Below are 144,179 nucleotides of genomic sequence, written 5' to 3' on the forward strand. Positions count from 1 at the left end.
TGCTTGCAACATGCTCTGCAAGGTATACGGTACTTTCCGGGCCACCGTACTCTCCTGACCTGTCACCAATCGAACATGTGTGGGATGTGATTGGACGCCGTTTGCAGACTCTGCCTCTGCCTTGTTCAGAAGACGAACTGTGGCAAATGGTTGAAAGGGAATGGAGAGCCATCCCTCAGGTCACCATCCGCATTCTTATTGACTCTATGCCTAGACGTATTTCTTCATGCATCGCTGTTCGAGGTGGTCCTACATCCTACTGAGCCGACGCCGTTCTCGCTCTGTATTCTGACTATCATTTTGAAATAAAGATCACTTATTGCTGCTTGTTGTCTCTGTCTTTTTTTCCAAATTTCATCACTTTCTGACCACTCCTTCTTGGTGTTGCATTTTCAATGTCGAGCAGTGTATTATAACAATGGCTTGACTAGCTCAACGCACCATTACGAACCAACAAACTTACAATAATATTCCCGAGATAAAAAATACTAAAATTTTATTTCTACCTTTAGTATTTAATTAAAAATAATAACAGAAATAATTTGGTTTCATTTGGTATGATGAATCAACATTAATAATTGTAAAAATTATAGATTTGCACTTTTTAAACATACTAGTTGTTGAATATTTGAAATGCCACCTCTGATTTTACTTATAGTGTTGAAATACACTGGTTTCCAAAAATAAAGGAAAATCACAAAAATAGCAATAACTCATTCAAAAATAAGTCAATCAGTATAAAATTTGAATATGTTGTCAAACAAGAGTTGATGAGTAAAACTGCAGCATGCAAAGTATTGGCTCTTTAATCGGCATAAGTCATCTGCAAAGAGCATAAAAATTGCATGTTTGAGAGCAAGCTTAAATTTTCCTCTGTAATACTGAGATAAGAAGTTTGGATTATCCAATTCGTAACAATGACCTCTAGGCATCATTTGCACGAAGAACTGCGATGTAGAGCTATTGAGAGACTGGTGTCAAGGCTAGCTATTGGAAAACTGGTAGACTGACTATACCTATTAGGAGGTTTGTGTCAAGTTAACCATGCATACAAGGCTTCATGAAGAATGTCTGAATGCGCGGCGGCCAACCATTTGTGTTCACACGTCATATAGGAGAACGTTTGAACGTCCCGTCACGTCATAGAAGCAAACGTTTGAACGTCCCGTCACGTCATAGAAGAGAACGTTTGAACGTCCTGTCACGTCATAGAAGAGAACGTTTGAGGTGGGCACGTCAACATATCATTTGGATGGCTGATTAATAGAGAGCTGTTCTCTGTATGGATGACTCCATGTTTAGCCTCCAAAGCGACAGCAGGTTTTATTTGATTTGGAGATGAATCTGAAACCCGTTTACCATCCGTCAAACATCCTTAAGAGATGCATACGGAGGAGCCATCGTATGTGTCTGGGGTGGTATCTCTTTGGCTGGACGCATAGACCTCTATGTCTTTCCACGTGGAGCCATAAATATTCAGGCCTATAAAGATGATATTCTTGATGCTTATGTGCGCTGTTATACTGGGCAACAGGTGATGAGTTCCTGCTACATAACGATAATGGTAGACCGCATAGGACTCCATCGTAAGTGATTATCTTCAGCAGTAAATATTTCAGCACATGGAGTGGCCAGCTCGACCGACCAGACCAAAATCCTATTTTAGGAAGACATATAGTTGCTTTCACTGCTGCTCTTCAGACCCTCGCCACGCTTGCAAATGCATCACTTCCTACGGAACAGATAAGCTGCCTAATTGACAGTATTTCATATCGCTGTACGTGTTATATTGCTTCTAGGGGAGTTCATACTCGATACTGAAGTTAATTTCCTGTGCCAAACTAACACGTCCGATTTGTTCATTTTATTCATATGTTAATTTCTAACTCACTATAATTATATGGTACTTTCTTTTCAAGTTATTTTATACCTTACTATGTGTTGTATACTGTGGGTCCGATTTTGCATGTAACTTTTTGAGTAATCACCATTTCCATGATTTTTCCTTAGTTAATGATAACCAGTGTAGCACCACCAAATTTAAGACACGTGGTTCTCCACACGAATATTTGCACCTCGAGGACCGAATTTTGATTTTTTTTTTTTTTTTCATTTCATATTTTCCACAATCTGAAGAAATATTTGATTAAAAAAGTATGCGATTTAAAAGCACATAGTGGCAACCCTTTGCTAGAAATGAAACTTTTTATCTCCAGAGCTCTAGTCCGTAGCCATTTGGCAAAATATAAGATATTTATCTTTGAAATGTAATCAATAAATTACGTCATTTAAAGGCAAGATGTTGCTACTATCCGAATAAGTAGAATACTTTTATCTTCCATGCGCCTGCTTTTATCTTGCATGCGTTGCTGTTCAGCATATTTAACTTTCATATTTAATCTTTTTGCTACTGATTAACAAGCTAAGTGTTTTAGCAGATATAAGAAAATTTTCTGTACTTTTTAATCGGATTAAATTAAATAAAAATGTATTTAAATGAGATGTCTAATTAGAAATATTAAATACTTTTACGAAATGATACTAGCTGAACTTATTAAAATCATCATATATTTTTTTCTTTTTTATGATAAATATTTTATGCGGCTGGTCGCGCAAGTATTATATATAACATAATTAACAATTAACGTTACACCCTGTGTTGAGCTAAAGATAATGCATTTCTGGTATTTTCTACAAATGAACTTCATTCAATATTATTCTTTATTTTATGGAAAAAGAATATCTGAGCAAGGAGAAAGTTCTAATACTATTCTATAAAAGAATCGTCTCTACATGTATGTGCTGGGTGTGGTCAAAAATAAATTATGGCAGCTGAAGCCAGAATTAGGAAGAAAAACATTATATACCTTATATAAATAAAAGTGCGGGCTAAATACTTTGTCAAAGCTGTGTATAAAACGGGCGTGGAGTCTAAAAGAAATTTGCTGAATGAATTTACTTTCTTCCATTAAAGTTGATGAATGACATCAAAAGTTAATACTTTGTTAGGATTCAAATAATGTCAATCTATAAACATCATCTAAAACACCTACGAGGAGGAAGAGAGATAAAGGTGTTTAAATGGAGAACAGCGTAACTTTTTGTTAGGAACTATGGGATTTCCTTGTGCGATCTTTCTTCGTGTGAGTGGATATCTCGTTCAGCTAGCAATTAGAAGATTCATGGTTCGAATCTCTGTGAGGACCGTTGAATTTTCTCATTTCTGATCTCCAAAAAGCCTAAAAAATTGTACAATGGCACCCGAACTAAAAGTGTTGTGAATACGAATTCTGTCTGTCTGTTTTAAGAGGAGAAGTTAAGTATATATGGAAACGTATTTTCATTGTGTATATGGTTAGCAGTTCTAGATGTGCAATAGAAGATCCGTGGTTCGAATACAGCCGAGAACCCAATCGGTTTTCATGTTTCTTCCTTCTGAAATTCTAGTTATAGTTTCTATAATTAAACGTATGCTATTCAGTCACGAACATGTAATTCATAAAACCGATTCACTTTACTGAGCGATAACATGCCGATTTCTCAAAAAAAAAAAAAAAAAGACTTCACTTATTGAAAGCTCTTCTTAATATCAATAATATCGATAATAATAATAATATCGATAATAATTCTCTCAACCGTTTATCGTTTCATTACCATTTCTAATTAACAATTACTTTTAATAATTGCATTAATATAATAGTAAAAATATTCATTTTCGTTTTGGTCATTTCTTATATTTCAATCACAATTGTCAAACATCCTGTGTAAACATTAAGTTAGTATAATGCATTTAAACAGTTCTCCTTCTTCAGTTCTGAAAAACAAAAATGCGATTATTAAATCATCAAACACATAAGGATAAATTTCATACTTATTAATTTGTAAGTTAGCAAATACGTATAGATGCATTCAAAAAGAAACGCAAAAAATTGAAAACGTTTCTCAGATTGGCACATACTGCACTGACTGGTTTTTTTTCTGTTGATGTAAATTCAATGAGTTCATTCCAAACAGGCAAGAAATAGATTTTTTTTTTTTTTTTTTTTTTTTTTTTTTTTTAATATTTACTTCTTTTCTTTTTAAGTGATAATAGTTTTATCAGCGAGACACTCATTTGGCTATTGTTCTTTAACAAATGCATTATTTACGTTTACATTCTGTTGTCATAGCATTTCTTGAGAAGAGAATTATGAGATAGGAGGTTTTGTCTGTTTTATGTTGCCAAACAACGGATTGCTTTGCTTAATAAGTTGGAAGTGAATAATTTTGTTTTTCAAATCGGTGAATTTATGCTTGGTACCTTCTCAGTAACTGGTCATTTTTGTTGGTAGCAGTTTACGCGGCTAGCTGCCTAAAATAACAACTATAAAAAAGAAAATATGTAATGATTATCATGAGTCCAGCTAGTGTAATTTCATAAAAATATTTGCTATTTCTAATAAGACATCTCTTGATTTAAATTAATTTTTATTTAAATTAACTAGATTGAAAAGTAAAATAATAATGATAATAATCTTAAGAATTGCATTTATTGCTGTTAAGGAGCTTAGTTGGTTAATCAATCAGATAGTAGATTATTTTTGGAAAATATTACATTTGCCGATCACCAACAGACTCAGTCATAGGAGACAAAATTGTTTTATTTAGAACAGTATTCCCATTGCTCGCTTTTAAATCGCTGAGTTTGTTAATCAAAAGTTTAATAAATTGACTTAATTTTTTTTTTTTTTTTTGAAAAATTAAATCGTGTTTCGAAACGTGTAGAGATTTTAGTTTTTTTTTTTTTTTTTTTTAAGCAGGATGTTTGAAAAATGTGCAGTACAATCGCCGGGACTCGAACTTGGACCTCTCAAATATGCGCCGAGTGTGCTAACCGTTACACCACGAAGGCATGCAAAAAGAAGGGAGAAAATACACATGTCGCGGGAGTGGTTGCACGCCCTTGAAGTTGGGAAGGATTGGATTTCCGGAACCGACCATTTTATGGGAGGAGACACGGGTTCGATATGGACCTTCTGAGAGTGGGTATAGCTACGGGGGCAGAGACGCGCTCCACATAAGCCTTTCATGTTCCTATCAGAGATAGGCCTCCTCATGACTAGTAATTCGGTTCGCCTGGCACACTATGTTCGGATACCATCCCTGGGTGTCAACAAGGGCTGACCGTCCTAGCGTATTGGCTAGACCAATGCCCAGGCAGCCTCGACTTCTGGGGTAAGAGTCTTCACAGGACTAGAACCGTAGGTTATTCGGTGGTAGGTTCAGGCTTGGCAGGGACCGTACTGGTACTGTCTTGTCTGCCCCTTGGTTGTGGGGGCGTTACATTGTCAGATATCGCAGGTTGTCCGAGGGGGATGAGCTCCTTTTGATCAACACTTGGGGACGGACGGTGTCTGACTTCGTGCGTTGACTTGTGATTTTTAAGCGTCGTGATGTATATTTCCCAGACTTTGTGACATTTTAAGTCCCACTGGATTTGGCCGAGGAAAGTGGCACCTCCTCGGATGGCCTCTGGTTGTTGGGGCGTTTTTAACCATGTAAGGCGGCCTCGATTCAGCCAAGTCTGGGAGCCAATCCTCCGGTTAACTGTACATTATACATGTTCAGGTGGAACACTATGTGTGGTGAGTACTGAGTGGTTCTATAAGTTCTATAAACGTCTGCCGTTTTTCCACAATGCGATTAAATTCGAAAGACAAATATACCGTGTTGCCCACCAGCGGCCGAACGGTAAAAGCCGTTGAACACTGGTAGTTCGGTCGGGGTTCGAGTCCCGGCGAACGGGCTGGTTGCCTGGACGTTTTCCCCATGTGTAACGTGGATACTACCCAATTTCCCGTAAAAAGACTTCCACTGGGTATCTCTCCCTTTCCGTGTAGTGCCTAAAGGTGGTGTAATAAGTTAAAAAAATATATTGTGTTTTGCAGAGTAGAAACACACTTCCTTCATATTGCTGAACTTTTTCGAATTAAAATTGAAACATAAATTATCTTAACGCTTTGCAGAGTGACAATAGAAAGGGTTTAAATAACATAGTTTTTAATCAAAAATTCTTTAAATTTGCACAAATATGAAATAAATAAAAGAAAAGAATTTAGACTTCGAGGCTCACATGTTTGGGTGAAGGATTACGTGTGCTCAGAATTTAGTCATTCTAGGTACAGTACGTTTTCCTACAGTTTTTCCATACATGCACAGTATTTTTTGCCATCGTGTAAGTAACGGTTGCGAGAGACTTCCAAGTCGAGATAATCACTTTTAGACAGCCAGCAAGCAAACAGCAAAGCAACAGCCAGCAGAGGTAGTAAAATTCAAATAGCGCAGCGCGAATGTCAGAAATTCACTGAATCTAGATTCAGAAACTCTCAGCTTATATAATCTAAGGCTAATCTGTATTCTGGTGAGGAATAAGGAAGGGAAAAAAAAGTTTTATCAAGAGAAAACCCTCTGAAAGACTGCATTTGCCGATTAGAGGAAGTGAATTTGTAACAGTTTATGTATTTGATCAGGAGAAATTACAAACAGAAAGAAAACATAAAAACTTCAGAAATGGAAATACAGTCGAATAGAAATAGAAACACAGTCGAATAATGCTGCAACGAACCCAGCTTATAATGAGCGTCCGGATATAAAAATGAGCGTTTTTTGTCCCTTCCAAATTTCTATACACTTACTGCATTATGCATTTTATACTACTATAGCGAATCTTCATAGGCGTGAAAATCAGATTTAGCGAACTGTATTGGTATCTTTGAATGAAACTTTATGTGCCGGCGCTTTTCATATTTTTTGCAGAATTTCTGAAAGTTTAAATTTAAAAAAATTGCTAACCGTTAAAATCATCCATGTTTAGGGTGTTAGGATCCACATTTCATCCGCAAAGGAAAAAACCTTTACGTTATTTTTTGTTATCTTTATCTCCACCTTTCACTATGTTCTGAACAAAGGATCTGCAGGTGTGAACCCAATTCTTGAAAAAAGAGAGCTCAATGAGGATATTATCTTAGGACACTATATACCATTGAACCATATTAGTGATCATTGAATTAAAGAAAATAAATGAGTTTTCTGATTCCATCCAAATTCTTTGAGGAAGCTGTTAGACAGAACTCTGTCAACTCAGATGCTATAATAGAAATAACGTTTTGAAATGTTTGCCATTCAAGGAAAGAGGAAGTATCTTCTCTTACAGAATGAAGTTTAGGGAATTTGAGAATCAGTTTTTTATCATTATCGGTCCTTTTTATTTGAGTCCAAATGCTCTCGAAGTTATAAGCTTCGAATAAGAGTTTCGCATTCCTTAGGCTGTTTACAAGACATAGGATATTCTTTAAAAAGCATGTTAAAATCTTGGATTTGTTGCATGGATAAAAATTACATACAATCTGCATCATGCTAGCAGAAAATTACAGATTATTTTATACTCGGATGTTAAAGAACAATTAAAGCAAACTTGTCAATATTTTTTGTTATTCATTTTTAGCGTTTTTATATTATTATTAATAAAATAATTATTAGATATAAAAGGGTTATTCCAAGGAAAAGTGACATATATGCTAAGAAATTTATGGTGTAAAATTAGCAACGTATATTGAAACTGGGAAAAAACAACGATAAAATTTAATAACTATGCTTAATAATAATTGCAATTAAATCTTAGTATGATTTTCGTAAATTAAATTTAACATTTTGTCTATTAATGGGACATATATGTCGCCCTAAAAGTTAAAAAAATTATTGCTGGGTTAAAAATTATTTCGAATCTCCTGAATGTTGGAGATCATCTTTCAGTTGTTGGAAAATCAAGACGCGCTGCGCTCGTTGTACACAAGTGAACATGGATAAAAGATCAAACATGAGTTGCCCAGTGTGTAATGTTGAGTTATTCAAAGAATGCCTTTTACCTTGTACCCTACGATGTAAATCTATTTCATATAATAAAGTTTTCCAGAATAATAGGTGGGCTTATAGTACGTCTATCGCTACGTGTGGGGCATATGTATCCTACCATTAACTACTGCTGGGAGGTATGTTTATGAGTTATGATATTTTATTGATTTTTTAACCGTTTGTCAAAAAAATCCAAAATGTTAAATTTACCTTATTTATGACATATTTTGTTCACTTGGATAGAAAACGGGGTAATTTTTTTTTAAAATTTGTAGTCAAAGGTTTAATATTCCCATCTTGTGGTATAATCCTTTTCTTATTTTGTTTTGTGTGATTTATTATTCAATTTTTGCACTTTTTTGTCAGAGAATCCATTTTTTCTTATCGAATCGGATATAGCGAACCAAACATCTAGTCTCTTGGAGTTTGTTTTCGCAGTGCTAGACTGTAATAAGAGCCACTGCAGTACCAATAACTAAAACAAATTATTGCAACTCTATGTCGAAATATAGGGCTGGAGTTAATTTAATTTCATGGCCATCTTAAATACCCGAATAATTGTGTAAAATGTGTACAGATATGTTGTGTTAGGTTATTATCGTGTACTTTTCTGAATTATCTATATATTATACAACACCGTTTGATTTGCATTTACCTTATTGTTCAAGTAATTTGCAAGTTGATTTTTTTCTTTCAATGTACCTTTTTTTTCTTTTAACTAAATTAACTGAAGAAAAATTTAGAAATTTTTAATATCGTTTGATTTGGGGTAAAAGTCCAGGCAGCGTATTTCCAAACCCTAACCCACTTTGTGATCTTTGACGTCACGGAAAATTCGATTAGGTTTAGCCGCAGAATTCTTGCTCATGCGGCTAAGCAGTCTAAGGGCGAGATTTTTGCATTCAAAGAATAGGAACAGGAACTCCCAATTCAAATTCTTTGGTAGTGTAGTAACCAAAGAATTTAGTAAGTGGTGTATGACAATTTCTATTTGCCAGGTGAAACTAGTCAATATTTTCGTGACTTCAAAAAGTGGGGCAGGGTTTGGAAATGCACACCCAGACACCGTGTTTTCTAGCGCTGTTTCGATCATTGAGGTCATCAATGTCTATCATCTGGGATCTATCGATGGGTTATCACTAGCATGGCATAATTCAATATTTGTTACATTGTCAATCAATAGCAAAACAAGTGGATGATAATTAAATGGTAACGTAACATAAAATAACGTATAGAAATATTACAAAATGGATTTTCAAAAGACATCATAGTGCTAATAATCATATTATTATTGGTTTTAAGGGACTTGGTACTTTTTGAATGATTTTTTCCTTTAAGAATTTTCATCTATGATAATTCAGTATTAGAAAAATTTCAAGCATTTATAAGCAGATTTGTATAAACATCCACAAGAAAAATCATCAGCCTAAGAGTTTTCGAGGGAACAAAAATGCAATTTATACCGCAAAGTACATAATAAATGATAGAAGCAGAGTTTTCCAGAAAACTTACGTGATCGAAATTTCCAATATTTAAAACTGCAAATAACCAAATGCTTATTAATTGCAGGCATGCTTTCTTAACCATTCCCGATTTTCGTTGTTGAAGTTTAGTAACTTTCTCATATGTTTTTATGAGGAATATATATCCAATGAAATTTTTGTTTTCTTCGGTTGAAAACTGAATTTTTAGAGAACGAAGTTACAATAACAATAATTGTTTTTGTTATTACTGATCCTAACTGGTTAGCTAGACTAAACCAGATCCATGAGTCCCGGAACCGTCAATAAATCCAAAACTAAGGCCGGTCTGTTCAGTAGGTCATCTCTTACAAGTCCCAAACAGATGAGAAGATGTTCAAGAGTGAAACTGATCAGTACTACAATTTCCTACAGTTGAGGTAGATCTCATTCCGCTGTCAATTTAAGGCACTTCAGGTGTCCACTTATTAGCATTATCAAAGTAGTCTGCTGAGAACAATTACCCTCCAAAGTAATATAACAGTTCAAGGCTGCCTGCTGAAGTACCATCCATGAGCCAGAAGAGAATGCCAAGAAGAGACAAAAGCAGGTTTGACTCTCGAGCAGATCTCCAAAAAAGGTCAGTGTGCCAATGGTCAGAGTCATTGAAGTACCTGCCTTAGTTAGGGCAACAGACCTTTCTTTACCACTGAGGCCAATAAGTGTAGGGAGTCCATTGTATATGTATATCATGATAGAAAGACAGTTTTTGAGTAAAAGCCAAAATAGACAGTGAAATCTTTTTGCCAATACGAGGCCAATTTTGCGGATGCTGGATAGAACTGCGGCTGTCAATCAAAATCCAACTATTTTTGGAGGCAGTGCAAGTGTATGCAGCCTTACCCCTTAAGGACCAGAGCCGGGAGAACGAAGCGCAATCACGGTACCGGACCCGCTGAAATGGATCGTCGACACCTGCCCGCGCATTTTCAGCAGTTAAGCCTAATTTTACAAAAAAAAAAAAAAAAAAAAATGTTTAAAATCAGCATTTTGATATTATGACTTAAATTTTTGAAGTTGTGTATTTAATATACTTGTATTTAATGTGTATTAATATAAAGAATATCACATTAATAAAAATAAATTAAGCAGGCAAAATACTAAAATTATAACTATACACACAGAAATAACTACTATAAACATGAAAAAAATGTACATATGCGGAATAAAAAAAACTAAACAAGAATTACCTGTAGGTAATTAAATTCCAATTTTAAAACTCTGCTGTGTGTGAAATAATTCAAAAAAAGAATCGACACACAGTCCTACATTGCATAGTTTGCATTCAAAAAACGTTGTTTGCTTTCGCTTTTCCGTGGTTTTAGCGCACACAACGCATCTTCTCCTGCCTTTATTACTTTTTCCGTCAACGTAAATTTTCGAAAACTGTCTTCCAGTCAGACTGAAAGGTGGAGCGTCCGGTGATTTTGGATAATTTTTTAAGTTTTTAAGTAAGGTCTTTTAACCATGGCTAACGGAATGAAACTGAATATAACCCCAATGTATGTCCCAAAACTTCTTCAAAAGACACTCAGAAATATTTCATACTTAAATGTGTGACATCAGGTTTATATTAGAAAATTTCCCGTTTTTCTAAATCGAAAACAGTGCCTACGATAACCGGAAAGTGATCAAGGAATGACCCCCCCCCACTGGCGGGATATCCGTTACTGATCACGCATGCTGAGTAAGTACATTATATACCAACATATAATGCCTGTGTCATCATATATAATGACCATTCAAGGCATTATATATAATGACTTATTAAATCGAGTAAGAAAACCAAAAGCTGGCTCTTTCCTGAGATATGCGAGCAAGACGCATTACGCGTCAAGAAAGCTGATAGTCTTTCCCCCTCTGTAATAATGTTGTAATGCTACTTTTTAATTAACCAAGAAAGCTTATGTTAAGTTTCAAAATAAATAGAAAAACAAAGAAAAGAAAAAAAAATCCTAACGAAATAAACAAAAACGCCTGTGCCCCTTTAATTCACAGGCTCACTTATAAAGAGCCCTGATTCCCAACTTGTTTATTTCAATAAATCTATCAAAACCAGAAGCACAAAATAGAAACTAATGGCAGTACATAAAGGTCAAATGTCGTATGAATCGGCCCATGTGAAAACAGTTACCGCTTAGCTCCATTTACTGGCTTTTAAAAATTCAAATAAATCGTTTCGTTTTAATGTTACGTATACGCGACGCTGGGCTGCTAGGAGTAGTACGATCCTGAACGCACCAGCGTTAAGGTCCTCCCCAGTTAGGGTTAAGGTTCTCCCCAGTTGCTATAAATTCAGAATGAAGAACAGAACAATGATCAGGGTTTCTAGTCCTAATATTAAAGCTGTTAAGAGGTGTTACAATGAAGAATCTATTACGCAATTTCCATGTTATCATTTTCGTTGCCATCAGTGAAAATCTGAAAGGCATTAGAGAGAATGTCATTTGAAGTTTCCAGTGAATTCTGCCCAAAATAATCTGATAAATCCGTGTTTTTTTTTTTTTTTTTTTTTTTTTTTGGTATAAGAAGTTGAGTCTGTGTGAAAATAGACGCCAGGAAGTTCTTCCAATAGGTTGATAGCAAGTTTCAGTGAGTATTTTCAAACAGCTGCATCCAAAAAAAAAGGGCTGTTTCTTTTTAATCTTTGATTAGAAACCCAATCATGAAGAAGCATAGAGGCGCGGTCATAACTGTATAGTTTATAAAAGTATTTTGACAGTTTAGCTTTGCATCTCAAATTCAACTGCTTATACCACATTCCAAGAGGGCTATTTCAGTCGGGCAGCTGTTGCGTAGGCCAGCAATTAATTGAACACGCTCAAGTTTAGCTAAATTGGTAGGAAAAGCACAGAAGTAAATATACGAACCACATTCCAAAATAGATCCTATCAGCAACATATATGTAGATTCGAGAGTGGATGAATCTCCCCCCCACTCGGTATCAGAGGAACAATAATTTCATCTCTTTAATGAATGCAAATAATATCATCTGATTAAAACTAGGATTTGGAAAGAGTTATCATAATGAAATTCAAAAACGAAGAATTTTACTTTCAGAAAGTTAGAATTCCTTTCACATTATAAATCAAGTTCTTGGAACCGAGGACCTGCTAACAAAAAAGGAAAATGACACATTTAAACTCATTCAATCAAATAATTATAACATTCATGCTTCAGACGAGCCCACCCATTACGGGTACAATAGCGTCACCACAATTGACTTCTTCATCTCAAATAACATTACTAACAGTTGCAATATCTCTGTAATTTCAGCCCTGTCTTCTGACCTCAACCCCATTGTGTTTGAAATCCCCATTAATAAATACCTCCCCTCACTTAACAGAAGTATAGGAGTTACAAATTGAATCAAATACTCTGAAATTCTGAATAACTCCATACAAGGTAACCCATGCATTAACAACAAAGAAGATTTACAACACGAAGTCTCAAAATTTACCAACGGCATCAATTCTGCTTTAAAGGAAGCTACCAATACTTTTTATGTGAACAAGCCTTTCCTCCCCCTGCCTCCCGATATAAGAAATAGTATTAAAGAGAAAAACCGGATCCGTAAAAGATGGCAAACCACCAGGGATCCACAACTCAAACACGAACTAAACTGTATGCAAAAAGAAATCAATAGAAGAATTAAGAACTTCAAAAACCAAAAATGGACCCATATCCTAAGTAACATAGCTATAGAGGACAATTCCCTATTTGACATTTCCCGCAAATTCAAGAAACCTTATAAACCTATTCCACCTATCCATGGACCTAGTAGAATTTCGTATACAGAAGAAGATAAAGCTAAATCATTTGCGGACTATATGGAAGATACATTCACTCTTAATCCCACTCCGTACGACAATAACCATATTGAACGGGTCAACCGGGTGGTCAATAACTTCCTTAATACCCCTGCTCCGTACAACTTCACTTTCCTGACTACCCCAACAATCGTTGCCAACACCATTTTTTGTTATTATAGTATTTATATTACATTTGGTGAAAATCATCCAAAACACAGAATGCTGTACTTTCTTCTTCCATATATGTTGTGAAATATTTCACACATTTAAAAGAAAGTGTTTCTTCAGAGTCTTGCACAATTATTTCCATATACCTCAGACTAAAATGACAACATATTCTTAAGTTATTTTTTTAGTATTAATTTACAGTGTTTTTATGGAAATTTTTGTTAAAATGTCATTAAGATAAATTTATTTGCACACTCTACGCTTTAACTATTTCCCCATTTGACACTATTGAAAGTTTTTATTCATATCTTATTTATTTTAGTCTGCTAACAAAACTGAAACATCTAAAGAATAAGTTATTTTGAATATGTTTACAAAATATACGCGAAATTTTTATTTAAGTGAAAACGTCTATATACTATTCGAGAATTAATAAATTATCCGAAAAGTTTATGTGCGCTGAATGCCGCGCGTCTATAAAATAAATCTTTAAAAAAACAGCAGACATTCAGCCAGCGTGTGCGATAAACGCGCCAAAATTGGTAGCGCTTTCCCTCCCTCGCCAAGAGAGAAAAGTTGGTGATTCAGCCTGGTTTAGAGGACTAGCGTCTACATCCCAAAACGGCAGCCTATGAGAGAGGCGAATCTATTATTTTCATCGGGGAGTAGGGGAGTTAGAATGGTTTTCTGAGGAATGCAACAGCAGTGGACTATATGTTTGCTTACATTTGGAAGTTCAAAAAATTGCTAAGGTGGATTGCCTTAGTTTCTACGGTTAATTCCAGGGAAATATTAGGCAGTTTTTTCGGTTTGCTGATAGAGGGCAAATAGACAATTTACCTTTATAATCCGCGTTTATCTATTTAAACTTCAGAAGATTTAAGATGAAGCGAATATATTTAACACAACAGACCACAATCTTAAGACTTGTAAATCTTTTAAAAGACAACAGCAAATTTTTAAACATTACTGTAAAAAATATCTTCTCTTCTAATTAAAATAAATAATGAGGTAATGCATGAATGAATTGTTAATTATATGATAACTATGCATTTATAAAAAGTTTTTAATAATGAACTATAAATAATATTTTTAATTATCGATGTATTGTTTTTTAAAAGATTTACAAGTCTTAAACTTGCGTTCTGTTGTGTTAAATATATTCGCTTCATCTTAAATCTTCTGAAGTTTAAATATATAAACTCGGATTTATAAAGGTAAATTATCTATTTGCCCTCTATCAGCAAACCAAAAAAACTGCCTAATATTTCCCTGAAAGTAACCCCAGAAACTAAGGCAATCCACCTTTGCAATTTTCTGAACTTCCTAATGTAAGCAAACATCGTGCACTGTCGTTGGCGTTCCTCAGAAAACCATTCTAACTTCCCTACTCCCCGATGAAAATAATAGAATCGCCTTTCTCATAGGCTGCCGTTTTGGGATGTAGACGCTAGTGGTTTAGAGAAGCCTGAACCCTACTCTTTCTCCTCCTACCTAAGGCTCCTATATACCAGGCTGAATCATCAGGCATTCGCGATCCCAAGTGGGAGATTTAATGGCGGCTGTGTAGTTACGGTGCAACAATGCTTTGTGTTTTTTGTGTAAAATGGGCGGATGTACAGCTATTAATTGTTCAAATCATTCATGGAAAGGTCATACACTGGTAAAATTTCCTAAAAATGAAGAAAGAAGAAAAATATGGGTAAATAATTGAAGAGACAATTGGAAACCTGGTCCAGGCGCTGAACTTTGCTTAGTAAGTATAATGTTAATTACGCCTTCATTTAGAGTTTATATCTTCTCTGATGTTTATAATGTGCAAGTAAAGTGAAATTCTTGTGTACGATAACCTGAGTATCTGCTAATTTCTGTAATAATAGTTATAATTAAATTAGTCTAGGGTTAATGTACCCGTCGCCAAACATCGCCAATGTGGATGTTTTGAATGTGGAAAAGAAATTTCTCTTCTAATATAAAGCGTAGATTTTGTTTTCCTGTGCTAATTGTGGAATTTATACTAATGTAACATGAAAATCATTAGCATATTGAAATTTATTAAAAAATAAATAATAATTTGGAAAGTCAAGATAAAATCTGAACGTTTGCTAAAGATATACGTAACATTATACTATAGTTGCAATATCGTTGGAATGATATATAATTTTTTTCTTTATTTTATAATCACTATTGTTAAAAAGTTAGATGAGTTGTTTATGCACGGTGCCCACTACTGTTTCTTGGTTAAAATAACTTCCAGAATTTTGACATTGACATCTGAAGTCAATAGAATAAATTGAATAGTGTGAGACAAAATATATATAATCTGACTTCAATAATTGCAAGGATTGTGCAAGTTTATTTATAATCACAGTATTATACAATTTGGCAATGGAGTAAAGATTTAGAAATGAATGCAGAACATTCAAATTATTATTTTCTTGTTTCTAATATATAGAAATATAGTCTATTTTCCAGTATAAAATTTCAGTTAAGTTTTACTTAAAAGTATGGGAAAGCAGATTTGTTTCATGCATGATCTTTATAATACTGGTATGAAATGAATGAATTTTAATCTGTAAACAATTTTTTGTTAATATTGAAATGCGTTTCTATGGGTACATTTTTAGGCACTTGTGGATCATGTCAGACAACATGCAATAGAAAAAAAGATGTCTGTGTGCATAAATTTTCCCATTGTGTTACTTCATTTTATCTAAATTTCAAGGATAATTCTTTTCATTTTTATACGGCATGTTATCAGTATAAAGGCTAGTGAAAATAAATTGGTATGTGTATCTGTTTTTGAAGTGTAATGCTTAAATAAAAAGATGGTGTGTGTTTCTTCATTTAAACAAAATTTCAAGGATAGTATTTTTCAGTGTTGTACTGTTTGTTATTTCTCAATGTAAAGGGTAACAAGGGGAAAAAAACTGGTATGGTATATCTATTTTTTAAGCATGATAATTTTATTTATTTCTTTAGTGATGCATATATGTAGAGAAAAGGTGTTTGGTCCAACTGAAGTTATAATAAATCTAGTTTTACTAGATCTCTCCCTCCCCTCAGGTGTAGAAAATTATAAAGTGCAGAAAGTTTATTTGCAGAATTAATTCATTTCTGATAAACTTATTATCATTAATTTTCTATATAACATGTTATTACGTTACACATTTGAGTACTGTGTAATAAACTTGTATTTAGGGCAAAAAATTAACTATAATTTTGCATCTGGTGACTAATATCATATGCTTCTAAGAATATTACTTTTAACTTTTTCCATAATTTTTGTATTTCAGGAACATGAAACTGTTATTTTGATATACTTAAATAATAAAAGTGTGTATCTGAATCAATTAATGGATACAAATATTTTACAGTTATTTTTAGAAGATATTTGCCATATCGCTTCTAATAATTCATAAAGTATGTTAAAATAAAGGTAAATAATTTGGTGCAGAATTCAAATTTAGGGTTTAAAATATAGTGAATCATAAGACTAAATGATTTTTATTGTCATGATTTGCCTGGGCTTAAGAATGTACTTTTCGCCCGGTGGAAATTGTCATCAAACTGTCCTGAACAGGCTTTTTGTTGATAATAACTTCCAGGCTTATCAGTACCTCCATTTGAGTGGAGGGTACGCAAATATAGTACCCAATTTAAATTACATTGTGATTGTAATAATACTGTGGTATTAAATAAGTGATTACAATTAGAATTTAGGTAATTGCATTGCAATTATATTACATTGTATCTGTGAACTCTTAATTTCATTACTTTATGTAATTATGTTGTAAGTACATAATCTAATTGCAATAATATAATCTATTCGCAATTACAAAATATTTATAAATGCAGTTACATCTTAAATAGAGGCCATTTTAATACTTTTAAATTTTCGCAAGATAACTTCCCATTAAGGTTCATTTGGGGGAAACTATGCAAATACTAAAACAGAAGTTATGCTAAATTTACATATTTTGTACAGTACTTTCTTGTTATAATGCTGTTCAATATATCTTCAATACTTTTGTAAATTTAACGACATTCTTTGCAATCACTGTGGTGCTTTAAAAAGAAGTTTCTTAGTTATGCTTTCTAATAAGAATGGGTTTAAAATTAAGTATTATGTTTAATAACTAGCAGTTAAAAAAACTTGACTGCATGAAAATGCTGTTGCTGTGTAAAATAAAAAATAAACTTTCTTTTATGCTTTGAAATGAATTACATGTGGTTAAGTCGTCCTTTTACAATTTAAGAATGTGGTTAACACACATTTTTAAATTGGACAGGTTTTATCTAAATTATTAGTATAAAATATATAAACTATGAATCATTTTGTAACATAACTCAAATTACAAAATTCATTCTATATACGTTCAAAGTTATTATCTTTTATGGAATAACTGTTTTTTAATTTAGGTAAAAATTGGATTTTTAGAAGTATTACAAATACAATGCAACACAAAGGTGATCTGATTGGAGAGGAAGGACTTTTTATTACGGTTTCTAATTCGTATTTATATTACATTTGGTGAAAAGCATCCAAAACGCAGAATGCTGTACTTTCTTCTTCCATATATGTTATGAAATATTTCACACATTTAAAAGAAAGTGTTTCTTCAGAGTCTGGCACAATTATTTCCATATACCTCAGACTTAAATGACAACATATACTTAAGTTATTTTTTTAGTATTAATTTACAGTGTTTTTATGGAAATTTTTGTTAAAATGTCATTAAGATAAATTTATTTGCACACTCTACGCTTTAACTATTTCCCCATTTGACACTATTGAAAGTTTTTATTCATATCTTATTTATTTTAGTCTGCTAACGAAACTGAAACATCTAAAGAATAAGTTATTTTGAATATGTTTACAAAATATACGCGAAATTTTTATTTAAGTGAAGACGTCTATATACTATTTGAGAATTAATAAATTATCCGAAAAGTTTATATGCGCAGAATGCCGCGCGTATATAAAATAAATCTTTAAGAAAACAGCAGACATTCAGCCAGCGTGTGCGATAAACGCGCCAAAATTGGCAGCGCGTTCACTCCCTCGTCAAGAGAGAAAAGTTGGTGATTCAGCCTGGTTTAGAGGAGCCTTACTCCTACCCGATCCTTATCAGAAGTCAAGTAAAAAGATGTTTCTACATCTTGACACTCGAGAATAAAATGTGATCTGTTTGTGTGATAGAAATTTCTGCGTTCACAAGCTAGGAGTTGTCATGAAAGTTTTCAACGATGCTTTATTCCCAGAAGTAATGCTTTTACTTTTGAAGTTTGATAATAAATGTCCTGAATATTCCAAAGAAAATATTTGGCAAGGAAAAAGAGTTGGATAACCTTCATTGGAGCACGTTTGATTTACAGCAGAATTTCATCGTTATCGTTCCTGTCTATGACATCACGAGAGTAGGCGGAGCCTAAATTTTTCTGAGCAAATCAGTCTGATTCTCCAACTTGCGCTTTGATGCGAAGGTCATCTCTGAGGGCGACGTAATTTTGAACTTTGTTCTTTCTTGGTAACCGAAGATCAGCATGAGTTCGAACGGCCATTCTAATCCTAAAAGGCCTAGAAAAGATATGTCGCGTCCTTTGACCGTAGTTTTAGGTGCCCAATGGGGCGATGAAGGGAAAGGTAAAGTCGTCGACATGCTGGCTTGCAGTGCCGATATTGTGTGCAGGTGTCAGGTGTGTATGCTTAATTTTAGCTTTTAAATTTCACATAATATTTTTAACTATTGTTGAAAGTATGTTAGAACATATTTACTTTACTACGTTGAAATTTCTGCATTCAATATGTTTAAAGATCTCGAACATGTTTTAAATGAGTACTTTTTTTTTTCTAATTTTTTTTATTCTATGCCGGCTTTTTGTGTTAAGACTACAGTTGCATTATCAGAATGATATATAAATGTACCTATTTTATTTATGCATTATGTGCTATCTGAAATACATTTATATATCCATGTTTCATGTATCATTAGATTAATTTTATATCTATTAGATGTATTTTCTTTGTGTGAATTTGGCAGAATGGTTTAAATCGCTGGATATTGGTAGTTTATCTCAGATTAAGCAGCCGGCAACTGAACGAGATGGCTTTCCGGGGTGCTTTATGGCTTCTCTTCTCGATATGTCCTGTAAATATGAGGTAATTTCCTCCTAGAGAACCCGCTGCAAAAACTCAGCCGACTCAAAATGCTGTGAAGTGATTTAACTAATTAAGTAACCATATTTTGTGTAAATATTATGCATTCGATTATCACAACATTTTAATTTTCTCATATTGAAAATTTTCCGTAAGTACATGGTTATGTCAGTTATGCAATTGCCTTTTAACTGACGAAGAAGGGGACACTTTGTATTAAAAATTTCATTAATGTACGTAAATAATGACTAATGTGTGTTAGTCATAGCAGTATGTATTTTATTGTAATTTATTGGCAATATAAATAATTCATCTGGTTATCAATAAAACGATGGTTGATAGTAATTTATCAAATGTATGTGTTCAGTGAAAAAAAAAATACAAAATTTTATAAACTTCCTGTAGAAATTAATAAATATAAATAAATAAAAATTGAAGTGACAAAAAGAATTAAATAAATGAAGGGTTATTCCCTCAATATTCAAGGCATGAAACATGATTTCTTGAGGTAGTTTTAAAGTTTAGACAAAAATTTATTTTTCAGGTAGTATTAATTTTTCTGCTTTATCACAGATTCTTGTTTCCATAGAAGGGTTTTCATCCGCAGAGAACCCGTTGGCGCTTCGGGAAAGAACCCGTTGGCGCCGTTGCATTCTTACTCGCCAAGCTCGCTGTTCATCGACGATGAGCCGAGCCGTAAACGTTATTTTTAGTGCATGTAAATTCAAGTTAGCAGATAAAACAATATATTAAGCATATGGTAGTAAAAATTCACAGATAATATGCATGTAGATGTAAAACTAAACGGTTAAACGTGATATACGAAAATAAATTTGTATTAAATTCAAGTTAGCACAGAAAGGAATATATTATTAAGCGTAATTCCAGTTAATACAGAAAACAATATATTCCTTACACCAGCAGTGATTTGCTAATTTTGATGACCATGGTGATGCATCAAACTATTCTGTCATCTTAGATAATCAATAATATTTTTTTTATTTCAATTTAATCATCTATTTATGTCACACCTGCCATCCTCTGAAAGGTTATTGGGTTTAATCCTAGTATCCGGTGCACACGGGATTTGGCTGCTTTTGGCGACTTTATGATGAGCAGTAAAAACGGGACATAAACGATGAGTAGTAAACTGGTCATTCAAAAAATATATATAGTTATATATAGTATATATTATGTATTTGGCTCTAGTGTAGAATTGGGTGCCCCTTCGATTAGCGACAGTTTTTTGTAAAATTTTGGCGAGGAAATCGTATTTCTGGTTACCATGATAGTGTAACTTTGCTTTAGCATCCTGATTTTTTTTAAAATAAAAACAGATTGATGTGTACATGGACAGTGCGCAATGCCTAGTTTGTGCAATTCTGGGATGTTTTTTTAAGTGAAAACAGATCGATGTGTACATGGACACACAGTTTATGAAATTCTTTGACTTTTTATTTTGGTTTTGTGTAGCGGCCATCTTGAAATTGTGTCTTCCTGACGCCGATCTTGCCGTCAAAAAAGAATCTCCAAAAAACAAGGGGCACCCAATTGTAAACTTTTACCATGTATTTTCACACATAGTGTATAGTATATAGACGTTCTTTGGATCATTTTTGGTGTTGGCAATAATTTTCAAAATCGCGCCAAGGCTGCACCGTGTACTAGGATTTTACCGGTTATTGTTAGAAAAGCATTAACAATATATTATCTTGTTAAAATTTTACGCCATAAAAATTGATTTATTCTCATAATTTTAGGTGACAATAAGCAATAATAAAAATAAAAGCATTACTTAAGTATTTAAAATGCACATGCGCATTTTTGCGGTTGCACCGTATACTAGGATTTTACCGGGTTATTGTTAGAAAAGCATTAACAATATATTATCTTGTTAAAATTTTACGCCATAAAAATTGATTTATTCTCATAATTTTAGATGACAATAAGCAATAATAAAAATAAAAGCATTACTTAAGTATTTTAAATGCACATGCGCATTTTTGCGGTCTACGAAATCAAATTATTTTAGACTTTGGAAACCTCATGGTTCTTAGAGCTGTTAATAAGTAAGAACACAACGTAAACAGCCGTGTTACAAATTAGCATTCATCCCGAACCGAGAACCGGCATCTATCTACGAAAATATTTCTATTCTATCTATTCGTTGTTAAAAATTCAGAAAAAATAATAATAAATAAGAGGAGAATAATATAAATCTGCAAATGCGAACAACGACAGTGTTAATTCAACAAAATACACGCAAGAGGAATGGTTGCAAACTTCGAACAAGCGAATAGGATAAATCTGATGGGTTACCAAGTTTGAACTATTATCGCCAAAGTTGGCGATGTTTACATTTACCGGGTTCTCTGCGGAAGTGCTTCCCCTTAGAATTATACATATAGAATTGTTACTTTCTTACTTATATGAATTGTCTTGTTTCATTGAATTTTTGATTTTGCTTGTCTAAGAAAGCTTATAGGTAACGTTTATTGATTGTTATAAAGACTTTTTATATCTTATTACTAACCTTAATTTTTCTGCTTATATATCATTTTGTTTATTTTCCAAATGCACTGTTTTTAACTCCTCTGTTTTATCCTCAGTGTAATAATTCTGATGGGCTAATTGTTTTATATATATTAAATTAATTCAAAATCTTATTCTTGCAGCAACTTTATTTTGGGAATTTCAGGTTTTTTGATTTCAGTGGCCCAGAAAAGTCTTATTTATTATCATCTAACTTTCTATGTGTAATAAAGTTTAATTTTTGGAATAAAATCTCACCGATTAGTAATATAAAATTAGACAGAATTCAAGCTTATATTTATGTAGATTTACTAGAAAAACTTTTACAAAATAGTTAGCAATTTTATTATAACTAAACCAGTTAACATTGATTAAGGAAAAATCATAAAAATAATGATTTTTCAAAAAGTTACGTATGGAATGTAATGGAACTGACCCACAGTATACAACACATAGTAAGGTATAAAGTAACTTGAGAAGCAATTGCCAGGCAATTATGATGTTATGGAAATTAGCATATGTATGAAATGAACAAATCAGATGTGTGAGTATGGTACAGGAAAATTAACTTCAGTATGGAGTGTGGTAACTTGGTGATTTTTTGGCGAAAATTTGGCGACCAACCCTGCTACAGCAACCTGCTAGTATTTTTTTGGATACCATTTTGTTTTCACGAAGTAAAGGCTTTTTTTTTTTAACTAAACATTTTTTTTAACAATCTGCTAGCCGAATTATGATCTCTCCTAGAAGCAATACTACAACACATACAGAGGTGTGCAATGCTGTCAATTATGCAGTCTCTCAGTTCTTCTGTAGGAAGTAAGAGCCTTTGCACCTGTTAAACATTTACAAGCATGGCAAGTGTTTGAAGAGTTTTGAGAGCAGCTATATGTCTTCCTAAAGGCATTTCAAACATGCTTCATAGGATTCAAAATTTTCTTCAGCTGCCTAAGTGCAAATGAATGAGACGAAATATAGTAATAAGAATAATTGGAATGAAGTCAAGCAACTGCACTACCTATTGATGAAAAAAGAAAATTAAAGCATAATTTCCTTAAAGGCAAAGGGTAAAGATGAATTGGAATTAGGGTTGCTAACTAAGAAAGAAATATTTTTTTGATTGTGAACCACCTTTAGAATATCTAATTCACCAATGGAAGATGTTTTTCAAATGAATCTGGCTGCAGAAAAAGGGAAAGTGTGATTTCTCCGATCAACAGTGCTGGGCAACAAAATATTTTTGTGTTTCCTTTTTTCCTAACATATGTCTCATGTTCTTTAATATGAAATTTTAAAGCTTTTGTAGTTTGAACAGTGTAAATTAAACCACATTGGCAAGGAATCCTGTAAATATCTGAGGACTTCATATCTGCAATGGGGTTCTTAAGTATGGAACTTGGAATTTTATTGATAGAAGCTGATTGATGCAAAGAAAGGAATGACAACAGAATTCTTGGGTTAGGGTAGATTTAAGGGTGCCCCTTGTATTATTGTGAAGTTGTTGTTTCATTTATGGTAACCTGAGTAACTGGATGTCACAAAAATCCTATTATAATGTTATTGGTTGCGTGATTGTGATGAATTTGAATGATGGGTAAAGATTTTGTGATGCGTGTTGGTTAAGAAGTACAGGGTGTTCGGGATAAATTTGACAGTTTCGTAAGAAAAAAGAAAATCCGCTTGTATGAGTAGTAGCGAAGGTCTTCATTGAGTGCAAACTTTATAGTAGAGGCTGCAACATTCATTTCACGTGACAAAAAGCCTGAATTCCGATGCCAGGGTTCTTCAACACCTGTTCCTGCAGATTTGCGAGGAATTCTGCTGTACAAATGCAATCAGATGGTCTGCTAGGGATCTTTCTTCTTGCTACATCCTCGTAGTCACCATTGCAAGTCTCTAGTTCATGCCTGATTGTTTCTACTGTGTTCAGGGAGCATTGGGCAGCAGTCATATCCTTATTTTGATGGCTGGCACGAATCATCATGATGTAAGTTATTCTCTTCCATGATTCAGGTGGGTTCCAGTCATCCATCCTCCTGACATCTTGTATATGAATGAAGAAAGGTCCAAACTTTTAAATGGTGAGTAGTGTGTGTCAATACCTCCAACCTACGGAAAAGTATAATCAATTATAAATATGTCAAATTTATCCCAAACACCCTGTATGTTGCTGTTTTGTGGTTTAGATGGTAAAATGGCTGAACCGATCAGACCCATCTTTATGGTTTATTATGTGTGAAAGTACCTTTGCTCTTGCCACCCCCAAACCTATCACAGAATCCATTACTAAATATAATTATGTAGTTTCTCATCTTCCTCCAGATATCGCATCACTAGTACGGGATTTACTTATGAAACCAGACCTTATTGATCCATATGCAAAGCTTAAAACTGAGTTAATAAATCGTTCAGGAGAATCTTCTCAGCAAGAAATTCGCCAATTATTATCTGGAGAAGAATTAGGTTCTCGGAAACCTTCCGATTTGCTTAGAAATATGAAACGTCGAGCAGAATCTTTAAATGTTCCTGATAACTTAATGTTAGAATTATTCCTTCAACGTTTGCCTTCGACTGTTCAGTCTATTTTGGCAGCGGTTTCCAATTTAACTGTAGATAAAGCTGCAGAAATTGCCGACAGAATTTTAGAAGTAAATCCAACCCCAGGGACTTGTGCCATTTCTCGCACAGTCGATCAGTCTCTTGAGGATAAATTATTTAAACAAATAGAAAAATTAAACAAACGTATTGATCGCATTTCTCTTTCTCGTGGTCGCTCGCCAAATCGCGGAGATCGCAATAAGGAAAGAAGCAATTCCAAAAGGAGAGATTATTCTGTTTGCTGGTATCATAGACGTTTTGGGAAAAAGTGTAGAGATGACAAATGTACAAAACCTTGTTCATGGCAGGGAAACGAAACCAGCAAAGAATAGAGGCGACTTATTCTTTGCCTCAAGTTTCACGTCGCCTGTTCGTTCGTGACCGTAGAACAAACCTTTCATTCTTGGTCGATACCGGCTCTGACGTGTCCTTACTTCCAGCAAATAATTCTCAAAAACGGAATTCGTCCCAACAAACACTTTTCGCTGCTAATTCTTCTACTATTCATGTTTATAGTCAAAAAACACTTTCTTTGGATTTCAAATTAAGACGACAGTTTACATGGACTTTTCTTATAGCAAATGTTAGTACACCCATTCTTGGAGCAGATTTTCTCCATTTCTTTGAATTGATGCCTGATCTCAGAAACAAATGTCTCAAAGATTTAAAAACGCATTTTAAAACTGTCGGTTGCGTGAAAAATGCAAGCATTTATTCAGTAAAAACTGTATTTAGTGATACACCATATCACAAAATTTTAAAAGAATTTCCTTCAGTTACTAGATTACCAGATCCTAACCAACCTGTTAAACACAACACCGTTCATTATATCATAACTAAAGGTCCACCTGTGGTTGCAAAACCTCGTCGGTTAGCTCCAGATCGCTTAAAAATAGCAAAACAAGAATTTCAAACTATGATGCAATTGAGGCATTTGAGACCTTCGAGCAGCAATTATGCATCCCCACTTCACATGGTTCCAAAAAAGGGAAGTCTGGAATGGAGACCTGTAGGAGATTATCGAGCATTGAACGCTCAAACAATAAAAGACAAATACCCTATTCCATGCTTAGCCGATTTTACTGCTGCATTGCACGGTACTAAAATTTTTAGTCATGTCGACCTGATTAAGGCATACCATCAAATACCAATTAACCCAGCCGACATCCACAAAACCGCCATATGCACACCATTCGGTTTATTCGAAAGTATCCGTATGCAATTCGGCTTATGCAATGCATCTGCGACTTTTCAACGTTTTATAGATGAAGTCACGCGGGATTTAGAAGGCGTTTACGCTTTTGTCGATGACTTGCTCATAGCCTCTAAAGATTCTGAGGAACATTGCAGGCATTTGAAAGCTTTATTTTCCAAACTTCAGGAATATGGACTTTGCATAAATGTTTCAAAATGCACCTTTGGTCAAACATCTATTGATTTCTTAGGTTTTCACCTTAGTGAAAACGGAATTGAACCTCTTCCTGACAAAGTCAAATGTATTTTAGATTTTCCTCAACCTACCACTCTCACTCAGCTTCGCCGATTTTTAGGCATGTTTAACTTTTATAGATGTTTCATACCTAAAGCAGCACATATTCTTTCTCCTTTAATAAAATTGTTAGAAGGCTATATTAATAAAAAGAAATCTCGTTCTCTTGTTCAGGATTCATCCCCACAATTAAATTGGAACGAGAATGCTGAACAAGCCTTTATTGCTGCCAAAAATGCCATTGCTCAGGCTACCCTTTTGAGACACCCTATTCCCGGAGCCCAGCTAAGCATCTGGGTAGATGCCTCAGACGTCGCAATAGGCGGCACACTTATGCAGTTGTCTCAACAAACATGGGAACCTATAGCATTTTTCTCTATGAAACTCAATAAAAGTCAACAGAAATGGTCCGCGTACGATAGGGAATTATTTTCTATTTATTCTGCAATTAAGAAATTCCGACACATGTTAGAGGGCAGAAATTTTATAATTTATACGGATCAAAAACCGTTAATATACGCTTTTAAACAGAACCCTCATAAATGTTCACCTCGACAATTGAGCCATTTAGATTTTATTTCTCAGTACTCTACTGATATTAGGCATGTGCAAGGTTCAAAAAACGTCGTTGCTGACGCTCTTTCAAGAATCGAAATTGATTCCATAACAAAATCTCCATTTTTGGATTTTAAAAAATTTTCGGAAGCTCAACGGCATGATCCGGAGGTACAAGACCTTCTCAAAAACAACACATCATCTTTGAAACTGGAATTTAAACCGTGCCAATATTCTGATGGTAATATTCTGTGTGATATATCAACAGACATTCCTCGTCCATTTGTTCCGAATTCCTTTCGTAGACTCATCTTTAATCATCTGCATAATCTGTCACATCCAGGAATTGCAGCTACTACGAAGCTTATTTGTTCTCGTTATGTATGGCCCGATATGAAACTTCATATCAAAAATTGGGTGAAATCCTGTGAATCTTGCCAAAAATCGAAAATTACTAGGCATACTAAAGCATCACTGGGCACATTCTCTCTTCCTGATGCACGTTTTTCAGAAATCCATATGGATATCGTCGGACCGTTACCTCCATCAGAAGGCAATGTGTACCTTTTGACTCTAATAGATAGATTCTCCAGATGGCCTGAAGCCATTCCCATCCCGGATATGAAAACGGAAACCATTTGCAGAGCCATCTTCAACTGTTGGATATCTCGTTTTGGCTGCCCATCGATCATAACAACAGACCAAGGTTCTCAAATGAGATCCGCACTTTTTGCAGAATTCACGCGCATTTTGGGTACGAACAGAATCACAACAACAGCCTATCATCCAATGTCAAACGGCATTGTTGAACGATTTCATCGACATTTAAAATCTTCTCTCAAGGCTCACGAGACCAATAACTGGACTGAAACACTACCAGTTGTTATGCTTGGTATTCGGACAGCCGTAAAGGAAGATCTACAGTCATCTTGTGCTGAACTGGTGTACGGCACAACTCTCAAGCTGCCTAGTGATATGATAACGTCATCTAAGATATCTCCGTATGACACACAATTTATCACGAATCTTAGGCATAGAATGCAACAATTGAATCCAATAGCAACATCTGCACATTGCCAAGAAAAATGTTACGTAAATGCTACCTTAAAGTCGTGTACGCATGTATACTTACGTGTCGATCGAGTAAAGCCACCTCTGTGCCAACCATACACAGGTCCGCATAAAGTCCTTTCTAGAACGGACAAAACTTTCACAATTGATGTTAACGGTCTGAAATCTACTGTGTCTATAGACCGTGTGAAACCAGCCTATTTGCTTTCGGACTCTAATTTGCCTGAACTGAAAACAAATAAAGACTTAAAGACAGTTCAGCAGAATAAATCTGCAAACGAACTCTCTAAGACACAAACTGTCACCAGATCGGGAAGACATGTTCACTTCCCTAAGAAACTTGCTTCTTACATAACAATTTAAAAATTTTTTTTTAAATTCATATCTTAACATATTTTTTGTTATTTCATTTTTATTATATGTGTCAATACCTTGTTATATATTGAATTTCATTTTGATCTTTTCTAATTTTATATTCTAATTTTGTAATCATGTAAAAATACCCGACAGTACGGATACTCTGAGATAATTTCATAACCTATGTCGTTCCTTTGAATAGCCATTAAAGGAACTGGGGGGAAACTCTGTGGTGATGGCGATAAGGAGCGCGCCTTGCGCCCTCCGATAAGTGTGGCAACCCTAGAGGAGAAATTTCTTACGAGTAGCGAGCAGAGCGAAACAGGCGGGCTGTCGGGGAGTGTGCGCGAAGTTCCTAAATAAAGCTTAATTTTTATTGTGCACTATGTCTTGTTAATATTATATTAATGCAGTAAGAACATAATCTGTGATATGGAATTCGAGGATTGGTGGTAAAAACATAACCGGAAATCACAATATGCTAAGATTAATTTGAAGTTTCTGTATGATTTGGAACGAAAGTGAGAAAAAAAGTGTTGACTGATGTGTAAATGAAGTTTTACTTAGTAACCATTGTAAACTTCCTGTTTGTTGGCAGGAAATGCATACGGTCGAACGTCGGAGGATACCGGCACTACAGAGGACATTTTTTACCTTTATCTTTGTGAATTTATGTGGCGACTTTGGTATACAGATTCTAGTTCAGATAATTTTACAAACTTTTTGGATCTGTTGAGGAATTTTGTTCGACTGAAGACAGGGAATATTTGATTGTTTGATTTAAAATGTAACATGGACAAAGTCAAGGGAGTGCGATGCCAAGTTTGTGCAATTCTCTGATTTTTTTTAAGTGAAAATTCATCGATGTGCACATGAATACCGAGTTTGTGCAATTATTTGACTTGTTATTTTGGCTTTGTGTATTGGCGATTTCTATTGTAAAATAGTAAATATATTTAATTTTTGGTAAAAATAATAAAAAAGGACCTAGATTTTTTTTGTAATACTTGTAATTCATCATTTGATAAAATTTTATGTCAAATTTTGAAATGATTTGTGTATGTCAGTTAAATATTATGTATCACCAGTAGTTCATGTTAAAAAGAAGAAGAAATATTTTTTAAATATACTGTTTATGTTGCTAAATAAATTATCATTTCTTGTATGACAAATGTTTTCTTGCTTGTTGTTTTCTAAATCACTTTCAGATATGTTCTATTTTATATCTGAAACTTTTTTTATTATGAGCTTAAAATTGATTTTAATATGCTGATCAAGATGTTTGTTTTTGTATTTGTGCAACATAATGTTACATTGGACAGTGAAATGTATAATGTTACTGTATATTAATTTTTCTGATCAGGACTTCAAAAGCTTGGGGTTGATCTTCGGATTATGGTAACTTGGCGAAAATTTGGCAACCAACCCTGCTACAGCAACCTGCTAGTTTTTTTGGACGCCATTTTGTTTTCACGAAGTAAAGGCATTTTTTTTTTTTTACTCAACATTGTTTTCCATCAATCTGCTAGCTGAATTACGCTTATGCTAGAACTTTTATGGAACAAAAGTGCTTAATCATGACGAAGATTAGGTGCGAAATTGGGAAAAAGTGCAGAATCGCCCACTGCTTGCTGCATTTTTAAGAATTGCACATACATGGTATCATCCATGTACACGTCGACCTATTTTCACTTAAAAAAACATCCCAGAATTGCACAAAAATGGCATTGCACACTCTTTTGACTTTATCCATGTACACTGCTTAAGTCCTAGCTAGTAACCTTTATTGCCTTACCAAAATATCGCCAAACTACCTGTTACCATATTCCAAAGATTAGCCAAGCTTAGTTATACAATGTAAGTGCTTAATTCTTTGATGAATGCTGATTGCTATGTACATATATGCTTGTAAAATTTTACTTACTGTCTGTGTTAAGATTTAATTTTATTTATATATTTACTTATAGAAGAGTGGCAATAGTAGTATTTGTAAGTGAATGGCAACTTTGGCTAATGTTCTCATTCTTTCTTTGTTATGTAAAAAGTGTTTTGTTTATGTATAACACTTATCCATAAGCTATAGTTAATGTATAAAATAAAGTACATAAAGTAAAAATATATGTTCCAGATGTATACAAAGTCCCAACAGAATGAGGTCTGAGGTTGTTTTATACCACTATTTGTCTCGCTGGTTACTTTTTAAGATTTTGTAATCTTCAAAACTAGTCTAGTAATTACAGGCATTGCTTGTGTTATTAATAAGTTGGGGAAGGGGAATATTTTTAAAGGAAAGGAAGATCATATCCTCAATTTTAATTTTACAATTTACTCTTTTTCACAGTGGGGATCTGTATGTGTGCGACACATTTTTCATTCATGATAATGCTGATGTCAAACTTCCAAAAATTTGTATTTTGCATATTTAAGCTTTCTTCATTTTAAAGCCCATAATAGTTTTTAATGGACAACCAGAGGTATTTTACTTGAAACCCTCAACAGTTTTTAGTGAAGAAACTGTATTAAAATAAAGCTCAATATGTTTCGACCTGAATGTTTAGTATTATTTAAGCCTTATCATCAATGGGAACAACATTAGATTTTGTCTAAAATTTATAAATCGTTAGCGATACAGTACAGAGTCTTTTATCCGGACTCGTCGGGACTTCGGCGATTCTGGATTAGGGTTTTTTCCGGATTATGGATCATCAGTTTAAATCTGGTAAGATGGCATGCAGAAATTATAAAATTAAAAATATGAAACCATAATTTATGAAATAAAGAGCAATTATCATCTAAAGGGTATCAAAATTTATAAAAAAAAAAAAAAAAAAAAAAAAAAGCTTAATATTTATTTGTTTACTTTATTAAACATTTCTTTCAATGTACGAGGGTAAGTTGAAAAATAAGTTTTCCCTGTCGACTGTGGTCAGAGTTGTGTATGAAAGTCAAAAAATAGAATGAGACATTAAAGATATGACATACCTTTATTTTTCCACATAGGTACCAAGTACATTGAGACATTTGTCATATCGCTTGATAAGCTTCAAAAAGCCCTCCAGGAAAAAATCAGGGCTTTGCATATGGAAGAAGCGTTGAACGGCTTGTTTCACTTCAGTATTGCTTCCAAAGCGCCTTCCCCCGAGATTTTTCTTCGAAGCCGGAAATAGATGGAAGTCGCTTGGTGCGAGATCAGGACTGTATGGCGGATGTGTAGGTGCTCCCAACCAAGAGTTGCAATACGGTTTTGCGTTGCCGTCGCCGAATGTGGTCTGGCATTGTCATCCAACAGCAGAATGCCAGATACGAGAAGGCCAGGCCGCTTTTTCTGAATCGCCTCTTTCAATTTCGACAGGGTGTCACAGTAGCGCGTAGCATTGATGGTTCCAACCTCCAAAAAGTCCAGCAACAAAACTCCTTGGGCGTCCCAGAAAATTGTGAGGAGCACTTTACCTGCAGAGGGAGTTGTCTTGAACTTCTTTCGGACAGGTGATGACAGATGTTTCCACTCCATAGATGTGGCCTTCGATTCTGGCGTGAAATGGTGGACCCACGTTTCATCCTTCGTCACAATCCGAAACAGAAAGTCATTGCCATCTTCATGGTAACGCACGAGATGTTCCAGGCTGACCCCCATGCGTTGTTCCTTGTGTGTCGAGGTCAATTGTCGGGGCACCCATCGTGCTGACACTTTTCTGTATCGAAGAATGTCGTGGATGATGTTTTGAGCTCGTTCATGTGAGATTCCAAGTTCTTCCGCTACTTCATCGATGGTGATACGCCGGTTCGCTCTAATCATGTCATCCACCTTCCTGACATTTGCATCTGTAGTGGCCGTGCGCGTCTGTCCAGCTCTCGGTATGTCCTCCACTTGCCGACGTCCATCACTGAATGTGCGACACCATCTCCGCACCATTTGCTTTGACATCACACCTGGCCCATAGACTTCCACGAGGCGGTTATGAATTTCTGTTCCTGATACTCCACGTGCCCATTCATAGCGGATAACCGCTCTCACTTCCTTCTTTGAGCACGAATTCAAAACGCACCTTCTCTCCATACCTACCAGGGCTCAAATGAGAGGCTGGTCTCCGCTTTGCGCAGGCACTGCAACAGCGCCATCTGCTTGATTTGCAGCGACCTCTACCCAATGGTGTATCAGTGACTTGCGCGTTTTCCTGCTGTGTCGCCTTCCGCCCATAGCCGTTCAACACTTCTTCCATATGCAAAGCATGAATTTTTCTTGGAGGACTTTTTGAAGCTTATCAAGTGATATGACAAATGTCTCAACGTACTCGTACGAGAATAATAAAATCAAGGTATGTCATATCTTTAATGTCTCATTCTAATTTTTGACTTTCGTACACAACTCTGACCACAGTCGACAGGGGAAACTTATTTTTCAACTTACCTACGTAAGTTGCTTCTTTTTTTGTGCTAATACTTTCTCTTTAATTCTATAAACAGACATAATTTCTTGTTCAGTTCCACAATTCAAGTCCTATGATTGCTGTGTTGAGAATACCGACTTGTGAATCAAAATTTTTTCATTTTCAATAACCTCTCTGTCACTTTCTTCACTATCGGAAGCGGTGCATCGAACCATGCTTTCACTTTGTAGATCCTTTGGCAGCCCCAGAATCGGAAACTCTTTTTGACATAATCGAAAGTTCAAGCTTACTTTTTATAAAATTGCTCTAACAGTCTGCAAAAAATAATAAGCTGGATCCAATTAGAAGATTAAGGAACAATGCAATCTGCAACATTAACTGAAATAGATAATTTTAGCCTAGCTTATACCGTCCATTATACATTAAACGTTTATAATGCGTTTACACAAGCGTAGAAAGTTTGTAGCTTTGAGGTCTATGTTATGGACGTCCGGATTAAAGACTTTGTATTATACTTACATTAGTGGTACTTTTTTGAGCTCCAAACAGATTTTCAGGAAAAAATATACCATGCTATCATCCAGATAGAACTTCTTAAATTTGATGTTTAAAATTGATATATGATTGAGAATTACAGATTAGATTTTCAATACATATGATAAACCAGAATTAGTGTTTTACTTTAAACTCGAACAGATTTTCATAGGAAAATATGGAATCACTATAAGTGATTGGCAAATAGGTTTTTTTTTAAATTGTTTATCTTAATATGCAATTAACATCAATTTTTTGTTAACATTTGTAATTAGTATTAATAATATGAACACCTATATATCAATCAATAACATCTAGAAATCTGACTCATATGACTCTTTAAGTTTCACATGTATTGTGTCCATCTGATTGAAATTTCTTGATAAAACTTGAAGAATTTTACTTATTTCTAGAGGTGCTTTCATTGCACTTCTTTTTTCCCCTGATTGTGCATTTAATGAATATTATTTAAAGGAAGAATTTGTATAAAATTTTGGTAAGGAGCTACCATTCAAAAATTTTAAAACGCTCTGGCAAAACTTAAAATATCAAATAATTGCTGGTTGCCAATTTAGGTATTATATTTTTAGAAGTATATTTTCTTAAAGGTTGCTGTTATTTTAATCATAGAATTAGTGCAAGGTCATTTTCTGTCCAAATCAGATTCTTATTTCCTTGTACGAAGTAGAGGGTGTATTGTAATTGCGAAAATTTTTTTTTTTTTCAACAGCTCCCCAATATATATTTTCAGCATGATGTCTGTATGTACATATGTATGTCACGTAACTAAAAAAAATATTAGCCATAGGATATTGAAATTTTGTATGCGAGATTGCTATATTATCTAGTTGTACAGTCAAAAGTCGTTAATTCGGACACCCATAATTCGTAATGATCTATAATCCGGACATCAAAACTAAAAACTTTCTGCGCATGCGCAGCGTTGACACATGCGCAGAGGCGTTCACGCGTGCGCGTAAGACCTTTTACGACTGCGCATATGAGTGTGCGCAAGTGCAGAATACGTTTTCGCGTGCGCATTTTATGTATAATGGACGTATAAGCTAAATAATTATCTATTTCAGTTAATGTTGATGATTGTGTTCCTTAATTTTCGAATTGCATCCGGCTTATTATTTTTTGCAGACTGTAAGAGCAATTTTATAAAAGTAAGCTTAAACTTTCGATTATATCAAATAGAATTTCCGATATATATTTGTTAATATGTAAAGGATCTAAAGCGAAAGTATGTTTTGAAATCCGAAATCTGTTTATCAATTTCACGCTGCTCGGGGGCGGGCGCATAATGAATTGGAAGTTGATTTGTCAGCACTATCCTTATCTTCAGCGCAGATGTTTTTATTTTATTTGGCTTATAATTCCTTACCAAATGTAGTATTTCATCTCGATATGCTCCGTCTTTGATATGATTTAAAACAAGTTCCTCGTCATTATAATTCGCTTCCAATAGCGAAGAAAAGTGACAGATGTTATTGAAAACAAAAAAATTTCGATTGACAAATTAGTCGGTGTTCTTGACACAGCAATTATAGGACTTGAACGGCGGAACTTTGTAACTGAACAAGAAATTATGTCTGTTTAATAGAATTAAAGAGAAAGTATTATCACATGAAACGAAGCAAAACTTAAACAACTTACATTGAAAGAAATGTTTAATAAAGTAAACAAATAAATATTAAGCTTTTTCTTTTTGCAAATTTTGATACCCTTTAGATCATAATTGTTCTTTATTTCATAAATTACGGTTTCATATTTTTAATTTTAGAATTTCTGCATGCCATCTTACGAGATTTAAACTGATGATCTATAATCCGGAAAAATCGATAATCCGGAATCGCCGAAGTCCCGACGAGTCCGGATTAACGACTTTTGACTGTATACCTCTATTTTTTACTGCAATTGGCAGTTCCAAAAAGACATTTTCAGTTGGAAGATCTTTCCTTACTTTCAAATGAAATAATGGCAGAAAAAAAATATGTGTAATTGAATAGACATTAAAGAAAGTCTTGTGGTGCCCATATAAGTTCCTTTTTTTTTTTTTTTTTTTTTTTTTAATTTGTAAATAAAAATATTTTCATTCTATTAAGAAAGTCTATGATTCCATTAGATCCTTTATTGAAACATTTAAACCTGATTTAATGTATAGTTTAATAAAAGAAATTGTAGAACTAGAAATGAAGAGTATATGTTACGGTGAAACACCAAAATCTGGAAAATGTCGACTTTCACTGGTGAATGTCAACATTCACATAGTCGCTTGGTGTATGTCCGAAATATTTTCCAAATGCTCTATATTCTGACTTACACCGGTGAATGTTGAACATATAACAATATTATATTTTCTTCTCCGTAATTCAGTCGCGAATAAATGCACTTGAGACTTGAAATAAGAACCTAAAACACACATTATATTCAAAATGAGAAAGGAAAATAATAGAAGTTAAAAACTTACTTAATTATACAGTATGTTCTAAATGAGAAAATAACAGTAATAAAAAACTTACTAAATTATGTGATTCAAATCTTATTTATTGCAACAACTTAAACTATTATGGAACTTTATGACCTCTCTTTTCGACTTACACCAGATCATATCTGTGATTGTTGACATATACCGGTGAGGGTCTGAATGTGCAAGAATGTAATGCAATATTCGATCTTTCACCGACGTAGTTGGTGAATGTTGACATTCTCCGGTGAAAGTCGACATTCTCCAATTTCGGTCTTTCACGGTAACATATATATTTTATAACAACTAACTATTGTGGCAAATGAAATTGCTTGGAACTTCCCAATCTTGCTTCCTAAGTAGCAAATTATATTATTTTAGGTTAAAAAATTTTTCTTCTAAAATATTTTGCTAAGCTTAAGAATTAGATCCGTAAGTATGAAAGAAAAAAATTATGGCCTGTGTCTTTATTTTTTTTATTCTGCTTGTTTTGTAATTTCAGAACTGTCTTTTTGTATTTGTCTTTCCTTATCTTTCTTGGAATTGCCATTAAAAAGTAAAACAGGGTTAGTGTAAAACTGCATGTGCACAATGTGCATTCTGATAAACTCATGCCAGTTTGGCAGATTTCCAGAAGGAAAGAAAGATATGTTTGGTTTTTTGCTGTCTGGAATTAGAATCTCTTGTGTAATGTTGTAGTTTAAGTAATGTCAGACAAAAAAAGTTATGTCATGGATCTAAAATTGCCTTGAGGAATAATTTTTTGCTGAGTAGGTCACTGGGGTGATAAATTTGGAAACAAAACAGTAATACATTTTAAGATTATCCAGGTTTCTTAATGTTAAAAAAAAAAGTTACTATATTTCTTGAAAGCAAAATTAGAACAAGTAGAATACCCCATTCCCCAAAAAGTTTTCCATGTAATAAAACTTTTTTATTGTAACTGGACCACTCATAATTTCAGAATAATGGATTTTTCATTTTTTGGCTACTCCTTATAGTAACTCCTTAGAGTCAGTTTTTTTTCCTCTGTCTCTTCGAAGCTGTGATTACATGACATAAAACATCACTGCTTCTGTATTTTGGAAACAGTTTTTTTGAGAAATTTTGAAAGTTATTATGAATAAGAAAAGTAATAATTCAGAGAGGAGATTTTCAAAAATGAATCCAATTTGGGGCAAGGATTGGGAAATTTGATAAAATTCCAGTCATTCCCAGATCCCAAGAATGTTTTGTAGACTTAAAATCTTATAGCCCACTGTAAAGTACTTTTTCGATTTTGTGTCTGTTGACGTAATTTTTTTTTTTTTGGTTACTTTCTCTCTAAGTGTGCAAATGTTTATGTGTTTTAATTACAATAATATTTACTTAGCTTAAACAAGAAAAGGTACTTTATAACCTTTATTATATTCAGCTGTGAATAATATGAGCAGAGTACCTAATTTCTTGAGCCCACCAGCTGGCGAGCAGTAAAACACTGAACGTTGGTAGTTCGACCTGAGTTCAATTCCAAGTAAACAGCCAGCTGCATGGGCATTTTTGTGGTTTTCCACATGTGTATCATGGATACAAGCCAGTTTCTGTTAGAAAGTCCTTCCTGAAGACATTGCATAGGCGAATACCCGTAGCATGTTATAATTAAATAAACAAACCAAATTTATTGAAAGTTTTAATTAATTGTATATTCATGTGGTGATATAATTTGAGATCTGGAATTTGTAATATGATGAAATGATAAGATGTGATGAAGAGACTTTGAGAAAGTCCTTAAATTAATGCTAAGGAATAGGATCTCTTTATTATTATAAATTGCTAATATTTTTAGTATTTCAAACTTGATAGTTTGTATGAATTAAAGTTTAGTAGATGGAGAAGTAAATAGAAGAAGCATTTCTATTTCATTCAAAATTCATATTTATGTAAGGTGATAACTTGGAACATTTCTTCACATTTATTTTTGTTTTAACTTTAAAAATATGAAGGAACACAAAGTAAACATAGAAGTAAGTGACAAGTGTAATAGATCTAGTCATGATGGTTTAATTTTATAGCATTTCCAGAATGATTTCTGATCACTTATATTGCAAATCATTTTAATAAGGATATTTTTTGGGTTCACTGATGCTCATTATAACCAAATGTGATTGCATGTGACTCCAGTGGAAAGTCTCATATTGAGTGACTCAAAATTTTAGACTGAAAGTATATAAATAAATAGTACTTTTTAAATTTTTATTACAGGGTGGTAATAATGCTGGTCACACTGTGGTAGTGGATGGCAAAGAATATGACCTTCATATCCTTCCTAGTGGTGTTATAAACAAAAAATGTGTTTCTGTTATTGGTAAGTAAATTATTATAATTTTATTGTTTATTTATTTTTTATTTTATGTCGTTGATGTAAATTTAATGCAGAAACTTTTTCTAATCACTTCTAGTAGTTGTATCAAAACTTCTAATAGTATAAAACTTGATTATATTAATCAATATTGGTTTCAAATATGTAAAATTGCAATTGATCCATTAAAACATTGGTTACCCATGTAAATACAATTCAAGTAACTTTTTTATTTCCAAGTGTAGCAGTTCTTAGTTTAAGTTGTTGCATTAATGTAACAGGTTATATAAAATGCCTTGGATATTTCTGTGACTGGAATTAGTTTAATATAATTGTCCATTAATTGATTTTCTGAGTAAATGAGGAAAAAAGAGGTTTTCTAAATTTTTTTCATTCAGTGTCTGAGATAAAAGTTTGGAATTTTGATATTAGCTGGTATCATAAGATGCCTGTATTTTTATTGCCTAACTGAGTATTTTTTGGGAAGACACAAATAAGAAAGTATGAAGTTTTTGCTCAAAATATAGCTTAGTATGTTTTTCCTCAAAATATAGTTTAGTATGTAAACATCAGTGGTATTTTTGCATGTCTTGTTTATGCAGTGTTTGTGTTTCAGTTTATTATTCTAATTTCATGCATTCCTCATTTAAAAAAAAAAATAATAAATAAATAAATAAACCTGATGTGGCCAACTCCTGACCTCCTCCTAATTCCATGTTTTAAATAGCAATGAACTTTAAATAGAGTATCATTCCAGTTGATCACTTATAAACAAAATCTTATTTATTGTTTAGATAAATGGAAAGGTCTGCAATATTGTAGAGTTCTATGTCTTTTTAGTAGCATTAGCATTCACAGTAGACCCTGCGTAGAAGACTGTGTAGCGAACTCTCGTCATGTCTTTGAAGAACAAATGCCACAGAAGAATGTTTTAAATAACCTTTTTATTTGAACTAACTTAACAAGAGGCACTCACTTGGTGCTCATAATTCACCACCACTTGTGGTTAAGAACTCGAACAGAAAATAAAAAATGTAAAATCATAATAAATTAAGATGGCTAAATGACTGGCTCTTTATTTATCTAATCTGCTAAATCAGCTGCACACAGCGCAGTTGAGCCTAGGATATCAATATAATCTGAAGAGAATGTCTAACACCAACTAGAGGGCTATTTCAAACAAGCAGCATAAAATCGGAACTAACTCTGCTACTACTCCTCACGAACTCTTGAAACGCAATTTAAATACTGCTTCTGAACACACCTAGGTTTTGCATACTACATCATTAAAATTTACATTCTGGCAGGAAACTGAAATTATGGGGGCAAGGGAAGTCAAACTAAAAATAATTGTTTAGAATAAAATAAGGTCCTTACAATATGAAATTTTAGATAATAGTTTTAGAAATATAATAATAGTTATAATTGAACATGTTTAAAAACTGGTTTTGCTAAAATTATATCAACATAAACAAATGTTTGTCCCTTTATTTTTTAAAATCAAATATCACATTTTATTGGGTGGTGAATAACATGTAATTTAATTAGTTTTTAATAAAAGAAAGTTGTGTTTAATATAATAAAAGTAAATCCTTTTAAATGAAAACCATAATTTAATTTTCTTCTATGTTATTTTATACTAGCAACAAATCTAAATTCATTTTAATCTACACCTATATTCCCCGATAGTTTAGGTTTCAGTAAACAATGCTCCTTCAACTGCACCAATACGTTTTGGTTTATACTTTTGCAACAATAGTTTCAAGTAATGTGCAATTTCGGATTGCCCATTATAAATTGTTATAGACTTATCAAGTAAATGACCATTTCTGTTAAACCAGTTTTACCCCATATCTAATCATTATATAAATCCAGAAAGCTGAAATAGGGAAACTAGAATTCTTTTGGAAATTTGATGTAGGTGCTATTAATGGATGAAAACATCACCATATACACTCGGACGCCATTGTAAAAATAGCTGAAACATATGATAATAATTCTAACTTGTGTTTATTGCTGAAAACTCACTCTCAAATGTTTGGACTAAAAACGGTACTTGCATATTGTCTGATAACCATTGGTGGAAATTTTGCAAGTCATTACTGTGGATTTCTGAAGGACATGATCATCCATAATTAGTGATAAGTGCACTACTTTGCCAATCGACAGGATAGTAGTAAGCACCCTAAAAACATACTTCACTTATTTATGTATTATATAGCTTGGCAGGAGATAAAAAGGAGCATTGGATATTGTTTTACTTAATGTTTCCTTCATTTTTAAACTTTTCCGAGGAGGAAAAGGAAAATAACTTTTGTACTTTTACAATTACAATGAATAAGAAACCTTATTGTTTAGTGAATGGATTCTTTTGAATCCAAACCAGGGCAAGACAATTTATTAGCAACTTCTTTTGGAAAGAAACCTACACTTGGAAGCACATTATTTCAAGCTGTCAGTTGTTTCATTTATGGTAGCCTGAGTTGTTAAATGTTATGGAAACCCTATTATGATGTAATCAGTTTCATGATTGCAGTAAATTCGTAAGGGCTTTTGTGTGTTGGTTAGAAAGTATATTGCTTGTTTTGTGGTAAAATGGCTGAATGTAGTAAGATTAATATGATTTGGAAAAAAAGGGAAAAAGAGCATTACTTGACTGTTGTGTAAACGAAAGTTTATTTAGTAGCCTTTATTAAGTTTCCTGTTTTTAGGAAGGAAATGCGTATGGTCGAACGTTGGCAATAAACGGCACTACGGAGGATATTTTTTATTCTTATTTTATGAATTTATATGGCGATGCCAATATACAGATTCTAGTTCAGATAATTTTAGGAAGTTTTGGGATATTGTTAAGGAATTTTGTTTGACTGAAGACATATTAATTCGTAAATAAGTGGATATTTTCTTTGTGTAGTGCAAAGATAAATTTTGTTTTTTATGTTATTTCATTGTTTGATTTAAAATGTAGTTTATTGAGATTATATATTTTTTGTTGGCTGCTGCTTTGACTTTTTAAGTGAATATAGTTCGATGTGTACATGAACAAAGTCAAGAGAGTGCGCAATGCTTAGTTTGTGCAATTCTCTGATGTTTTTTAAGTGAAAATATGTCGATATGTACATGGATACTGAGTTTGTGCAATTCTTTGTCTTGTTATTTTGGCTCTGTGTAGGTGTGATTTTTGGCACAAAAATTGCTGCTACACAATCCAAAATAACAAGTCAATTGCACACACAAACTCGGTATCTAAGTACTGCCAATTTTAGCCAAGGGTTACCCGTAAATATATTTTTACCTTTTTCTCTATAATATTCAATGGTAATTTAAAATTCTGTATGTGATTTAAGTGAATCATCCATAATTTTAAAGGGAAAAAAATAAATACAGTTGAAATAGAAGCTTGACAATTTTTTTGGAGGGAGGCACAGCAAGTTAATTTTTTTGACATATTTCCCTTCAAAATTTATGTTAACTTTTTACAGAGTTGAGACATTCTGAAGCAGGATTGTGTCCTATACTATTCATTTTTCTGGTGATTTGAATTGCATGCTTAATAATCAGCAGTATGATTCAAAATTACTTTTCTGGAAAATTTATCCATTACTTTGAAATAAAGACTATTATCAAAGCCCAAAGGGGCTATTAATTTCATTTTGACATTTTGCGTCGTCCACTATAAAACAGTGTTTTACTTTTCAAATTGTTGCCACCAAATATTGGAGCCCTGCCTAATATTTAAAGAATTAAATAATGAAGAATCTACATGAGTGTATGTTTCTCGCATTGTGAAAAAAACAGCTGTACCTACAGACATCAAAATTTGAATAACGTAGTCCTCCTCTTGAATGTGGGCATTTGGAAGACATAAATTTTCAATTTTTATTATCTATTTCATATTTTGTAGAACTTTAATGAATTTTTAATTAACAAACTCTGATTTCAAAGCAAGCAATGGCAACATTATATGGATTATCTCCAGTGCGACAAGACTGTGTGTCAGAAATTCTAAATAAATGCTCTTTTTAAATATGTTGTGATATTGCTATTGAACTGAATTTTATGGTTTAAGTGCAAAGAATATAATATTTTATAAATTTTTATAACCAGAGCTGTAGAGTCGGTAGGGAAAATGACTGACTCCAACTGCTGGAATTTTAAAGACTCCGACTCTCTTATTTATTTATTAAAGAAATATTAATTATATTCTAACGTAAATTTAGTAGAATGTAGCAAAAAAGAGTGAACCTGTATGTAGGAAGTTTAATTCCGAAAATTGTGTTTTAAAGTAACTTGAATGTAAATCATACTTCAAAATTTTCTTAACAGCCTGAAGGTCACTTCTTTGAAGGCTGTCAGACAGCACCTCAATTAATTCTTTATGGATAAAACTAATTTTTTTTTTTCGAAAAGGAATTTTTGACCTGCTAGAGAGATGACAAAAGGCAATAGAACAAAATCATATTTGTTGTATTCAATGAAATTTTCTTGTGTTTTTGTACTCTTTCATTTGTATTTATTATCAAAAATCCACAGAACTTTCCTGAGAATACAATGTACACAAGTGCTATGTCTTGGCAATAGCTTCTGGCTGGAACTTTACAGTAAATTAACTAGCTGCAACATTAGTGATTCTACAACACCAACTGAGTCAGACAATCAAAGCTCAACAAGTGATCAGTTCTTACCAACTGTGCCAAATATTGGTGTTGATAATCATACCCGGATCAGTGGCTTCCTTTCAATAAATGGGCATCCTTGGATGCAAAAAACAAGTCTGTGCTAATGGGCTTGCTATTTACAATTCTTATCTTGATTTTTTTTTTTTACCTGGAAATCTGCATATATCTTTGAAGTGAGTGAATACATGATGAATTGAATCCTAAAGGCAAGAATCCAGATAAAAATTAATAGTTTGTAAAACTTAAATAAAATGTCACAAGCAACTGCTGCATTTTATGAAATTTTTTGTCTTGTGAAATGCTTATTTTGGTTATTTGTAAAGAGTAAAAGCTGCTATCTAAATTTATTGCTTTAATGAATTTAGTAAAGACATCTGTTAAGAAAAAAAAATTTACTTTTTAAAAAATTTTAACTACGTGTTTTCTTTCTCTTCTAGGAAATGGTGTTGTAATTAATTTGCCTCAGTTTTTTGAGGAAGTGAAAAAGAATGAGGAAAAAGGACTGGCTGACTGTTGTGGCAGAGTTTTTATATCAGATAGGGCTCACTTAGGTAATTCAAAAAGATAAAAGTTGTAGCTGAATCAATTAATTTGTTATAACATATAAAAAAATTTCCTTTTCTTATAGTTTTTGATTTCCATCAAACTGTTGATGGCCTCCAAGAACAAGAAAAAGGGAAAAGCAGGTTAGTATCATTTCTTAAACATTTGAATAAATATATGTTTTGTAATCACTTAATCATGGGAGTGGTCTGTATGTTTATTTAAAATTAAGTGAAAAAACAGACTGAAGATGTCAAACTTTGAATAAAAGTCTCGATTTCAAGAGAAATCTATCTTCTTCAGAAGCAAAATTTTTTTTACTTCAGATCTGTATTTGTCTAGTTTCAGATTTTACATTGGCACATTAAACATCTGCTTATTTTTAAGCCATGTAAGATCTATTTAATTCAGTGATTTTAAATGACAAAATTATTTGGAAGTTTACTACATATCATTTATAATTAAATTCTGGAATGTTGTATTAACAATCAAAAATTTGTTAGAAGATATTCTCTTAACACTAAATCATGTTTTAAAAAATCTTGGGTGGACACCATATGATTTCTTTGTAGAGGATTGTAAAGAGGGCCGTAACTTCAGAAATTAAATAGAAATGATTTCTTTGTACAGCTTGTTAAATTATACATTTTTTTTTTTTCCTGTATTTTTTTTAACTTATTTTCTCAAGTTATTCTATCCTGAATAACAAGCCCTTGAGGCAAGTTGATATCAAAAATTGCAGATTTTGGAATTGAATATCCCACTCAATTTTTGTCATGGGAGTCAAACTTCTTAAAATTTTATTTTTACATAATGTATGTAAAACTTTCTCAAATTTACGTATAGGAACCAGGAGACTGCATTAAAAGTTAGATTTTGTTTTTTGTCAAATTAATTTTTTTAAATTTGATATTGCTGAAACATGAATATTTTCATCCTTTAAAGCACTTCTATAACTGGCAATATATGACTACAGCCAGCAACTTCGAAAATAAATGCCAGTAAAGGGACACACACGTTTAGTACTGCTGATTGCAATAAAAAGAGATGCACAACTGGATGTTGTAGCAGTCCCATATATAAAATTTCCATGTTCTACGGGTAATCGTTTATTAGTTATGTGAGGTACATACTTCTGGTTCCTATACAGACATCATGAAAAAATCCCTTTTGAATGTTCTTTAAATCTATTTTATAATCTGTTGTGGAAAAAAATGCTTTTCTTCCTGTCTGTATGTATATGCAAAAACATTCAATGGATTCAGGAGCAGTCAAAATGGATATTTCTGCTGAAATATGATACCTGAAATTTTTTGCAGTTGCAGTACATAATTTAATTTGTACAAGGAAGTAAAAAGATATAGTTCCTGTGAAAGTACAAGATTTATATGATATCCATATAATGTAAGCTTTCACCACTCGTGGAACTACTATTAGTGGAGTTACATGTCATCTGATGGCTTAGTCATAGCAGGTCAAAATTCTAAATTTAGAAGCAAGGATGAACAAGGTCTAGATGTAGTCGAGATTTTGGATTCTTTTTACTTTCTCGGACCTGGAATTTCCAGATTTGTGGCATGTAGAAATATTATCTTCCTCAAATTTTGTTATAGAACAAATATATCTTCCAGAGATTATATAAATTAAAAATTTTTAGATTTAATAAAGTTCAATGATATGTAGAGCAAATAAGTTTGACTTATGAAGAGAAGTTTCTCCGTCCGTTTGTATTATATAAAAATAGGAAAAAACTGATATTGTAAGTTTTTGAAGGGAAGTATTTAAGCTAAAGAACATGGGAAAACAAATGCACAGTATTGAGGAAACTGATTAAATCTGTCTTAACTTGCTTCAATTGACCCATTGTTCGAGAGGTTTATATTGCAACAGAATGCAGAATATCGTTGAACGTTGACAATCTAGATGTTGCACATACTGTGAAATATTTATTATTATGTAAAAAGTATACATTTGAATAATTTATGAAATAATGTTTCAAATATGTGAAGCAATGTAGTGGAACATTCATTTTTAATAAATTAAAAGAAATTGTATTTTTTGTTTTTCTAATAAAGCTGTGAAAACATGTGTATATGCATGCATATTTGGTTTCACATTAATATTCTGAATTATAACAAATTATGTCAGATTTTTACTCCATAGTAACTTTTCGGGATTTGTGAAATGGTGTGACAGTTACTCATCTACAAGTTAACAACGGTGCCAAACAGTTTGGCGAGAAACACGGGCTTTGTAATTGAGTAATTTTTCCTCCTCTATGACCTTAAAAGAAGCATTAAATTAAAATTAATAAAACTAAAAATTAAAATAATTCTGTTCATAGGCTGCTGTGAATAAGGTAAGCATTTTAAAGTTACTCCCTTGAATTATCTATTGAGGAGGGAGAATGGATTGAAATCCATAAAAAATAATCTTAAATATAACCCAAATGAAAAAAGTATTCATGCATAGCATCCCCAATCTGCATGAAGCAAATATAGTAGAAATTTGAAATAAAGTTACTAAATCTGATATCAAAAAATAAATAATTCACACAAAGAAAATTTTCATGTTTTTCATGAAATTTTCTTGTGATCTTTTGTTAAGGAACAAAGCAATTTCAAAGAATTATTACTTGCCACGCAGCCTAACAAATTGCCAACACTGAGAGCTATAGTCATTCCGTGTGGCGAATCTTTCTTATTTATGAGTGCAGTATTTATTTAAGTGTATTGTATCCAGATCAGAAAGTTTTCAGATGTATATATGCTATTGTATTTATTAATTTTGTTATTTTATATTTTAAAGCACTAATATAAATTTTTTTTTTTTTTTTTTTTTCCCTTACAGTATAGGTACAACAAAGAAAGGAATTGGTCCAACTTACTCTTGTAAAGTAAGTAAATATTTTTTATTCTAAATTCAAATGAAACTTCAAAACAAATTTTTCACTGGTAGAGAGTGGCAATGTTTGTTTGGCACTTAGTGCCATGAGTAACATTTTTGTCCTCTTGACCTTGTTCCTAGGCCAGCCGTAGCGGGATACGTCTGGCTGACCTCCTCGGAGACTTCTCCTTGTTTGAGGAAAAGTAAGTAATTTTCCACTAATGGGATACAAATGTAATTATGTGTGTTTTGCTATGAAAGGTCATTAATTGTGTGGTTATTTCATAGTGAAACGAAAAGTTATATTTTTTAGTTTTGTATTTTCTCTATTTGCATATATATTTGCATGCATGTTGCCTTCGCTAAGCCTAATTTTGGGGGGATAAAGTTTATCCTAACATAATTTTTGGTGCTATTTTAGATTATTACTTAAGCACCATATATGTTAAAATGAACATTTATTAATCTTTTTCTTTTTATTTACATGAAAAATGTAAAAAAAAAAAATTGCTTACATTGAGAAATAATTTTTTCAAGTGCTATTCAAATTATTCTGAACTTTTAGTTGATAAAATAATAAATAAATTAATTAAAAAATACAAAAAAGACTATTTAGAAGAAGAAGTAACAAATTCCTTCACATGAACCATAAGACGGGCAGATAGTGAGTTCTGTCTGTGACGAAATGTCCACGTGAGAATGACTAGAAGTATCGTTCTCTAACACTTAAGAAAATGAATCATAACTCACATTCATGTCACTAATTGGCTCATTTACTATGCAAGTATATCCTTTGTCTGATAAATAATGCTTGCTCGCCAGTAATAAACTTTAGTTAAGACGAGCAAGTGTTGAGACTTTCTGTAATAAAAAGGGAAGTTCATGAAATATTAAGCGATAGAAGCAATCCAAAGCATAATAGGACCCTAAAAGATCCTACATAGTAGCAAAAAAAAAAAAAAAAAAAAAAAAGAATTCGAGGGGATATCAAAAACATGAACGTTAATATCATGTGGGGAATTAAAAAGCTGAGCTGCGTTTGTTTGCATTACGCTTTCCCTCCTCCCCTGCAACAGCTGACACCAACACTACAGAGAATGTGATCAAAATGAAGGTCAGGATCCTCTGGGAAATGAGTGCGTTTCTTGCTCGTATTGTATGCATGACAGTCGGCCCAAAAGAGTTAGCAAATTTGGAACTTGTTGGTAACTTTACCATTACATACTTTCTTGAGTATTTGACATGATACTGTACTGACAAGTATTGAAAAGGTAAAAAATTGGAGGAAAACAGATGGCATTTGAGGGCTATATACTTTAAGGGAGGGATGTCTTCCTGGAGGATGTTTTAAGGAAAACTGGCTCATATACAGGTTGCACATAGGGAAACGCCCGTGCAGCCAGTCTTTTCTCTCGGATTCAAACCCTAAACTGAACTACTTGTAATAAAAGATATTGTTTTATTTATAGCTTTATTTATGACTTGAAGGCCTATAAATGGCCAAGTGGATAAGGACCATTGGACTCTTCAGCAGTTACAAATACCTTTAACCCTTTTGGGCACGCTACCTTTTAAAGTCGGAGTTTTGATAAAAATAAAAATAAAAAAAGGTAGGCAGTCTAATTAGGCCTAGAGGAGTACACAAGTAAAATTTTGTGAAGATGGAACTTATCGTTTAATTCTGTGGGCACACCCACAGAACTGTGCCAGATTAAATTAAAATTAAATTGTATAATTTTTGACCACTAGTCCACATTTTTAGTTTGAATTTGACTGTTCATGTTTAATTACGTCACCATGAGCTGTAATTTATTTTGCTAGCATCAGAACGTGCCTTAATGTTCTAAGTTCTTTTTAAATAAGAGGCTTATTTAAACCTTCGTCTGATATTGTAGTTACTTTCGGACATAGTGATAATTTACTTCCTTCCTGTCGAACGTTTTGGACTATTTAACTTTTACCAGATCAAGTAAATGCTCATAGGTACATTGTGGAGAGGTTGATAAGTTAGAAGATAAATCGTGCAGAAACTAGAGAGAGAGAGCATTGGTTTGCATATTGAGACAAATCTCCAATTGTTAGGAATAATGCTTAAAGAGAAGGAAATCGATATACACTAGCCAAAATGTTTGAGAAAGCTTCAAATTAAAAAGACGCATAATTATTGAGTGTTATTACCACATTAAAATTTTGTATTATGTTATTTAAATTATGTTTTGTAACAACATTAAAAGCTACAAAACATAAATGTTTTGTAGCTTTTAATGTGTAATTATCCTAATATCATTTAAGAATCAATGTCATAAATTACATGTATTTTAAACTGTAAAATTTTATTAGATGTTGATTTTAATAGGGCTTTTTAACAAATATTGTTAAAAAATAAAATTCAATAGTGGCTATGTAAATCCATAATGAGTAAGGTTATCTAACTACCTAATTTAATTATTTGTAACTAACTGTTTACCCGTAAAATTATCTCTACATATTAAAGCGGGTTATTGCCTTTCATTAATACTCATTGTGGTCACAAGATAAAACACAAAAATGTAAAAACTCAAGTAAAACTTATAAAGAATAAGTTGTAAACTTTATAAGAAGTAGCAAACTTATAAAGAATAAGATGCAAAGAGCATCTAGTGTAACTTAAAATAATACAAAACAGCTTATCACCTCTGGTGCTTTAATAGCTTATTGGAACCTTAAAGTATATTGACTGGGTTACAATCCCTGGAACTTTACATAAAACTACGACACTAACTGCTGTTCTAATCAGCAGGTCTCTCTAGACAAGCAGCAGCGATGAAAACGTTGTCTTTTGTTATGAATCATGCTGATTATGTATGATCTTCTTTCTCATTTTAACCTATGCCGTTTGACATAAAATTTACCTGCTATTTACTAAGTCTCTAGACTGACCAAGTATGTGACAAAATGCGACATTAAAAAAATCAACATAAAGCTAACTATTAGTGAAACTTAAATGTCACTTATCTTCTTTCAAATATTTCCAACTATTATAAGTGTAAAATATTTAATGCTACTTGATAAATTGCATAAAGTTTATTTTATTCTCAAGCTTATTAACAAATATGTTAATTCATGTTTAGTATAAATGCATACGACTTGGGGATCTATTTTATTTTTAGCATGGTATTACAAAAATGAAATTCAGGCATAGATAATATTTTTAATTGAATTTATCATGTCCCATTTACTCATAGGTCCTTAAATTTTTCATTAATGGTCCTTAAAAGTGCTTAATTTCCATGTGCAGAAATGTGTACTAATACTGTTGACATTTTTATTTATAATAATATCGCTTTTTAGCTTTAGTTAAAAATTTTTGTCATAATATATATAAATGTTTCAAAAATAATTTAAGTGTGAAAACAATATTTTTAACATATTTTATCTAATTTTGTATATGGCTTGGTAATAACTTTTCAGCATTTGGTACATTTTTTTTATTAGTAAGGAATTTCATTAATTAAACTAGCATAATAAGGCATAATTTTCAAATGAATTTAACTTTTAAAACATGACAAGCTCAGTTTATGAAGCCCAGATGTTTAGTCCACAATTATGAAATGTGATAATTTTCCTTTATTTAATAATAACATAATTTTCTAACTAATTATGTGTAATTTCCTTATATCCCATACTTGTAAACAAGTAATTATATATATTATGAGCAATCTTTGTTACATATATTGTTTCTACTTGATGGTGAACCAGCTGCTGGCGGATTGTTCGATCGGCGAAAGGGTAATAGTTGAAAGACCTAGACCAATATTTGTACTTATTTTTCTAAATTAGCCATTATCTGTTACACCTTTTCTTAGCTGAAAACCCAACTGAATATAAGAAATTAATATATGTAAATCTAAAATATTTAAATAAATAATAGGGCTGTAATGAAATAGTTGGTTGCAGAATAAATTTCAAATCATGTGTAGTATTAACAGGATTACCTTGGTGGCAGGTTTTCAAACTAATGGTGACAGTTTTTAAATGTGCTACATTAGGCGAGTTGCTGTATCACACAGAACCAAATTAAAGGATATAATTTATGTAAGAGAAAGAAAATCTTCTGTTCCTCTCTCTTTGATATTATTTACACTGGTTATCATAAATTAAGGAAAAGTCACAAAAATAGCAATAACTCCCTCAAAAATAAGCCAAACCATGTAAAATTTTAATATGTTGCCAAGTAAGAGAAGCTGAGTAAAACTGCGATATGCAAAATAGTGGCGCTGCTTTCGGAATACGTCATCTGCGAGGAGCATAAAAGTCCATGTTTGAGAGCAAGCCCACATATTTAACAGTGACATCAGAAATCTGAGATAGCCAATTCATAACAATGACCTCCATGCATCATTTGCCTGTAGAGCCATTGGGAGACTAGAGGCACGGCAAAGTCAAACAGAAGTGGCCAGATGGCTAAATGCGAGTCCTTCTGTGGTTCATAGACTTTGAAGGCAATTTCAAACCACAGATTCGGCATCTAGGAGGTTCAGCCAAAGACGGCCTACTGCTACGATGAGCGCCGGTGATCAATATTTGACATTATGTGTATGCAGGAATAGAACCACTACTCCGACTCTTTTTAGACCCTCCCTTGCTGCAGCCACCAGAAGGTTCATGCCAACGTCAACTGTGCGTAGAAGGCTTCACGAAGGTGGTCTATATGCGAGGCGACCGACCATTTGTGTGCCCGTCACGTCATAGGAGGCACTGTTTTCAGTGGTCACGATAACATACTGGATGTTTGATCAATGGAGGGCGGTTCTCTTTACGGATAAGTACAGGTTTAGTCTAGAAAGTGATAGTAGGCATTATTTGATATGGAGAGAACCTAGAACCCATTATCATCTGTCAAACATCCGTGAAAGAGATGCATACGGAAGGGGCAGAGTCTGTGTTTGGGGTGGCATCTCTTTGGGTGGATGTACAGACCTCCATGTCTTTCCAAGGGGAACCGTGAATGCTCAGACTTACAGAGATGACATCCTTGATGTTTATGTGTGCCCATATGCCGGGGCAATAGGTGATGCTTTCCTGTTATAGGACGACAACGTAAGACCACACAGGCTCGCATCGTAGATGATTATCTTCAACAGGAAATAATTATGCGCATGGAGTGGCCAGCTTGATCCCCGGACTTGAATCCTATCGAGCATGTTTGGGATGTTTTAGGGAGACGTCTAGCTGCTCTCAATCCGCCCCCTCAGACCCTTGTCGCGCTTGCAACTGCTTTGCAAGAGCAATGGCTCTCGCTTCCTATGGTGCTGATACACCGCATAATTGAAAACATCACACATCACTGTATGTATTGCTTCTAGAAGCGATCATATTCCGTATTGAAGGTACTTTTCCTATAGCAAACTGACACCTTCGATTTGTTCATTTTATACATGTGCTAATTTCTATACTACCATATTTGTCTGGTAATTTCTTTTTATGTTATTTGATACTTTGCTATGTGTTGGATATTGTGGGTAAGTTTCATTAAATTTTCCATGTAACTTTTTCAGTAATTGTGATTTTTCCTTAATTTATGATAACCAGTGTAGAATTTCTATGTTATTATTTAAATTGACACAATTAACTTATCTAAACTTCTAATTAGGTTCACCCAGCAAAATTTTAGATCTAATTTTGAAAGTTTCTATTTTTTTTTTCCCCCTGACTAATAAGAACTATTCTGTTTTTCTGTGCTAATGTCCTTTTAATATTTTTTACTTCTCATTTATTTTGATTATTATTTAAGTCTTTAAAATCCTAAAAAGTCATTATTTATCAGTTCTCAATGTTATTTGTATGAAATGTTTAAAGAAAAATTTTATTAGGTGTAAAATTTTTTATCTGAAACATTGCATTTTAAATACAAGAGGCAATGCAAGTATGTGATACGTATTTAGTGAGATTAAAACAAAAAATTCTAACTTACATTTTCAAAATTTTTGCAGGTATCGGCGACTTCTAAAAACTTACATGCATCAACATCCAGATTTAAATGTTGATATTGAACAAGAAGTGAAAAAGTACAAAGTAAGATACCATGATTTTAGGATTTGTTAAATATGTACTGTATTTTATTTTTAAAGTCTGTATTGTATGCCAATGTTTTTTTATGTACTTTTCTCTTGAAAATTATATTTAATTTAAGGTAATATAGTATATCAGTTTGCTGTGTAATTATTTTATATTTATGATTTTCAACTCTCATTTTACAATATATATATATGTATATACATATGTATAATTTAAAAATCAAAACTAAATACTTCATAAAAGGTCTAATTTCTTTAAAAAATTATTTTTAATTATTTTATATTTGTTTCCACTTTGATACAGAGCATTATCATATATGAGACATAGGAGAATTAAACGTAAAAGTTATATTTAATTGTAATGTAAAGAAATTTTGAATTTTAAGAACTATTTATTAGCAGCACAGTAGACCAACAAAGTAATGGCTCATCATATTATTCACTGTTATTAAAATCTTTCAAGCTGATATTCTTTCAGTTTTTTCCATCATACATGGAAAAATAATTGTGTGTTTGACAGTTATGTATCTGGAATAATTTACAAATGGCATCTACCAGAATGCAACTTTGTATAAATGTGCGAACTTGCTTAGAATCTAAACATGCAAGATTTTTAACAAGACCTCTATAATGTTTTAAAGGAACATCTTATATATGTGGATTGTCAATATACGAGGGCCATCCAGGAAGTAGATTACGTTTCCGTCTGTGTCCGCTAGGGGCGGGGCTAGCGCGGCCATCTTGGGGTCAGAGCGTTGCGCAGCTCAGTCTGCATCTAGCCGTGCTAGTGAGAGGTTCGTGCTGTGCTTCGTTCAGATACTGTGACGGTTTGAAATGTCTGCGTTAATTGAAAATCCCGCGAGCTGCGAGGTGCGCTCAGTAATAAGGTTTCTGACTGCAGAAAACTGTAAACCGATAGAAATCTATCGGCAGCTTCGTGAAGTGTATGGGGACAACATTATCACTGAAGGTGGAGTGCGTCAGTGGGTCATAAGATTTCAAAATGGCCGAACCAATGTTCACGACGAAGATCGAAGTGGGAGACCCAGCATAGTGACCGCCGAACTTCTCGAAAAAGTCGATGCTAAAGTCCGTGAAAATCGAAATTTCACAATAACGGAACTTTCTTTGAGTTTTCCACAAATTTCGCGAAGTTTGTTGCACGAAATCATCAGCGAAAAGCTTGGTTACCACAAGTTTTGTGCAAGATGGATTCCAAAAATCTTGACAGAGGACCACAAAAATCAGCGAATGGCTGCAGCGTTGAACTTTTTGGACGCTTACCATAAGGATGGTGACTCTTTACTCGATCGCATCGTTACTGGTGACGAAACATGGGTGAAACATGTGAACTGTGAAACGAAATTGCAATCAATGCAGTGGGGGCACACAAGTTCTCCCCAAAAACCCAAGAAATGCATGCAAAAGGCGCAGGCGGCCGAATTTTTCGACGAAGGAATTTCCAAGCTCGTACATCGCTACGATAAATGCCTTAATTTGTATGGTGACTATGTAGAAAAGTAGTATTTGAGTGTGGCTTTCATCTGTATATAATAAAATTTGTTTGCTATACTTTGTTTATGTTTTTATTCCAAAACGTAATCTACTTTCTGGATAGCCCTCGTATTTAGATTTTGTGTGTCATTTGGACTGGCCAAAAATACTATAACTTACTAAATTATTTGTTCGCAAGTCTTACATGTTCTTTTAAGGTTTTTATTAGCTTCAAGGTGCCAAATTCTGCAGTGCACTAGCAGTTTGTCCTTTTGAGTCTTTTGAATTTTTTGAGGAGTGAAGTGTAATTTATCAGCTCTTTGCCGAATTATAGAATATTGCTGAAAAGATATGTTTCCTGTACAAAGTTATACAGGGTGTCCATAAAAGAATGTCCCAATTTCAAGGATATGTTATAACAGTTTAATTTAGACTATTTGCAACAAATTATGCATAAAATTGAAGGTTAACTAACCTAGTTTTTCTTACACCAAAAATACTATAACTTACTAAATTATTTGTTCGCAAGTCTTACATGTTCTTTTAAGGTTTTTATTAGCTTCAAGGTGCCAAATTCTGCAGTGCACTAGCAGTTTGTCCTTTTGAGTCTTTTGAATTTTTTGAGGAGTGAAGTGTAATTTATCAGCTCTTTGCCGAATTATAGAATATTGCTGAAAAGATATGTTTCCTGTACAAAGTTATACAGGGTGTCCATAAAAGAATGTCCCAATTTCAAGGATATGTTATAACAGTTTAATTTAGACTATTTGCAACAAATTATGCATAAAATTGAAGGTTAACTAACCTAGTTTTTCTTACAAATGTTCAAATGTGCACCTTTAGTTATATGGCATACATCCAACCTCATCCAGTTCTTCCCACACGTTGATTAAAAGTTCAGAATAATATCGACAATTGCAAACACGACATTACATTACGACAAACCCAAGTGTCAGGGACCAACTGTTCAACCATTCTTCTATAAAGTTATTCAATTAGAGAATGGCTCCATCTTGTTGCCAAATACAAGTTCATCCTCTAGTAATTGGGGAAAGAACCATTCTTGTAATATTTCCAGGTAAGCCACCCCTGTTATGGTAGCTTCAACAAAACAAAATGATTTGTACACTTGACATTGAGACACAGTGCAGAAAGCATTTAATTTCAGGTAATCTCTTTGGTGTTCTAGAAGTTCATGAGAACGTTCTGATCTCCATTTATGAATATTGTGGGTATTCATCTTCCCTCTCAGACAAAAAGTTGACTTGCCACTGAATACCAGATGATAAAAAAAGTTATCATCCCGCTCAAATACTTTGCCTGAAGAGTTAAAATGTACATCTTAGGCATATGGCTTTAAAGCATGTACCGACTATACCTGGTATGGATGCATACGTAAATGTTTTCTTAAAACGTTCCAAATTGTTATGTTTAGCAACTGAAGTTCAAGACCTGATTTCCAAAAAGATTTCTTAGGACTATAAAACATGGTTTGACATTTACATCCTCTACAGATACTTTTGGTCCTCTCATGCTTCTCCCTTTACAAACACATCTGGTCATTTCAAATTGTCTATACCATCGGTGGATGTTTTTGCCACATGGAGGATCATAATTGAACTTTAAATGAAATACGCTTTGAACTGAAATTACAGATTTACTGTTATCAAATTGAAGAACACAAAATGCTTCATGCTCCAGAGTCGCCATTTTGCTTACATGACGTTGCAAGCAAGAAAACCACAAAACAGTGCTTACTTGTGTATGTACTTAGTTAAAATTGTTTGAGTTAGCTTTTTAATTATGGCTTACAGTTGATGTTATTAAAATTTATAAGGGGGATATTCTTTTATGGATGTATTGTATTACAAGTTACAGTTAAGCAATATCCATCAGAAATCTAGACCTAGGATGGTGAAATGTTTCTGTTTTTGATGAAAGCATTCACTGTTCCAATATGATATTTTTTGGAGTGTCAGTTTGTCTCAGATTTCCCTTTTCAGTAAAATATTTGTGAGCTAAAACAGGAAACGAGATGGATTCTTGATTTCTGATTTTTAACTAGAAAAGTTATTCTCTTTTCAAATTTTATTCATGTTGGAAACTATTTTCTCCACATGTATTTTAGTCTCTTTGTGTAAGAATGTTGATGTCTGATTGGTAATCATGCTGCATCTAGTACTTCTGAAAATATTTTGAGATTTGTATGGGACAATTATATTTCTTGAATGCAACAATGTTTCACACATGATTCTCTTTTGTGTGATCAATTTTTTCTGATGCAGTTCGTTGAATCAGAATTAAGCAAAAATAAAGATAACTAGAATATTAAACTGAATGAAGATAAAGGGGCTAATTTCTTTCAACAGTCTATGTATGCTGATTCTTATTTGGACTATTAATCTGTACAGATTAATTTTTATTTTGGGAATAGAATCAAAACATGAAAAGATTATTTTCATTTGCAGATGTGCCATGGTTAGAAAAAATTAATCTGTTACATTAAGTCTGCCAGGTAGTTACGAGATGTTCTTATTTCTGAATTAGTTGCTCAGGCATATTCCATTCGATAGATTAGTCAAATATTCCAAACTGGAATATTCATATAACATTCTGTGAACATTTTCAGAGAAGCATAAAATGTTACCCAAGAACATGCATGGAATATTCCGATAATTACAATAGATGATATGGATTGAAAATGGAATATCCCTGGATTATTTAGTGCTGCATGTGGCAAAAATATAAAAGTTAGGTGAAAATTCCATTACCTTCATTAATGCTCATATGTTATGTAACATAGAGAGGTAATATATGTAGATAGCAGTGACACTGTTATTTACTTAAATTTTTTTTTTTTTTTTTTTTTTTTTTTTAAGAAAATCAGTTTGGCGATAAAATGTGTTTAATTTTTTCACTTATATACTTGCTGATAATAATAGGACATTTGTCTGGGTTTGTTAATCAGACTTAGCTAGACCTTAGTTCTACTGTAAAAAATTTCACAGATACTCATTTTGGCAGTAAAATTACTTTTGTTCCTACTTTGTACTTTTGATTTGCTTCCAGGTATCAAAAGCTGGAATGCAACTTTTCTTTTCAAGGAAAAGAAAAAGATATCTAAACATTTTGTATTAGGTAGATGTTTTAAAAGCAGATTATAAATTTTTAATTAGAAAAGCAACACAAACATGGAAACACATTTTCTACGATTCATGAATGATCAGCCATAAGAAAGCTGATTTGTAAAACTTAGTTTTTCAGAAATTTTTTCCAATTATATGTTGTTCATTATTCAGATATTGTTTCATATATTTTACACAAAATGCCAAATTTGGTGTAACTGTATTTGATCATTTTTAATATATATATAATTACATATTTTACACTTGTAGGAATACGCCAAATCTATTGCACCATTTGTTACTGACACTGTAACATATCTTCATGAGGCTATAAAAAACGGCAAAAAAATAGTGGTAGAAGGAGCTAATGCCGCTCTCCTGGATATTGATTTTGGTAATTTGTTTTAAAATTCTCTAATAAACTAGTGTGTAGACATTTTGTTTACTTGTTTTGTGCTGATTTCTTACTTTTAACAGGAACATATCCATACGTAACTTCTTCGAATTGCACAGTTGGAGGAGTGTGTACAGGTTTAGGAGTTCCACCAACGGTTATAGGAGAAATATGTGGTGTTGTGAAAGCTTATTCAACGAGGGTTGGTGATGGACCATTCCCAACAGAGTTGTGTGATGTGAGAGTTCTTAAATTATTTATATTGTTTTCCGTTATCTACTATTAAAAAAAAAATATTAAGTTTTTCTCTCTTCTGACACTAGTTACGTTATTTTCTTCCTTCACGTTCGTACGGGGTTCGTGTGGATTTGGAGTGAATAACAATGACACTAGATGAAGTATCGAAGCACACCTTATTTACCAATATTAATCAGGACAGCTCCAAAACACTTTTACACTCGTCGAAGATCTACAATAAACATGCTGGAACAATCAGTGACACAGCCTTCACACTGTCAGACAATAACGGTGGAGACAGCTTATCTGCAAAGCACTAGAGTACAGCTCCCGACTCTGCTTGATTGTTCTCGGAACTCCACGTACTCTCGAGACTGTCTACGCTACAACTCCCGATGCACTCGACGACACAGAAAGCGCGGCTCCCGACTTTTCGGTTCAGTTGTTCCCGGAGTTCAACACGTTCTGATGACGATGCACTTACCACGATACATTCTTTCGACCCACTCGGCACTCGTAGCCCGGCTGTCAACTAGATTGACTCGCTAGGCGAGACACCAACTCTATACTGACTAGACGAGGCACACTGACTCGCCCTCTCGATGACGCACACATTCACTCTCGATACTAACTCTCCACTTACCAGCAGGGTTTATATAGCTTTTGACTGGTGTTCGAGAACATTCTGGGCTAAACCGGTAAGAATTCGTTCCAGAAGGTTCTCCATCCATCCATGGCATAAAGCCAATTTTGTGGCCAAATGGGCGATTTCTCACCAATTGTGGCAACCTTGCCTTCCCTTACCATGTTGGCAACCCTAAAACTGCTTTGCAGGGAGGCTATCTCAACGTGCCTGTACATTTCGTAACACTGAAAATATACCCGGGTCAAATACTTTTTCACTGCAGTTCTCAGATGCATTTCTGTTTTGCATATCACAGTCTGAAGAGTCGGTTCTGTCAGGCTTTTTATCCACAGGAAAATCTAAGAGTTTGTTCACCAGTCTGTAGTTCATTCTCAGCAGGCATACAGTTTACCTCGGTATTTTCAGCAATTGATACATGCTTTTTTTTCTCCGTTTCCTGGGAACCAGTTCCGATGTTTGCACCAGGATCGCGAATAGAATCCGATCCTTTACAAGCAGAAGTATCTGGTTTAGAATCATGTCCTTGTCTACAAAATCTCCACTATGAGATGCACACCTAGTTTGCAAAGTGGGTGAATTTTCTTGCAGTACTTTGGCGCACTGCTTAAGCTGCACATCAGCTTCTCTCATCTCTGCATCACGTGCACTTTCAGATGGTTCAACATCTATCTGCTGCCTGTGACTTCGTAACTTCACTATCAGTTTTGACGAACTTAACAGTCACATTTTCATTTTCTTCCACTTCAGGCACTTGAGAATCAAAAGCTTCATTCCTGTCTTTTATTTCTTCATGTTTTCGTTCTTTTTCTTTAATCCCGTTAGGTGTTTCATCCTTAATTTCTTGATCTTTCTCAGACAAAATTCATTAGCTACTTCCTTCTTTTCTTCATTCTTTGATTCTTTAGGTGCCACTTCTCTCATTTCACATCATCTTTTATGCCTCCAGTTTCTTCTGTAAGCTCCACTTTCAGCTGTTGGAGTTGCTCTCGCACATTTTCTTGTTCACCATTTATCTCTTCTTGTCGGCCTTTCTTCTCTTCTAGTTCGGCTTTGATTTCAGCTGTCATCTCTTTATATCCAGCTTTTATCTTTTTATATCCAGCTTTTATCTTTTTATATCCAGCTTTTATCTCATCATATCCGGCTTTTATCTCAGCACATCTGGCTTTTATCTCAGCATATCCGACTTTCAACTTCTGTCCGGCTTCCATCTTTTCTTGGAATTCAGCAAAGGCAGTCACAAGCTGTCTTAGTAGATCTTCCATTGGTCTTGTCACTGGCATTTACCCTCAAATCCCACTTCTGACACCATTTGTTACGTTTTTATCTCTTCTGACACCAGTTGTTAGCAGCTCCAAAACACTTTTGCAGTCGCCGAAGACAATAAACATGCTGTAGCAATCAGCGACACAGCCTTCACACTGTCAGGCAATAACAGTGGAGACAGCTTCACTGCAAAGCACTAGAGTACAGCGCCCGACTCTCCTCGATTGTTCTTGGAACTCCGTGTACTCTCGAGACTCTCCACACTACAACTCCCGATGCACTCGACGACACACAAAGCATGGCTCCCGACTTTTCGGTTCAGTCGTTGCCGGAGCTCAACACGTTCTCACGACGATGCACTCTTTCGATGCAGTTGATGACCCACTCGGCACTCGTTGTCTGGCTGTCAACTCGATCGACTCTGCAGGGATTGACTCGCTAGATGAGGCACAATAACTCGCCCTCTCGATGAAGCACACACTCACTCTCGATACTAACTCTCCGTGTACCAGCAGGGTTTATACAGCTTTTGACTGGTGTTCGAGAACATTCTAGGCTAAACCGGTAAGAATTCGTTCCAGAAGGTTCTCCAACCGTCCATGGCATATCACCAATTTTGTCACCAAATGGGCGATTTCTCGCCAAATGTGGCAACCTTGCCTTCTCTTGCCGTGTTGTGGCAACCCTAAAACTGCTTTGCGTGGAAGCTATCTCACCACCCATTTCGTAGCAGTATGATCATTGAACACATAAAAAATTAGAGCTAATATTTATAGTTATGTGTTAATATTTAAAATTTTATATGGTTATTTTTCAATCTTGCCTGACTCCATATAAAAAGCAAAATTCCAGTTTTCAGGAGTACTTTAATTTTGTATTTAAACTTTTTTTAATTGGATGATCTTTTATTAATACTATTATTTTTAAATTTTTAAATAAACAGGGAATTTATTTAAGGGCATCACTTTAGGAATTAAATCAATTTTGTTGTTGCATAATGGCATTTTCTGAGTTGCAACTGTTATATTTCTGAAGATTGCTAAGTGAAAAGAAATAAAGCAGTCTTGTGATCTGTATATTTCATTGTATGGAAAAACTCGGTTTATGTGATGAAAATTTTAATGTTTTGGGTAGAGGTAGTCCTTACTCAGTACGACTTGCTTTCATGATCAGAAAGTAAAATTAAAAATCTTTTTATTAAAATTCACCACCAGCATAGATGAACATGCATTGTTTTTTGTAAGATTTTAATAGCAATTCAGTAATAACTAATTATTCAATAACATGTTTTCCAATGACTAATTCAAATCAGTAATAATTACTTACCTTTTATTTTAAATTTAAAGGCATCATTTACATGTTTTCTTAATTCTGACTAACCTAAAGAATGTGTTTTTTTTTTTTTTTAAATTTATGTATGTGTAGTGCATATATGAATGTATACAAATAAATTGTTTTTATATGTTGCATGAGTTCATGAATCATTAATGTTATATATTTTATATTAATTTTTTAATGTTATATACTTTTATAAGCCTAATTTGTAAAAGTATGGATCTAAAGATGATATTAAGTATCTTTAGATCCATAATCAAAGATGGTATCGGGAATAAAATAAGACCCCAATTTAGGTCTGATTTATAACTGACTGACTGACAGACAATTGACTTGTAATTGAATTGATGGAATCAGCAAAAGTCAAGTCACTGCATATGGCAATGCACTTACTCCAAGGAATATCCTTCTCTGACATAAAATTGCTAATTACTTTGAAAATTTAATTTGCAGTTGCTCTATCGTGAAGAGATTCACAAAATAAATACTCTTCGGCAATTTGTTTATTTTCTTCAAAATGCATGTATGCTAATAATTGAACAAAGTTCATTATATCAATACTTTCATCCAACTAACAATGCAAAATACTTTTTTTTTTTTGTTGAATAAATATCTCTTTTTTGCTATTTCATGAATTCGTCAACTTTTACCGTATTATTTCGTAGTGGAATATTATTATTAAGTTCATTAATCTCTTTTTCTTTGAATAATATGTTAAAACAATATCTTTAGCTGCTGGTAATATAAGGTTTTCTCAAATAGAGTGAGGCTGCCCAGTCTTGGCAATTCTTAGGCTTACTAGGTAACTAGCTTCCAAAGCTTTTTCACTTGAAGTAACAGAAGTGTTTTTGAACTTTAATAATTACCTCTTAAAACATTCTTCATATTTATCCTTTAAACTGCCATGCTTAGATTCAAGATGTCTTTTAAGTAATGTGATGGTTTAATATTTTGATTGGATAATAGTTCACCACAAACAACACATTGAGGTTGAGGGTCCATTTTCCAAGTAAACCTAAATGATAAGTAACTTTCATTATATTTTCAGTAAAAGATTTTCCTTTTTCTTTTCAATATTCTTAGTGCTAGTAGATTGTCCTGGAATCATCACTTTTCCAATCCTAGCCATTTTTCCATTTTGAAAAAAAAAACCTAGGTTTGTTTTATTATTTTTTTGCAAATATTTAAATGTATGATGCAAATTTCCAATAAATGTAAATACAGGTATTTAAATGTACAATATAGTTCTTCAAAAACAGCTGACAATATTCTCAAATCGTGTAGTAGGGAATACAAAGTAATAAGAAAACAAAATACCTGCTGTTAGAAACAGCAAATCGACGTTTAAAAAAAAAAATAATAATAATAAATAAAAATAAAAAAATTCTGATTGAAAATAGAGCTATATGAGCCAGGAAGGGGGGCCACATAAAGTGTAGACATGCTCATAAATCGATCAACTCTATTAAACTATTAGCTTTTTATAGGAATTTATTTTAATTTCCTATTAAATACAACATTCATTTGTATTTCTTCTTTTAAAAACATCATTTATGACAAATTTTGTTATGTCTATGGCTAAAAGAATATTTGTGAAAGTAAAAATTGATTATTTTGCTAAAGTTTCTGAGGGGCTATTGACCTTGAACAAAGCTGAGTTCACATACATTTATGAATGTTTAAGAAAAAACTTAAACATGATATTGCAATATTTAATTTTTGAATTTAATAGTTAAAAATACTTTGTTTCTTTGTATATCACCTATTTTTCTCTTGTGTACCCACCACCAGTGTTACACATACCACCAGCTGAGAGTCGCTGGTATACACTATTAATGTTGCATCTTTCTTTTAAAACATATTTCCTTACTGTGTTCATGTCGGCTTATTTGTATTGTTAAAAAAAATAATTTTTTTCTTAATAGGGAATTGGTGAAATACTGCAGTCGAGAGGGGGTGAAATAGGTGTTACGACGAAAAGAAAACGTAGATGCGGTTGGTTGGATGCTGTTTTACTTCGTTACTCAAATATGATAAATGGTTATACTTCGTGAGTATTGAAATTATTTTTATTTATTAACCAAAGAAATAGTTCTGTGTAATTTTTAATGAAATGTGTAAAAGTTCTGGAAACTTCACATTACTACAGGGTTTGTACGGTCCTTAAAAGTCCTTAGATTTTTTTGAATTGATTTTTGGTCTGTAAAAGTCCTTAATTTTGGTCAAAATCAGCAGAAGGTCCTTATTTTAATCATCTGAAATTTCTGTCTGTTTTTACAACTGCCATTTTGAGTGTGAATTAGCATTTTGGAGGAATATTTTTTGCAATTCTGGCTTATATATGGTTATCTTTTGAATGGGTTCATGAGTTATAATTTGTTTCTATTTCTAATATAAGTGATGGGATACTCAAGTTTCTAAGCAAGAAGTGAAACATAGGCATTTCAAAATTCATTTTTTCTAATAAAGAGTTCTTAAAAACTTTTCACTTTGGGGGATGTGAATTTTTTTATTAAAGGGTTCTAAATTTACCGACTTTTCAACATTTTGGCAATTTTAAGATCAGTTTATATAGAAACTTTTTAATTCCGATGTCTGAGAATTTATCGATGATTTTTTTAAAACATCGTAACATTGATAAACTTAATTAAAATAATATTAATGTACTGAAATTATATTTAAAAAATAACATTAAAATAAAACATTTTTATTTTTCTCTGTCATATTATAAAGTTCATTTTGGCAACTTATACAATATCTTAAATCTGAAAAATAAACAAGGTATAATGCTATAAAGCACAATTTATGAAACAGCTCTTAGCAAAAGCAAAATTAGCTATGTAATTAAAAATGTCTTCTTTTTAATTTTTTCACAGTAAGAGTTTTTCCCATGTAATTGTCTCAAAATATTCAAAATTCTCAGAATGTGCATCAGTTTTCTCTATAACATTAATTTTACACTTTTTCCATCCCCCCCTTTTTTTTTCTAAATATTTTCTAAAATATTTCTGGCTTTTTGCTGTTACAGAAATGGTAGGGATAATTTTTCTTTAGGATTTTAGACATTGCAGCTTGGAAAGTTTAGAAGGATTTGAAGGCAAGATTTATAGACCCACGATTCGAGAAGTATGTGTCAAAATGAAAAATGTCTCCATGGTATCAACACATAATGGATGTATTATGAATTTCTTGCATTTTGGAGAACTTCGGAAGTTTATTGAAAACATAACATTTAAATGTTTTATTCTGATACTAGAATCTTAACATGTTTATCTTCCCTTTATTTTCTCTACTGTTCACTAGGCACAAGCATGGAAAATATCAAAAATGCTTCTAATCTTATCCTATGGACATGCATTATAGAAAGAGACTTTTTATTAATAAAGAAATTGAAAGCTGTTTTTTTTTTTTTTTTAACTTAAGCCCTGATACTAATTCAGAAGTCAAACAACAAAAATCAGCGTTATATTTACCAAATTGTGTCTTAATTTAAGCCCTGATATCTTTAATGTATATAAAGCCCTTAGAACCCTTCACAATTAAAAGGAAATTTTTGCAACTTCATCCAACATTTAAAAGATTCATCTAATATTTTTAATGCATCATACACATAGCTGGCACTAGGCATTTTCTCACCTGATGCAATCTCTGTAGATCCTAAATTCTGCTGCCTAGTGCCTTTCTAAATTTTGCTTCCAGTGCTTGCTCTAAATTTTAAAAGTTTTGCTATTTCTACATTTTGTTCTTCGGTGTGTCCCTAAATTCTAAAAATTCTGCCACATCGGCTCTGTAACCGGCCTTTACCATATATATTTCATATTTCTTATTACTAAAGAAATAAAGTTAGCTGCTTTTTCTGTACTTTCTAAATGCATTTAGTGTTTTTTAGAATAAAAGAAATCCTTAATTAGATACAAAAATACTAAAATGAAAAGGAAACGTGTTGAAGAAACTGAATATGTAAAGAAAATTATTCTTCAAAGATATGTGCAGTTATTATTATGTAAATTACCCAATTGTTTATGATTTCAGCCTTTGCTATAATTTCCCATTTCTGTTTCCTCATATGATAGAGTTACTGAGCCAGATAAAATTAAAATTAAATTGTGTTATCTTTGACCACTAGTCCACATCATCAGTTTGAATTTGACTGTTCTTGTTTAATTATGTCACCATGAGCTGTAATTGATTTTGTTAGCATCAACATTCTTTTATGTTCTAAGTTCTTTTTAAATAAGAGGCTTTTTTAAACCTTTGTCTGATATTGTAGTTACTTTTAGACATAGCGGTAATATGCTTCACGTCTTGTGTGGGGTTTTGGACTAATTAACTTTTACCAGATCAAGTAAACTCTCATAGGTACATTGTGGAGAGGTTGACAAGTTAAGAAATAAAGCATGCAAAGACTAGCAAAAGCATTGGTTTGCGTATTGAGACAAATCTCTAATTGTTAGAAAAGATGCTTAAATAGAAGGAAATCAATATAAACTATCCAAAATGTCTGGGAAAGCTTCAAATTAAAATAATGGATAAATATTTTGTTGAGTGGTGTTGTTACAAAACATTTATATTTTGTAGCTTTTTATGTGTAATTATCCTAATATTGTTTAAGAATCAATTAGATTAATTTATTAGATTTTGATTTGAATAGGGCAATATTTTATTTTTTAACAATACTTGTTAAAAAATTTTATTATTTTTAACAATATTTGTTAAAAAATAAAATTTAAATGGTCATGTAAATCCATAATGACTAAGATTATCAAACTACCTAATTTAATTATTTATAGCTAAATGCTTACTCTTAAAAATTATGTCTGCATATTAAAGCAAGTTATTGCCTTTCATTAATAATCACTGTGGTCACAAGATAAAATTCAAAAATGTAAAAATTCAAGTAAAACTTATTCTTTGCATCTACTGAAACTTAAATTAATACAAAACAACTTATCACCTCTGGTGCTTTAATGGCTTATTGGAACCTAAAAGTATATTAACTGGGTTATAACCCCTGAAACTCTACATGAAGATACGACACGAACTCTATCAAACAGAGCCTGACTAAGTTTCAACACTTGCCAACCATGCCTACATCAGGCCTTTCACATTTGTTCTAATCAGCAGGTCTCTCTCTAGACAAGCAGCAGTGGCAGACATTCAGTCTTTTGTTATGAATCATGCTGATTATGATCTTACTTCTCATTTTAACCTATGCCATTTGACATAAAATCTAAATGCTATTTACTAAACCTGTAGGCTGACCAAGTATGTGACAAAATGAGACATAAAAAAATTAAAAATAAATAAATAAATAAATAAAGCTAATTGTTAGTAAAACGTAAATGTCACTTATCTTCTTTTAAATATGACTAACTATTTTAAATGTACAATATTTAATGCTACTTGATAAATTGCATAAAGTTTATTTTAGTCTTAAACTTACTAATAATTATGTAAATTAATTCGTGTTTAGTAATAATGCATACTACTTAGGGATCTATTTTATTTTTATGATGGTATTACAAAAGTGAAATTCAGACGTAGATGATATTTGTAATTGAATTTATTCAGTTCCTATTTGTTCATAGATCCTTCATTTTTTTCATTACTGGTCCTTAAAAATCCTTAATTTCCACGTGCAGAAATATTTATGAACCCTGTACTTATCTAAACAAGAAAATATTTTCGTATTACTAATATATTTTGATATATGAGTAAGAGGAGTTTGATTTGATAACCACCTATTTATAAAAATGAATGAAAGAATATTATCTCTTTTAATTTTTTTTTTTTTTTTTTTTTTTTTTTTTTTGAACTTAAGCCCTGATATCTTTAATATATATAAAGCCCTTAGAACCCTTCACAATTAAAAGAAAATTTTTGCAACTTCAAGTCAAACAGAATATTTTCTAAAGTTCTATATGTAGAGTTAGTTCATTGTCTTCAGTAAATGATCTGATTTGCATCACATATAGATATATTTTAATATTAGCATCTGAGGTTTGAGTTCCATTTATCAATTGGCTGTAACATTGCATTAGAAGCAATGATTTTTGGGATCAAAATGACATCAATAGAATATTCAATACAAAATGAGCATTATTTTCTAATTAAAATACATGTAAAAAATTTTGCCTTTGTGTTTTGCAAGTTAAGTAAGACTACAAAAATCTGGCAAAAGGAGTTAGGCAAAGCAGTAAATACCTTTCTGTATGAATATTTTTAGGCAAAGCAGTAAATACCTTTCTGTATGAATATTTTACTGATTACAATCTGATGTAATAAGAGGAGGAAATTGAATGTTGTTAGAATACACTTTAATAAAAGTTTACTTTACCTGGGTTAAAAATTAAACTTTTAAAAATAATTTCTGCCATGAAACAGTATGTCATTCTTGTATAATATAAAGTTATCTACCAAACTGTTAATTATGTGCATTACAGTGCTGTTTTTTTAAAATGTCAGGTTATTAGTTCATATTAGTAAATTTTCATCTTACTTATAAATTATAATTTTGTTTCTGATGACCCCTTTTATATATATGTATGGAATTAAGGAAATTTATCTAGTAATTTTATCCTTTGTTTTTTCTTTGTATGATCTGTTATAAGCTTATTAAGCAGGTTCATTTCTTCTCCAGAATTGCTCTTACAAAACTTGATATCTTGGATACTTTTGAAGAAATAAAAATTGGAGTTGCTTATCATTTAGATAACAAAAGATTATTAGCACCACCTGGTAAGACTGCTGATTGTTACTGAACTGCTTATAGATTTAATATTTAACATGTAATCAGTTTAAAAATTTAATATTTATATGTGAAAATATTGAATAAAGTTATTGTTGGGACTTGGAAAAATTACAAAGATCTGCCAAATTAAACTTTCTTGGGGAAACCCAAATAGAAGATTTCTTGGAAGAAAACTGTAAGTATTCTTACCTGAAAATACATAGGATTAAAAAAAATAATAATAAATAAAATAAAATAAAAAAATAAATAACAATATTTGGCAATGTGGTTCTGTTTGATCTTCCAAAATTTCAAAATATTTTTTGAGTTATCTGATGGCAGATCCTTGGAATGAGGATATAAAGTAATAAATGAATGAGTACATGCTTAATTTTAATTTGCATGCATTGGTTCATGTATGAGTTTCATTCCTTAACATTTTATTTTTTAGATTGTATTTTTAACTTATTATATGCTCCGCAATTAGGCACTACACAGAAAGGAAGAGATGTCCCGTGGAGGTTTTTTTAAGGGAAACTGGCTTATATCCGTGTTACGTATGGGGAAAACACCCTTGAACCCCGGAACGAACTACCAGTGTTTCATGGCTTTTACCGCTTTGGCTGCTGGTGGGCGTTTAGTTCAGATTGACAGCATATTTATTTTTTGTTGGTGTTTATTCATATTTTTACAACAGTGCATTTATTCAGATATATTTTCATTTAGGTATAATGTTTTCGTAATCGCCAACTAAAAAAGTGCAGAATAAATTTAAAGTTTGAAATATGCAACCAGAATTCAACAAAGTTTTAAAAATCATCTTTTTATATGAAGAGTCTTCATGTTGAAGGTATATGCTATGTAAATGGGGCATGTTACACTTAGGTACACTAATTATACATAGTACAAATGAATTAAAATGAAGAAATTGTCAAAACATAAATAACTGTAGTAAATGTATCAAATAAGATTGAAATACAATTACAGCTTTTCATGAAATGCATAATTACATAATTACCACTAATTATAATAGCTTTGTTTAAGACAGAGATTTCAATTTACGCCTGATTTTACCATAGAGCATTAGCCTGAAAGTTTAAAAACAAATAATTATTACTAACTTTTCCAGTTGTATTAAATTTATCACTAATTTTTCCTAATTTTCAACAATCAAATAGTCACCTACACTTTTATTTCTTAAAATCTGTTGTAAAAACTAAGGAAGGTCTTATTTTCAAGAAAATACTATATGTTGGTAAGCAATCCTAAAGTGAATTATAAATAATTTGATGGCTTAATTTCAAAATTTACACTGCAAATTTGGTAAAACATTGAGAAATGCAATTCTGATAAAATAATGAAATTTTCATTCACTAAAATTATAAATTTAATTAGTATGTAAGCAATACACAAAACATTGTGAGTATTTCACTCATTTGGAAGTTCATTACACTAAGAAAAAGGCTGCAAAATTGGTGTAAATTAATGGCTAGAAACCTTGTAACTAACTGTATGCGATGATATAGTAATGATTTTGTAACTTTTACAAAATTTCAAAGTGCTATTGAATTTTTTAGAAAGTTCAATATTTAGAAATAAAGAAACTTTTTTCTGTATTATCTTATAGGTATCTAGCAACTGATTTAAAACTAATATTGTTCTTTTATAGTGTACAGAATCATCTGCATTTTTACCAAACCAATTCTTATGGTTTTTAATTCAGTAAAAGTAATTATAGGAAATAAGACTTTTTTCTGGATTTTTTTGAATAAAAAAACTTTTCTGGTTTGCTCCTTATATTTTTAAAATTCAGTAAAAATAATTATAGGGAATTTTATGTAATATATTAAAATATTTATATTGTGTGAAAATATGGTATTTGGAATAAAATTGCAGGCACAAAGTATTTTCTCTTCCATACTTGTAAAATAAAAATATTAATTAACTTTAGATAAAAAAATCAGTAGAAATAGTTAAAATAATATTTAAAAGCCTATCACCAGGACATAATTAAGCATCATTTAATTATTCATTAACCGGGAGACAGAGCTGAATTCTTTGTAGAGAAGTTTTGTTTATGTAATTATGAGAATGGTTTGCCACTTGTGTAGTGCCTTTTGCAGTGCATTAAAAATTTAAGATTAATATGTGAAGCTTTGCAATAAGCAATTTTTTCTTGTATTTTTTCAGGCATTAATAATTTAAATTCCCAGTTAACAATAATCTCTAAATAGCTTAGTAAAATTATCTCTGACATTTATTAATATCTGATATAAATATTATTGCAAAGATATCATCTGCCTCCCCGTCACAAAGAATGAAATTTTCAACATTAGGGAAGTACTAAATTGTAATGGGTTGATTATAACAAAATGAGATTGCCAGAATCATGTAAGCCCTGCAGTGGCTGTACTATAGATAAGAAATAAGACCATTCTTAATTACTGTGTAAAGGCCCAAAAATGTAAAATATTTGTATTCCTTTGTTAATCTTTTAAAGTAGCTGTTAGGTGTTAAAGGAAATATAATTCCATTTTGTATGTTTTAAAATTCTATTTAGCAAATTTTTAGCAAGATATTCTCTCTTAATTTATTATATAATTACCTTGAACTATGGCCTGTAATTTATATTAAGTGGTCGTATGTAGTCAAGTGCGTTCTGTGATTTTAATTCTTTTATTTTTTCAGCATGTGCAGCTGAATTAGCAAAAGTAGAAGTCGAATATATTACTTTACCTGGTTGGAAAACATGCACTGAGAAAGTAAGAAAATTCAGTGAGCTTCCAGTAAACGCACGGAATTATATAACAACAATAGAGGAGTTGGCCGATGTAAAAGGTAAATGAAAATATATATTCATTAAGCAATTAAATAAAAACAGTAAATAAAAAGGACATTTTCTATAAAATTTTTGTTGAATTCATCTTACTTTAAAAAGCAATAACTCGAGTTCATAACATTCTTTCTTTTCAAAACCTAGATCATTATTTCTTATTTTCTATTTTTATTTATTTTTTATACTGAAATTAATACATTGCAATTAAATTGGTTTTATTTTCTAAGTAAGGTTATGTTCCTCACAACATTTTTATTCTAAATGCGGTTAGTCTTCTGTATTGATCAGGTGTTTTATATTGTGTTTTAGAATCAAAACTCATGCTGTGCTGCACTTTAGTATAATTTTAGTAGTAAAAAATAAAATAAAATAAAAAAATCAATCAGTGTTATTTTCAGCTTGCTTGGCCCAGTGTTCAGCATGGCATGCTTAGCTTGGAAATAAAAAAAGAAAGAAGATAATAAATGTGTGTATTCAGAAAAATGGGTACACAAAATACAGTAAAACGTTAAACATGCAAACATAGTGTAAATAAATCATAATGTTCTCTAATGCTGAATCACAAAAATTTCCAACTGCAGCAAATTGTTTAATGTTTTAAGCTTTCAGTTCAAGTATTAGGACATATAAATGCTCTTTCCAGCAATCCAGTAAACAAGATTGGCATTCTCCCGAAACAAAAAAACTTTCTAGCGACTTTATCAAAAAATATATAAATCCATTTTAAAATGTGAAAATGGAACAAGTTCTATTTGAAAGGCTAATCCTCGAAGTGCTAAGGGTTTGACCATAGCTGTCAACTCTCCTGTTTTTACCCCAAGACTCCCGCTTTTTGGGCACATCTTCCAGTTTCCCAGTAAGTGAACGAATTTCCCAGTTTTTAATTTTTGCCCTTTACTAATGAAAGTGTTTTTCAGCAATAAAATTAAGCTATGCTAATAAAATTTGCACAGTTTCAGTTTTCTTGAATTAATGAAGCTTAAATTGTACAAATTTCTCCTATCTTTAGTGATCTTCAGCGCAATTTTTCTTATTAAATTTTGTTTGATCTGAACTTTATTAATCTACTGTAGACATTTATATTTTTATTCACAATGTGTTTGGTGTGTATAACCTTTCAGGGTTTTATGTCTGGGAAATCCACCATCGTTTGTATAAACATTGAACCAAATGTTTAATTCATAACAATTTGTATTTAATTTTGTTTTAACCCTCTAAGCGAATACGGCCTATATTTTTTGTGATATCTGTAAAAATGTATATATGCGTGCATATTAAAATGTCAAAGAAATTAAGGCAGTATATCAAAAGTACACCAATCCAGGTATGAAATACCAGCAGAGTTTTTACGTTAAAATAAAAAAATAATTTGTTCTCATAGTAGTTTTGGGAAATTTGTGTTTCCTTAGCAAAAACCCTGGCCGCTAAGAGGATTAATCATATAGTACGGTACTAAATTTATCCACACAATGCAATGTCCATTATTTATTAATTTTATTTTTATTGTTTCTGAAAGACCTCATAAATTAAGCTTTCCTTGCCCACTCGGAATTTTCTCAGTATAACAATGTAACATATGTATAAAATGAAATTAGAAAAAGAGCATTAAATTTAGAATATGTAATTAAATATTAATATGATCAGAATCATATTCTAAATAGTTCAACAAACTGAGTCTGATTAAAAAGTGAGTTTAAGTCAAATTTGAGATAATTTAAAATGGTGCCACCTTGCAATGGGAAAACCTCTCCAAAACTTCTGGTTTTTCATATTACAAGGTCGGCAGCTATGATTTGACCTTTGAAAACCTAAAGTTTCTCAAAATGCCATGAATAATTAATTATAATTTTGAATATAATTCAAAAATGACCTTTTTTCACTTTGTATCTTGACTTCATTTCTTCCAGTATATATCCAACCCAAAACTGGATCCACCAGAAGCTGGCAGAAATATCCTGAGAAAGCTTTGATATTTTTTATCAGCGAGGATTAGACAAAATCAAGAATGTACACCATGTCCACAAAAATCCTTACCCATCCTTTATTTTCACAGCCATTGGTTGTAGACATAGTATACTTCCAGTTACAAAAATATATTAAATGATGCAATGATTCATGTTTTGGCATTTTTAAGTTTGAAGAAAATGATGTAAACATTATGAAATCTAATTTTTTATACATTCCTTCATTCCTGATATTTATATTTAGTAAAATTTTTACTCATTATGAAAAAGTACAAAATCTTACAATAAGAATTGACTGAGATGCTTAATATCAAAATCAGCAATTTCTGACATTGTATTCAGTTTGCATTGAAATGTCAATTAGTAAGTAGAATAAATTGTTGATTTTTGCTTTCTTAATTACTTTTTAATGATACTGTTTTTTAATTTAGCAGTGTCCTTAATTAATGGGGTTTTTATACTTAATATGCTGAATGAATTTTCACACAATTTATTAAACTTTTAAAACGTTTTTACTAAGTTCATTTATGTTTTCACACAAATAATTTATAAATATGCATTATTAATATTTTATTTTAGAATCATAATCTGGTAATCATACAATAATTTTATTACAGTATATATATTTTAATTTTTAATTAAATCATATATTAAGAGTTGGGTATGTGTGCATACTGAAGCCTGCCAGTGTTTTCTGGAACACAGAATTCTGTAAGATTCTGCGAATAAAATCTCAGTTTTGAAAGAAAAATATATTGATCAATATTTTTCTCAGTAATCTACATCATGTAATCTCTTAACATGAGGGAACTTTTCCTGAATAATATGTTATTTTTAGTTATGTACGAGTGTGAACATTTCCCTTTTCAATCTGTTTATGGTTTCTCATATTCCCATATATGATACTCAATTTTACTATTAAATATCTTGGCCAATTTTTGTTCTGCATGAGTCCTCCCCCTAGAAACTGCAAAAAACATGTAAAAAGTTAGGTTTCTTACTTTATAATTTTTTTAATACAAAAACATGAAAATATGAATTTTTACATTTTAAAAATATTTTTATAACTCGTAGTATGTGCCTACGATTAAAGGTTGCAAAAACAAGGGCCAGGTAAAGACTTTTGTGGAGATGGTGCATGTGTTGATATTTTAATAAAGAAGAGGGTGGGTTACAAAAGAGGAAAAATTATCTGCATAGAATTTGTCTTTCTAATATATATTCATGTAGATGCTATATTAGTGTATGAATCATTGGTCTGAAGTTTAAGTACTTTTATAATTTGCATTAGAATTTGACTCATAAATTTTTTTTATATTATAATTTGCTTATTTAACTATGAACACTTTTATTTTTTCTTAGTAAATAAGCTTTTGTTTGTCAGTATCCCTTTTTGACGTTTCAGAATTGTATTCACATTTGAGATTCATTTCAGCATATCATTATAGCTTGAGGAGGTAAAAAAGTGGATGTGATGTCTGTGTTGACATTAATTTTTAATGGCTATAATTTTTTAATTAAGTAATTTGGTTGGGGAATGTGGAGTTTACTACTCACCCTTTAGATAATAATTTCTTTTGAATTTTTTGCTGGTTAATCAGATTACTAGCAGGCACCAAAAAGCTTTAAAACCAAAGTTTCCATGACAGAGAAGAATTTCTTTGTAAATTTATTTAAAAATTAGCAAATGATTGTCATTTTATGTCAGAGACTGCTCACCAATGACCAAGCAGTAAAACAGCTGAAAGATTATAGCTTGGCTCAGGTTTAAATCCTTTCAAAATTAGATTTTGTGGTATTTCTCCCATGTGTTATATAAATATTAGGCAATTTTCCTTAGGGAATCCTTCATAAAGGCTTCCCTCCTTTTAGGCAAATAGCACTTGAGTGTTTTGTTATAATCTAAATAATTCTAATATTTATGTCTGTTGGAGCAGAATCTCAAATTTGTTTTCATTAGTATAAAAAAAATCCATATTATCTTAATGTCAATCAAGTCTTTGAATTCAAAACAGCCAATATTAGATCATAGCTGCCATCTCTCCTGGTTTCTCATCACATCTCCCGCTTTCACGGTAGATTACCGAATCTCCAGGTTTTTAATTTTTAGCCTTTAATGAGGGAAGTGCTTTTAAACAATAAATGAGTCTTCAATTAAGCACATTCTATTCCCCCAACCTCTGATTTTCAGAATAATTTTTCTAATTAAATTTTATTTCAACCAAATTATACTTTTCTAATTATATTTTATTGATCTTAGTCTTATTAAGGTTCATTTGATCTGGGTTGGTTTTATTCTACTATAGATAGTTGTAGATTTTTATATGAAGATTCAAGCAATGTTTAATCAGATAACATTTGTATTTAATTTTACTTCAATATATGGTACATTACAATATATGTTTTATCCACACAGAAACTATGTACATTAATTATTGATTTATTTTTCTCAGCGTAAAACTGTAACAAATTTTAAAAAATTAAGTTAGTTTAATAACATGAAATTTAAAATATCCATTTAAATGCTAATATAATTTACATCAGAATTAAATTACAAATGTTTCAATAACCTAAATCAGCCATTATAAAGTGAACTCAGTCTGGATTTCCCTTGAAATGGTATGACCATGTAATGTGAAAAACCTCCTGATTTCTCCTATTTTTTAATTTCTCAAGGTTGGCAGCTATGTATTAGATGCAGAATGATCGACATATGCAATGGACACTCATTAATTTGAACTAATCCAAAGGCCTTCAAAAACTTGTATTAGAATTAATATTAAAAATATCTCATTAACTTATATCTCTTTAAATTGAAAATAATAATATAAATTAATAATTATAAAAATCTCATTAACTTGAACTAAAAATTTGCCCTCCCCCCCCAAAAAAATTCTTTTTCCTTTTTAGCAGAGAAACTGCATAGTGTATTTATTATTTTGTGTGTCAAAATCATCTGTATTTCTTTTCTGTTTAAAGAGGCATGAATTGACTTATTCTATTTCCCTTCGATAGTTATATATCACAATAAAATAACACCACACATATTATAGAAATAACACATTCTAACTTTCAATACATTCATTTTCCATAGTGACACTCTGGTGGTAGGTTTTTTTCTTGCAGCATAACATATGAATCGCAACTTCGAATGTACAACAAAAATATTCTCGCAGAATATATTTCAGCGCCAACTCTGGTGGCGCATGCGCTATTAGACAAGATTCTCCTCTATCGCCAAGTATTTCTCAGCTAATACAAAACAAGACACATGCCTGCATTCCTATTGCATTTCTGATAAAACGTTAGTGTCCATCTCTTATCAGTGTTTAATATAAAAAACTGCCTGATCTAACCTGTTTGCTTAGATTAATTCAGAGCCCTTTATGAATGAGTCTGGGTAGGGAGTGAATCATTTGTTTATTTGTTATCAATTTTCTTAGAATTTTGGAAAAACCAGTCTTTACTACTGGTTCTAGACAGCTGCTTCAATTATTTCTGCACGGCAGAGAAGTTAATGTGCTCTAGTTTTTCTTGCTGATTACATGATGTAAACGTGTAAAAATTCAGAATGTCTACACTTGGTAAGTACACAACTGTTAACTTTGTGGAGACGAAGGTAGAAATTTTAAAGCAGGGAATAGTGAATGTAAAATAAAGTTAACAGCTGACTGTGGAATTTAAAAAAAAAAAAAAAATTGTCAATTCATTTGAAAAACAAGGAAATCAGTTTTAGATTCATGGGGAAAATAGAGAGAAGAAATTTATGAGTCCCAAAAAGGTCTTAAAAAATTATTACAGATGAATTAGTCTGCAATAAGGCATGAAATGAATCTATTACAGATGATGGTAGACTGTTAAGCATCCTAATGATTAAGCCATAATAGACTCTATAAAACCTCTGAAAGCATTTATTTGGATTGAACCTTCCTCTGAAAATAAACTGAAATTCTTATTTCAAATCAAGAAGCTGGCTAAGAAATACTGTAGACATAATAAACAAAACTAAACATCCATTTTAGTTTTTCCCAAAAGTATAATTCATATTTTTAATTAAAATTTACTTTATGCTTCATTTTGTGATTAACCCTAGAATACTCACCCTTTATATTTAGCAAAGGGTATTTCCTGAAAGACAGAAAATATCTCAGAATCAGTTACAACTGCATCTTAAATACAAAAGAAAGTAGGTAGTATATCTGAGTGATATTGGAGCTAGTGTGCAAGGTTTAGAAGTTATGTGTGCATTTCATTGTTGTGCGAGTAAAATTTATGCAGGTTAGCATTCTAGGGTAAGGTAAGTCTTTATTGCTTTTTAATATGTTTAATTTTAGATAGTGTAGTATATTTTCTGGTATTATACATACTTGGAGATTCTTCTTCAGTAATACACTTTTAAAGTCATATTTTTCTCTTAACATTGGATAATTCAAACTTTTTCTGAGAACCTTTGAGTTTGAATTAACAAGTGTCCACTGTATTTGTTTTAAATTTCATTTCCATTGCTAAATGTTGTTGCGATTTTTCTGACACCAGTTGTTGCATTATTTTCTTCGTTCACGTTCGTACAGGGTTCGTGGATTTGGAGTGAATAACGACGCCACTTGATGAAGTATCGAAGCACACTTTATTTAGTCAATATTAATCAGGACAGCTCCAATAACACTTTTTACAGTCATCGAAGATCTACTATAAACATGTTGGAACAATCAGCGACACAACCTTCACTCTGTCAGGCAATAACAGTGGAGACAGCTTCACTGCAAAGCACCCGAGTACAGCTCCCAACTCTGCTTGGTCGTTCTCGGAATTCCACGTACTCTGGAGACTCTCCATACGATACACAAGAGTATAGCTCTCGACTCAGCACAGTCTAAGACAAAACTCGATGATGCACTAATTAATTTGAGATGCACTAAAAGACTCTCGATGCACTCGACGAACACATCGGTGCTAGACTTCGAGACACTCACTCAATGACTATTAGCTCGCTAGATGAGGCACACGCACTGACTGCAAACCAGCAGGGCTTGTGTTCGAGAACATTCTGGGCTAAACCGATAAGAATTCGTTCCAGAAGGTTCTCCATCCGTTCATGGTATATTGCCAATTTTGTCACCAAATGGGTGATTTCTCATCAAAGGTGGCAACCCTGCCCTCCCTTGCCATTTTATGGCAACCATAAAACTGCTTTGTGGGGAAGCCATCTTACCACACCACGCTTGAACATTTCGTAACAATATCTAAGAGAAAAAGAGATAGGTATGTCTGTATTCATTGTTGCCAATTAACGTCGTGGCGCGCAATGAACTGGAAATTGATCTGTCAGCACTATCCTCATCTTCAGGGCAGATGTTTTTATTTTATTTGACCTGTAATTCCTTACTAAATGTAGTGTTTCATCTTGATGTACTCCGATATAATTTAAATCAATTTCCTCGTCATTATAAGTATCACGAATACGCATAAAATAGCTTTCTGGTTGCAATTTTCTAATTTCGACTATGCGTAATGTATGCTTTACGCATGTGCGCGTTGAAAGAAATGTTTAATCATTTTTAAATTAACAACATTTATATAATTTTTAAATTAAGTAAACAAATAAATATTAAGGTTTTTTTGGTAAATTTTGATACCTTTTAGATCAAAATTGCTCTTTATTTCAGAAATTACGTTTTCATATTTTTAATTGTATAATTTCTGCATGCCATCTTACCAATTTAAACTGATGATATATAATCCGGAATCGCCGAAGTCCCGATGAGTCCGGATTAAAGACTTTTGACTGTACTCCCCCCCAGTGTAATTGCAAACTCTTCAGTTTTAATTTGAAATATTAAAAGAGTAGAAATTTTTATTAACATGTTTATTATGAATAACTTATTTATCAGAGAACAAACATTCCCTCTTCCTCAGAATATTCTATCTTCTTGAATAGTTTAAATGAGTGATCTAAACTATTCAAAAATGCTATCTATATTCAATCTAAACTATTTCATAGCTAGTTCATTACGTTTAGTCAGGAAAATTAAAAGTGGAGTTTCAGTGGGAACCCTAAATGTGTGTTTTTTACTTTCTGTATTCTTGTTTTAGTATTACTAGTTAATTTTATTTTTCAGTTAAATGGATTGGCGTTGGAAAAGACAGATCGTCGATGATTGAAGTTTTTTGATGCTTCAAACAGTAGAATCCATTTTGTGTGAAGAATGCAGTTCCAAGTTTCACCATGTCATTCATAATGGCTTACTTGTGCTGTTTACTTCGGGAAGGTCAACAGGCTTTTATGCCAATTTTAACAGCACCTTTTAATCAGCTATTAAAATTGTTATTGTCTTTTATTTAGGCAGAAGAAAAAAAAGTAACAGTCATTTGTCTGTTTTCTTATGATGATTTAATATTCTGCAATAAAATTTCTAATATTTTTTAATAATTGTGTTAAATGTGTTCAATACATCTTGTTTTCATTACCATTCATATTTGTTCTGAATTTTGTAATGCTTTGAAGTAAAGATGTAATTATTTCCTTGTGAATGTAATTATGTTTTTGAGAGATAATTTTAGTTATCTTGCATATTAGTTTTGATAGTTATGTGATAAGTTAAATTATAGTTAGAAATGTTTATCTGTTGTTATCTTGATTGTTTATAAATCATTAAGAATGTTTGTGATTAAATGGATATCGGTTATATGCAGTAAATTTATTATACTGATGTATTAATCCTTAAAAAATATGCAAAATTTGATTATTTTATTACTAAGCAATTAAACAATGAAAACTAATTATATAAACTATAACATTTTCCGTTTCATATATAAAATAATTTTTGTTATTACTTAATTATGCAGTCAGAATTGTTTCTGAAAACTTCAACAGTTCAGACTTTACTAGTATTGTTGATAAAAAGAAATTTTTCAAAATTAGTTTGAATTTTTTTGGCTATATTTTAAATTAATAGAGGTGAGAGTAGCAGTGTTTTCAATTCCCATCCCTCCCCGCTTTCTGTCTAATTGAAAAGCTATTTATTGTATTACTATGCATTTGAATAGTTGTTTCAAGTGATTTTTTAAATGATAGATCTGGCCTAGTTTATCAAATAATACGGGATGTAAAAAACTTGTATATTTTCTGATATCATAAAAACCTGTATTTAAAGCTGCATAAAAGTTAATTTTATTTATTTTTAAGATTTTTTATGTAGCATTATCAATCAAGATTATTTTCTTAAATGATTTTGGCTGCAAATCTAAAAATAATGATTAATATACTATAATATTTATTATCTCTTTATATACAGTAAACTTATTATAAGAGTAATGGAGCAAAGTTACTTATACACTTAATTTTTTAAGTAATTTTTTTAAAAGTATATCATAGGGCAAAAATAATTTCATAGTAAATTCATTAAATGAAATAAGCTATCATTTATGTCACTTCTTTTTATCTTGCAATTGCTAAGTTTTTGTCCTCTTACACTTAGTAGTGCCCTCTTATACTCTTATTGTACTAATTATTTATTTGCATTTATAAGGAATTAAACATTAATTTTCAGTATAATAATTTTAGGAAATTAAATTCTTGTGAAAAGAAACCTAAAAATTTGGATTTATAGTATCAAATTATTAGAAACAGGTTAACTTTTTCTACTGGTTGACTCTTGAGATATCCTTTTGTTATTATGATGATCTGACAAGCATGTTTATCCTTTATATTATGATGGTGCTGACAAATTTGAAATGTGGGAATATATTGAGGATACAAATAAAACCTTCACCATGTATTTTGTAAGAGAAGCATACCAAAAAAAATAAATAAAATTATGATTTGTTCATTTCAAATTGTGAAAATAAGTATCTGGTTTTAAAACATAAAAAATATTAACCATTAATTAAAAAATAAATCCTTATCAGCATAAGATTTTGGTTGCAGATTATTGTTTTATTTCAAAATTCCAAAATATTAGGTTACACGTTTTTTAAAATAATTTTGTCGCCTTCAAATGACTTTTAGTTTTTATATATTTTTAATTTACAGTTTACTTCAGAATTTTTTATATGTAATGACAGTGAACAAAAAAAAAAAAAAAAAGAATGAACTGGATACTGCATGTAGCATTTTCACTTTGAATGCAAACTGTTTGGTGATAACTGACTGTTTCTCAAGTTGGTTTTAATAATTCTTAATTTTGTATAAAATACATGTTTTTAAAGCTATATACATATTTAACAAAACTCCAGTGTGATTATTGCAGAAATCAGTATTAATCCATTTCATTGAATGTGTAGCAATTTGTTGCAAGCTGAATGGCCGTCCATCTGTTTTTTTTTTTTTTTTTTTTGTGCTTTGCTGCACAATAACTATTTGCTTCACAGTGAAGCTCTGGGCACCACAGATGTATTTGAGCATAACAATTTACTTGTAAGTTCAAATGCATAACATATGCAGTATAAAATGACTCCAGCTGGCCTTTTATAAAAATCCCTGAAAAGTGTTAATAGCAACTATCTTAAAGTATTTGAAGAATAGAAGTCAGCTAGAAGTGTAATATAATGTCAGTCAGAAGTTCAATGTAATTTTGTCATAAACAGTACTTTCATTTTAAGTATTATGACTGCCTTGAAGTACTCTCTGTGAATTATTAATGCAGTTAGTCATCTTATATACTGTGTTTAGCCACGTGGAAGAAAGAACTGTGCAAAACATTTCACCAGTAAAACTTCACATCATTTAAAACTAATTGCTTGTCTTCTTATTACTTCCAGCATTTTTGTGTTTATAAAGCCACACCTTTTAGTTTTTACCCTTAATTGAAAAATAAATAAAAATAAAAATTCTATGAATAAGCCTGTCTATTATTTACAATATCTTTTTCATTTAGAGACATGAAAGCTGCTAAAATGGAAACGGTACATACCACATACTAAGTCAAAAATTTTTATCAGTGAGAAGGAATTTATTTCTGTGTTTAGTTACTCTTATTTATTGTCACTATCTTGGTACCTTTGAAGTAGATGCCTGCATTATCAGTATCACTACTGCAGGTACTAATATCCCACAGCATGTCACCAAGACCTGCAATCACAACTAGTCTTTTGCAATTCTATGTAGCATTCAGCCAACCAGAATAGGTTTTATGCTCAGTCGTTAAATATGTGCTGCTGTGTTGGCACATGTTTGTATGTGCTATTTCTAATCATTCATGTGTGTAAGCCACACTTCTGATTTTCATAATTCTTTCTTGGGTGAGCAAAGTTTATGCACTCTTTAAATTTTTTAAAACAAAAGTTAAATTTCCTTGTGTGGAAGTGCAAATTTTGTATTCTGAATTTGATATGCTGAAAAATATAGATTATTTAAAGCATTTGAACTTCTGTAGTGTCTGTTTTTATTACATAATGTATCTGCTTATATTTCATGTAATAAGTTTAATTAAAATATTCTCATAAAATATCAGTAATATGTTGCAAAAGGTTACAAATTATAATTTATGGTTTAAAAGTAATTTGAATTTTAACGTCTTCGAATTTTTTGCATCGAAAGTCAAGTCACTGGAACATTTTCTCTAAGAAAGAACTTATTTTTACCTTTTGTGGAATGGTTTTTGCTTAACATTTTAAGAAATAATTAGTGTTCGTTCAGCCACCAAAATCTGAAAAGAAAGTGTTTGTGTATCATAGTACATTTTCTAATATAAATATTTGATGGTTTAAATATTCCTTTAAATAACTGCCTGCTGTTTAAAAACTGAATTATAGCTTAGAATTCGAGAAGGGAGGCCTGCCTTCCCCTTTGAATGAAACTATTGGGGTTTTGATAAAAATTGGGATTATTATTTTTAAAATCAATTGAAATCTTTTAAGCTTTTTTTGGTTTGTTATGATGCAGGACATTTTAGTATTTTTTCATAGCAGATTTATCTGCTAAATGCAAAGCTGTGCACAATTTTAATCTAGGTTATTTAAACGCATTTTCAAAAATAAAGTCTGATCAAACCTTTGAATGCTACTTTTTGCATTTTAGAAAAGTTCTAAATGTAATTTCAGAATCAGCTGATCATTTTAAAATAAAAATTTTTTCGTGTTTTGATACCAAGGTGTGTAATAAAATGGATTTGTGTTTTACATCAGGGTTGTTTATAAATATACTATTATTTATGTCTGGCTGAAACCTGAAGGTGTAACTTTTATATTGTTCTTACATAAGAAATATGTTAAATATAGCCACAAACAACTTTTGTGTCTGGAAGTGTCTCTCATAAAATATGTAAACTTTGCTTCTACAGTTTTAAAATTTAAAGTAATTATAATGAAATACTTTGTAAAAATAAACTGCTATTGGAACATTGATTAAACATTTAACTATAGTAGTTTTTCAATAAACAGTGCTGTGAACATTACTGTTTTTACTTGTGGGTATATTAGTGCTGTATAATTATCCTCAGTATTATGTAATGTTTCCTAGCTATTCGAAATGACAGTACAAGGAACTTTGTGACACGTTAAAATGTGCCAGAAATCATTTGCCATTATTAGAATGGCTTCTGTCATGTATTCTGAACAGATCTGTATGTATGGAATATTTCTAATTTGGGTCTATTGAATGTTTTGTTGATATGCTAATTTCCAATTTTTATTATAACATTTGCATGCATACTTTTCTTAAAATTTTGATTTCATTATTTGTCAGATTCTGATAGAACTTGTTTTCTTCAGAAAGTCATTTATTGATTTACAATATGTGAAAATTGGTAAACTTGAAGCCGATTTCAAGTTTACCAACTGTGCCTTTTTTTTTTTTTTTTTTTTTAGGTACTTAAACCATGATTACATGGATCTGCATTATTGACAAAATGAATGGCTGATTTCTCAGACAATCCCCCCTTTTCTAAGAGTACATTTTAGCATTTGAATATGAATAAATGGGGGGGGGGGAATTCTAACTGTAAAATATATTTAAAAAAAAAAAAAAAAAAAAAGCAACTGAACTAGTTAACATCTAATTGTGCATGTTGTAATTACCTTTGCATGTGTTACATAATATAATAAATTCATGTGTGTGTGTAACGCATATAGCAACTGTGCATGAATCTACTTTGCGTAACAAACTCATGTCAGATATTTGGAGGAAAGAACCTGTATTGAAATTCGAATAAAACTGTGATAAAGTATGGCACATTTTTACTGTGTATTTCAGTTCTATCCCTGTTGCATTTATATCGGGCATTGATGGTAGTATAATGTATTTTTAAGCAAATATGTCTCTTCTTTGCACATGTTTTGATGTAGGAGATATGTCAAAATAAAAATTTTAATGTACTAAATTTTCCGTTTATTTTGATTTTAATACTATACTATAAAAACTATATATTCTAAATACTATAAAAAAACGCTAATTCAATATAAAATCTCGGCAAGTTTCATTTTTTTCTTAACAGTGTTGTTAAATTTACCGAAATTTTGTTGTGATAAGAGAAAGTGTTTTAGTCTAAGAATAAATGTTGAGAAATCTGCTGATGTGTATCTAATTTATTATACAAACATTTAAGAATGATAAAACACAGCAAAACATTCATAGAAAATTGCTGAGTGTATTTTCATCAGTATTCCATTTCACCACTTTTATTATAATCAGGAGAGGTTTTCTGCCAACAGAAAATCATTTTTGCCTTGTGTGGCAGAGTTAAGGCAAAATAGGTAAACTAATAAAAGAATTTGAAAAGATTGTATATTGTTACGAATTTGGTATTTAAAAAGCTAATGTTAGTTCATTTATAAATTAAATGATTTTATTTCTCGCGCAGTGCAGCGCGTGTCGAATATTAAAAGAAAGCTAAGCCGAAAAATTGAAAATACAAGAGCGTGTGCATTAAATAAATAAATATCTCTTTTATTTTGAGAACGTACTAGAAAATTCTAGCGCGTGATTTTAAAATCTTATAAAAGGAGGAAAACATCTCAGTTCGTAGTAGTTGCTTAGTTTGTTGTTGTTTAGAAAACTGCTGTTGTTGATTATAGCGAATTCGCGTTCTTTAGCTGTTTTGAATTACGTTCTATTGTACATTTGAGTAGTTAAAAGATAACTACTGTGAGATATTGTAATACTGCATGATAATTTGAGAAAATTTAAGCATTTTTGTTGTGATAATAATAAATTTTTGTTCATTTTTCATCGGACTTGTGCATTCATTTCATAACGAACCCGTACGCATGCAACAATTTTTGGTGTCAGAAGTGGGGTTTGAATGCCAATCACAAGAGCGATGGAAGAGCAGTTAAGACAGCTGATGTCAGCATTTGCTGCATTTAAGGAAGAAATGAAATTGGGCCAAGAATCCGTTAAGGAAGAAATGGAATTGGGCCAGGAATCCGTTAAGGAAGAGATGAAATCCCTTAAAGAGGAGATAAAAGCAGGTCAGGATGAAATGAAAAGAGAAATTACCTGCGTAATAGAAAATAAATTTGAGGCTATGGAAGGCAGAATAGACGCGGTTGAAACTAAAGTTGGACAAATAGAAGAAAGAGTTTCTTCGGTAAAAGAACAAGTAGAAGAAAGAATTTCTTCTGTAAAAGAACATATAGAAGAGAGAGTTTCTGCCGTCGAACAACAAATTGATGATAGGGTTTCTGCTGCCGTCGCCAAAGAAGTTGACAGCCTAAAGAAGTGCATAGCGACGGCAGGAAACAATTCTGAAGGTTTCAAATTTTTATCAATGCCTGCTCGTTCCATTCTGAAACTATGAAAGATAAAGAGAGGAATAGAGGATAAAGGAGAAGTCGATAAAGAGAGGAATGCTGCCGATCGCTTCATTAAAGATCTTCAAGTTGTTTTCTCCCGCTCGTCTTCTGACGTGGGTCGAACTAGTTTGACACGACACAGAATAGATACCGGCAATCATCCCCCAATCAAGCAACATCCAAGACATCTACCGTTTGCTAAACAGGAAGAGGTGCGAACACTGTTAAAAGATATGGAAGAAAGCGATGTCATCGAGCCTTCAGTCTCTCATCGTCCATGGGCATCTCCAATCATCCTAGTCAGAAAGAAAGATGGCTCAACAAGATTTTGCATCGACTATCGCCGGTTGAATGAGGTTACGAAGAAAGACAGTTACCCTCTTCCTAGAATTGACGACATTCTAGACACCCTTTCTGGAAGCAAAGTGGTTCTCAACACTTGATTTAAAGAGTGGGTATTGGCAGGTAGAAATACAGCCTGAAGACCGAGAAAAGACGGCATTTACTACGGGACAAGGGCTTTGGCAATTCAAGGTGATGCCGTTTGGACAGTGTAATGCGCCGGCAACATTCGAACGTCTTATGGAGACTGTTTTGAAAGGCCTTTCCTACGAAGCCTGTCTGATATACCTGGATGACATCATCGTTGGAAAGAGTTTTGAAGAACATTTAGAAAATCTTAGGAAGGTGCTTCAGAAACTGAAAGAAGCCAATCTGAAGCTGAGTCCCGCTAAATGCAAATTTTTCCGAAAGGAAGTGACTTACCTGGGACACGTCATCTCTGCAGAAGGTGTGCGCACAGATCCTGAAAAGGTATCAGCCGTTAAATCCTGGAAACGTCCCGAAAATGTTCATCAGCTGAGAAGCTTCCTAGGGCTTTGCACCTACTATAGGAGATTTGTGAAGGAATTTTCTACCATCATAAGACCCCTACACAAGCTGACAGAGAGCAACCAAAAGTTCTTGTGGACAAAAGAATGTGAGGATGCATTAAATAACTTAAAGGAGGCTTTAACATCTGCTCCAATTCTGACGTATCTTCAGCTTGACCGACCATTTATTCTTGACACCGACGTAAGCAATGAAAGTGTCGGAGCCGTTTTGTCCCAAGAAATAGACGGCCAAGAATGTGTAGTGGCATACTGGAGCAAGAGCCTGTCTAAACCGGAGAGGAATTATTGTGTCACCAGGAAAGAGTTGCTCGCCATAGTCAAAGCTGTAGAACATCACTATCTATACGGCAGAAAATTCCTCCTCCGCACCGATCATACATCATTGACCTGGCTTTTAAATTTCAAGAATCCTGAGGGTCAAATAGCCAGGTGGATACAGAGACTCCAAGAATATGACATCACTATCCGTCATCGTAAGGGATCATCGCACGGAAACGCCGACACCCTGTCTAGAAGACCTTGCTAAGAAAGCTGCCGATATTGTTCCAGGGTGGAAGCGAAATACGAGCTGCTGACTCCGGTCGCAAGACAAATTACAACATCAACATCGGCTGATCGAGAACCGTGGAGTGATGATGAAGTCAGGAAAGACCAGCTGGAAGACCGCGACATTAAACCCGTAATTGATTTAATGGAGTCATCAAATAAAAAACCTACCTGGCAGGACATTTCTATCTGTAGTCATACAACCAAACAATATTAGGCACTCTGAGATTCACTTCACATTCGAAACGGCGTCTTATACCGGAAATTCGAATCAGGTGATGGGAAGACGTTCCGATGGCAACTTATACTTCCAAGATCCCGCATTCCTGATGTCCTTAAAGAATTACATAGCAGCCCTACAGGAGGTCACTTTGGAATAATGAAGACCTTGCAGAGAGTTCGTGAGCGCTTTTACTGGAATAATGCAAAGGATGACGTGCAAAAGTAGTGCCGATCTTGCGATGCCTGTGCAGGTCGGAAAGGACCGAGGAGACGCAGCCGAGGCAAGTTACAACGTAGGGGCGCCTTTTGAACGTATCGCCTTTGACATCCTGGGACCTCTGCCACGAACTGCTGATGGCAACAAATACATACTCGTTGTCATTGATTACTTCACCAAGTGGCCTGAAGCTTATCCTATTCCTGATCAAGAGGCTGTCACAGTAGCTGAGGTAATGATACAGCACTGGATTTCCAGGTTCGGAGTGCCTCTTCAGTTACATTCTGATCAGGGAAGGAATTTTGCATCAGCAGTAATCAAAGAACTATGCAAACTACTCGGCATTGACAAAACTCAAACGACGCCATTGCATCCCCATTCGGACGGCATGGTAGAGAGGTTCAATCGAACCATCCTTAATAACCTCTCATTAGTGGTTTCCAGAAACCAACAGGACTTGGACAAGAAATTACCACACTTTTTACTGGCAGTGCTGTCCACGAGACTACCGGCTATTCTCCATCACAGATGGTTTTCGGTCGTGACCTTCGTCTGCCTTGTGATTGATCTATTGCTTGGCCTCCCTCCGGATGCTCCTTCATCGTCTGAGGAATATATTCAAGATCTCCAGGCCCGGTTTGAAGTGATGCACAACTTTGCACGAGAGTGAGTCAACTTGGCGACAGAGAAGATGAAGACCCGATACGACATAAGAGCTACTGATCATCAGTTCCATGAAGGAGACAAGGTGTTGTGGAATCCGACTCGGCGGAAAGGACTGTGTCCGAAATTACAGTCACCTTGGGATGGTCCGTACACGGTCCTAAACAGGCTGAATGACGTCGTGGTTCGGATCCGTAAGTCTTCGAACTCTAAACCTAAGGTCGTTCATTACGACAGGTTAGCTCATTACTATGGCCATAGTACGTAATGTAAATAATTGTAAATAGTGTAAGACCATGGTCCTTTTTGTTTCTAAATGTGTATTTAGTATTTGATTTGTTTTATTTATTGCATTTATTGTTCATGTTGTTTATTTTTGTAATGTTTTGCTTATTAATGCATTTATGCCTCAGTTGTAAGTTTGGCTTCCTGTCCAGGGATTGTACTGCCCAGGACGTGCAGTCCTTGGGAAGGGGGCAGTGTTACGAATTTGGTATTTAAAAAGCTAATGTTAGTTCATTTATAAATTAAATGGTTTTATTTCTTGTGCAGTGCAGCGCGTGACGAATATTAAAAGAAAGCTAAGCCGGAAAATTGAAAATACAAGAGCGCGTGCATTAAATAAATATCTCTTTTTGATTTCGAGAACATACTAGAAAATTCTCGCGCGTGATTTTAAAATCTTATAAAAGGAGGAAAACATCTCAGTTCGTAGTAGTCGCTTAGTTTGTTGTTTAGAAAACTGCTGTTGTTGATTATAGCGGATTAGCGTTCTTTAGCTGTTTTGAATTACGTTCTATTGTACATTTGAGTAGTTAAAAGATAACTACTGTGAGATATTGTAATACTGCATGATAATTTGAGAAAATTTAAGCATTTTTGTTGTGATAATAATAAATTTTTGTTCATTTTTCATCAGACTTGTGCATTCATTTCATAACAAACCCGTACGCTCGCAACAATATATTAAAATTTGTAAGAAATGAAAGGTTTTAAATTGCATTGTTTTATATCCTTAGCAAATAAAAATTTTTTTATTTTTATTAAAAATAATATGAATAAAAATTATTAATTCTCATTGTCTTATTTTCCTAAGTGCAGTCTCATAAGTTGTGTTATATGCACTAATGTAGACTAAACTTGAATTTTAATATCTTGTAATCTTAAATAACTAGTAATCTTTGAATGATATTGTAAACATGGGGGTTGAATCTATTTTATTTTAAAATACATTTCTGTCTACTTGTAATATTTCAAGTCCAGCCCTGATTGTAAAATTTTCTTAGTTCTTATTGTATTTTTCTTCGTTTTCATTCTTTATCTGAACCTTTGTGTAGTAATTCTTAAATTACATGCAAGCCAGCGGAGAGTTAGCATTTTCAGTCAAGTATTTTACGTTCCTTAATCTGATTTATAAAGTATGTAAAATTATACGAAAGCTGTCAAATCATTGCAAATCAAATTTTAACTTTTAAATTTCCTGTAGTTTTAGAAAATCTTGTAGCTGAACATCCCGCGATTTCTGCGGGCAACTCAAATGTAGCAAACTTTGCTTATCCCGCGATTTCCGCTGGCATATGTTTTTCTTCCTTTATTGAGAAGCGCATCCCGTTTTTTCGCCGTTTAAGCATTGAAATAATTTATATACGGTATTAGGCGTTTAGTTTACGTTTTGGCCAACATATATTGTTAGTTGTCCGCTAAATTGCGGCATTTGAAGGCACGTGGTATTAGCGCCCAAACTTCACTTTATGCCGCTTTTTTCTTATAGAAATGGCTGCTAGAAAACGTTCAGCGATTATCTTGATGATTTAATAGAATTATTGAATTATTAATTAGCTTAATAATTAAATTTATTGAATCTGGTGCAAAAACTGTGAAGTTGGACTTTGCCTTGAACCCTGTTTTGAACTCTATCATACTAAACTGCATTTCTAAGGTGTTTTTCCCTCAGCGCTTTATATTTTCTTAAATTTTATACATTTTACTTTTTTACATTATGCGATAAGTATAAATTAACTGTAATTCGACTGAATTATTATTTTTTTTTTTTTTTTTACGGTGATAACATCTGAAATTGGTTTTTCTGGCAACTTAGTTTCTCATGATAAAAATCTATAAAAAATATTTTCTAGAAAGAAAAAGTGCATTTTTCAATTCTCCAATATATATAGATTTAAAATATGCCCAAAAAAATTGCGCAATTTTGGAAGCGATTTTGGTCCACAAATTGAGCAGTCAGAGGGTTAACATGATTATGCTATGCTTTCAGACTTCGCATGTCTCTTTTATGCTGAAAATATCAGTAATTTGGGAGCTGCACTTGAGGGTGTTAGCTTTTATTATTACTACACATTTTTTACCTTTCTTAAAATTACAAAAAAAAGAAAAAAAAAATTGCATTGCTTCTTTTTAAATTGTATTTGTAATATGTCTAGAAATTTTTGAAAAAAGTTTTTTGGGGGGTTTACTGCCAATAGACATTAATTAAATGTCTCAATGTTAGTATCAAACCAAGAATTTTGTACTTATCATCAGTTCTTTCACTACTACAGCCAAATTTCAGTGAATGGCATTGTCTTTAAGCCATTTTGCTATTAACATCACTGCCATCTGCCCTTCGAATTTCATTTATATTCATAGCATTGCTGATGCAATAATTTTCTAGCCTATCTTTTAAATCCGTCAGAGCTTCAGTTATCTGATAGGATTAGCTAAAATAGAAGATAAGTTATTTGAACATTTGACAATATTTAGCTGATGTATAGAGTAATTTTAAAATTGGCTTACATATAAGTTTTTGATTTTTGGCTGAATGCAACAAAATGATGCCTCTAAGCTAATATACAGATTGTGAGTATTTGGAAATATTCAATGTGTTTGAAAAGTGCTCAGTAGAATACAAATTTCTGTCTCCATCAGTTTTATTTTGTGTAAATTTGCTATTTTTTGCTAACATGCATTTCTCCAGATTTTTGAAAAACTCTAGGATGTACAGAACATCTAACACATTCTAATTATTAAACTGCTGATAAATTCTAATTTTGTATCCTGTATCAGTGCACTTCTTTATGTGCTGCTTTCGGGGCACACAAAATGTCAGTGTGATACTCGAGTTCTTGTCATGCGCGTGTCAATATCCATACTATTTATCACATTGGTTCTTCTGGCTTTTAGCTCATCTTGTTTTTCTTATAAAACAACGTTTTTCACGGTTCCTGTTTTTGAAAACTTTTTTTTTTGCTAGTGAAAGATACTGTCTCTAGTAGAAAGATCTTTCTGGTAACATGAATTTTCTGTGTAACTAATTTTGTTCCTGGAAACCAGTATACAGATTTAGCTCTCTTCTGCAGAGTTACTACTTTTTCAATTAAGTTAAATTTTCTTTAGTAATTTCCTCTAAAGACTTGCCTTTGATCTGGAAGGAAAAAGTTTTGAGTTTATCAATAACTGTAGTTAGCCAAGTCCACCACAGCAGGTTCATCTCTCAGTGCCACCCTAGGAATTTTTGTAACTCTTCAATAGTTTGATTTATTAATAATTGAAATCTATCAGTGACTTTGTATACACTGTGTATTTTTGCCATTTTCTCTTTCAGAGTTCATAATAGGACCTTAAGTTGTAAATTATATTGGCAATCAAAATTTTAATTGGTTATGTGTAACTGCCATTATCAAAAAGCAGGCATTATATGAAATTCCCGATGTTAAAGTATGATATGCCTGTATTATTTTAATACATTATATATTGGGTGCGTGCTCAAATGTACTTATATTTTTTAATGAAAAGAATTCCATTATTTTTTGACCACATTTATTTATTAGTTCTTAATCAAGAACATATTCTCCATTATTGCCTATGCTGCCTTTTTTTTTTTTTTTTTTTTTTTTGATAGACTTCCTCACTGTTGTGAAAGAAGTTTTTCAGATCTTCAAAAAGAATTTGTGCATTGTCATACTCCTGTACTTGAAAAAGTTTTTGTAATGAATGAATTTTGCTGGAGTAATATCTGGTGCAGGGGTTTCCAACCTTTTTCTTGCATCACCCCCTTTTAACAGAACGGTTTTCTTCATCAATCACCTTATATTTATATCTCTAATAGACAATACAATACAAATGATTTATTTTTGTATTTTTACTTTTGCAAATATAAGCAAGTTATCAGACATAAAATTACAGATTCTTATGGCCCAAAAGTAAGATTTTAATTAATGGGATGGCTGTGCTCAGTATATTCATGCAATATTTTTAAATATTTATCATAAATTTGCTTAACTTAATTTTTAAATTACCCTGTGTCAAATTGTTAATAATCTTGCCTTAAATTTCATTGCTTTCCAAGAAATCTTATTTTTCAACGCTTTAGGTCTTCCTGACCTTAATCGAAACATCTGAGCTAAGAAGCACTAAAGTCAATTTTGACTTGTATCCTCTTATACAGCATTACTGATGTATATTTTTCAGTGTTCCTTTATCCTGTAACGTACTTGTATGAAAGACAATGTCTGATAATTTTGTTTGGAGGTTTAACGTATTTTCTCTTTTGTATCATTTAGAAATAACAATCCATCTACTCAATGGCAGATTTTGCAAAAAGGAAGCCCATCACACTTGGACTTTTTCATCATAAATTACAAAATATGCTTACTGGTTTTAAGAAGTGGATTTGGAGGCCATCTGGAATATGGTTTCGTATTGCGATATGCATGACCCCATAAATTTGCTTTTGACTGTACCAGTGCCTTTTGCTAGACATAACATTGGTCAATCCCTTACAGGGCCAGCTAAGTTGCGCTGTGAAGAGACAACAAACTAATTTCTATGAATTTTCATAGGTTTAATTTAGAGAAGGTGCTAGTTGCACTAATTACCTAGGGTGACGAGAATGTTGAGGTCAAGTATGTTCTCATACCCGAGATTCAGAGAATTTTTTAAGTGAGGGAACATTTTTATATTCAGCGCACGAGACTGTGTATCGGAAATTCTAAATGCTCTTTTAAAATTATTTTGTGATATTGCTATTGAATTGAATTTTATGGTTTAAGTGCGAAGAACATGAATATTAATAAATAAATGTGACGCACAAAACGTTAAAAAAAAAAGGCCCCTTTGAGTGTAATATAAAATCTGAAAACTTTGATTTTTTTTTCTTTTTAAAGTTATATTTTTACATCAGATAGTAGAAAATATCCTTTGGCCAGGCAAGGGGTGGGGAGACTTTTCATGGGTACGGTCGACTACTAATTTTTTCAAGGTGTTGCGGTCCACCCAGTGGCATAGGTGTGGTGAGCTAAAGAAAGAGGTCTACTGTAGTTATTATAACTTAATAATAAATACGGAATATGTACTTAACCTAACCTTACCTAAAAAAAACTTTATAATAAATACGGAATTTTTTTTACTCTTTTTAAACTGCATTTAAAGGAAAACGCAAGATACATAATAGCAACCAATATAATAATTTGAAATTTTTAATTTATTTTCAAACAATTCAGAATATATTAAAAAATAATCATTTTCGTCTTAAGTTAGTTCTTGTAGTTATAGCCAGTCTTGAAGATCTCGGTGTAACTGCTAATTTTGCACTGGATTCTAAGTGGTAGCTTGTGAGACGGGAAAGATATATTGTCTTAATTGCATTTATTTATGAAAATGCAGATTCACACAGGTAGTTAGAGCCAAAGAACGATAGTACATGAAATGAAACTTTTTTTAAAATTAGAATACTTTGTTCATTAGATTCCAAAAATTATTCTTGGGTTCTGAACTACGTGCTTTTAGAATGTCATTTTGAAGGGGGGAAAAACTTAGTTTTCATCAAGAGATGAAAATATATATAATTTATATTTTCAGTTATATCTTCCACATCAACATTGCCAAATGCAACAACTGGTTTTAGTCTAGTAAATTCTTGTAAACGTCTCTCAAATTCGGAGTGAAGTTTTATTATGTCATCAATAATAGTTTTCGTTGATTAATGTACCTCCGTTTTTAAGCAACTTGTCAGAAATATTTTTGAAATTTTTTAGTTCTTTCTTCATCAACTGGGAAGCTTTAATTTGTTTTTTAGAGTATTAACAAATCCAATCAATTCTAATATTGTTTGATTCCACCCCTTGTAATTTAAGTTCAATTAATTAAGATGGCTTGTTATATCAGCAACATAAACTCAATCCATCAACCAAATGTCATCTCTAAGTTCAACATACGCTTTATCATTTGATTTCAAAATATCCTTTACCTCTTGTAGTAGGTCCCTGAATTTTTGTAAAAAAAGTACTCTGATTTAACCAATGAACGTCTGCATGATACAACAATTTCCCCCATAATCAGATTCGTTTTCTTTTATTTTCGGCCCGAAACATTCTTCTCTGAAGACTTCTTTCTCAAATTCACTTCACATTTCTCATGCAGATTTCCGTAACATGACGAATGTTTAGAATTTTGCAATAGGATAAAGGCCAGTTAGTGAATAATGTAATGATCAGAGGGGAAATGCTGTCCGTCATCGTCTCTGATACACATAGCCAAAAATCCATTGAGTGTGCCTGTCATTGATGGGGCTCCCATTAGTTGTCATCGATACAACTTTAGAAATTGTAATTTTTTTGTCATCTATGTAATTTTTGAAGGCACAGTGAACATCTTTACCTCATGTTCTCTTGTTTAGAGGTAACATTGTTAATAATTCTTTTGCACTCATATCCTCAAATATCATTTTTATAAAAATGTAAAGTTGAGATATATATATATATCAACTATGTCCATAGATTCGTCAAACTGGAAAGAAAAGTAAACACAGTAATATCTTCAGATCAGAATTCATCATTTCTATCCGATGCATGACAGTTCTACGCGAAAGCTGTACGTCTTTAATTGTGGAAATAATTTCTTTTTTGTTTTTGAATGAATTGCTGGCTTTCAGAAATTCCTTTTTTTAATCATTTCTCCATCTGCAAAAGATTTACGTTTTACTAACTCGTGACTCACAAAAAAAGATGCAATTGTTGCAGGCTTAGATAAAGTATTGGGTTTAATAAGATAAATGGTTGTTGGTGCCGATTATTGCGATTTAAATTGTTTTAACTTTTGTTTACGCAATTCGTTTTTTAACGGAAAATCTTTCAAAACTTCCATGCTATGCTTTTTAATGTTTCCTTTTTTTTTTTTTTTTTTTTTTTTTTTTAAAGTGCCACATTTGCATCATATATTGTAAAGAGATTTTAAAGAAAAACTGTTCTTACCATTCTGTGTTAAAATTATATGTTTTTCTTTTAACAATTGTTTTCGACGTTGTACTCCTCTTAAAACATAACAGATTACTATTTTTACACACACACAAAAAAAGTAACTCAAAATTGTCAAGTTGAATGTTTGAAGAACTTCAAAGATTGCTAGACCGTGGAGCGTGGGCGATGCAGCGAACATACGTGAACCCGTGAACCAATGACTCTGTAACCGATGAATGTACTTCAGCGTCATCTTGCGCTTCTAATGAAGGTACACTGCGAAAAAAAAGGGACACTTCTATATCTCCCTTTCTACTGGGCCAAGTGAAGAAATTCAAATTGCGTTTTTCATATCTCGAAAACGCAACTTAGGAAATATGTTAGATTTATATGTAACATCATTCTAACATAAATATTTTGACACAAAATCAAACTTCTGAAATTTCATGCTAATGTTTTTCGATTCTACGACTCAAATTATGCCTAAATATTGAATTTTGTAAAATTTGGTGCGAAATTTACAAAGAAATTCAAAAATTTATCTTGACGTATTTTTTCAGTTTTCGCCAAGAATAATTCACATGGCGAACTTATTAATTTATAGCAACCTATATTTTCCTTTTCTTTTTTTCATTGTAGACAAGCGGGAAAAAGTCATCGTTCATACTTTCAAATAATTTTAACAAAGTGCGTATTATATTATGGTTTGGCGTTGTTATCGCCCAAAAATAAAGATGCCAAATTTCAAAACGCACCAATATGTAAATTCATGTATATCTTAGAAAATTTTGAATAAAAACTCTAAATATTTTGCAGGTGTGCCTATATAATTTATAAATATTTAAAAATACAAATTTTAAAAATTAATCATAAAAAATCTCCGAATTATATTTGGATTAGGCCTAAATTTCGAATTCTGGAGGAAGGAATCAAGTATTTAAAAAAAAATGAGGTATAAATAAATATATATCAAATTTAATTAAGACTGAGGAGCAAAAATTTTGAGTTAAATTTTTGAATTTGAGTCGTCTTATACTGGTGCGAATTTTAAAAACTTGACAGTCGAATTATGGAAATAGATTGGCATGTAATTTCAGAAAAAGTCCGATTTTGTGTCAAAATACCTATATTAGAATAATGCTATATAAATCTAATACATATCCTAAGTCGCGCTTTCAAGACATGAGAAACGCAAGTTTAATTTCGTCAATCGGTCCAGTAGAACGAATATTACACATATATATATATATTCCCGCAGTGTACATGTGTCATCTACACATTCATTGAATCATTGAATCATTTCCTTAAGTAAACAGAACCCCATTGATTGTGAAAAGTCGATTCTCCAGTCTAGCTGGCGTCGGTGTTCCATAATGTCCACCCCTGTCTTAACCCTTTATGCTCCGACTCGACTTGTAAGTCCCAATTAATATTAAGTCAAATAAAATTAAAAGTCTTCCATGAATTCCAACGGGCCTTTTTACTCAAAATATCATTCACGAAACATTTTATCTTTCAAAGGATTAATCTCAATTTTTCCTAACCTTACCTTATGATGATTTTTATTTCTAGCGATTAATATCTCTTAAGCTCTTTCATTTAACCTTCTTCTAATGATCAGTAGATGGCAGCACTATATAAATGGTTTGTTCTGCATCGATATGGGTGAACAGTTTCGTCTTACGTTCAGTTTAAATGGCCATTTTGCTAAAAAGCTATTAACGTACTTCCAAGCTTTGTAACAACAGAATGTTGATTGGTAAGTACTTTATATATTTTTTTTACCTATTCTTTACGAACTTGTAATTTTAATTCAAAATATAACCAATTCAGTGAAAATTTTCTAACACAACCTGTTTTGTTCTTTCGGGACTTTGAAGTCCCGATGGGTCATAAAGGTCCTGGTGAAAATTGAATGTTTTTTTAATGTATTTTTGTTATTGCATTTTATTATAATTTATTTTTAGCACTTGAATATATTCAATTATTCTGATATGCATTTCTTAATATCCTGATATGCATTTCTTAATGGTTTTTTTGTTTTGTAATTGAGTATTTACAAATTTTTAGAGTTTTTCTCCCTTTTACAAAATACTTTCGATTACTGTTTTTTTAGAATAGTGTATAGACGAAGAAAATGCTTGACGCCGGAAGAAATTAAAATTATCTGGGATGAATTACCATCTGATGTTGAAACATCAGAAGAGGACAGTAGTTCTGACGAAGATTCACCAGAACAAAATAAAACAAATAATCAAAGTTTGAATGCGACTAATATTCATAAAATTTCAGACTTTGAAAGCGATTCAAGTGAAGACACTGAAAGTGAAGAAATGACACCAAAAAGAATTATGCAAAGTATATATTTGTGTTAATGAAAAAAAGAACTGCCTTTATCAATACCATAATTAATTGTATAAAAATATATTACTTTTCATTTATATTTAATATTTTTTCTTCTTCATACTAATGAATGTAATGGTAATGTAATAAACATAAATCCCAATGGGACTAAGTCCCGTGTAATATTCTGTGTTATTACAATAAAAATAATTATTGTAAAGGAATATCAATTTTAGTGTGTCTTTCTACAGTTAAATTGAGCATAAAAAATATATTGCACAAGGTTTCTAAAAATATCATAATTTGGGACATAAAGGGTTAAGCCGTGTCAGCGAAAATCTTGTGATGTTCTATGTCGATAGATGGCAGCACCATACACATTAAGCTCGACTAAAATTGTAAATGAGTTGAGAAGAGCGGAAGAAATTCAGTGTCCGCCGAATAAAAAACCAGGAGCTGTATTCCAAGAAATTAAACGTAAAATTTGTTGCATTCTTGCTTTCACAAAAACTATCCGAAACTTCCAAGGCATGATTTTTTTTGTGGCCGCCCTTAAATTCAGCTATGCAAAGCTGTTATTCATGTTTAGTTGAGAAAGAAATGAGAGTTGGCACAAAGATTTGACAAGCTACATAGCAAAAAGCAATATCAGAGGCCCAATCGACAAATAAAAATAAGTTTGTATTAAGTGAGATTTGGTTTGCTTTTGTAATGGACTTTTTTTAAATTTATTTATTTAAAAAAGATTAAATGATCATTTCAAGGTACCTATAAGAATTTTCCGGGTAAAGGTTTAAATTTAATTTGAATATTAGAAGTAGTTTTGTTGGGATGCTTTCGTACAGAAAGGAATGTTTCGAAGGAAACTTTGTTCATTGCATTTTCTTGTATGTTGACATAATTCTTTTCAGATTAATTGATTAATTTTTATTTTTCCTCGTTTTGCACAAACATGTAGCTAGGCAGTAAATGATTTACGACTTTGAAAACATTTTTGATTTTGCAATTGGAAACCAACTAAATTATACAACTATGTAATTTTTTATTTACTTGTTCAACAGGGAAACCTTGTTAAAAATGTAGTGGGTCGAAGAAGCTATGACGCCATGCACCATCCATAAACGTATGGGTCCAGCATAACTGGCATATATCATTTAAATAACATACAGTTTTAGTGCCCACAAAGTCGCTGAATATTAACGGTTTGACCTAGGTTAAATCCCGGAGAACGAGCCGGCTGCGTGGGTAAATATAGTTTTCCCAACATGTAACGTGGATATGAGTTACCTTAAAAATTCCATTATTATTGCACCTCTTTCATAGATATCCCACGAGTTGGTTTGTATTAATCAATTAACTTGTTACGGTTTAGTGAAAGGTCCGAAAAATCTCTTAAAAATTTTACTTAAATTTTCAGCAATTTGTTTCAGCACTAGGCACCCCAGTGATAAAACGCCACCTAGGTAAAAACTCGCACTAAACATGCCAGGGAATAATTTTTTTAAATAATTCCGATTACAAAGAAAAATAAAAAAATGGAATACCTTGAAGAAAGTGTTACTGTTTTCATTGTGGGGATTTTGTATCCTGGCAACGTGGGAATCGTCACTTTATTTTCTTGAAATAACTCAATATTTTTTTTAAAGTCCAATGCAAAAAATTGTCTTTACGGAATAAATTTAGGATGGAATAATATTATAGTAGGTTTTTTTTTTTTTTTTTTTTTTTTTTTGACAATTTTCCACTGCTGTGTAGAACAGTTCGTTTCAAATATGTTGTTCCTCGCGTATAGGTTAACAATGGATTGAATGCACACAGAATCGATGATAACTTGATGAAATTTATTTTTCCAACAACACTTTACATTCCTGGAACTTTTTACAAAAGTATTCGCACACCTATTTTCAGTATGACAGAACACAAATAATAATTACCACTTCAAATTACTAAGAACGTTGAACACGAGGCAATATAAAGGGCCTCAAATGCGTAAGCTCATACAGTCCTCTCAAAACTCTGAACGCAACTGAAAATTGGTAGTCTCTATCCTCTTATATCATTTTCTCCCAGCAGACGAAAAATTTGAAGCACCTCCGATTTTTTGAAATTGCTGGAAAGCATACAAAACATTTGGCTGAACAATTGGAAATGCCTTGCATTACCTCCAGATTGTGTCCGGGGATAAAATCGACATCGATGGAATATTAAACATTAATATCATGTTTGGAAGTTCGGCCTACCAACATAACAACGTATGTAGCAAACTGCATACTGGGATTAGAATTTTTCTACGGAAATATAGGTTTTCCTTGGAATTCAAAAAATAACGAAATGCACTCTGCTTCTGAGGACATTACTGTGTTTGGAATTAAAGACGAATGCGTTAAGTCCGTCTACAAAATAATAGCTCGAGACGATATCACAGTACCAGAAAGAACAAAATTGGATCCAGAGCTGAAAACAAAATTTTCCACTACGGTATAATGGAATATCCTAAGAACTGTTACAGCCCGAATGGAGTATTAGTAGTCCCAGCACTCACCGACCTATTTGCCAACGTAAGTGATAAGGCAAGTAGGAAAGGTTAAGTACCTGCAGCATGTACACCAATTATCTACGTTAAACGAGTCATAGTCAGTGTCTTCGGAGATCGTAACATAGGAGTTAACGCAAAATGCACATCTAAGCGATCAACAGAAGAGTGCTGTCGAATGTGTCATTCAAGAATTTGAAGATGTTTTCTCCCGCACATCTTTTGAGGTAGGTCGATATAGCATAGTTTTGACATAGGGGATCATCCACCAATCAAGCCAATCCAAGACTCTATAGCTATAGGTAGACTCTATAGGTAGAGTTAGCAATGCAGGATTTACGTATAAACTACATAAGCTATAGCTTAGGGCCCCCGCTATCCTAAGGGCCCTCCCCCAAAAACCCTCTAGATACCCGGAAATAATATTTGGCACTGACATATAATATCTGGACTTATAAAGGGCCCCATATCTCAAATAGCTTAGGGCCTTATCAAATCCCACCCTAAGAGTTAGGAAAACTCCTACAGGACATACAGGAAAGCGACATTATCGAGCCTTCAGCAAGTCTTTGGGCCTCTCCAATCGCCTTGGTCAGAAAGAAGGACTGTTCAACTAGATTTTGCATTCATTATCGCCATTTGAACGACACCACGAAGAAACAGAGCTCTAAAAGCAAGTGATTTTCGACGATTGATTTAAAGAGTGAATATTGATAAGTAGAAGATGCACTAATGACCAAGAAAAGATGGCATTTAGTACCGGGCAAAGAATTTGGCAGTTCAAGATAATGCCTCAAGCTTATCTGATATACCTGGATCATATCATCATCATCGGGAAAACGTTTGAAGATCATTTCAAACATATGAGGAAGGGGCTTCAGAAATTGAAGGAGGCCAGTTTAAAGTTAATTCCTGCCAAATGTAAATTGTTCAGAGAGGAAGGGACGTACCTCGGGCGTGTCATTTTTGCTGAAGATATGTGTACGGATCCAATGAAAGTATCAGCAGTTAAAGGTTGAAGACTCCCCGAATATCTCAATAAGCTGAGAAGCTTCCTGGAGTTTTGCACCTATTATAAGAGATTTGTGAAAGAGTTATCTTCCATCGCAAGAGCACTTCAAAAGCTGACAGAGAGCAAACAAAAGTTCTTGCTGACAAAAGAATCTGACGTTGCACTTAACAAACTGAAGGAGCTTTAACAACTGCGAGAATCCTGACGTATCTTCAGCTGAGCAAACCATGTGCTGTTTGTGTCAAGGACGTGTCGTAGCATACTAGAGCATGTTTCTATGCTAACCGGAGAGAAAATAGGGTGTCCTAAGAATAGAGTTGTTTAGTAAAAGCCATAGTTAAAAGCCGTAGAATATTTCTGCCAAAATTGTTCCAGTGTCGAAGTAAAATATGATCTGGTTAATTCGGTCGCACGTCAGATTGCAACTTCAACATCGTCTGACTCCAACCTATGGAGTGACGAAGACGATAAGAAAGACCAGTTAGAAGACGACGACATTACACCCACAATTTAACCTAATGGAATCTTCATATAGGAAATTTACCTGACGAGACATTTCGATCTATAGCCCTAAGTCGGATAAAATTGCGCTCTTGGGACTCTCTTCATATTCGATGACATCTTATATCGAAAGTTCGAATCAAATGAAAGGCATTCCGATAGCAGCTGATGCTTCTAAAATGCCTGATGGCAACACATACATCCTGATTTTCAGTGATTACTTCACGAAGTGACCTAAAGCATATCTATCCCTGATCAGGAAGTTGTCACGGTAGCAGAAGTAATGATACAGGATTAGATTTCTAGGTTTGGAGTGCCTCTGCAGTAACGCTGTAATCAAGGCAGGAATGTTTTCTCGGTTGCAATTAAAGAACTCTGCGAGTTATTCGGTATCGACAAAACCCAAACGACGCTTTTACATCCACAATCAGATGGCATGGTAGAGAAGTTTAATCGAATCATCCTTAATAACCTCTCTCTGATGGTCTCCAGAAACCAACAGGACTGGGATCAGAAGTTACTTCTGTATTTACTGGCCTGTCCGCACGACTACTGACTATTCCCCATTCCAGATGATCTTCGGTCGTGACCTTCGCCTGCCTTGTGATCTCCTGCTGGCCGCTTTCCAAATCTTCATCGCATGAGGAGTACATTCAAGATCTCCAGACACGATATGAAGTGATGTACAATTTTACTCGAGAGTGAGTTAACTTGGAGACGGAGAAGATGAAGACACGAGAGCTAGAGGATATCGATTCAACGAAGGTGACAATGTACAGTTTTGGAATCCGATACAACTGAAAGGAATTTCTCCTAAACTACTATTACCCTTCGTCGATCCTTACACAGTTCTAAACAGGCTGAATGACGTCGTAGTTCGAATGCGTAAATCATGAAGTTCTGAGCCTAAAGTCGTTTATTAGGATAGGCAAGCTCCTTTCTGTGGCCATAGTACGTAGTCCCCATAGTGTACATAATGTAAAATGTATACTAAGACATTGGTCCTATTTATATATAAATATGTAATTTATGCATTTATTTCTTAATTTAGTATTTCATTTGTATTATTTTATTCATTGAAATTATTGTTTTAGTACGATGCGCTGATTTTTTTCTTAGTGATTTTCTTAGCAATGATTACGTAGTTCACCGTTTTTATCAAGCAAATATTTCATTTCTGAAGGAATTGCATTATTAAAAACTTTCGTTGTAATCCAAAAAGAGAAGATGAAAACACCTTTTTTACACATATAAATGTTGCTGTTATCCTGTCTAGGGATTGTACAGCCCAGGACCTGCAGTCTTTGGGAAGGGGGCAATGTTACAAATTTTATATATCTTTAAATAATTTTAATGATATTAGCGAAATTGTAGTAATTTTATATAATGTAACATAAAATACTTGAAAGAGACGAAGCTGTGCCGGAAAAATAAGATTACAGGGACAAAGTAAATGGCTTTCTCCCTAAATTGGCGAGATGCTGCCAAGTTGGTGATGGTTTTGGCGACTAAGTTTTGGCAATAAATCGCCCAAAGTCGTCAAACTGGGCGACTATTTGGTGAAATTTCAATGCGTTCCCTGTATAAATAATTGATACTGTAAATTGTACTTGACCCCTAATATAACTGTAACCGCATCCGGCCTTTATATGTAACTTTAAGGTAATTTTGAGAAATGAAAGCTACCACTTCTCGACCGCCGAGGGGGAATTTATATAAGAAAGCATCAATTCTCAGCTGTTTAGTTTGTGGATACATTAGGTTATTTCGAAGCAGGAGAAATAAAAAATGAGCAATGCCCTCGTCGTGACTCGAGCCACGGTCCTCTCGAATACGCGTCGAGCGTGCTGACCACTACATCACGAAGGCATGCTTAGAAGGAGTAGATTAACAAGAAAGTTCAGCGACAACCTTATAAGTTCAGCGTGAGTAAGAAGTACTGAGAGATCTCCGTGTGAGCTTCGCCTTTTAGATGCACTTTTCATTACGCTGTGTTTAACGTTCTTAGTAGTTTGAAGAGAAACTACTCAGTTTAGAGATACCGAGAAAAGGTGTACGATTTTTTTTTTGGAATGTTCCAGAACTGCAAAGTGTTACTTTAAGTGAAATAAATTTTTTCAAGCTATCATCGGTTCTGTTTGCATTTAGTCCATAACGACCCCAGTGTGCACGCAACAACACATTGATTGTGCTAGTCGGCCATCTTTCTTAAAGAATATTGCCTCAAGCGAAACGAGAAAAGATCCCATATATCACATTGTCGAGAAAAATTCAGACGAAACTAAAAGATGCAAATACTGTAGTAGTCAAACGTAACTCCTTGTAATAAATGTTATGTGCCTTTGTATAGAAAATGTTTCCGTAATTTGTGTAAAAGATTTCCATGTACCCCACATGTAATCAGTTTCGAATAACGTTGCGTTTCTGCATTATTTTGTACCTTTCGATAATAATAATAACAACAATATTTTTTCCTGTTGTATATTTCTTTTAATTAGATTCTAATATGTCAAAAAATGATCTTAGCTAATGTGGTCGTTAATGGGCTAAATCCGGGTAGGGGTGCCAGTGTTAATGGTTTTATCACTGGATCTCTGATAGGCCCACAAAATGAATAAATAAATAAAAAAGGTATTAAACTGTGGAAGATTACTTGCAGCAAAATCGAGCTGAATTCAGTTCTCTAGAATATTGTGAACAAATTTCTTGAGAAATGCACAGTAATTTTTTTTTAGGTTGTGCGTTGGGGGGATTAAAAAATATTGAGAAACCTTCTTTCTTCAAGCGTTCCATTAAAGTGGAGATACGAAAGGTCACGGTAGACCACTCAACCTATTTGCTAAATGCCAGCTTCCAACAAAAGTCATTTAACAGATTCATTCGCAGTGGTCACGTGCTCACTAATTAGCTCCAACACGCAATTTGGACATCCTGAAACAAAGAACTACGCAAGAGATTTAAAGAACATGGCAGTATATAGAGTAATGATGACGTAGTTCACCATTTTTATCAAGCAAATATTACATTTCTGAATGAGTTGTATTATTAAAAACTTTCGTTGTAATCCAATAAGAGAAGATGAAAACACTTTTTTACGCATATAAATATTGCTATTATTGGGAACGTTCGCCCCGAATTCTTGTTTAATTAATTTTTGCTATCCTTGTTCTCTTCCCATCCCAAATATTTTCTTATTTGTTCACGAATGGAATTCATGAAGTAAAAAGTCGTCTGGATTGTTATGCCTGCATTCTTTCCGTTTCGTCATACTAAACTACTGTGTGTCGTCTGCGACGAAAGGTGAAGGACTCTGTCTAATATACAATAGATATTATTTAAAATAAAAAGTTCAAAAAGAGTTTTTAGAAAATTAGCTTTTATTTAAAACTTCTAAATAATTAACGGAACTAAAAGAAGGGAAACAATTTATCATATATAGTGACTGACATTCGTTTACGGACACATATTTTCCAATTTTATTTGTATATATTATTTATTAAATGCAGTAAGATCCACGCTTAACGTAAGGGATACGTTCCACAAAATTTCAGCGCTAAACGAAACACATAAAGAAAGAAAATAAATGAAACAGAACAGAGAATAAGAAAATTTATCAGTTTGTAAAGATTCTATACTGTGTACCTTATTTAGCACATTCAGTTATATTTCTCATAATTCGAAACTTTTATCATGTTATTCGATGAGGGGTAGGACTATGGCGCCCAGGCACCCTGGTGGTTAAGCACCGCACCGCACAAAGGTCGTCAACTTTAATACTGTGTACTTCTAAGTTACAGTTGAATGTGAAGAATTTTAAGAACTAGTAAGCGAATAATCGCTTGAGTTCGTGGGGTAGAAAACGACAAGCGAGAAGAGTGAAATAACCCTTTATTATTCCAAGTAAAGTTTAACAGAACTCCGTCTTAGAGTTGTACAATAAAGCCGACACTCGGGCTTGAACTTAAGAAACTAAACTAATCTTAACTAAAGAGACATAGCCGAAGCTATCAAGATTCTAACGGAGTTGGCCCCTTAAAACGCTAATTGACTGAGAAGCTATCAAGGGCTTAAAGTACGACCGAGCGTAATAATAGTTTAAAGCGCCCACTGGGGTTTATCTGAGCTAACGGAGTCAGTTCCCTGTGTCGACTAGCTCCGCTGTGCCTGCAGTTCAGATTTTTATACTTGCTGCTCTATGGGGAAAAACTATTTATACTTGCTTTATATTTATATTCATATTTATACTTGCTGCTCTATGATTTTGGGGTTGGGTCGACTACGTTAGTTGTGTTCGTTAGCTCAGATAAACCACGGCCTTCGAGATTAGAATCTGCGGTTAACTACCGCTCTTCCTCACTTTGCATTCAAACGTGATTCTAAAACTACGTTCTGGCCGGAAGTGGTAAGTTGAAATTAAGAAGCGATAGGAAAGGAAGTTTAACTCAAAATAAAATTAACATAATCCTTACAAGTTTTGGGGTTTTATTTTATGTCATTTATTGTTAAATGTTTTTATTACATTAATTATGTACTTATGTATTGTTAATATCGATTTTTATTCATCAGGCATTTATGAAAATAAAAAAAAAGTCGATTAAAGAAGTTTTGTTTATGATGATGTTTTGTTTCTACCTCGTATGATATTTTTACTTCTTTGTATGGAGTAAAAAAATTGTTATCAGATTTCAACGCAAATATCCATTTTGCCCGTTCCCGAATCCATTTTGACTATTTTTTGCGTGCCGTCTGTACTTGCGGACAAAATAAAGGACAATTTATTTACAAACTAATTCTAAAGTGTATTCAAAATGGATTTTTTTCTGTGACGTCTGTATGTGCGTATCTATGGATCACACAAAAAGAATAAACCACAGAACGTTGAGATTTTGGATCTGCAGCGGATTAATGCGAGTTATCACTGTATCAAATTTTACAGCATTCGCAATGAGCTCTGATGACGAAAATATGTTTTCTTGCTAAAAGTATAAGGCTGCCACTTATATAGTTCTAGAGAAAATTGCTTGGTGCGTATTGCTATATAACAGAAAAGATCGCTAAATTTTTACAAGCATGTCGGACTTCGGGTTATCCGAAGGTACTCCGTGTCGATTAGTTCAAATGAGACAATTCTGTCTGAATTCTACAGTCAGAAAGAATTGTCTTAAGACCATTAAGTTAAAATTGTGTTATCAAGACAATGCTGTCTGTCTAAATCTATTCAATGCTTATGATCTTTATATATAACAACTTGCTAATTCTGATAAGACTGCGCAATTTATTCTTTAGACGTAAGTTAACACAATAACCTATTATTTTAATAGATATTCTGTGAAGCAAAAACAACGAAATTGCAAAATCTGATGAGATGAGTGAATGAGAAAAGTGATGGTTGGTAGAAGACCGTTGGACAATTAGAAGGCTCCCACGGTCACTCAACGATGATGCAATTATTGTGCGCAACCCTCCGTAACAGACATAAACAGAAGACTTCCGGATAATAAAGGAAGATAGCGATTTATTCGATTCTGGGCTTCTTCCAACCACAGTAAATAATGAAATGTTATTTATGGATATTAATTATAAATGAAATTATTCATTCTGTTATTTGAGTCAATATAACGCATAAAAATACAATTAAAAAACCTGATATGGCAACCACATGCCTTCTTTGTAGCATTTTATGCTGCACTTCATTTAAACTTATTTACTCGAATTACTTTAATATATTTAACCGATACCTCGAGTTCGTGAAAGTGAAAGTTCGTGAAGTTGAAAATTTCTTTAAAAGTTGCTAATTTTGAAATTAAATATCCCAGTACGTGAGTCAAACTTCTGATTTTTTCATAACGAGTATTAAACTTTCCCAAAATACACACTGGTCCTCAAAATTAAAGGATAATGACGGAAATAAAACATAACTGCTAATTAATGAAAAATTATTAATGCATTAGTTAAATTACAATCTTTGGCAGCTGATTATTCGCAAAATATTGAAATTAAGACCAAATTTATGGAAATTAGAAAATGATGGAAAAATTAAGTCACCTCTTGTAGAAAAAAGTTTTCTTTACAAGTTCACCTTGGACAGATAAGCATACCTAGAGTCTTGTGAAATTGCACGCCACTCTTCTAAAAATGCACTTTTCAGCTCATGCGCGGTCCGAGGAGAAATATGGAGCTCTGAAATTCGGCTGCCAAATTCATCGCACACATGCTCAATCGGCTCCAAGTCGGGTGAGCAAGGTGGCCAATCCATTCGAGTGACGTCTTCTGCTTGCAAGTATTCTGACACCACATATGGATGGCAATGCTCGATGAGGCTGAGCGTTGTCATCCATTAGCAAAAACCATGAGTACCCCTAAGCAGTCTAACTTGGGGTTCCAGTACCTCGTCCACATATCTCCGAGCGGTTACGAAACCTCCTTTATATCGTTAGGTGAAAACTTTGCATCTTATCAGCCAATCACTGAAACTAAGGACGTATTTCTTTCTTCATTTACTTAAGACATTCTTTCACAATTTACTTTTGTTCCTGCTTTTGACGTTGCTGTAGTTTTGTTAGTGACAGTTAAGTTGTAGAGTCCACTTGATTAACTCCTGCGTGAGAACTGTAAGAGTAGTAACTGCACAGAAGAAGGGTTAAAAGCACAATTTATTAACCCTTAAAAATTTACAATGCGTCAACTCTGTTAATATACTACGCCTCTGCTTGGGTGGTAACTGAAATCAAAGAACTAACTAAGGATTTGAAGATATGTACAAGTAGTAAAACTAACTTACCGGGCTTAGATAATTCTTGTTTCTTAAACCCCCGTCAAAAACTAGTGGCAGCAAGTAAATGCTGTTAAGCCACGCGAACCAGCAATAACTCTGAGACCAGACGCTTACGCAACAGAGATGACGGCAATAGCCTAACTCTCTCTCTTTCCAACTGAACCTCGGTTTCTGAACTCTTTCTTCAAGGTAGAATTTGCATTCTTTCACGCGCGCTAGCAAACTTAAATATTCTGGCATTGACAATTAGGGAAATGAAAGCTTATAAGAAAGAATAACAAATTAAATAAAATTAGTTATTTAAAATAAATATAAATTCATACAAGTAATAGCAAAAAATATTTATTTCCAATGGCGGAGAACAAGTCAAACAGAACGGAACTGTGAGAACATACACTGGTGTGCAAAAATTAAGGACGAAGTCGAAAAATTAGCATATCAGCTGAACGAAGAGGCAGAGCGGACAGAAAGACCAATCAGGAGATTAAATAAGGTGATGTACGGTAGCACATGCGCAGATATGCAGGTAGACGTAATGGGGGAGTGTCTGATTAGTATAAAGCATGTTGTCGGTGTAAGATCAGTATTTCTGGCAAAGAGATTGCACGCCGTATAGCAGTTAAAATCACACCGAGTTGCTGCCTCAGCGAGAAATGGCGAATAATCAATCTGTTAGACGACATCTGGATGCTTTTACCCGAGGTCGAATCATTGGGAAGTTGGAGGAAGGCCGCAGTGTGACAAGTGTGGCTGCAGAGTTCGGAATTGCTCACAGCATCGTTTCTCGACTTTGGAGACAATTTCAAACTACAGGAACAGCTATCCGGGGATTTAGTAGTGGTCGTCCAGGAGGAACCACACCCGCAGATGACCGGTATATTGCCTTACAGGCCAGAAGAAACAGGCGGCAGATAGCGGGAGAAATCGGCAGACAGCGGGAGACACACGACACAGGTGACTGGACGACCGATATCGCGTTTTACCGTGGCCAGAAGACTGCACGGTGGTGGTCTGTTTGCACGACGCCCTGTACGGTGTGTACCTCTAACGCCTGCCCATCGGAGAAGGCGTTCTCTGTGGTGCCGGGAACACCGAAATTGGAGAGACAATGAATGGGGACGAGTACTCTTTACAGATGAGAGCAGATTCAGTCTGAGTAGCGATTCTCATCGCATACTCATCTGGAGAGAGCGGGGAAGCCGCAATCATCCCTCGAACATCATTGAAAGGGACAGGTATGGAGGTGGCGGTGTTCTCGTTTGGGGAGGCATCATGCCTGGTAGTAGTACAGACCTTCACATCTTCGACGCAGGTTCAGTCAACGGGACCCGTTATTGTAACGAAATTCTTCTTCCATATATGCGTCTTTTTAGAGGCGCTATGGGTCCGCAGTTCCTTTTCATGGACGACAATGCACCATGTCATCGCACAGTAGCTGCTGAACAGCTCTTAGAGAGTGAGGATATTGAACGTATGGATTGGCCGGCACGATATCCGGATCTCAATCCCATCGAGCATGTATGGGATTTTATAGGCAGACGCTTGGCAGCTCGTACCTTACCACCAGTAACGATTCCGGAGCTTCGATTGGCGCTGCAAGACGAATGGGCAGCAATGCCTCAACAACTCATTGACACCCTCATTCTCAGCATGGGCAGACGCTGTGAAACCTGCCTAGCAGTCAGGGGAGATCATATGCCCTATTAAAGACCGGATGTTTCTTGCTGGACACCCATCACAGGGATGTTTCGGCCTTCAGTCGCATTGCGCTCCATGTTACTTTTTATATAAAGCTTCTTTTTATCCCTCTGATTTCTCTTTTAGTAAGTGTTGCTTACATTACTCATGTCCTTACGTATTGGGGATCTTACGGTATTAAATGTGTTGATTTGGAAAGCTTTTGTACAAAGTTATATTGAAAAAACCGTCTCGTCTTTAATTTTTGCACACCAGTGTATAATGTGAAAAGTCCATATGTCATCATTTGGCCTTTGACGCTCCAATACCTCTCTCCATCTCTGAAGATCCTCCATTGTCAAGTACCTTCCGATTTGGGTCCTATGTATTTCTTCGTTTAAACCGCAAAGCGGGTAGTTTGGGCTGGTAAAAATATCAACACAATAGGGCAGGCTCCCCAAGAAGCCGTAACCAGTGTTAAGATTAAAGTCAGATACAGCCCTTCCCTGTGGTTTGTCTGGTATCTTCCTTTCCAAGATGTCCCACCAGCTATCGGTTGATATAAGCGTCATAAGTTCAACTCTTCATTTTTGTTTAAAACATTTACAAATGTAATGTTTTGCAGAATGGTAAGCACATTTTGAGATAGCTTTTGACCAATTTCTGTACTTTTTGCAAACCTGCCAGCCTGATCCTTACCATAAAGGCCGCAATCACCAGGAATCCATTGCAGTAAAATCTCTTTATCTCCTAGTCTGGTCTGAGTTTCTCCAAAAGAACTTGGCCTTCAAGGATTGAGATTGGATAGGCTCTTGATTCAATAGCCTGAAGTGCCGCCCTACAGTGCAAGAAGATGACTGCTTTATCATAGCTAAATATGAGACATTAATCTGTCTTAGGATCACATGAATAGCCTTTATCTCGTCATTGAAAGGAATTCTCCGCGTAACCACCTGTATGTAGAACGAAAACTGAGCGGAGAAAATTCCCGCGCCGGCCCAATTGATGAACCCTCAGTAAACTCCAATAGTTGTAAAATCAGTTCGGGTCAGGATAAAGTATACGCATAGTCTCAAGGGCAAAAATTTTTAAAGCATCTCGATATTTTTGATTTTTGAAACTACGTTGAATAAATGTTAGCTGATATTTCTCCAAATCAAATCCAAAGGTCTACAGGTTTTCAGAAAAGACTGAAAAGTATTATTTTCCAGTTCTTGATCTAAGTTTTATCACCTTCTGGAGGTTTTATCACCTTCTGGTTATAAGATTCCTGTGATCATTTCTGTAACAATTCCGAAAAAGATCTCAATTTTCATTAATTTCTCAAAAAGCATCGTGGCTTTCTCTTCGATTATAACTCTAATAAGTCTGTTGCTGTCCAGTGTGACTATAAAATGATGAATATTAAAATGATATTTTCAGAAGGCGCGTGAGACTACCTCATATCACTTTTAAAAATCATATGTTGTCGACTTGAGCGTTCGTAATTGGAGCACCGTTCAACATCCGAAGCGTGCTTTGTTCAGATAATTTCTTCGTAAACCTTACTGCTACGTGAAATGAGGCGTTCGTGATCTGAGGCTCCACTGTATTTAGAATTGGAAATGCTATTTCGGGTGGAGGGCTTTTCCGAGTCTTTTGCTCATCTCCCCTCGTTTCTCCGATGTCGTTCCTCTTCAGAACTGTAGCCAAGACTCATTCACGAGAGGTGCTCCTGAGCTTTAAAAGATAATTGAGATAATTCTCTTGATTACTGTTGCTTTAATTCATTGTATTCACTTTGTATTTTCCTTTTTGTATTAGCATTTCATTCATTCTATTTTCCCTCGCATTTATTATTTGAAACGGTTTTTGTGCAGATGCTCTAGAAGTGGCAGGCGTTCTCATACTTAAGAAACTTTCCAAAAGTGTGATTTCACCTTACTTCTATTATTTACGTTCCATCTTATTGTAACCTCATGTACTGCTGATGTGTCCGATTTTTCGAAAACATTGTCTTTCTTTAGTCACCTTAGTTCCTCGATATATTTTTTGAGGACTAGTGAGAAAACTCACTCATGTGCGGTGGCCCCAGGGGCTTTACAAAGCAACTGAGCCGAGCGCGAAGTGTCCGGCTCAATGAACATCAGATATCGACTCAGTAACTAACTGATATTATAATGTTAATAATACTATACACTCTTGTTGGAATGTAGGTTTCATTCAAAGAAATAATACTGTGATAGCAGTAGTTTATTCAAGACTACTTTTCATTTGTTATGTTCTTATTGTAACCGCATTCTTTGGAAATTAAATGACTCGCATAATTTTCTCCTCTCGATTTTCTGAAGTTAAAATTAATTAAAAAATCGGGGATACGCTATATATATATATATATATATATACATATATATTTCTTTCTTCTTCATAAAATTTGTTTGAGACGGGTGGTCAGTGCAAGCGGATAATATAGTACATGAAATCAATGGAATATTAACACAGCTCAGAAAATAAACACATCCAAAAGTACTTCAGATAAGTAAACAATGAAACAAAAATCACCCAACTACCGACTTGGGACTGTATCAGCAAAACCAGACGTTATGACTGTAACGCGATCGGAAATGTGCAAGGTCGGAAGATAAGATTTTGAAGACGCCTGTGACGTGATGTCAGACACTAGAGAATTGATAACCTTTCCGTTATCTCCAACAAGGCTTTCAGCCACTTGGGAGGTAAAAATAACATTCTTAATCACTTATCTAACAACTTTGTTTTTCATTTGGCTCTTTTTTTCCCCATGAGAATGGAATTACACAACGCGAATCACATAATTTGGTTGAAGCAAAGAGCGATTCTGGGAAAGAACATTTTCATTCCTTTTTCATATTCTTTTTCGAATTATTTATTAATATATTTCAACGAAATTATCCATTTGGACCACTCTCGAATACATTTGAACGATTTTTTTTTTTTTTTCTTGACATCTGTAAGTACGGACAGAATAAAACACTCTTTTTTTTCAAAACAGATTGTAAAATAGATCTAAAATGGATTCAGAAGGGATTATTTCCGTGGTACGTACAGATGTCCCACCAGCCTCCCTATTACCTGTTACCCGGATCGGTGAGCTCTGTTTTTTATTTTATATATTGATAAATTGCACATATTTTGCTTTAAAAGTGATTAAATTACTTGCTGTTGTTCCGGTTGAGGTTTTTATGCCTTTAGTTAAAATCCATGCAATAGTTGTAGAATTATCGATAGTATAAGCGCGCCGGATATTTGTTTACATTTGAAACGCTTAGTAGTACAGTGAACTACAATAACTCAGTTTGATGCACCAACTTCTGTGTCTTTTTGCCCAGTGGAACCAAAAGTTAACTTCAAATTTTTGTGCACTGTAAATTTTCTTTTTTAATTCGGAACAAGCCGAATTGCTTGTTCTTGCGTAGAAACTCTACTTTTAATCGCAAAAATTGTTTCTTAACCCTTTTTAACTGTGTTTATGTGTTTTTACCTTGCCACGAAGTGAGAAATGAATTGATTGAATGAGAAATGTATCTCTAATGAAATTGGAGGAAATAAGTTGAAATGAAGTGAAGCAAAAATCATGTATAACTTAATAGGATGAACAAGGAAGTCGTTTGGTGTGCTCATCAGATTTTTTTTTAAATGCAGGAAAGCGATTTTGCTTTTGCTTTCAGCTCAGGAAGAATTTCCAAATAAAAGCTGATCAGAAAAAAGCTGAAGAGTTTGCTATGCCACCAGCTTTTCAAATGGAATTTTTATCTTTTCATGACAATGCAAAAGGGTTTTTTTCTTTTAATACCTGGAAGATATATTATTGTTTGCTGTTAGCAAAATCTCTTGCCTTTTGCAAAGGCAGCCTTTTCAGGGCCTTATGTAATAAATACTGTTGGCGTGCCGCATAAATTAAATACAGTGGTGCTTCTGTATATGTCATTAATCCGTTCCAGATCCTCGGACGTATATTAGACTGGGCGCATATCAAACGAACTTATATAAATGCGGTGGGTGAAACATATATTGTATGTAAATAAAGCACTGCATATGATAGATACTGCGCATAAACGTTTTTCTGCTACCAAAAGTAATTTTTTAAAATGCCCCAATGTCTCTGATCTTTATTTGCCAATCGATTTCAACCTTTAGCAACGTTAGCCGATTAAATGGCGTCTTTGTCTTTCACAGTCATAGGCACCGTCGTACTCGTCATGTGATATGCAATATCCCAGTCCGTGATACGCGTGCCATCTTCAAAATTTTCGACAGCCTATTTTTTTTTTTCACTTTCGTAGTGATTCTAACCATTTTCTTCGTTGTTTGACTCTTCTCATTAACTTTTCTAAAACTCACTGTTAATGAATTTACAAAACATTTAAGCGAAAGAACACAAATCACTCGAAAATGCAGTCATAGCACAGGATGTTTACTAAATAGCAGTGAAAGGCGCACTGACTCTGACTGGCAGTTACAGCATTGTTTCGAAAGAGGTGAACAAGTCTAGAGCGTGCAGGCGCGACTCGTCATGAGTTCGAGCCGTATTCCAAAGAAATATCGTATAGCAAACAAAAATTTACAGTCCAAACAGATCGTATATCAAGTTGGACTTATTTCAAAGCGGACGTATACTGAAGTTCCACTGTACGCTGGTGTACAAAATTAACACAATTTTCATATTTGGTCGATTATTTCAAGAACTAATCGATAGATTTTAATATAACACATAAACACACATTAAAAAATGTGGCTCGTATACAGGATCAAACGTAAAACTTATCGGCGTAGGAACATCTAAAAGAAAAATTTCAAGATCGAGCAAAAAATTACGTTACTTGGAAAATATAGTCCCATAGCGTCCCGTCATCATTTCTGACTTTATAAAGTTGATAGTCTGAATTAGTGCTGCCAAAAATCTCTTGGATGTGACCAATAGACATGTTCAAACTTAACATTTATTTTATTCAAATTTAACATTTAAACGATACATCAAGTATCTCGGAAATAATATTATGTATTTTAACATTGAGGAAAGTCTTCATAAGACGCTGACTGTGTTCGTTTATTACCAGATCTAAAATCGTTCTCAGGGTCTTTCACGATTTCAAGTTTCCATCCCCTATATCCAAAGGCTCAGTTGATGTCTAACATTTGGAAACACCCTTTCCGACTCCATTGCTCAGAAGAGCCCCTAGGACATAGCCAAAGTTCTTATATCTCTTCTAGCGGGAAAAAAATTTATAAGCAAATGCTGTGAGTCGTATTAAAGAGACATGCTTCCCAAACTCGCAACTAGACAGCATTTTCTAAAGTGGGGTAATTTATGAGTCTCAGTGGCAGTCGGTCCCACTTCTGCAGCAATGCGGTTGTAAGGTTTATATTTATTTTAACTAACATTTATTTTAAGTTTAAACTATCTTTCCTGTCAAGCCTTACTTTCCCCTGGAATTGTCAATGCCAGAGTATGTAAATTTTAGTAGAACGCGCAAGGATTCAAATTGTCAGCGGAAGTAATCTGAGTTAAATAGAAGGGAAACGAGTTCGAAAGCGTGCTTTCTTGCTTCACGATCGTGGAGGTGGCTAGTTAGAAATTGAAAAACCACGCGTTTCGGCCTGTGTGCTTGCCTCGGAGAATTGTTAATCTTTCAACGTAATATTCAGAAGTTTGCTGAATTATCAGCGGTATCTTAGAACGCGGTGGGGTTAGTTACGTTTAGAGAGTCTCGTAGTTAGTCACTTATTACTATTCTTTTTTTTTAGTTTCTTATTTTTATTTTACCGCCGGGTCGGCGTAGTTTGTGAGCGTCAAGAGCACGCATTTGTAGTTTCTAAAGTTGAATAAAAAGGGATTTAAACCCTTCTCAAGACTTTGTCTACTTTCCAGTTCTTAGCAGTCACCACTATTTTGCGTGCAGGTTGGAAGCGCGCAACATTACACGGTTTTCAATTTCTCGAAGGCTTTGAGAGGGTGAGGTGATTTTCATTTGCCTTCCCCACAAGAGCTAAGATATGTCCTACACAGTTTAGATCTAGAGACCTGGCTATCGAGTCCATACGTTAAATATCACCACTTACCAGAAACTCATTTATTAGGTTAGTCCTAGGTGATTGATCGTTGTTGTACATAAAAATTACCTGAGGTTAACTGTACTCCTGAAAAGGTGAACTTAGAGCTCTTACAGCTTCTCCACTTGCAAAATGACTTCCTGTATGTGTCTCCTTCACTTCTACGAATACACAAAGGGATGGTTGCTTTTGAGCTGACTATGAGTCAATGACATTGCATAGAGCAGACTTTGTAGTTTAAATAACCTTGCTGCAGAGAACATCGACGTTCAACCAAGCAATCAGAGGGAATCGTTCTCTCCCCAGATGAGTTCTGATTCAACCTAGCCACTGATTTTCGACGTATATTCATTTGCACAAAACCATGAACCTACTACTTGTGTTCCAAACCCAGAAAAAGGATCAGCCAATATGGCAGAAGGTTTGATGATCTGGTCAGGCATTCCCTTGGACGAGCGTAGAGTTCTCCATGTCTTTGACAGAGGCTTTATCACTGCTGATAGGTACACAAAAAAGATTTTAGAGCCCTAATGTTGGCCTTTTCCAACATTTGATGCTCAGTTGACTTTTATGAGCGACAGCGCTTGGTGAGATGGAGCTAATCCGGTGGATGATTTACTAGGAAGTGAGGATATTGACCAAACGGATTAGCCAGCCAATTCTGCAGGTCTAAACCTAATAAAACATACGTAGGACATTCTTAGGAAGGCCACTGCAACCTTCTTCCCCCCCTAGAACTCTCCAGAGGCTACAATATGAAGCAACTTATACGATTATATGATTATTAAAGGAAACCATACCTCCTATCAGTGTCGTGTTTTCCCGATCTTACAACTTCTGTTTTAGAGCTTTCTGCTCCAATGAGCCATATGCGAGGTAGTATATGTGCACCATAACTGTTACATGGTATACTTTTCTTTGTATTCCTAAATACTTGCGCGGCCAGCCTTCTAAAATAGTTATTATGAAAAAGATATGTATACACATATATATATCTGATGACGATGATGATTTTAAGGAATCCAGCTAAAGTAATTTTACGGTCTTGCTAGTAATTGATAATAACAGAGCGGATATTGTACTGAATATTGAAACATAGATTTCAAGTTTCGCTTAATTGTACGAAGTAAAGGAAGTATTGTAATCGCGAAAAATTCCGTTTATCAGGTTTTAACGGAAATATTCATTTTGACCGTTCCCGAATACATGTTGACTATTTTTTTTTTGCGTGACGCCTGTACGTACGTAAAGAATGAATGACCGTTTTTTTCCAAAACGGATTGTAAAATGGACGTTAAATTGGTTCAAAAGAGATTTTTTTCGTGACGTTTGCAAGTGGGTACGTACGTCTGTATCTCGAATAACTCAAAAATGATTAGCCGTAGATCGTTGAAATTTTGTATATGGAACTGCTAACCCTTTTTTTTGCAATCGGAATTAGTCTTTCTTTTTCTTTCCTTTCTTTTCATTTTAATCTTAAAATTTACTTCTCCCGTCATTTTTTTTTGGGGGGGGGGCTATGTTAGTAAGAAGGATCACTTCATCGAAAATCACTACGGACTGGCATTTTAAAACTTGAAACCACGCTTGAATCGAAGGTTACGTTTTCCGAATGTTGCCTCGATCGAAATCTGAAAAGAGCCGAAACCTGTCTGCGAAACTCTCATTATAGTCATTCAATATTTTTACCCGAAAATCTGATATAGTGTTGTATTATACAAGAGATAATACAGTTTACATTTTATTTCACTAAAATTATTTACTTACATATAAAATTCGTAAAAAATTGTTACATGCGTACGCGTTCGTAAAGGACTGAATGCTCACAAAACCGATGATAAAGTAAATAATAAAAAATTAAAAAAAAAAAAAAAAACTTTCGAGTTCTGGAACTCTTTATACAAAAGTACGCCTACAGCTCTTTTCTGTATAACAGAGCAAGCACTATCAGTAGTTACCACTTTAAACCACGAAGACCGTTAAACACAAGGCAATATAGAATGAAAGCCTCAAATACGCAAGCTCGCGAAGTGATCTCTCAGTACTCACAATACTCTGAGCTAAAACTGAAAACTGATGCTCTCTTCAATCTTAGATGGTTTTCCGCCGTCCTATATGAGAAATTTTCAGTATTTTCGATTTCTCGAAATTTTTGGAAGTTACAGTTACGTAGGGATCAGACCAAAATGTCGTCAAATGCTAGACCAAATGGGCGACTTTTTCGGTAGGCTAGACAAATCGGCTACCAAATTGACGATTTTTCGCCAAATTTGGCAACAAAAATTAGTCGCCAAAACCATCTCCAGCTTTGTACTTGGCCAGACAGCCAATATGAAATGCATTCACCTGTGTTAAGTCTGTTTTTCTGGCGATGCTTCGCAGTTTTTATGCCTTTCATATTACATTACACAAGAAATACTACAGTTGCAAATAATTTCGCTAAAATTATTTACATATCTACAAAATTCATAATAATACTTTCCAAATAAAGTACCGCTTCCGATTTATCACATGCAGTCAAAATGTTTTTTGCCTGGTGGGGGAAAAAATTACTGTAAACATCTATGCCAAACTCAGGCTGCATTTTTACTCAATTTTAAATTTTACACTGGTATGCTCTCTTCAAATGAAGGAAGCCTTCCTAGCATTAAGATTAGCTGCATCGTTTAAATAATTTTTAGAAATATTATGAATTTCGCATTAAAGTTTCGTTTATAATGAATTTCGCATTAAAGACATATGAACAGTTCATAAACAACCGTTTGCATTTTCCTAATTAAATTAGTTAAATTCTTTTGCTGTTTTGAAGGCTATTTTTTCTTATCGTTTAATACTACCAGTCCGTTAATGTTATCAAATTAACCGTGAACAAACATAATCACACTAAGCGACACTTACTGTGAAAGTCTTTAATGCTGAATTAGAGAGCTTTTGGATTATATTTGAATGTAGTTTCTCATTTAAATATGTTATGGGTTTCAATAAGCAATACGCTCCAAATCTAAGCAACTCTTTACATGAATGTAGAAATCTTAAGTATAGAAAAACAAAAATTTGTTTAAAGTTTCGTGGCCGAAAAAATCCTCACACATGTACAGACACAGAGACATTGTGGAAAAAACAATTAAAATGTGTTTGGGGGGACCCTAAATCGTACCTATTCACTGAAACCTCATTATCGAATTTTTTAACTGAAACATTACCTCCCATACTTTTGTATGTGGGTTGGCGGGAGGTTTAAATATCCAATTCCTTTTATTCCTCCATTAAACTAATCACTTTACGTGCTAGTAAATAATAAAGTTCAGGACGAAAATAGAAGTAAAATTTGCGTGCGTTTAATCATAAAAATACGTATGCTCTCAATAAACATGTTGAGGAAAACTGAAATAAATAAATACGTTGTAGCCGAGATATCCCCTAAAGAATAACCGTTGCAAAACCTAGAGAGATAAATGAAATTTTCATTATTTGTTTGCGTGTGGTGCGGCTGGTATGGTTTGCTTATCGTTTTCAGCATGGTGGAAAAAAAACGGAAAAACATTTCGCAATAAAATATCCATGAGTCATTTATTTTCATAAAAGTAGAATCAAGTTAATTGCAGAATCCTCAGAGATGTCAAAAATTTGCATAATTATGCATTATTATTTATAAAATGAGAAAAACATCAATATGAGTATATGTTCCACTTAAATCATATTGAATTTGAATAGTTTACTCATAGTTACTAATAACTGTCGATACAATAATTCCAGAGCTTCCAACCGCTCCTGGGTGAGAATCTTAAAGAAACGCAGTGTCATTAGTTAACATATTCGATAATTAACTAACTCTTAGATTTAACTTCGCCAAGCTCAGAAATAAATTTAATATTGGGTCATCCGATAAGTGCTGTGATTTTTTATGATAAATACAAGCGAAGCAGTACTAAAATATTAGAAACTTTCTTTGAATCAAATGAGTACCATTTTGTTCTGTGACTTTCTGGCTGTCGGATATTCTTTGCCAGTTTTAAATACTTTGTGATTTTGTTGTTGAATTGAATTAGGAGATATTGGCCGCAACAGTTACGGAGCAATGGTATTTAAATTTGCAGAAATATATCATTTTTATTCAATTTGATAGCATAAATTTTCCCTTATTATAGCTTCCTTGTTATCTGGAGGAAAACGTCGTTTTAAGTAGTTTTGGTAGTTATGATTACTGATTTACTTGCCTGTGCTTACAACTGGCAATATTATTTTTAAGTCACATAAAATACAGTGCAACCTCTATAATCTATCCATTTTCAGGAGCCTCGTCGTAATGTGTTTGAGACTAGAAAAACGACAAACACGTTCTACCCGGGGTGAAATGCCGTCAGTGATCTAGAACAGGCATTTCGAATTTAGTATCTCAGTTGAGCCTAATAGTAGACTAACCGTAATATTTTTTATTGAAACCGCGACATTTTTGTTCGAGTTAGGACGATTCTGAGAAAATCTTTACTACGACAGAAAAGACTTTATGACTATGCTATTTTATAATTATGACTACTATTTATGACTATGACCTTTCTATGACTGAAAAGACTAAACAAAATAAATAAATAAATAAATTTAATTAAAATAAATGAAATTAAATCAACAAAACATAATAAAAAACAATAATGAGGTAAAAGAAATGTTTAATATTCAACCAAACGTACTATATTAGGAAAACGTTATTAGTATTTATCCCTATTCGATCTTTCTTTAAAACTCTTTGTTATTTTTAATGACATCGGAAACTTCACTGCCGTTTAGTTCACAATATTTAAATAGTAGATAGTGTTTTTTCCTAGTTCATTCTTCAGGCTGTTGTAAGTATTGTTTTCTTTACTACGTTTAAGATTCCAAAAATTAATATTGCAATATCTTCACGAAATCTAATGGTTTTGTTTATATATTGTGAGTTTTCAAAACTAACATTAACTGCTTTGTCAACATATCTTCAGTTTTACCAGGAGCTGATTGAAAGTCTGAAAGTTTAAATTTTGTTCCACTATTTGGTACAAAATACTGCGCAAAAAAAAAAAAAAAAAAAAAAAAACAACCGGTACAGTTTTAATTTCTTTCCTGTTAGAAGAATTGAATTTAGTGATAAAATGTGTTTTATTTTATTTAAATCTTTGCAAACCTGCCGAAACAACAGTGGCTCAATCATATTTTACACTGACAGCTTCATATTTTGTGCTGGCTAATCTAAACTCTATAGTTTATTTATTTACTTTTTGTTTTAATGTTATGATCTATGTCTGAATTTCGAAGAAAATACTATTGACTGGGAAGAAGGTTCCATTTGGCCTATTTTTTAGGAAGGAGTTCAACTTGAATGCCGTAACTATAGGGGCATTACACTTCTCAATACGGCATATGAAATATACACCAATCTACTATATGCAGGGCTGCTACCTTTTGTTGATAAGGTGATTGGAAACTATCAGTGTGAATTTAGACTTCAAAGATCTACTACTAACCAAAAATCCATGCCTTAAAGTACTGGAAATACCTCGAAGGCTGGGTGAAACCTATATAAGGCCGGGGAGAGCATTTGCTCTCAGTTGTTGCTGTTAACTGTTAGCTCAGGGTGAGTTCCAAGTACTGTCTCGGGTTTAGTTTCGCTCTTTAGCTGCGCATAGCACTGCATTGTGTTTAACGTTCATTGTAGTTTGAAGTGTAACTACTGATTGTACTTTGTGATATTCTGAAGAGTTCTGCGAATATTTTTTTGGAAAGTTCCAGATCTCTGAATTGTTTCATTTCATAAAATAAACTTTATCAACCTATCATCGGAGTTCTGTGCATTCAATCTATTACGAACCCGTACACACGCAGACGCAACAGTATCATGACACCAGTTAAAACTTGTAAACCTGAAAACGAAATAAAATTTACTATAATTTATATGTAGATCACCTAGCCCTTTTAGAAAAGCCTAAATATAAAAAAGGAGATAGTGTTAGAATACCTAAAATAAAGAAATAATTCCATTCGACTTTTACAGAAGAGAATGCCATCGTTTCAGACATTATAAAAGAAAAAAATGCCTCTATATGTTTATAGTTAAAAATTAAAAGATTTAAATGGTAAAAAAATTAAAGGAATATGTTATGAGCATGAAATGAGAAAATATAATTAAAAAAGATGATATATACAAGCTTGAAAATGAATAAGAAACGAAATAAATATTTAGCAAAATGGTTAGATTATCCTGAAAATTTTAATAGCTGGTTCTCTGAAGGTGATCTTTTTTTATATAAAATAAGTTATGACTATTATTCGTTACTCGCCCTTTGATGATTCAGCAAAAGTTGGACCTGCTGGTCCTCCTGGTATTCATTTTAAATTAACAAAAAACCAGCTGGTGGAAAATATGATATGGAGAACACAACTTAAAAAATTGTTTAAATCCTGTAGATAATCGTGATGCTGTTAGTAAACAGTTTGTATTAAAATATATAGAAGATAACTATTTTGAATTGAAAAATGAATTAATTGAAAAAATTATGAAATTAGATAACAGTTTCATAAACTTTACTGAAGAAAATGCAAGATACGTTACAGCTATTGAAGGAGCAATTAAATAAGAAAATACTAATGATAATGGAATAAATGAAAGCATATCAGAATTTTAAAATAAATTAGAAGATAAAATATTTGCATATTAAATAGTATGTTATAGATATAAAAGGAAAAAGAATAGATAGTGTTGGAAATCCAATAAAAGATCAAAATGTTGCGACGAAAAATTTGGTTAAGATTCAGTTAAAACTCCTTTATATGTCACTAATTCGTTTGCTTTTATTACATTTCAGCGTGATAAAGAATGGACTAATATACGCTTTTGAAATTTACAAATTATGGAATTCTGAATAAAAATTCTAAATTTTTAATAGAATCATATTATTTTAATAGATAAAATAACTGAAAAAGAATTAGAATTTGTTGAAGCACGTATTGAATTTTAAGAAAAGATTTTTATTTTGATTCGAATTTTTTCTAAAGGTAAATCTTTCCCTATAAATGGAAAACACACTGAGACCAAAGTCTGTAAATGAACTTAGATAAACATTAAAACAACTCAACATCAAGCAACCTAGAGGTTATTCGAAAAACGATTTAATTAAATTATTATCTAAGAATATATGAAAAACTGGTAAATATAAATATTGTTGCGTGTGTACGGGTTCGTAATAAATTGAATGCACACAGATCCGATGATAAGTGAATAGAATTTATTTTATCAACAGAAACACTTCAAAGTTCTGGAATTTTCCACAGAAATATTCGTACAGGTGGTCATAGTATCAAAAAGCATAATCAATACTTTACGCTTAAAACTTCTAAGAACATTAAACTCAACGCAGTGCAATGCATATATAAAAAAGAAAGCTAACTCGGATATATCTCAGTTCACGCTGAACTAACTACTCGCAACAAAAATAACTAAGCAACTGAGAGCAGATGCTCTCTCTCCGGCTTTATATAGTTTTCAAATGGCCGCCGAAATATTTCTAGTACTTTCTGCTTCTCGAAATAACTGGAAATCAATGTGAGGGTTGAATTACGGCTAATACAATGATCATTCATTCAATTACAATGTTTATTACGGTAAGACAACTCTGGTGACGAGACAACTTCCGTCCTAAGTTTAATTTACCAATGTTACGGTAAGACGAGATCGGACAAAAATGTGGCCAAATGATCGCCAGGTTTAGCGGCTTTTGGCTATTATTCGTCAAATTTGGTAACAAAGTGGCCAAAACCGTTGTCAGCTTGACGATATCTCGTCAAATTACCGAGATACCCATTTACTCAATGTTAAATACACTTGACCCTGTATTCTTACTTTTCCGACATAGCTTCATAGCTTCTCTCCTCAGATTTTTCATGTTATATTATACAGAAAAAAATACAACAGCTTCACAAAAATATCTATGTACAAAATTCGTAACAATATGTTTTAGTAGATTTTATTTAGATAAAAATGAGAAATTTATACTACTATTAGATAAAAATAAGAAAGAATTGATTGGTACTATTTAGATAAAAAATAAGAAAGAATTGATTAAAAAACCAGAAAAGCTTAATAAAATTAAGAAGATATTTGATTCTTTTAATTTGAAATACGATAATGAAACAAAAGATAAAATGTTTCTCTGTTTCCATTGTTTGTAATTTCTAGAAAAGCTTCAAAGGATCAATTCCATTCTTTTTTTGTTAAATCCATTCTCAACAGATTTTGGCATTCCATTTACCGTAAACCAACATGTCTAAATTATCAAATATGAGGTTATTTTATTAAAATTATCAGATCTTTCAGAATATTTAGGAATAACAAATAATCTTAGAACTTCATCAAATGATGTTGGTATGGGATTTGTTCTGCTAATATCATTATCAATTCTATTTGTTCTAAAAATTTCATAATGACTCCAATAGATATTTATATCTTTATCAGATAAAAGTAATTCTTTATACAAAATATCTGCGTCATTTTTAAAATTAACATGTGCTAAAAACAGTGATAAACCTTAAATTTCTATTTTGTAATCAGGATTTGCAATATCTATATACAACTTACTTTAATTTTCTCTCTTTTGAATTCTTTTTTTGTTTCAAAACCTGTAAATAATTTCTGATATTGTATAAGAAAATCAAAAATTTTATTTAAAGGTGTCCATGTTGTAAATACTTTTTGTCATTTCCCATCTTTTAGCAAATCCTTCGTTGTTGTTTTCATTTTACACAACTTTTATTTTTTAAAACTATTTTTGTTACAGGTATTTGACCTGTTATTGTTCCATCATTCTGAATCTTATATTTCATTCTACCAGCTCTATCATTCAGATCAAAAAAACAAAATATATCAGTTCGTTATATTGCTGTATAATCAGGTGTATATTCTTCGTGTCTTATAACATATTCTATGATAGGGAAATATTCATTAACATATTCAATTACTGTTTTACCTATCGTAAGTTTCTTACTTTTAAATGGATTTGATCCACAAATTCCAGAAACATTTTCATTGCCTATAGAATTTCTGTAATTCTTTAAAATTTTCCATTTTATTTGAAGATAAGAAACTGTATATTTAAGTAATATTTATACAGTTTCTTATCTTCAAATAAAATAGATAATTTTAAAGTAGTAATATTTGCGCATCTTTTATTAGCGATACGAAATTCATACTTATTAACACTATCATAACCTATATTTGTTAACTTAAATTCTATCAGTTCTTTACTCTCTATATCTTTATTGAAATGATAAAAAGTGTCTGTTACATCATAAATCTTTTGTATTTACTAGGATGTAAAATTCTTCGAAATAATTTTTAATTCTGATACTACTTTCATTTTAGAAAATATTTTATTTATTTTTTACATCCCGTTATATATAAAAAAAGTATCCCGTTATATATAAAAAAAGTATATCTTAGATCATAAATCTTTTGTATTTACTAGGATGTAAAATCCTTCGGAATAATTTCTAATCCTGATCCTACTTTCGTTTTAGAAAATATTTTATTTATTTTTTACGTACTACCTACAAAGTATCTGTTAGATCATAAATCTTTCCTATTTATTAGGAGGTAAAAGTCTTCGGAATAATTTTTAATCCTGATCCTACTTTAGTTCTAAAAAATATTTTATTTATTTTTTGTGTATCTCAGAAGGTTCATTTTTTTCAAGTATTTTTTCACTCCTTCTATGTAATCAACACTAGCGGACAAAATTAAGAGATGCAAAACATTTTCCCGCATTTCTCCTAAAATACCGCACAAAACCTCGACAGTTGTTTGCCATATAGTGTCACTGTGGTGTTGGTGGCGCTGAGATAAGTTTATGTATTCTTGTGGGTATCGCTACGCCTAAAGGACGTATAAAAGTCTGCTCCAGTTGCTCAGCTCATTCCGCTCTGCAATATAGTAGTGATTTTTATTGTCTTTCTCGAACAAGCTTCTTGTTTCTTGATGTTTTTTGGGTGAAATGAGTACACATCATCGCTTAAACCAAAATCATCGTATAAGATGGAGAATTGTGGGTAAGCTTAAGGCAGGGCAGTCCCAAGCTCGGGTTGCAAGAGAACTGGCTATAACACCAAGTATCATCTCTAATTTGTGATATCAGTTTAAAAACAGCGAGACAGTGTCCAGAAGACCAGGAAAAGATTTTCCGAGAGCCACAACGATCAATGATGACCGATATTTGGTACTTTCAGCCAAGCGCTAGAGAACGTCTGCAGCCACACAACTGTCTTGCAACCTCGCTACTGCCACAGGAACATCGGTTTCATGGAAGAAAGTTACCAGAAAGCTCCACGAGACAGGACTGTATGCCAGAAAGCCTTCTATTTGCATCTCACTCACTCCCTTTCACAAAAACGTTGTACATGTTTACAATGTTGCATACAACATCAACGCTGGACACAGCTTCAATGTCCTAATGTCCTCTTCATGAATGAGTCCAGTTCAGCCTACAACCTGATTCTCCGCGATTATTGATATGGAGGGAACCTGGGCCCCGATACCATCCCAGCAACATCGTGGAAAGGGACTAGTATGGTGGCGGAGGAATGACGGTCTTGACAGGAATCATGTAAAATACTCGTACACCGCTCCTTGCGTTTGACACTGGTTCCGTAAATGCCCAGAGGTACAAGCAAGAGATCCTAGAGTCCAATGTGCAATTTTAAAGGGGTGCTGTTGGCCCTGAGTTCCCTTTTATAGACGACAAGTGCGACCACAAAGGGCCCAAATGGTTGATGACCCAAATGGGAGATTATCTATCGGAAATTCCAAAGATACGCTTTTTTTTTTTTATATTTTTAGCTCAAATGCTCCAGAAACATGTATGTATGTGTAAATAAAAAAATCTGATGTGTACACCACATGACTTTCTTGCACGGAATATTAAATTATACGCATTTTGTTCTTGAATTTCATTTAAATTGATTGTATTGAATAAAATCTACTTCGTCGACAGCGCATGAACCACAACAGAATAAATGCACTCTTTAAAATTCACTATATTTGTTACTATAACGACACAAAATCGAAATCGAGTGAATGGTTAGGTGGCATTTAGTAGCCTCTGCTACTTTAACCGTCTCTGTTGGAGATATGCCCTAAGGCGTTGGGAAGAATTAAAAATTAAGGTGATTTACACCGCACCGACAAAGGTGAAGCAGGAACATGTGTTAATGTACGTGAGTTGGTCAAGTAGACTTTGGAGAAGGAGGGTTCAAGCATCTGGCCGCCGTACAAGCTGTGATGTATCTTCACTAGTTGAAGAAAGATGATACGTCGAGGCCAGTCACGTGGGTGGTCACCCACCCAAGTACTGACCCCGAGCTCTGCTGCTGTAAACAGGGGAACCTGTGTGTTGAAAAAGTGAAAAGAAATCGTAAACATAGTGAAATTCTCTCAAATGCTTCTAAGCTGGTGATTACTCTTCACTTTCAGCAAATCTCATCAGTGTCATGGCTGCTTTGAACCCGGCAGTAAACTTCTCAGCCGTGGTTTTTGCAGCGCGGATCTTCTCAACGTGCTCAACCATACTGTTCAGAAATTTTTTGATCTTAGGATCTTGGATACAGTTTATGATATCCTTGTACTCTGTGGGTGGATTTTCCAATTTTTTCTTTACTCTATCACTGTAGAGAGGTTTCATCTGGGTTTTACTGCTGTCTTCCTCTGTTTCGATGAATTTCGGAAAATCTGCCGGCGTAGGGATCTTAGCTGCTGGCTTCGCCTGCTGCTTCTTTGCTTCATATCGCTTTTTGTACACGGGCCAACCCCTGTATAAACTTACATGCGGTAGTGAGCAGAAGATGCACTTTGGTTTTTCTTCTGGCTTTAGAGGGCATTCTTTACTTCTGTGGTGCTGTCCACACTTGCAGCATCGCTCAGGATTTGAGCAAAGATATTGCGAATGTCCATATTCTTGACATCTATAGCATTGAATTACGCGTTTCTTCGGGGGAAAACTTCTCGATCTATAACGACACTCTGAATGCACAAAATTTCTATCATTTGAAGAATTATCTTATCGTTGCCACATGTTCTATTTAAATACTATAATAAAGCTAGAACGATGTATGAAAGAAATTAAGCAAACAAAACAGAAAAGAAACAATTTAGATGATTTAGTATTTCTCATTCAATTAATTCAGTTCTCACTTCGCGACAAGGCAAAAATACATAAAAAGTCAAAATATCTGTATTAAAAATTACGAAGTAAATCTTAAACACTTATTTCCTCGAAAAAATTCCAGAAAGGATTAAGCATGATTTAATTCGCAATAATAAATGAAGGCGTTATTTTTGTTGTTGCGAAGCTTAGTCTCTCCAGATTGGCAACAAATCTACAATTCTGCTGTTTCAAATGTAAACAAATATGTCCGCCATGTTCTTTAAAACTTAACCGCACTTAAAAAGCTTTTAAATTGTTGATAATTGTACAAATATTGCTTCCAGAATTACGAAAGGCATAAAAACCTTAACCGGAAGATAAGAACAACATAATTCAATCATTTTTAAAGCAAAAAATGTACAATTTACAAACATATAAGAGTAAAGAAACTGAGATCACTGTGCCGAGTAACAGAGTGGATGTATATATAAATATAGTATTTATATACGTTTGGTGCGGCCGATTGCAACCAAAATACGAGGTGCACATCCACATGTTATAGCAATCCTATATACAAAATTTCAACGTTCTGAGGCTACTCGTTTTCGAGTTATGCGAGATACGTACGTACGCACGCACGTATGTACGTACATACGTTCGTACAGACGCCACGAAAAATTTTCTTCAGAATTAATTTTTTTGGAGGAAACGAGTATTTTATTCTGTCCTCACGTACAGATATCGCGCAAAAACATCGTTAAATTGCATTCGATAGCGGTCAAAATGGATATTTTCGTTGAAATATGCTGCCTGAAACTTTTCGCGATTACAATACTTCCTTTTTACTTCGTACAAAGAAGTAAAAAGAGCCCCTTTGAGTGTAATATAAAATTTGAAAGCCTTCAGATTTTTTTTAAAACTTTCTTTTGCTCGGTTGTTATTTAAATGCCAGTTTTGACGTTCGATGTGATCTGTTTCCATTGAATATTCCGGTCAATTTTTGCCGTAACTTCTAGTATTTGTATTTGTATTTCTTCGTAGCGAGCGTAAATCTTTTCGAAATATAAGTATAGAAACTGGGAGATCACATTAAAAGTTAGATTTAATTATTTTTAAATTTCAGATTGGCGGTACATGAGTATTATCGTCATTTAAAACACTTCTGTAATTGGAACGATTACAGAAGATCCAACGATCGAACGACTGCGAAAATAAAGACCGAGTAAGGACTCTTAAGCCGGGTAAGGGAGTGAATACATATACACAGAGATATACAGATATACATATATATTTAGTACTGCCGAATGCAAAAAAGGGGAGGTGCACATCGAGATGTTATAGTAGTCCTATATGCAAAATTTCAGCGTTCTACAGCTAATCGTTTTTGAGTGACGTAACATGGATAACGTACGTCGGTTCATACAAACATCATGAAACTTAATTTATGGATCCCTCGAGGCAAGTCGAAAATGTCATCAAAAATTGAATATTCCGGTCAATTCCTGGAAAGCGAGGATATTCACCGAATGGATTAACCAGCCAAATCTTCTGACCTTAATCCTATCGAACATGCTTGGGATGCTCTTGCGAGGGCCATTCAAATACGTCAGCATCCAGCCAGAACCATTAAGGAGTTAAAAACGGCTCTGGTGGCGGAGTGGATGCGATTTCCCCAGGCACTCCTAAAATCTCTTGGTAACAGCATGGCTGCTCGTTATGCATGCTGTCTGTCTATCAAACCGCGACCATATACCATACTAGCCACATTTTCACTGTCATCTTTCAACCTCAAGTTTGGACCACACTGGACTCTTGACCATAATTTTTGCTAATGAATGGCGTTTTCATTGTTTTCTTGTACACGTTATTATCATATAATAAACTATATTCATACCTAATTTCATTTATTTCTAACCAGTATTTCTCGATATATTTCGAAAAAAGTGTGCCATCTCTTAATTTTGTCCATCAGTATATATTCATTCATGTATTAGGATGTAAATCTCTTCATCAAATAATGTAATTTTCCAAGTAATTTTCTCTTTCATCTCTGATAATTAACTTTCATGTAACTTTCCTGTTGCGTATATTTAATAATCTCTCATCCTCATCTGTTATACACATTTCGATTTTTTGTATACTGTTATCAGAATTTTCAACTTTATAGATTAGTTTATCAAATTTCTGTACAATCTTTATGCAAGTGGATGAATGTTTATAAATGTATGAACATATGTTGTTGAATGATTAATGATTTTCCTGCCCTCGATTATATCACATTGAACATAAGTATTATCAGGTTTATATTTTAAGTTGGCTCGATCTTGATTTACTTGATATTTTTCCTCATATATGTACTTTTGGTTCAAATCATAAAACTAAGATTAAAGATTAACTAAATTTGGTTAAATAGATTTAAAGATTAAATAAATTTGGTTAAATAAATTTCATAATTTGTTTCTAATCGGATACTAGATTTCTTTTCATCTTCTATTTAATCAATTTGAATAGGCGAGACAAATTCCTTAGATTCTTGTTATGTTTTTCTTTATAAAGGAGATTTTGTTTAGTTCGTATATTTAATCTTATCTATTTAATTTTTATCAGTATCAAAATTCTCTATAAATATATTTATCATTTTGCAATTTTAGTGTCCTTTAATAATTTTTGATTTTTTTGAGGCGTTAAAAATGCTTAAAAATTACACTGTTTGTATAAATATTTTAATCTTTTTTTGATTGTTTTTATATTAAAATGAATTAAAATTTAGTGTCAAATTTTAGAGAGTTTCTCATTGTAGTTTAATAAGGCTAAAAAGATAATAATTAAAAATACATGTTCCTCCACTATAAAAAACGTGACAAATTCGACATGGATTTGTCATGTTGTGTTGTGTACATAATATTTAAAAATATTAGGAACTAGTACTATGCATATAAACCCAGCGGCCGTTTGGAACAAATGTAACAGATAACCTCCCGTCAGTTTATTTTCTTTTTAGCCCAAAAGACCGCCATTCTCGAGCAGGCATTTTGCATTGAATCACTTTATCACTTTTTAAACTGTTTCCACCAAATATGGATTAAAATATTTGGTGCCCATATCCAATCCACCAAAATTTGCTCTGTATTATATTTGAAGAAATTATTTAATAAGAATCTGCATGAGTGTATGTATGTTTCTCGCATTGTGAAGAAACAATGATACCTAGAGCCATGAAATTTTGAATAACATATATAGAATTTTAGCGATATCTGCAGCGATACTAAATTCCCATTTTACCCTTTATCTTCACGATCGCATTACGTGTGATAGCTTATAAGCCCTAATGAAAGTCGACCTTTGCTTATCCAGGTGTTCTCTCAGTAAGGTCAAGCACGATTTCTTAGCACGCGACAAAATCGTTAGGAGCTGCATTTTTCGAAAAAAGTCGAAAGTTTGTTTTGATAAACTCTTTTCAAATATTTGGGAAGCCAAAATCAATTTTCGATCTGTCTCGTGTCTATTAACTTGATTACAGGTGATTTAATGAATCGCGTAAATTAAGATAGATTTAGATATACCGCACTGGGCTGGATATAAGGTAATGTTTCACTTCTTAGAATGTTCTTCTGAAAATGACAACTGCCTTTTATTCGCGACCTAGAGTAAAGGAAATTTTTTAATAATTTCTTTCTATTACTGTAAGTTTTATGTGCAGGAAAGCAATATTCAAAACTTCTGAATTGGAACTTTGGATCACGAGGAAACTGGTTCACGAAAACATTTTCCGAACGAAAATGTTTTGAATGACGTACCACGTCTCGAGAAACGAACAAGCATGCCGGCAACAAACGCCATTCCAAAATTCTATTAATGCACATGAGAAAAATCTTTTCAAAAATGTCTGATGTGAACACTGCGTGACTTCCTTCTACGGCCTATTAAATTATCTACACTTTACATTGCAATTCACTTTGCTGCACTCGGATTATTCTAACTTAATTTATGGATCCCATGAGGCAAGTCGAAAATTTCATCAAAAAATTGAATATTTCGGTCAATTTTTGACGTACGGGGGTCAAACTTCTTGTATTTGTATTTCTTCTTAGCGAATGTAAATCTTTTCCAAATATAAGTATAGGAACTGGGAGATCACATTAAAAGTTAGATTTAATTTATTTGACAAAAATTAATTATTTAAATTTCAGATTGGCATTTTGTCATTTAAAACACTTCTGTAATTGGAACGATTACAGAAGAGCCAACGATCGAACGACTGCGAAAATAAAGACCGAGTAAGGACTCTTAAGCCGGGTAAGGGAGTGGATACATATACACAGAGAGATACAGATAGACATATATATTTAGTAGCGCCGATTGCAAAAAAAAAGGGGGGGAAGGTGCACATCCAGATGTTATAGTAGTCCTATATACAAAATTTCAGCGTTCTACAGCTAATCATTTTTGAGTGACGTAACATGGATAACGTACTTCGGTTCATACAAACATCATGAAAAAAAATCAATTTTTAATCCATTTTGCAATTGATACTTGGTGTACTGAGTTTTCAGAGACTAAACACGAACTAGGGTTAGCCAAATACGTTTTTACTATTTTTACAATGATGTCTGTCTGTTTGCAAGTTTATTTATGACTGATGATTTTATTGTCTACGAAACCTCTTATATCAAACTTCCGAAATTTTAGTTTTCTATGTTTGAGCTTTCTGCATTTATATAAACAGTTGATTACATTTTGGAATAAATTCGACAGCTGGAAGTGGCACTTTACATGAAGCCGGTAACAGCTTTTTAATGGACAGCTAGGAATGGTACGTTACTGAAAGCACGTAACACTTTTTAAAGAAAATCTGAATTGAAATGAAATCAAAGATTTTTCAAATTTAGTATTGCTGTTGTTTTCGAATCGAAAAAGCTCCCGGGGAGTAGTTAAAAAATTTCTATCACTCTCCCTTACCGCAAGACCACACGAGAGAACTTTCGGTTCGCCATATATTTAAAGTGTCGCAAAGACACTATCTATTTACAAGCATCTGCGCCTTCTCCGGGGTTCGAACCTGGGCCTTGCGGTACGGCAATCAGAGTCATTAACCACTATCCCGGTTGAGACCAAATGTAGCATTTAAAACTGTTATATCAATGGGAATACCATATTTGATTTTGATTAAGAGGGATAAACCAGAAATGATATTTTACTTGAAGCTGTAAACTGATTTTCGGGAAAAAAATATATTATCATATAATATCCAAAACTTCTCAAATTTGGTATATAAAACTCGTATATGATTGAAAATAACATATTAGGTTTTGACTAAATATGATAAAGAAGTGACACTTTACTTGGTGTTCTTATCGATTTGTTGTGAAAAAATATAGAGTCAATGGAATAAGAGCTAGGCACAGAAATTTGTCGAATTTTGCGGCTCATTGATCGGCTCCGCTGTATAGAGATTTCGACTGGAGGCGAACAATCACATTCGAAAAATATAATCTTCGTCCCATGCGTGGTTTCAAATTCAAAAATGAGATTTGTAGTGGTTTAAGATGCCATAATCGGTGTTTTAGCAAATCAATAAAGTAAATGAGGGAAGAAGTAAAATTTTTTAAATGATAATAATAATAAAGTTAATCCTTTAATTTTGCCCAGAGGGTGTTTTTTTTTAAATTAAAGATTTAATACTGTCTCCTTGACCTCACAGTTCATCAGTTTACTTTTGGACTCATTCCTCTTGACTACTCTTTTTTTATTATGCTACTCTCCCATACGGTGGAAAATGATAACTGTGCACGATTATGCACAGAGAGATCATAAAAAAAATTCGCGATATATGAGCCTCTAGCAGTCTATTCGCTCAACCATCGAAATGAAATTTCAGATATTTATTGAAGGTATACGCTTGACATTGTGATGGTTTAAAATAATACAGCTGTCACAGCTACGGTTACAGTGAACAAATTTCGAAATTTTCGAAATTTGCTGTTAAGCTGTTACGGCTTACATTTCAGATATAAAAATAAATAAAAGCTGTTACGCGTTACATTTCAGATAACACCGGAACAAGAAATCCATCGCAGTCGGGCAGAGGGATCGTGGCGGGCAAGAAACTGCAAAGTTATGGGAGATTACATTATCTTGAAATGTTGCACATGTTACAAACTTGCAAGTCCAGTAAAAGTTTTTTTTCCTTCTCCTCTCTTATATTGCCATTGGGTGGTTTTCCCCATGTGTAACGCGTATACTAGCCAGTTCCCTTAGAAAGTCCTCCACGAAAGCATCCCTCCCTATAGGCAGATAGCCCTAGTGTGCTTTCCATAATTAAATAATCCAAATCCATCCTTATATTGCCATTGGTCCTTTACAAAGCTATCCTTCGCAATGTTTTATACCGGCAGTTTTCGTCGTACGTGCATTGTTCCAACTCTGTTTACAGTTTCTCAATACGCAGGAAAAAAGCGGGTGTTGCCATTCGAAATTTTTTCATATTTTTCTCACTGTAAACGTAACCGTGAGCGCTGTATTGTTTTAAATCAGCCTTACCAAATATACTCACTGCACACACCTGTAAAACACTATTTATAGTAAATGAACACAGATTCTTTTCCTTTTGACTACATTCATGGATGCAATCATATTCTAGGATATTTTCTACTTCTTTTCCTTTACTTTCTATAGGCGCTTTTTTTTTTTTTTTTCTTCTTTTTCCTTATTTTTGGGCCATTTATTTTAAATTTTATTTTGTCCCATCTTTTCTTCCTGGCCTTTCGAACTCAACAAAATGTACGAAGTTCCTTTTTACTTTCCTCTGAAATATGAAATTGCCCCCTTTCTATATAACTTTTCTTCGCACCTAAGCTTGAGTTTTCGCCCATCGGTGCAGAGAGACTTAGCGGGTGCAAAACAAGACATCTGTCTACTTTGTCTGTCTGTCTGTCATCGCTTTCATCGCATACCTTCAAATAACAATATTTTGAATTTCATTTCGATTTGTTGAGCGGATAGGCCCTTAGAGGCGCACACATCTGAGAACTCTTTTTATGACCACTCTGTGCACATTCTCTTTAGTTGATACTTTAGAAACAACATAGAACAAAAATAAAATTATGGTACTCATTTGAAAGTATTTTGATGCCTTATAAATACATTATTATAAATACATAATTTTCTTTAAATGTTATTCAACTATCCAATTAAATGCAATAATAAATTGATATAAAGGGCTAAAAATAATTATAATAATAAGTTTGTAATAAAATAATATAAAGGGGCAAACATTTCTCTGTGTTGGTATAAATTTAGAAAATCCAGTTTTCACTCATGCTCAGTTATACCTAAAAGATATAATGCGAAATTTTGTATTACAGACCTTTCTGTTAATTTGAATAACGCAAACTATCAGCTTCAAGCGATATTTTAAAGTTTATTGCTGTCTGGAACTTGGAACTGCGGGAGATCATGCGCTAGTCTCATCAGATTCTTTTTTTTTTTTTTTTTTTTTTTCCCATGTGGAATTGGAACGTCAAGGGTTTTCAACGCAAACTGATAATCACGCATCTCACTCCTTGAGCCGTTTTACGAAAGAAATCCGAAGTGCAGATAGATATTCATAAAGCGTATCGATCACGTTATCACACAAGTCTCGTTTCTTAGATTTAAAGGCAACCCTACCCCAGCACCTGGGAGTCTGCATTTATGACTGCAACACACACCTTTTATGAACTGATTTAGTACTATTTTATGTATAACTACTGTAAAACTTCAGATTTACAGCGCTACGATGCCTGGATACCTCATCGCCAACCAGATGTCTTATCGCTCATCACGTGACATTGGTCACACCCCCTGCATCTGCTATCCTGTCTCCACGAGAACTACGTTCGGCATTTCCTTACCTGCAGCGCTCCTAGAAGCACCAAAGTTCGATAGCCGGAACACAACCTGCGATTTCGCAGGTTAATCGCGGCAAATAAAGCAAGTTGGAGTTGGAGCACCTGGGAGTTGAGAAATAGGTCAAATAGACGCATTGGACCAATCGTTCACTTCCGTTGCCATCTCTATTTTATGTTCTGGCCATTCCTGCAGAATTTAATGAAGGGAGAGGAATCTCAGTTTCCGACGCATTATTAAAATTCTAGCTCCGTGGAGATTTGGGAGGCGATTCCGGAGGAGATTTTTGTGACGGCTTGGGGTATGGCTAGGGATCTGTCGAATTTAACATGAGATTTTAGATCCGAAATGACAGACTGTCTCAAAAGTAGTAGTTTTTTGTAAGGCTATCAGCTTGGCGGCCAGCCGCCTAAAGTAGTTATCATAAATATATATCTGGACTAATTAAAATCATTATATATATATCCAGGTAATATATATAATGATTTTAATTAGTCCAGGTAGTACAATTTTATAAACGTATTTAATATTTCTAATGAGCCATCTTTCGATTTAAGTGCATTTTTACTTCCTTATACAAACAGTTCGGCTTCCAAAAAAATCTTTCTACTACTAAACAATTAGTAAGACTTCTTGAGTTCTTGAGTTCTGGCGAGCCTCTTCATTAATCGTTAAAATGTTCCCTTACTCATGCTGGACGTGGCAAAAGTATTAGATCAGATCTGGCATGAGGAGCTAATTTATAAATTAGTAAATTTGAATTTCCATCGAGAAATTATACTTCTAATTATGTCCTTCCCTATAAATAGCAAATTTACAGTTATTATTCGTAAAGTACAATCAGATTTGCGAGAAATCAGGGCTGGAGTTTCATAGGGATCTATTTTAGGCCCTGGATGGGCTTTCCTAACTCGGTAAGTTAAACAAATAATTTCATGGGCCTTTGTTAATTGACTGCTAAGGGAATGCTGATGACATTGCCTTAGCAGTCAATTAGCAAAGGCAAAACATGTCGTCCCAAAATTCGCCAGTGATTGAAAATTGGTGCACAAAATGGAGAATATCCATCAATAGCCAAAAATCTCATTTGTTAATTATTCGTAAAAAGCACCTGAATATTTTACCTAAGTAAACCTGACTCTCTTTGATCAAAATATTTCAAAAGTTCACAAAGCCGAGTATCTTAGTGTCATTATTAATAGAAAACTAAAGGATCAGATCCAGAAAATTAAGAAAAAGGGCCACAAAAAGCATTAATTGTCTTTTTCCAAACATTGGCAATAATTCTAAATTAGATTTAAGAAAGAAATGTGTCATTTATATCTTAATTATGCTTCATCAGGTTGGATTATTCTTACCAAAAATAACCTGCTCCAACTCCAACAAGTGCAAAGCAAATAGCTGCGTATCATTACTACCGCACACGTTTACGTACGCAATCAAAGTTGCACGAGGACCACAATATTGAAACAATTGATTTTAGTATAATTTTATCTAAAAAATTTAATTTCTATACCATGCATTCCTATATTTGTATACATTGTATATAGTTTTTTGTAATGTCTCTTTTGAAATTCTTCTTTGTATTTTGAGGATCCTTTTTATTTGTGCTATAAATTTGAGCTCATATTCCAAAGGACTCTGGTTTGATCTTTCAAACGTGAGAGAAAAATGTACTCCTATCTTTCCACATTTATTAAGCGTTCTCTTTTGGGAATCTCATTTGATGTAATTTTACGTAAAGGGCCTTTAGGGCAACATTTTTACTCAGCCGAATAGATTGCGAAATTCGCAATATCGCAGCATAACTTTACTGATAGCGTCACCGATATTTTTTAGTTCAAAGCTGAATGCAAAATTTAACGCAGAGTGCTGAGAGTACTGCGAGATCACTGTGCGAGCTTATGTATTTGAGGCCTTTTTGTATTACCTTGTGTTCAACATTCTTAGTAGTTTGAAGTCGTATACACTGATTAACAGTAGAGAATGAGTTTATAATGGTCCTCACTATTTTGTCTATAATAAAATGTCCAAGAACCTTTTGAACTGTGTAACGAATTATCGCTGAGTTCAAGCACTAAGAACATAGACTCGAGAAAAGTTAAAAATAGTCCTTTATTCATTCAAACAAATGATAACTATTGGCTCCTTCTCGGACTTACAGGAAAACCTCCACTCGAGCTTTTAAATGGGGATAAGAAAATAAGAAACTAAACTAATACTAACTAAAATAGACTTATAGCCGAAGCTAGACACAAATATTAGTAGTTGCGCTTAATTTAAACTAGCCGGGGATTATCAACAGGCACATACAATAGGGCCGAGCGTAATAGATTTTAAATTGGAATAACCAGAAGGCAAACACGTGTCACTAAGGACTCTAAGCACTCTCTTTTTTTCGAAAGTAAGTAGAACTTCCAATAAATACTACTTCTACTCATTTTCATTCATTACGATTCTAAAAACTCATTCTGGTAGGGAGTCGTAAATGGGAAACAAGAATTAAAAGGAAAGGGTTTCAAAATTAAAATAACTGTTATAAAATTAAAATAAACAAGCTACTGAAATCAGTGTTTCATGCGGCATTTGCTAATCCTATCCATCAGACCTAAATATGTATGAAATTATAACTTGCTTGGAAATATAACATTGTTTTAATATCATAAATATTTGTTTATCGTAGAGTTTTCAAATGTCAGGTGTACTTTACTGGTTTTCTTGTTGACGAAAAATTTCATTCTTGCTGATCGCCGGTTGTGTCATCTACTCTAATGATTCTTCTAATAGTTTCAAGATTACCTTTTATTGGAAATTTCTCTTCTAAAACCTTGCAAGTTTTGCAGCACTTAGTTTTGTGTTCTGGTTAATTCTTTCTACGATAAATATCCGGTTCTTTCGAGTTATCTTGGAATGTGCATTCCTTCTTGAGATGCACATTCCAAGATATCTATCTTGGAATGTGTGGAACTTCAGTGAATTTTGAACAATTCTACGTATTAATTTAGAAGTCAAACAACAAAAATCAGCGTTATATTTGCAAATTTTCACAGGATTAGTTTCGTTGTTTTTACCGAACCATCACCCTCAGCTGCCAAAGCGCAAGTGGATTTTACCGAACCATCATCCTCAGCTGCCATTTGTGCTTTGGCAGCTGAGGATGATGGTTCGGTAAAACCTTTGAAACTAGTCCTGTGAAAATTTGCAAATATAACGCTGATTTTTGTTGTTTGACTTCTAAATTAATACTTGTTCGGCGTGTTATTTTATCTTAATTATCTTAATCAATTCTACATAGTTTCCATCTTTTTAATAACATTAGATATAGTTAAAAAAGCTTTACATCAAGAATAGTTTGGATATTTAAATTAAATTTAAACTAAAAATATTTTAATTTACAACAGAATTTGTTCTTAATTTGTAAGGTCTTGCTACATTCACTACAAATATGAATATGGTAATATATTATGCTAAACAAATAAAAATGTCCTAATGCATACGATAGTTCTTACGTTATTTTCATTTAAAACAAAAAATTGTGGCAAGAAACATTGTCTTTCAAAACATTTCAGCAAAACTTTCGAGTATCCGAATTATTACGTGAGTTTCTGGTTAAAATATTTTGAATAAAATATTTTATTATTTGGAATATTTTAATTATATTTATTTTACAACAACCAAAACCTAAAACAGAGAAAAAGTAATATCGATATACTTGTGACGCTAATAAGATCTAAGACGATTTACTTGAATAAGTGCTTTCTTTTTAATTGAAATTCATTTTATTGAGAAAATAGACCTTAGAAACCCAATTAGCTAAGTATTACCACCTCGGTTGCTAAGCAAAGGCGTTTCGCCAACTTTCTATTTCTTTTTATATCTGATGGAAGGGATCAGAATCATTCTCTCTCTCTCTCTGGTGAAGTTTGAAGAGATTTCGGTACAATTAGAAACTAAATCAAAAGTAATATTTATAATCTCTTTGTGTTAAACCATTAGAATTTTAGATGAAATTAAAAAAATTATGCAAATTTCGAAATGCATATTAATGATTTTAGAAAAATCAGAATTCGGACTTCGAAGTGCCCATGTTCGAATAGAGAGAGGACTATGCGTGTTCAAAATTTCGAACCTCTAGGTACCGCTTTTATCCACAACGTGACAAATATATTTACATACAGATTCCTCATCTCTGTTATTAAATAATAAAGAATCTCTCTATATATACGTATGTATGTTCCTTGCACAGTGGAAAAATGATGGCAACTAGAGCCACTAGATTTTGAATACACGTAGTGTAAATACACATAATGTAAATAATATACAAATCTATAAATTCAGATATTTATTTATTGACATTTATTATTGGTGTTTGATTTGTTAGTTATTGAAATTATTGTTTTGGTATTGAATTGCTTTTCCTTAGTTGTAAGTAAGTCTTGCTGTCCAAAGATTGGACTGCCCGGAACATGAAGTCGTTAGGAATTTGGTATATATATATAATATATGTGTATATAAATAATTTTACTACTGAAATTATATGTGAAATTGTTGTACTTTCCTGTATAATGTAACATCAAAATCTAAAAAAGCGAAGCTTTGCAGAGAAGTGAGAATACAAGGGCAAGCCTATTTAACATTAAATAAATGGTTATCGCGCTAAATTGGCAAGATATCGCCAAGCTGGACGATAGCAACTATTTTTTGTGACATTTCTGTTCAGTCTCTGTAAAACTGTAGTTGGTATTATGATTGAATTCATATATAATCATATTCCAATATAATTCATCTCTATATGTAACCGTAACCGTATCCACCTCTCGTATGTCTTCCAACAATTTCGAGAAACTGTATAAGAACAGGAAGAGCACCAGTTTCTGAGTAGTAGTTGTTTAGGTCAGCGTGAGTTTATAGCATTAAGATATCTCTGTGTTAGTTTCGCTTTTTAGATGCGCTTTGCATAGCGTCGTGTTTAACATTCTTAGTTGTTTGAAATGTAATTACTGATAGTACTCTATAATTCTGTTAAGAGCTGTGCGAGTATTTTTGTAGAAAATTCCAGAAATGAAAAGTGTTTGCTTTGGTAAAAATAAATTTTATCAAGCACGCAATAATATATTTGTCTTTCAAATTTAATCGATAAAATGGCGATTTGAGAGGAATGTTTGTTGCCATTGCTTAAGTTAAAATATTTTTTATCTTCCACGGGCAGCGTGTAATCGTTTAGCAAAAAGTAAGATAGTCATTAATTGCTCTTTCAAATCTTTTCAATTCTTACTTTATTATATTTCTAAATAACAAACTAAGCGATTTGAAAGCAAAACTCAGATTCATTTCATTTATTATTAATTACTAGCTGGATCCGTGAAATGATGTTAGTTGGATTCATTAAAATTATTTTATTTCTTCTCTTTCGTATAAAAACTATTTTAGGCAGCTTACCACGTAAGCGGCTAGTTATTTAATAATAAAAATGGTAAAAGCAGCAGAGGGGAGCGGCGAAAGTAAGAAAGAAAAGACGATATAGTTTTATGAACTCCTGAGTAGGCAAAGTTTGCAGATCATTGATCTAATAAGGTTTTTCCTGACATACTATAAATTAGATCATGTGTACAAAAATATCTTGTACAGCGATGCAAAATGTGCAGATTCGACATTTCGCAGTGTATCGGTGCAATTCACTTCTGCTATGGCGGATTATATCCATTTTGCGGTAGTTATTCCGGACAGTATCTCTTGCCACAAAAGAAAAACTTCAATCCGAAATCATGATTTGATTTTAAATACTAGAAGATTTAGTTTCGAGGAAAATGTTGGCAACGCTAATATGCAGTTACCTATGCCTGAGTGGGCTTAATAAAAATGCCCACTTAAACATAGGCAATTCTATGGATGTAAACGTCTGAATTTTTTACCCCAGCATATCTTTTGTCCTAAAATATGTTTTCCAAATTTTTCCACTTACGTGTCCTTTGGTAATCCATTTCTACAAAATTTAATCCTCGTATTTCCGAAATATATAACGAGCGGATTCAAAAATTTAAGCTAAAAGAACAAGAGCCTTATTTTATTAATGGCAAGGGAGACATGGGCTTTAAGCTTCCGCTTTGGCGGACCTTCAAATACAGGGTGTTTAAAAGTCCGTACATCAAACTTTCAAATTCCAAAAAGGGATATTAATAACATTGTTTCAAAGGTTTGTGCCCTTATATATATTCTATAAGTAATTAACCACTTGAAATTTCAGCTGCAGTTTGTTTGATGTTGTTGTTGTTCGTTGCAGTTTACTTGATGCGAGTTCGAGATGAATTTCTCCCAAGAGGAGTAAGTTCTATCATGCGATTAAAGCTGTCACAACTCAATGCAGATCAATTTCGAACTTGTAAAATGCGGTTGCAAATAGGTTCTAGTGTGCTACTGTGATTAGCAAGGCAACTGAAAATTTACTCTTTCAAGGCGGCTGCTCCAGCAAGGTAGCTGCACCTTTATGAAGGTTCCTTTCTACAAGATGATAGCTGATCTGCTTAAGGGTGCTAGCACTACAGAGCCCTTATGAAGATGTCTGTCTTTTCGAACAGTGACCAACTTTTAGAAAGGTGCTGCATATTTATGATATGTCAGTATTATGAAGACGTTCTTACGCTCCTCCACCAGTGATTTTCAAACTGTTGTTTACGGGTGACCAAAGAGTGTCTAGGACTTTCCGCCGTCAAGTAGAAATGAAATGTATAATAAAGGTTGCTTATAATATATATATTTACTTGTTTTCAAATATGGCATATAAAGAAATTACACAAAGTTAGCTAACAAATTATATCACTATCAAGTAGAACAAAATTATCACATTTCATAATTATGGGCGGAACTTTTTAGATATCTTCTCTACATATAATAAAAGAAAGAGTCTGTCTCTCTGTGTGTATGCCTTCGTTCGCTCTGCGCGTAAGCTAATCTACCCACGGCTACGAAATTTGGTACATAGGTGCATCTAGACAAGAGCCAGTGCACCTCGAAGCGATTTTTTCGAAATTCGAATTAGTATTTTTTTTATTTTATGTTTTGTGACGAAATCGCATCATTTTGAGACATAATGGGCTATAGGAAAGCGAGATTTTACTCTACACACTCCATTTTCACATCGTCATGAAACGTAGGCACTTAGCTGTTTTACGAACTTAAAATAAATTTCGTGTTTCAATAAATCGATTAAATACGAATTTATTTAACAAAGGGAGCTTAACACCTTTTCAACGGGATTTTTTCTAAAAAAGTTTATTTTTAAAAATGTACAGTTTATTTTTCTTTGATTTTTGGGTACGTTAAACTTTCATCCTTACGGCTGCTTTTACAAAAAGAATTTTGGAAAAATGATAATATTTTGTATTTTTTTTAAAAAAAATTTAAATGAAGCATCCGAGTACACTTCTCACATCTCACATCTTTAAAAATTTGATTTTGGCAACAATTTTCCTGTCTTATTGTTGTTGATAGATTTTTGATGAAATCGCATCATTTTGAATAGTTTCATTCTTTTAGAAATATGGCAACAATTTTTCATCGTATTTCTTATGTCACTGTTTTTAAGTGATTGGCATATTTCATTGTCATTTATATACATATATATAATACATTTTTATTGATTTTTTTTTGATAAAGTTGTTTTGCAGAGTAAAATTCTGCGCGGAATTTTATGTTTTTTGAGTTGCTTTCATGTTATTTTTTGCCTATTTCACTGTTTGTAAGATATTGAAAAGTTTTGCATGATTTTTTTTCTTCAACGGAAAGTTGGTTAATTTTTTTGTTAGGGTAATTAATATTTTTTTAAAGGGATATAGCTTATTTCATTGTAATTTTTGTCTCTTGAAAATATAAGATAAAATATCATTAGTTATACTTTGCTTTTCAGAATTTTTTGTTTTTTGCATTCTTTTATGTTACTTATTGCTGATTTCACTGTTTTTAAGATATTGAAACGTTTTGAGTGATTTTTTTAGGAAACATCGTTTTGAGTGATTTTCTTAACCTCCTTTATACCATTTGAGTTCTTAAGATTTTGCAAAGGGAAGTTGGTTAATTTATTTATTAGGATAATTAATATTTGTATTAAGGGATATTGCTTATTTCATTGTAATTTTGTTATACGTAATAACTTTTTTTTATGAAGTTATTCTGCAGAATAAAATTCTACACAGTTTTTAAATTTAACGTTTGGTGTTCCCTTCAGCCATTCTTCCGGTACATTTAAAAGCTAGACGAAGGCTGCTAGTTCTGTTTCTAAAATTATGCAGATACAATGTTTACACGATTCATCAAAATTTTTGGAAATTTTAATGATGTAGTTCAGGGAAATCACTCTTGCAAGCAAGAAATTCACATTTTTATGGCATTTTAGTTGAAAATAGAATTACTTTCGAGTCTTATTAACACATTACTCTTTTAATATTAATAAATATTATAGATATGCTAATAAGTAACATAAATAGATATGCTAATAAATAACATAAATACATATGCTAATAAGTAACTTTTATGTCATGCGCAACGATATATTTGTATAAAATTGTATTCAAAAACACTTTATATGCTGTTCAAAAGTTTTTAATTTATGAGTTCTGTGTAATATTTTAAGAATTCTAGAAGATGTGTTTA

General features: G+C 33.1%; 1 protein-coding gene and 1 long non-coding RNA gene across 2 annotated transcripts; both read left to right on the forward strand.

Annotated features, from left to right (window-relative positions):
- Nucleotides 1-18,535: 18,535 nt before the first annotated feature.
- Adss (adenylosuccinate synthetase) lies at nucleotides 18,536-83,391 on the forward strand. Its single transcript, XM_035354054.2, has 13 exons — nucleotides 18,536-19,090; nucleotides 37,786-37,888; nucleotides 42,999-43,112; nucleotides 43,190-43,247; nucleotides 45,955-46,000; nucleotides 46,132-46,193; nucleotides 51,963-52,044; nucleotides 56,936-57,059; nucleotides 57,143-57,297; nucleotides 62,469-62,593; nucleotides 67,184-67,281; nucleotides 69,962-70,111; nucleotides 78,193-83,391. The coding sequence occupies exons 1-13, from the start codon at nucleotides 18,938-18,940 to the stop codon at nucleotides 78,243-78,245; spliced, it is 1,323 nt and encodes a 440-aa protein (XP_035209945.1). The 5' UTR covers nucleotides 18,536-18,937; the 3' UTR covers nucleotides 78,246-83,391.
- Nucleotides 83,392-95,869: 12,478 nt separating this feature from the next.
- On the forward strand, nucleotides 95,870-97,314 carry LOC118184392 (uncharacterized). Its single transcript, XR_004757421.2, has 2 exons — nucleotides 95,870-96,334; nucleotides 96,692-97,314. It is a non-coding gene; the product is annotated as an uncharacterized LOC118184392 (long non-coding RNA).
- The last annotated feature ends 46,865 nt before the right edge of the window (nucleotides 97,315-144,179 follow it).

This window comes from Stegodyphus dumicola, chromosome 4 (assembly GCF_044657685.1).
Source record: "Stegodyphus dumicola isolate Sdum_Otavi_A_Nest chromosome 4, ASM4465768v1".
NCBI lineage: Eukaryota > Metazoa > Arthropoda > Arachnida > Araneae > Eresidae > Stegodyphus > Stegodyphus dumicola.

What these genes read in the sequence shown, in the direction of transcription:
- Adss (XM_035354054.2), top strand. Translation starts at nt 18,938, where the DNA reads ATGAGTTCGAACGGCCATTCTAATCCTAAAAGGCCTAGAAAAGATATG. An exon ending in GTCCAACTTACTCTTGTAAA is followed by an intron (nt 46,001 to 46,131) that starts GTAAGTAAATAT and finishes CCTTGTTCCTAG; the next exon opens with GCCAGCCGTAGCGGGATACG. An exon ending in ATGATAAATGGTTATACTTC is followed by an intron (nt 62,594 to 67,183) that starts GTGAGTATTGAA and finishes TTTCTTCTCCAG; the next exon opens with AATTGCTCTTACAAAACTTG.